We start from the raw sequence: 144,179 nt of genomic DNA, 5'->3' as shown, positions 1-144,179 counted from the left end.
CCGCCCTCCGACGTTTACTCACCTGCTTCCGGGTCACCAGTAGCTCATACTAGTGATTCCACATCAGGTGTTCATAACACGGGCTCCCGCTTCCTGCATTAACTCCAGCTCTCCTGTACTGCCTTAACTCTGGCTCCCGTGTTTTGCCTTAACTGTGGCTCCCGCGTCCTGAACTTACTTCAGCTCACGCCTTCCCATCCCTGAAGGCTCGTGCTCCGAGTTGCAGCATTGCAACACGGCAGTCCAAGTACACAGGCTCGCTGCTCTTTGCCACATGAAACCCATAAGGAACCAAAGAAGACAAAACATGTCGGTACAGGTGGAAGAGCACTTAGTGCTCTAGACGATGCATACATCTTCCGCCCTCCGACATTCACTCACCTGCATCGGGTCATTAGTAACTCACGCTAGTGATTCTGCATCGGGGGTTCACAAAGCGGGCTCCCGCACCCTGCATTAACTTCAGCTCCCACGTCCTGCACTAACACCAGCTCACGCATCCTGTACTTACTTCGGATCCTGCCTTCAAGTCACTGAAGCCTCTTGCTCCTGGTTGCAGCGCTGCAACACGGCGTTCCAAAAACACGGGCTTGCAACTCTTCGCCACCTGAAACCAATTAGGAACCAAACGGGGGACATTTATTACAAGAATCTATGATCTTGTGATAACTATAGTTATTTTATTGAGTAATGAAGCGGAAAATACTTATCTGACTGGCTAGTTCCCAAAGTCTTGGAGATTTCTTTTTGCTTATGCCTGTGATATAAGAAACACAGTAAAGAATTAGTAGGTTCCTGAAGTCAAGGAACTTCCATGTCCCTTTAGCCCCACACCTTTTTGTGCCTTCCACTGAGTATATTATTTCTTTTGCTGGTTAATTTTCCTTTTGGATAATGGGGATTTTTTCTGATACATCATATTCAAACAACAGAAGTTAGTGATTGTTACATTTTCCTATTATATGTCTGTGCACTGTATTCATTCATGTCACCTGATTGATTTCTTTTGATTGTTTAAGTAACTCTTTGATCTACATCATTCAACCTTTTCATATAAAGTGGAAGAGGGGAATGTTACAGGTGATTTTACTTATTTACATACATAGAATGATCTCAAGTGCATTAACCCTGTGGTACACTGGCTCCTTTACTAAACTGCTACACATATCTCTTTCTCTTGTTATAGACACACAATAGGAAGTCTCTGAAGTTTACCTCTCCTCCTGATGCTCACTTTGGACAGGAAATTCTCTTCCTTTGTCTTCTCCTTTTCCCCATTACACCTCTCTTGCTTTGATGCTGTTGGGCATTGACGTGGGTAAGGGAAGTTGGGACCTAGCATCACTACTTGCATCTCGCTCCTGCGAAAAATACCAGACGAGGTTGACACAACGAATCAGTTGTTTGCTCACCATGCCACCTCAGTTTAGGATAAATTCTATGTTCTTCTAAATACCGAATGGGTGCAAGGGCCACCAGGGAATCAAGAGCTATGTAAGGGTGTAACAATCTCTAAGACATCAGACGAAAACATCAAAAACATGAGGTAAGCACTTGAGAGGTAGCAGGTAGAAGAGGATTGCAGACGGTACAATGTGCATGGTTCAGGGTAAAAAACCTTATCTCCAAGGGAGGTCTTGAGGCTTAGAGCTTTTGCTTGAAATAGCCATTAATTGGTTTCAAAACACATTCGATTAAAAGAGATTGACTGTACTCTGAACGGATTCACAAGATGTCGCTGGGAAAAGAAATTAGGTGGGAACAAAACAACTCTCCTTAACTTTCCTAACATAGAATCTGTGAAACAATTGAAGCTGGAAATGTAATTGATTATCAACTGTATCCAAGCTGTATCTGCACATTTGGCACCAGCTCTGTCTGACTTACATGTATATGTGTAATATATATACATAATGAAAAGGTACACATAGTACACTTTTATGATGTGTATAAACTTCATGGTTAGTTCAGGAATGTCAACTTTGAGTATTCTTAAGATTGATATCAAGCAAACTTCATGTCCTGATGAGTGGTTTGATTCCTAGTGTAGTCTGGTGGAGCTCGAGGGAATCCAGGGAATATATGCCTAGGCCTGGGTGGAGTTTATGGACATCTGGTATGCAGAACTCTGAGAGGTGCTGAAAAAACTGCGCCGAACTCCACTGAGTTCTGCAAGCAGCATAGTGAGGTAAGTCACGCTGATCACGCTGATTTTTAGTGCTGGGAGTTTGTCTCATGCTGTAAAATCAGCACAAATGACACCACATACAGTGCAAGTGTTTGCAGCTTCTTTCTTTCACTCGAGGAGATGTTCTATTTGAGCGGCAGCTTTCTCAACTCGAGCTGCAGGTTTCTCAAAGAGAGCAGCACTGGAGGTGGTCTATCGTACAATTTTCCTCACTCACACTCGCCAACTTAATGTTGGTGAGATGTGTGAGAGAGGAAAAACTCCACTACACTGCGCTGAGTTTTTAGGGACTCTGCGCACCATGAGTAGTGAGGAGTGGGAAAAACTCTGAAAACTCCGCGAGCAGAAGTTTATGCCCAGGCCTACATATGACAAATCTGAAGGTAGCATGGTTGGAAAGTTCAAACCAGACAATAAAGTCACAGGGTTTTTCTTTTTTACAGATGGCAGTTTCTCTACTTAACAACTATAACTGAAATCAATTTAGAGAAAAGTGATACATTAGTAAGAAGAATTGTTATTAATGAGACAATATTATCAATAAGACTACCTCTAATAGGGGCGTGGCCAAAATTGTGACCTCAGCGGATGATTGTTAAGCGAGCTCCGTGCCAGCCCGATCACTATCCTGCTTCATCGCAGACATTAGCCAACATATGCACTTTCCTGCTCCCACATTGTGACATGCAAGTGTCACTTGTTGCAGACGCCTACTGTCTCTGATTTGGAACCCTTCAGGAAGTGCTTGGGGATGGCGCCACACGTCTGGAATGCCCTGGTACATCTTATCACCGTTTGGATACTCGGAGGGGCATGGGCCCCCTCATAGCAGCAAAAGACAGTCAATAATTTGTGGCTTTTTGGAGATTGAGCCATGGTACTGCGTCGCTCCCCAAATTGAGCGGTGTGTCTGCCCGCACGCTTCGGTGGAGCTGCCAGTGGTGTGGCCTGTCTGCCGACTCGACCCCTCTTTTAGACCACCATTTGGCATGGATGGAGGAGGCAACACCAGCAGCTGCTGCGTATCTATTGGGCAGCCGCACAGCCTGAAATCTGCCATGCTCTTGCTTGGACTACAGAAATTGAGACTCTGGCACTAGACAACATGGGCAGGGGTGATTTGGAGCACAATATTGTGGTTTCCCTTTCTTGCTGCAAGGCTGATGGGACCTCCGTGGAAACCCTCGGACCCAATGCTTGTTGACCCTCTTGAGACTCAGCCCTCTGTCAAACAGTTACATATATTCACCAGAGGCTTTGCAGCACATACCAGACTTACTATCCTAGGGTGCAGTTTTTGCTTCTGTGTACTTGTAAAGCCTTGTCCGGGCTGGACTTGAATAAATACACTTAAGTGCTTATATGCAGCATACAGCCATCACCTAGATGAGGAAGCTGAGGGCTAAGTTGGAGGGCACCACCTGAGGTGGAGGAGCATTCCCTATTCGTGGAAACTTCGGAGCCAACCCCCCCAATGGACCCCACCCTTCTGTAACTGAAAAAAATAATTACTGCTACAGAGGACACCAAGGCCAACTTTCAACAAGACATTGGCACAATTTCAGTGGGCCAGGAACTGCTGCAAGTTGAATATCACAAATTGGCCGATAGAGTTAAAGAGTTGGAGACCCTGGTGGGGGAGCTACGACCTGAGAACTTGATACTTACTCGCCAGATAGTGGAGTTGATGGACAGAGTACGGACACTTGAACATTGAGACGAAGATGCAAAGGGGCATAATCGATGTAACAAAATCTAGGTGGTGTGCCTCCCTGAGGGTTTTGGAGCGTTATGACATAGTGTCCTATTTGGAGAACTGGCTACAGGCAGATGTGGCCCTGAACCTCCTTCTTCTCACTGGAACATTCACATAGGTTCTTGGCACAACCGCCGGCTGTCGGTCCCCCTCCCCACCCTGTTGTGGCTTGACTGCTCAACTACAGGGATAGAGACATCATCCTTCAGAGGGCACACATGGGGGACCCCTTTACGGTGGATAACAGCAAAGTGCTGATGTTCCATACTTCACTGGAGCATTGCAGGCCAGATGGGCCTCCTTCCTGGAGGTTGAGAAGACCCTTTGCAACAAGAGATTACAACAAGGGTATACAATTGAGTCCTCCATAGCAGATGGTGCTGGGTTTCCTATTGTGACTCCACAATCAGTGGAGGAATTGATTTAATATATTTTGTCAATTATATTATGGGTGTTGGTGTTCATGCTAAATGTGTTAATAGCTGTGGAGTTGGCAGGGACTACCACCTTAGATTTAATATGACTGTGTGACTTGTCTGCTCCTCTTTTAGGGTCTCAGATTAGAAGTGCACAGCTGTCTGACTGTGAATTGGCCTGGGCTTCTAAATTGTCTGTGTAAGGAGGGTCGGCACAGCACAGGCCTTGTATACTCAAATTTGCCCTGCCCTCACAGTTAGGCCCCAGCCAGGTGACTGGAGGAGATGTTCCAGAGACCTTGTTTACAAGTTTTCAGTTTGGGTGGCCAGTCGATGTTGAACTTGCCTTGAGTTGGAGAGTTTATGGTTACAGGTTATTGTTTTATTTGTTATTAACCTCCCAGTGGGCATGTCGGTCTCTTGGTTCAAGCAACAAGACATCTTGCTGTGTGATGGAGGGTGCCACAGGTTGTCCTTCAAGGTACTCTGGTGGACTCCTGACAAAGGGTGCCTAGGTGCCCCTGATTTAAAATGGTACTTTTTGGCCTTGCAGCTCCAGAAAATCATGCAGTGGCCTGATTGAGCCCACCAAGAGGAACTGGGGTTGGTGGGGTACATTTACAAAACTGCTGGCAATACTGCTCTGCCCAACAGGGGTGATTCTCCATCTAGGAATGTTGTTGACAGTGATACTAAAATGCTATTACTGCTGGAACGCACCTGTACACATTGGCATTGCCACTAGTAGGTCTCACACATGGAGACCCCCTCTCTTTTTACAGCCGGTCAGCTGTCAGCCTTGACATTTGCAGGCTGGTGACAGTGGGAGATTGTTTACAACAGGGTGCATTACTACTGCTAGAGAATCTAATGGCCCAATATGACCTGATCCCAGGACAATTCCTTATTTACGAGGCACTGGCAAGGACCTGTGGGCCAGAGGACGGGATGAGCCCACAACCCATACAGTGTTGCAATTATTGGTTTCCCTGGGTACTGCCTGACATTTGGTGATATGGATTTATCGCTCTCTGTCCGAGATGGTCAAAAATAGCTGGTCTGTGCTATGAGGGCGATTGGAGGGGGGATTCTGGAATGATACATTACAGATTGGGAGTGGTGCACGATATTGACATATCCAAAAAAGGTCTGTGGAAAAGTTGAAATATACCCAATTTAATTATGTCCACATGACATTTATGACCCTACACAGACTCCAGGTGGTTTATGGGTGGGAGTTGCATCCTTGCCTGAGGTGCAGACACTTGGATGCTGATTTATTTCCTTATGGTCTGGTATTGCCCTTGATTATACACATTTTGGGATGCCATGGTTAACACCCTGAATGCCACCCTTGGACTCTCCCTTCCTTGCTCCTTGGAGGCCTCTAAATTAAGGCTGTTCTTGAGACCACACACACAAAAGTGGGCACTAGATTTGTAGACGTAGCTCTAGTGTTGGCCAAAAGACGAATAGCGATGGCAATCAGCCACCGAATTGGGGGTGGAAACCTGGAGAGTGAATATGACCAAATGGGCAAGAGCAGAGGAGAGGAGAGGACCCTGTTCCGGAAAGATGCTAGAGGGGTATGTAGACACCAAAAAGTGAGTCTGTGGATGGAGATTTCAGAGGTCTGGAAGTACCCAGAGTGAGAGTTGGGGAAGGATTCAGAGGATTGACCAGGATTGACTGAGGGAGGTGGGGTGGGCCTCTGATGGATCCACCTGGAGAAGAGGGTACACATTGATCTGGAGGACACTGATCATCGTTGTCACAGCTCTCTAGCATTATCGTTTTGTTAAGGCTGAACCCTTCAAGCCTTGTGTTGTTGTAGGAATTTGGTCCCCATTGAAGAGGTCCCTCACAGATGGCCCCGTAATGTCTATCTGGTTGCTACCCCCCTCACCATTCATACTTGTGAATAGGCCTTCACTGCAGTTACAAATGGAGACAATCATTTACCTGAGTTTATAAACCTGTGCTTTTTATTTTGTTTTCTTTCTTTCCCTCTTTTTCTTCCTGTTATAATATTGGACATTTATCAGACATCACAGTTCTCCTTTCTTTCTCTTATTGATTCACCCATCACCCAGATGGAGAGATCAGTCCTGACAGCAAAAGTGTTGTAGGTTATATGTGAATTGTAAATGGAGCTTTATATAGCTGACCATCGTTTCGATTTATACTGATCATTCTGAACCGGTAATTACTTGATTGGTGTTGTTATTGTATGTGTCCGTCTACACACTCGCCTGTTTATTATAAATGCCAATAAACCAGCTGCGGCCCGTGGAGGGAGTTCCGTGGGGCGGAAAGGCGGTGCGGGGGTCGGGCAGCGTGGGGGGTACTAAAAACCGGAATATGGACAATTGGAGGTAAGTAAACAATTAAATAAATAAAACTAATTTCGTAGCGCGCCCTGCATTGCAATTTGCGATGCAGGGCGCGCTACAAAATTTGTTTTATTTATTTAATTGTTTACTTACCTCCAATTAACCATATTCCTGGTTTTAGTACCCCCCACCCTGTCCCTCCCCCGCCTTTCCGCCCCACGGAACACCCTCCACGGGCCGCGGCTGCAATAAACAGATGTTTTTAAAAATGTAACTACTTCTACTACTACTAATCACAATGATGATGATCATGGTGATAATTATATCAACATAAGAGTCCAGTAAACAAAAAACTATTTTCTACCATCGGTTTGCCCCTCTCTAATTACCGCAAAGAACAGCAGGTGTTACAATTTCTCAATTTAATTACAATAAGTTTTCAAATCTGGGAAGGATGGAGATTTGGTCTTGCTGGATCATTGTGATATGCACATCATAGAAGGTGTTAGCAGCAGGGATTTAAATCACTAAGAGCACCTTGCCGAAAATATATTCCATTTAGTTAGCGGGACTCACATTTACAAAAGAGGCAATTCTTGAGAAAGACCTTTTTCTTGAGGAAATGGCATCATGAGTGAATGCAACCAGGTTTGCTTCAAACCACAATTGTTTTTCAAATTTATGTTTGCTTTTCAATTTTTTAGATTGAAGCTTGAAAACAACCCCTTTGGTCAGGGCTCATAATGTAAACTGTCCAGATTTATAAGATTAAGTAAGTAAATCAGCTATTCTAAATCTTATTTTAGATTTTATGCAACTCTTTATACTTCCTTTCCCCACATTTTGGGGTACCACAGGATGTGGGATTTCTCAGAGGTACAATTACTTCACTATTCTAAGTTTTATGCCTTAAATGGGGTACAACCAACAGCTGCCATCGTTTGAGAAATGCCAGTGATGCTCAATAAGAGAGAACATTTTGATGAGAAGGCAACTCAATGTGTACTAATGATAACATCTGTAACATGTTCATATCTGGGATAACCAACCGTCAGTAATTTTCACGGACTGTCTGTAAATTAGCGATAACGTCTGTTGTCCATTATGAATGTCTTAACAGATGGCATTTGTCAGTAATGTTAGCCTCTCAGCTAAAGAACAAAAGTTCATTTCCACAATTTAGAATCCCCAGCAAAAGAATCTCCTGTGCTTTATTCCGGAGGGAGGTGCAGGCGGCTAAAATGAAATAAGCCTTCTTGTCAGGGTCTGCTTCCCCAAAGAAATGCAAATGTGTGCAATTGGTTACTTGGCAGGTATGTAAAGACTGCTTTGGAGACGTTAATTGGTTGAATCACTTGAAACTGCCTGATGACGAGATATTTTGTTTTTTGTGAGGTACTTTAAGGGTGTTCCAAGCTCAGCTATGGAGTACATGCTTTAAAGAACTGTTGTAAAAAATGTTTACACTAGGTATAGTCTGCATATTAATGAAATATATACTTTAGAAGCACTCTTTATCTTTAACCTAACTTTATTATTAGACTGTGTAAAATGCACGTTTAAAATATTGACTTAAACATTTACAGTGCTTTCAGGGACCACCTAGCACTAAAAATACACAAGTTGTAGTTACTTGCTGCATCAAACAGGATTACATTATGTGGGCCTCTGATCACACACATATATAAACTGTAGTGATCACATTGACCAATACTAGTTTCAAAACATAAAATAGCGCATTTCCCACTGATTGGTTTAACTTTTATTTATTTTTCAGTGCATTATTTTATTTGTAGTCACCTGTCGGTGAGATATAAACAAATCAGTTGCAGAATATTTTGCTCTTTTTAGCCACGACTTTGATTATGCATCTGCGCTTCCCTCCCCCATTCCTAAGGCAGAACTCATACATTTTTAATGAACTTCAACAAAATGAATAGCTCCGAGGAAGGCAAGCTAACAAATTAACAGGGCGAGCTAGCCAGGGATCTGGCTTAGATCTTAGAGCCCATGCACGAGCCAAGCCCCGATATGTTCGCTGTGTAAATCATATTACAAACATTAGCAAAAATATGATATCATTTAAGAGAAGCATTGATGTTAATAAGTCACATTAAAGTCAATTAATTCAAATGCAAAAGGTTTTGGTACAACTAGTATTCGGAAATCACATTTTTTGTTTGATATGTTTAATATATTAGCAGTAAGACATAAAAAACAACAACATCCACGTGCATAGCACAAATGTTCATGTCACCATTACCCAGGGGTGACAAAGGGTCCCATTATAGCAGATATTCTTATACGTTCATCTTGCACTTATCTGTGTACATATGAATTCCATGTAACATCCCGACTGGTAACATATACATTGCCGACATCTTGTAAAATTTAGTAGATCAATGAATTTACAAAACTAAAAACGAATTCACTTCAGGCATTACAGTACTCGAGAGAATCCCGAGACGAGTGTTACATGGATCTGCATTATTACATGACCAGCATTTCCCAGTTATAACATTCTTCTGTTTATGTGGTATTACATGGACCATATCATCCCTCCCAACTCAGGGCGGTACACACCTGACCACACCAGTCAGCTGATTGTCAGTGCCACCTGCTGTGAAATATTTGATTCCGGATCAGGGTATACATTTTCTTGATGCGCTAAGAGGAACGAGTTCCAACTACCTGAGATAGGTATTTTGCGTTGCCCAAAGGTGTCTTCCCTGTGAAGGGACACCTCCTCAGCCTTCGCCCAGTTGAGGATAGAGTGGGACCAGGCCAGTAATGGCAGTGAATCATGAGATTTCCTGCATTTTGTTATGAGCCTTTTGGCCACTACAAGACCTTGATCTAAAATCGACCTGGGGCTCTGCATTTTTTATCTCTCAGGAATAATCCCAATACACATATTTCCTAGGTGTTTGAGCGTTGTCTACTGTACAGTCACATAGGTGTAAAATTATCCCTTCCCAGTATTGTTGTAGATTAGGACATGACCATAGCATGTGTGTGATATCGGCATTAAGAAGAGAACGTCTTGGACATTGTGTATTGTTTCTCTTAAAGTAGCGATTGATTTTCTCCGAGGTGAGGTATGCTATGTAAAACTGTATTAATTTGAACCTAGCATTCCAAGGAACATATGTAGGGCTCTCTAGTACTGTGTTCCATTCTGTGTCTGTGCATGAACGGCCTAAATTGGATTCCCATTTTGTGCGCAATAGGGCAAATCTTTTGCTGTGTGTTGGCGGAGCACATCTGCAAACCAGGAAGTGAGTTGTCCACGTTTACCATAAAATGGATATACTGAAGTACCAGATTTAGCTGTAATTCTTGCATTATATCCCCATCTACTTTGCAGCAGACTAATCCATGAGGCATGCATGAGGAAATGTCCTGGAGGCATTCCTTCCTCTTGCACAAGATCACTGAATGGCTTAAGCGCTCCGTCTAAATAAAGGTCTCCCAATGTATGCATACCCGCATTATGCCAATCCACCAAATCAGACGGTGCAGTGATTCTGTTTCCTCTGGGTGTTCCAAGCAATGGAATCGCTGGAGTGTATGGTCTTATGTGTTTGGTTTGGAACAGAGCTCTGTGAAAACAGTAGTGAGCTACCTGAAACAGGAAGGGGTATGAGTCATCCTTCCTGCTGCATGGTGGAACATAGCGAGGATGGTGGGCACTGCATGTGGAGTATCGTTTCCTGCTTTATCTGATATGTATCAGCCTTCCACCCAGTGAACCACCCATTGTAGCTTAGATGATAGATAAAAATCTGGGTGCTGCCAGTCCCCTTGACCCGTCAGTAAGTTTAACTATCCAAGTGCTACTCTGCAGTGCGAGGTGTTCCATATTAGGTTACGGATCATGCGCTCGATGGGTCAGAAAAAGGATGGTGGCAGGTATAGCTGCAAATTTGTAAAATATTAAAGGAGACGAGAAGGCAACACCATCTTGATAAGTGAAACTTTTTCTGCCGCTAAAAGAGCAAGCTTTTTCCAGAAGGTCATTTGCGATGACAGAGAGGTGAGTGCCCTAGTAAGGTTGCCATCCAGGAGATTCTGGTCACTATGGTATACCCTGATACCCAGGTAGCGAAACACGGATGGTTGACAAGTAACCAGAGTTCCATTAATAGTGAGCATTGGGTCAGGAGCGTTAGGATCATATGGAAACAAACATGATTATCCCAATTGACCCGCTGTCCAGAGAGGCGAGCAAAGCTACTGAGCGTATTTATTATAACATCTTGGAACCCCCAACATCTCTCATATATAAGTGAAGGTCATCCGCGGCCTGGGAGCTCGCGTGCAGGTCTCTTCCCAAAGGGATGCCCCATTGGATTGCAGACGCTCACATTACTTGGGCCAGTGGCTTGATAGCCAGTGAAAAAGGAGGGGGTAAAATGGGCAACCTTGCCTAATACCTCTGCACACAGGTATGAGCTGTGACATCACATGACCAGTCCTGACCCTTACCACTGGATTGTTATATAGTAGTTTTATCAGAGTAGTGAAATATGGTCAAAGACCATATCGAGGTAGCACATTGATGGCCACTCCATGGTGTTGAAGGCCTTCTCCAAATCCAGCACCATACATCCAGATCTGGGCCAAGCCTAAGGTGCATACCGCATGACTCTGAACAGACGGCGCAAGTTGAGAGATGTGGACCAGTCCGGGGCGAACACGTTCTAGTCCTCGTGTATTAAATAAGGTACTAATGGTTCCAGCTGCCCCACAAGGATGCTGGCCAATACCTTATAATCCACATTCAGCAGTGCCAATGGACAATAGGAGCCAAGCTGTGTGGGATCTCTATCTGGCTTCAAGAGGGTGACCAGAGTTTCTTTGCACATAGAGCTCGGTAATTGGGACAGATGTATTGCCTCTTTCTCGACCTTCTGGAAAGTAGGAGCCAAAAGGTCTGTGTATGCTTTGAAGAACTCTGAGGGAAGACCATACGGTCCTGGCACCTTCCCCGAGAATAGGGATTGAATTGCTTTCTGAATTTCTGCTATTGTTATGGGTACATTGAGCTCTGTGCATTGATCAGGAGTGATCTGAGGGAAGGAGAGATCGTCCAGAAAACTATTTAGTTCCGAATCAGAGGCTTTCATAGTAGACTGGTATAGCAAGGTGAAATGGACAACTAGCTCTTTGTGTATTTTGTGTTGAGTATATTTTATCAGCCAGTCTGGAGAGTGAAGTGCCTTAGTGGGGCCGCATGGTTGCTCTTGCCTGATTAGCCATGCAAGTAGGGACCCTGATCTATCCACTAGGGCGTGTGGTTTTGCAGAGTGTGCCACATATTTGAGGCACCTCAGCCTTTCTATTAATGTAGTGTGTTTAGCCCTTGCTTTCCACAGCTCCGTGGAGCTGGAGGTGTCCAAGAACAGACACGTTTCCAGTGACAATAATACGCGCTCCAATTCTTGGAGCTCCTGTTCCACTTGTCTCCTCATACCGCAGACCAGTCCCATGCAGTTGCCTCTCAGCATCGCCTTAAATGCATCCCATTCCAACAGGGCCGATGTCGCCATGCCTGTGTTGTGTATAAAATAATCTTTAGCTGCGGTGTGAAGGGATTCACAAAAGGGCAGAGCTTCCAGCATGGTAGGTTGCAAGTGCCAAGTAGGGGTCAAGGTGTGCTGTGTGTCCCATGCTAATGTTATGTAATGAGGGTTATAGTCCGAGTGTGTAGGTCCCAAGTATTCCGCCTGTGACACATGTGATAGCAAATTTGTTGTACATAGGATCCTATCGATTCGGACATGTAGAGTATGTAGAGTGGAATAGAAGGAGTAGACTTGTGCCGTAGGATTGCGGTGTCTCCAAGGGTCCACCTGCATCCAACTGTCTGCCCAGGTCTTTAGCATTGCGCCCCCATTAGTCGCCGGTGTGCCTCCCAACGGTGGGAATGACCAGTTGAGGGTCGTATTTAGTACGTTGAAATCCCCTCCTATCACCCAGGGCATATGACACCATCTGGAGAGCACTGTTGACAACATGTTCCAAAAGGCTCCCTGTTCATTGTGTTTAGTGCATATAAGTTTTCTACTTGGAGACATCGACCATCCAGTCTGCCTTTACAGAACATATATCTCCCCTCCTCATCCATCTCCTCCTCCTCTTTTAGGAGGGGAGTGCCCGGTTGAACCCATATCAGTAACCCTCAGGCAAACACTGAGTGATTAGTGGCAATGAAGTGTGTTGAATTGGAATCCTGTGTAAGGGCCATCTGAAAGTTATGCCTCTTAAGATATGCGTAAACCGCATATCTACGGGAAGGAGTGCGCATGCCTCTTACATTCCATGTTATGTTGTGCTGTGATGCCTTGATTTAAGTATTTCATGTACATGAGTCAGGAGGGATAAAGTATATGCATATGGCCATATTTGAGGGGTTAGCCATATTCAAGCACAGCTGCGCCTGATCAAACCTTTCACAGAACATAACATCAATCTTGTGAACAAAGGATACAAAAAGAGCGTATCCTGCAACCATGTAGAACTGCTCAAACCTATAGCTATATAGGGCGTGTGGGTGCGAGTCTCCAAGGAGCCTACCAATGCAATATATCCACCCTATAGCAAGTAAATAAAGTTCCTTTTAAAATCTCCTAGTCTTCGTACTGATGCACCTACTGCCCAGACCATTCCCTATATGGGGAAGCCAGTGCCCCCACCACAGCCAGTGATATCATCCCACATAGCATCAACATGAGAGCTCTCAATGGTTCACACATAGGCACTTCGGACCCCCAACGTCAATATAAGTAAAGGATATGTAGTAAGTTCAGATGAGTCCTTCCAATGTCTGCGTGGTGACATTTGGCAAAGTCAGACAGTCAATGTCGGAGGGACAAATTACCAATGAGCCCCCATCCTCAGATGTCTGAGCCGATAGCAATTCTTTTTCCTAGTCTTCGGCCAAGTACGAGATCCTTTCCGCTTCTTGGCCTGCCTGTCACCGTTCTTCGATTATTTGTTCCAAGTTTGGAGCCACTGTCAGTTGAGGCGCCTGGTTTCTCCTCAGGCATCCGGGTCTCCTAACAGATTACGCAGTGGCTCCTTGTGTACCACCCCCACCATTTGGTTTGAGGCCTGAGAATTTCCCGGAAGATTCGAGACAGTCCTAAGCATCTTGTGGCTCATCAAAAAATCTGTTTTTCCATCTGCTACTACACGCAGTCTTGCAGGGAAGTACAAAGAGTATTGGATGTCGACCTGCAGAAGTTGCTGCTTTACTGCTAAAAAGGAGCCACGCTGATGCTGAACCCCACAGTGTAGTCAGAGTAAAAGAAGACCTTGGCATTTTCCACTTGTGTCTCTTGCATCTTCCGAGTTTCCCTTAGAATTGAGTCCTTATCCTGGTAGTGTAGCACTTTGAAGAGAAATGGACGGGGGTTTGAGCCTGATGCAGGGCTCTGAAAGGGTACGCAGTGCACTCTTTCAACTGAGAATCCCTCAGCCACTTTTCAGTAACTTCCACTGCTTCTTGGCCCTCTACCCCCTCTGGCAGGCCTATCAATCGAACATTGTTTTGTCCAGATGGCGGAGTCTCATTTCAAATGCCCCCATTCTTTTCTCTATAAGGTCCGTAGCTGACTGCACCTCAGCTAGAGCATGTTCCTCATTGGTGAAGCAGTCACAGAGTTTCCTATGGTCTGCATGTAGGAGTGTGAGTTCTGCTGCCACACTATCTATTTTGGATTCCAGGGATAGTCTGTGCCGCTGTATATCTTGAAGAATTGCATCTGACCTGTCTTCTGGTACCAAGTTTTGTGAAGTCTGGGAGCCCTGCTGGTCCATCTCCACTACAGAGGAGGCTCATGACGAGGTCCTGGAGTCGATTCCTATGGAGCGCCCTCTCACTGCGTGTTGTGTGGTGATACAGCTGCTCCCAACTTTGATGAGATATTTGTCTGGTCACTCTTATGTTGTAGGCCAGTTAAGCAAGTATCTTGAATTTCGAAGTGATTTCAGAGCTGCCCCTGCATCTGTGCCCAGGTGTGTCGTAGAATGGCCCTCGTATGATATGGGGAAGACAGCATGTCTCATAAGATGTGATTGGATCCTGTGTGGAAACAGAGCGCTTTCCTGCTATCTTGCTCACTTCAGAAAGTCCATGCTTCCTATATCCCGCATGTCAATGAGGGCCGGACATGCTAGTGACCACTAGGTGCACAACAGTATGTTTTACAAGTCTTCTCACCTTCCTAGGTATGGGTCCCAAAGACATCACTCGGCCGCCAAGTGTAAAGAGGGCGGGTCCACCCCATAGTCTCCTCCACTGGAACCCAGAGGCCCGCTTCCATGAATTTCAGCTGGGCGCAGCCGCCCAGCCACCTCATCACTGAGAAGACAGCCTCCCGCCCACAACCATAAGCACCCACACCTGGCAGGGCACATATTAGCGCAGACCAGTGGGCCTACAGGAGACCACGGGGCAGTACCGGTTGTTGTTTCTGACCGCTGCATGGGCCGCAGTCAGCAACTGCACATAGTCATTTGACTAGCTATTTCACTCCGTAGCCCCCCTTTCCAGTGCACTCACAGCTCCACTGCCTTGGAGATGGAACCACAGCAGGCTCAAGAGTTTGGCCATTCCACAGGCCCAGTATGCACGCGGGCCGGATGGCCCGTCATGTCACTCGGCAGCTCCCTCCAGTCATCCGCTACTTCCTCCATACAGCCTAGCTCCCTCCCGCACTCAGGTGCGGCGAGCACAGAGCCAAGCTCTGCAGAAGCTTTCCTCACCACCAGCTTTGGAGTTGGGAAGAAACCTCCTGCCGTGGACACCGATAGCATCAGATAGGCTCTCCCTGCTAACTCACAGCGGCCATTGCCCTCCGCAGCCTGGCCTCCGCCGTCGGAATGCGCCGGCCCTCCAGACAAAGCCATCAGCTCCGCTCGAGGCACCAGCATGTAGCAATTTATCCCTGTTTTCTAATATAACTTTGAACAAATCAACCAGGAAATGGGTATTTGTCTATTCTTATGTAAAGTGCTTTGTTTTGACTTCTTTTTGCATTTTTCGACTGTTGTTATATAGCGTGAACTCGATCCAAGGTATTAGAGCAGTTTACATGAGCACCACTTACATTAACATTGTGCACATTCTTTGTTTATAGGCATGGGGAAATTAAGTGGTTTGCCTATAATCACAGGATGTTGAGCAATTAGTGAGACCTGAACCTGGATTCTCTCAGTTCCAAAGTCAGCAGTTCTGTCCCTAACGCCACATCCTGGGTAGAGGAAAGGAGAAAGGCAGAAGCCACATGAACGCTTGACTTGTTATGGGATCAAGGTTCCAACAGGACCTCGAGCTGGGCCAAAAAACGGCTTCATGCTCAAGCTGAGATCAAGCTTTTAGCAGCTCGCTCACCTCTAAAATATCTATATAATATCTAGAAAGTCATTGATAGCAGCGCATGGTGTCCTGCCTTCCCTTACCTTCATTATGAACCCTTTTCTTTAGATATTGTGTCAGATTAACGTGTGATCTGTATTTAATTAACACAGTTTACTATTCATCTCACAGGGATGTACAAAAACTTTGTCTTCTGGTTTGTAAAGGGTTTTGGGAAAAATAAATTAATCTAGTCAGTGGTTTACGTGCACTATGTGTGACTGTGAAGCCTGGTTCAAATCCTGTATTTCCTGTATGGCTAAATTGTTTGATCTTAGTCAATCCAAACTACTTCATATGTCTAATTTACTCGATAGTGACAGCTGAGAACACTTTCAAGTGATTTAGTTTAAGATGGACTGTGCACAGAAAACTGACTTGTATGTATTACCCTGGAATGTTCCACCATTCATAACAATAAAAATTGGCCATGATGTAGGGACACCAGATAATATATGGGTAAATGCATGGGAACTGCCATGCACTGCCCATGTAACGCCTACCTGACACAAGGTAATGCCAGGCTGTGCTATGCACTGAAAAGTGTTACTTTTTTCATTTTATTTACAAAGTCTAGCCAATCAGGATTGGTGTCAGTGTGTGCTAGACAAGCTTCTTTAAGCTAGCAAGGCCAGGCTTATCTGTCTCATTCTTGAGATGGCTCATCTTGATAACTGAAAACAATCTTATCATAAAGCACTGCCAAGAAACACTGATTGGTGAGGATGGTGGAGTTATAGCAAGAGGGATGACAACAGGGCACACAGGGTTTCATTTTCTTTCATAGCTGCTAGGTGTCTCCATGCAATACTATTCACATTCTGTCAATCTTTTTTAAACTAACAGAGCATTGCAATGGTGCTTAGGGGTAAAGAGAGCAACTTTAGGCTTCCCACCCGTGGGCCACTTTAGGTCATGCAGAAGCTCTCCCTGAAATCAACTTCTTAAAGGGTACGTTGAAAAAAAGTGCTTTTCTCTCATTTTCATTGCTTTCTCTTGCTCTTCCACAGTTTTTTGTGTGCCTCCTGTTTGCTTTTCTCTCAATTTTATTGCTTTCTCCTTGCTCTTTCCCATGTTTTTAGTGTGCTTCCTCCTCACTTTTCCCAACGTTTTATGTGCAGTTTCCTCGTGCAACTCCGGACCATCACCTCTCTCTTTCTCTCCTGGTTCCCACTCCCTGGGCCCTCCTCCCCTTCAGATTCTGCCTCAATCTCATAAGTCTGTTAAATTTTTACATCTGCTGCAATAGTATGTTAATGTCCCCTGAGCAAACAAGCAGCTGAGAATATTAAACTGAAGGCCAGTGATTTGGTCGAGTTAAGTTAGCCCTGTCAGCCGTTAAAGGGGTGTGACTTGATCTTTATTTTGCTGTTCCAGTCTATTTTTTGAGGCTGCCTAAAACTGCAAACCATTTACTCTTAGAAATGCCCAACCACTGCCTCAACAGTTTATGTAGAGTAGAGTTTAGGCGATGTTGGTGTATTCTGCAATGAATGCAAGAGTACGTTTTTATTACAAGTTTAAACATGAAGCAGGCTATGAATCTGCCTCTACTGAACTGCACAATAATGAACTTCCCCTCATTATGTCCACTGTGTGTTCATATTGCTTTTTCATGGTTCCCCATGCCACCAGCCTTATTTTGCCTGGTTATTCCTGATGATCATTTGGTCCATAGGGTTGCCAGTCTACTCCCATGTGGTTGGTGGAGTGACCAAGGTGATGTCCAGAGGTCTAATGTGTCTAGCATGCTGTCTCATAGTGCACTATATGTTGAGGCTGCTATGAAATGGTACACTGCGTGTTCAAGCTGCCGAATGATGATTCATGATTTAATAAGGCTTGTATATGATGATTTTCTGTCGGTCCAGGCTACTTTATGATTTTTCCTGTTGTGACTTGGTTTCTGTCCAAATGCTTACTTAGTCTCATTGAGCTGTCTGAATGTTAAATGTGACCAGGCTACGGAAAGATGGTTGATAGAGTGATGTGGCTGCAATTGCATGCCAATGCTGCTGTCACTCTGATGACTTTCATGGGTAGGCTGTTGCATGATGTTCCATATGTGCCAAGTCTTAGTCGAGTTATTACAAATTCAGTTTTGACCTATCACAGCACATAGCATCTTTTAAACTGTACTTTAGTATAGCTTTGAGAGTGTTTAGGGTCTGTTTAGGAGGCTGTTTGGTGCATATGTACACTAACAGGGAGTGCACATGCAAAATCATTATTTAAATTGGCCTAGATTGGCTTCGAGATGGGCAGTTGAGCTTAAAATTGATTATATTAGGACATCCTCTGGGTAGCTTGGAGTAAAATATTAGGGTTAATACAAAAATTAGATACTGAAGGATTAATATTTAAGCACACCAGTGTTTGGGAGAGTCTCATGAAGAAGCATATGAAAATAACTGTTCATAGGATATGTAGAATCTGTCTGGTGTGAAAAGAATAAGATTCAATCTGGGTACTGCAATATTTAGTGGATTGCTTGAGGTAGGACATAATGGAATGGTTTAATACTCATGGATGTGTCATTTCTTTTGAAATAGTTACTGTTGTGTAAAGAGTTAACTGACTCCTCCATATGAGTTTGTCCAACCAATGGTGTATGAGTATGCATCAAGTGTCACTGGTGAACGCCCTTTTATACTCATTGTGATCTGAAGACATAGCCTAGTATACAAATGTCTTAACCATCTTTCATATCAACGTAACTTGCAATGTCTGTGCTACTCTTCCCAGGTGTAAACCATTCTCCTATTCAAGAATGATTGTATAGTAGAAGGAACTTTACACAATTTGGAAATGAGTTGTCTGAATTTTTAAATTGGACATATAAGGCACATCAGAAATTCACCCCTCACTTCCTAGCCAATCGTGGGTAATGCCCTTAATGCAGGATACCAAAGTTCTGATTTACCTGTAGGCCCACTCCAAACAAGCCAAGATAATTTAAGAACATATAAGCTTGGTCAGATGCTTTCCTCCATTAAGTCCCCTTCTACCTCTGCCACCTTGAACTTACTTTACTGAGTCGCAATGTAGGACATGTTTATCAATCCTGGTAGTGCCACCTTTAGCCTTCTCCCTTTCTACGTCAAAAATTGGGTACTGATACTGGCAACATGTTTCTCTTTAACAGAATTAATAAGATGATGTGCAATAGAACACCATGTATCTCCTTTACAGCACCAACAACAAGAACACCCTAAATATACCAACTTCACACCCATGCACAACCATCCTAGAACCAAGTGCACAAAGTCTAGCACTCTACCACACATACATCCCAGCCTTATCATGAGTTTCGGTTGAGAAGGTGAATGGGCAATAAAGATGCCTTTTATGCCTTTAAATTTTCTTTTCAGTTTGTCATAAGTGCTATGTGTTCAAGAATAGAGGACAAATGTTAGGCTGTGTTGTCTGACTAATTTCTGCTTATTCCTTTAACATGTGGAATTGTGTATAAAAACTTCCCACACTTTGCAGTCAAAGACAGAATAGTAAAGTGGACTAATTTACAATTGTGTAGCGGTGGTAAAGGGCATGTGAAAACAAATGCTGTGGGCTGTCAGTTTTTTTGTAACACACAACAACTTTTAAATACCTGTAAATGAACAGTGCAAATGTTTCAAAGTATATCAGCAGTTAGGAAACCACAAATGGACCATTTGTTTGTAATTCAAAAGTGTGCTGGAAACAGAGTTTTAATGAGTTCAAAACACTTTACTTGGTTATATTCAAATGATACATTATTTGCTGAAAACTAAATTTCCACACATTATTCTTTGTGCACTATATAGTTTTATCAGTAAAACTGCATGTTGCCATTTTGCTACCGTTTCAATGGAAAATGTTTTGTCTCAACAAGGTATGCAGTTTCTAGTCTGTAGCACACTTCTTTGCATCAATGAGAATCTGAAGTTTACAGCTCACAGAAATTAAATGGCCCAATCAGTACACTATTTCCCATATGCAGATAAAATAAGGAGGGGTGATATATGGCTAGCCAGGGCATTATATATCATTGTCAACACTTATCTTATTGTTCTTACCCTCAATAATACCATAACACTTAGCAGTCTGCAGCCAATTATAGCTATTCAGGCTGGTCAATAACTCCCTTTTCCTGCTTAATGCTCCTATCTTCACACAAGACCTGTCTGCCATGGGTCTTATCCATCACTCAGTACGGTACCAGCCCCAAAAACAGTCATCACTAGCTGAACAGACATGGAATACCTGGAGAGGCCTGACACATAAGACTGCCCACTCGGAGGACTGCAATCTATTCCAGCACTGCAATTCCCAATTAGCTGCATTCTATGCTGCTGCTTTATAACTCACAATGGCACACAGATATGAGATTTCAGTAACAAAGTCTATCTGAGCAGATCTTCTTGCCCACTTCTCTAATCAAGCATGGCTGCTCAGGACCATGAACTGTAAACAAAATGTCAGACTGGACAACCTAATGCAGTAAATATATGAATAGATTATGATCATCTGAAATACCTGCACAGTTGCTCAAATCTAAGCACATACTGAAAAGCCATGGAGTGCAGGATTGCCACAAATTAATATAAACTTATTTTAACTTGTACTTATGTTAGTTGACTGTTTACTTACCTTTATACTATTGTACAACCTACTCTGATGTGTCTGTAAAACGTACCTTTTGTCCTGAATTTGTGTCCTGAATTTACGTCCGGGAAGCAGTCCAATCAAATAGGTTTCGGAATGCTTGCTGAACGACTCGGGTTCGGGGAGTTCAACCGATCGATTACAATGCTTCCCAATGTCTTTTGGTCCGATTACCATTGACTTCAATGGTAGCCTGTGTTTCAAACAAGAGCACAGGCTCCCATTGACAAAAGGGGTGGTTGGGGTAAACCTTTCACCCCATGGTGCCTGCCACACTGTGCATGCATGGGAAGGGGGGACCCATGGGTACCTCCACAGGCCCAATTGGGAGGGCTCTAGGTGAAGGGGGGCCTGCAATGGGCCCCCAAAGTAAGATTCTGAAATCTGATCCGAGTCAGCACAACCAAATCAGAAAGGCTGTCTGAATCTGAAATCCTAATCGCTCGGCTGGAAACGCGGTCAGTAGACCACTACGATGCGGTTCTGAATGACTCGGTTACTCCCAATGCCGGAATCGGACAGTTTGAATATTTTCCAGCCATCATACTGGCTCATTGGGAAACGTGTCAGTGTCGGTCAGAAAGGTGGGTTCTGAAACGGATTTGGACAAATTGATTGTCCAGATGACATCATAATCGACCCCCATGTGTGTGATTCTTGTGGAACACTATCAAGAGATCAACACGTTGTTATTATTCTTTTAAAAATGTGTCCAGGTTTGCTAAGATTTCACTCAATGCAGCTTAGCAAGGGAAGATGCTGTGCTGTGTTCCATGGAAGAGAGAGAGCAGAACTGTGGCATATTTGCAAACATGTGATGCAGTTCAACTTGTGTCTTGCACTGACGCACTTTGGGCTGTCTAGCACCAACCAAGGCACACTTGCGCCATGGCAAGGGAGTCTTCATTATGGACAGGACAGTTAAGGGCAGGATATTTTTTTGTGCAGGAAGGTGTAGTACTTTTATCATGTAATATAATAACTAATAATTTGCAGTGACATTATACTTAGTGTCATTTTAGCGCATGTTATATTAACAATGCCATGGTTCAATCCGCAGTGCCATGAAATATTATGACTAATGATGCAATTCCTTTTTCAACTGCTTCAACTACATTTATAATCATATAAATTGCATCTTGGTGTTCATTGAAACTATAGCTCTCAAGTTAAAATTACGATCGTTCAATAGAATTACAAGGTTGGCTCTTCTCCTGTTGGCCTGACACCGCTATGTTGAAAAGACGACACCAAGCCCGTTGAGCGTCCGCCCACCGGATTACAACTGTAATCCATGGTGGGCAGGCAGTGCTGTTGCGGTCTCACAGCGACAGCTGTGTAAGGCTTATAGCTAAGCCTTAAATGCAGATGCTTCAGTGACAGCACCAGCAGCATGTTCCTGCATGGTTTCAGAGAATGAGGTGCAATTCCAGGGAGGTACACAACGTGTGCCTCCTCAAATGCACTCCCATGCCCTGGAGTGGCAGAAGTTTCCTCTCCATCCCCCTTTTCATGGCAGGCTCACAACCATCAAAGAAACCATGAGCAGGCAACTCAAAATATTGCTGCCTCTTCACCTGCATGACCGCCACAGCATCCTGGATTTCCAGCAGACTTGGCAGCCCTGTGGTACTTAGACTGACACACTCTCAATACTGCAGGCAGATCTGCAGTGTTGGAGTTGGTCGTACCGCCACAAAAGAGTCCGGCAGTCCTGTGGACTACTGTACTCGTAATAAGGCCCTAAGTGTGATATACAAGTGAATAACATGCAGGGACAAAACCAAAACCAAAATGTCTGATTTGCATTTTATGTTATAAAGCAGACCTACTGGCTTTAATGTGCTTATACATAATGAAGCAGGAGAAGTGTAATGAGGGTGATTTACATCCGTGCTGTGTCTCATCTTTGACTCCAAGCACACATGGCAGCAGTGGAAGGAAGGAGGTGAGCTGTCAGAAGACAGCAAAGAGGAATGGAGAAGGACCGTGGGAGAAGGATGTGAGAGAGAAGATGAGCAAAGTCAGCTGGAAAGCAGTTAGTGATAGAAGAAGCTAAGGGTTGCAGTAAAAAAAAGGTGCATGGATAATATATCAGAAAGTAATGGATGTAATGATGCATGGATGAATGTTTGAATAAGGCAGTGGGGTGTGCTACTTATGAGGGAAGATAGCCGGGGCTAAGAGGGGTGAGCTGCCTTTGAGTGAAATGAGGGATAGGCTGAGTGGAGAGTTCTGGTCAGATGTCTAAGTACAAGGAAAGCATAGGGTCAGTTGGTCATCACTGACAGAGAATGAGAATAACATGAGGGTGTGCCCAGTAAGCTGCCCATGAGTGAGAAATGGGTGGGGATAAAGATGCATGTTAGTGAAGATAACATTGGATGCTTGAACTGCCTGTGAGTAAGGAAGGTAGTGGAGTATTGTCTATGAGTAAGGGTAGTCTGAGGATGAGTGGAGTGAGTACCTGTGCTCCAGAATATTATGATTGGGAAAGGTAGTCTGGTTGTGAGCGAGTGAGAGAGCTAGTGTGACTGACGGAGTGTAAGGGAGAATCTATGTGTGTATGTATGCATATGGCATTTCTATGGTGCAAACCTACCCAAAAAGGAACGGAGCACTGTACATGATCAAAGACAAGCATGAAGTCAACAAGTGATAGGGGTAGTAGCTGAATTGCAGACAGTTAAAGTATTGCAATGTTGTGTTTTTCAAAGAAGTGAGTCTTCAACTCATTTCTAAATTGGAGCAGTGTTTCGGTGGTCCTGATTGATACGGGGATGTTGTTCCATATCCTTAGTGAATGCATGGAGTAGAATGGCACACATATTGAATATAAGATATTGTTTTGTCTTAAAATTGTGTCATAGATATTATGAGTACAAAAACAGGACTAAGGGGCTGATTCACAGAACTAACTTAAGACAAAATCCGAAACTTACTACTTTTGGTATTCACAGAAGGCATTTAGTAGAAGTAAAGTTAGGATTGTGTCTTATGTTTGACTTTAGACATTAGATGTATCAAACGGTTTTACCCATTCTGTGTCTTTGGGAAAATGTGTTGGTACATATGGCCCTTTGATTCTAAACTGAGTGTTGGTTGCAATTTTAGAAATTGCCCTTATCGTGGGGACGTGAAGGACTGGTGAGAGAGAAACATAGTTTAAAAATGGAGCTTCAGACAATTATGATGTGATAACAAAATAGTGTGGAGGAATGATGTGACTGAGGTATGAGAGAAGGAATCAATGAGATCTGAAGATGCATATGGTGTGGTAGTTAGACAGTATGTTTGGGTTGAATATTTAATGAATACGAGGCAAAAGTGGAGCAATGTGAGAGGACGGCAGATGTCAGACAGTGAAACCTAGAGTGGTGAAGCATTTCCTTTTTGATCGATACACATATATATACAGTGACATGTTGGTCCATGAATTAAATTGGGGTGATGATGATAAAGTGAAGAGAGGGGCCATGAGTGGTAGTCTAATTGTGGGGCTGCACTTTTATAGAGATGATAAAGTCCTGAGAGGCAAAGGAGAATAGGAGGAGGAGGCAGTTAAAAGGTATGTGACATGTATAGAAACTTGGAGAGCGGAATGGTCAAGGTTTACCAGGTATGAACAGGTGCAAATCCAATGAATTGGGTGTTTGTGAGGTTGTAGAGAGGTGTGAATAGGTGTGTGGGTGGTTCTGTGGAAGATGTCATCAGTGATGTAATTTGAGATGTCATGAGTGATGACACTGACCATGTAATGAATGATGTAATATGTGAGGTCATAAGCAGTGCCTTATTGGGGCATATTTGTAGTTAGCCAATATAACTGTAACTGCCGATTTTCACTGATATTGTACGATGGAAATGTGAGCCTAAATATGACACCCCGGTAACATTTGGTTTTAGCAGTACGTTTTAAAGGCTTTTTAAATTTAATTTCCTAACTATAACGTCTATATAGCCTTTGCTTTTTCAGTGCATTTCTAAGGTGTTTAAATTCTATTTCCTACCTGTAACCCTTGAAAATGAGTGTGTAAGTGCAAATATGCCTGAGTGTGTTTGTGACTGAGTGCATGAGCGTCCCAATGGGTGTGTGACTGAGCGTGTTGGTGGGGGAATGTCTGAGTGGATCTGGGACTACCTGCATAAGTGTGTCACTGAGTATGTGCATACCTACAGCATATCTTAGAAGAGTGTTATGTGCACTAAAACATAGATTTAACATTTCAGAAAGAACTATATAATCCCAGCTGAAGCTTGCAGTGGGAGTGCGCAGACAGGGCCTGAACTTATAGCCATTACCCATGTTTGAATTACTATTTCTGTACATGGTTGAAAAGGTTGTGTGCTTGCCTGCATATCTAAGAGAATGTAGGAGTACACCTCTATCAGTGCCATGAGACGTTTAAGTAAATGTGCTAATACGTAAATGCCTGCTGTAATACCTCTGTGGCTGTCTGTCTAAATGTGTATGTAAGAGGCTGCATAAGTACTTCAGTGCCTGTGTTAGGCAATGTAGAGCAATGTAGTTGTGACTACAACTACCTTTGAGTCTTCTGCATGCATTAATAGGTTCTGGTGAGTGACTGAATCTATATGTGCTTTTGCAGCTGATTTAATAGATGATGCTGAGGCTTTATGTTTTTCGGAACATGTATGTCAGTTACTTTAAGGATGGCATACTCTATGTAGTGCTTGGCATAGGGACATGCAAGTGCACAAGTAACTTAGTGAACTCAAAAGAACATCTCTCATCTTTTAAGCACAAGCCAGCATGCTTTATAGCACAGCTACATCATCTCTGACATGTGACATGTGACATGCTCATACTGAAACTTGGATTTAAGACTTGACAAACCGCTTGTATGTGGTAAACCAAGCTATAAGGAAACGTGCACAAACAGGACCTCCACTACCAAGCATAATCCATGTTTGAAAGAGTATGTATCTACAGGAAAGAGAAAGCTGTGCCAGTACCTGCCAACATATCTGAGAAATTGTAGGAGTACACCTGTGGCAGTACCATGAGAAATGTAAGTAAATGTGCCTGTATGTGACTGTCTATTTCAAGATCTCTGTGACTCTCTAAATATCTATATCAGTGGCTATAAACAAACACCTCGGAGTCTGTGGTACTAGAGAGAGCAATATAGATGTGACTAGAATTAATTTTGAATTTACTGCATGCACAAGTAGTTTTTGGGTAAGTGACTGAATGTATATGTTCTTTTGCAGGTGTCTGACAAAGCGGTGTAACATACATACAACACTCAGCATTCAAAGTGAAAAACTCTTCGAGAACAGCACATCATATTTACACATGTAAGTACTTCCACATCTTCTATTGCCTTGTCAACTAAAAGTTTAATCCAATCTAGAGTTATAGTACTACCAATTTAACCATGTAGTAAGCAGCAAATATGTAATGTACCAATTCAAACAACAAATTGTGAACCAAGCTCTCACACTCCTAGTCTGCAAATCGGACAAATGGTCCCATTCTCATACACTCATAAAGCATCTTACTCAACTGTTAATAAACATCCAAAGCCACTTATGAAACCACTCAAATACTTCTGTTTCCTGAAAAATATTTGATACTCTCTTATCTCACATACTCATGTACCTTTTAAATATTTTTTTCCTCCAAATTAAATGTAAATCACATACCTGAAAATTTAGTTTTTTGATCAAATATAATTTTCTGGTCTTATCAGATAGATACAATATTGTCAGGAAATGTAAAACTAAGCAAAAGAAAGGCACAGCACTCTCACATAAAGCAACCCTTAATGGCAGCATTTTAAAAGTTGAACCCTCTGATAGAGCAGAAGGCAGCAAATAAAACATTTCATTTGTTTTTTCATTTTGTCACTCCATTTCTGAATAGTTAGTATGTGTCAACCCTTTCATGCACCTTTATAAAGAAGACCAATAAGTGTGTGTGCTTTGCACACTTCTGACCATTTGGCTAGACGTGGGCTACATTTGGGTGATGTTTATGCTACACTTGGGCTCTTTTCTCTCTGGCGGCCATCTTGAGAGACATTTGTTATGAAGCTCCCTAATCTCCTCATTTACTGTAGTATCTTCAGAAGAAAATGCTTTCAGTTTTCCACTTCGATTCCATCAAGATGGCGGTCAGATGTACCACTCTTTTGCCATAAATTCAGAATGATAGCCCTCTAGTTGCTCATCAGAGCATTGTAGTAAACTGTTGATCACCAGGGAGTTAACTGGCAGTTTGCGGCTGAAAAGTCCATGTTTCAGTCTACATGTCAGAATGTTTTAATGAAAAAGAAGAACAAGATATTTGTGAACTCACTTAAAATGTGTCCTGATTTTTCTTTCTACAGCACTAAACATAATTTCAATGACAAAATGAAACCCCTCATTTTATTCCTTTCTAAATGAAATGACTTAGGTTTTACCCATTTGATTCAATCAAGATGGATTCAGGTGCGACATACTTTTGTGATAAGTAGCATTATTAGTGCTCTAGTTGTTCTTTAGAACACTCTGGGAGGCAGCAGTAAAACACATGGAAATCACCTGACAGGCTACTCCTGTTGGAAGTACATGTTTTACTGAGAAGGCTGGACTTCATTGTCATGTGGCTGAGAAACATAGTGTGAATTTACAGAAAACACACCCTCATGTTAGCTCTGGAGCACCATCTATAACCTTTATGGGAAATCATGAGAAAAATGTTTTTTCTCAAACATGTTTGAAGTACTCCCAGCTGATGGCTTTTTCACAGGGTAAAATCACCTTAGAACACACCACAATTCATACAATTAGTATGGTACCATCAACAAATGATTTCTCTATTTTGTAACCCTTAACACTTGCCATTCACTACAATGTGCTTCAGTGGGATGCTATTGCTGTATCGTTTGCTGGGTCAGAACATCAAGACAAAGATACAGTATGTGATGTGATGTCTAGTCATTTCCATTCTCTTGGTCCTCCGATGGACCTTGATGTGTGCCGAGATGTGTTGAATATAAAGGGATTTTACAGTCATCCAATGAGGACCAGGAATTTGACAACTGGACTACAAACTTGAAATCAAAGTCATGTAAATTACACTTAACGCAATGTTATAAAGATATAGGATTAATACTTCGGGTCCAAATCTCCTGAAGAAACAGAGGCAAGTTAAATCATACACACTAAGAGTTCACATAAAGCAATACAAAACAGCAGCATTAGTGTTCGGTGGCCTGAAATCTCTGTTATCCGATCACCTTTAGTCATTATTAAAAATTAGATTGAGAATACTCATTCACATTAAGTGGATAAATCATGATAAAGGAGACAATTTAAGATGATATATTTTAGTTTATCAAATCTTTAGAATATTAAGTGCATTATTAGAAAATAAGACATTTAGTAAAGAGATTAGTACCCAAAGCTCACAAGTTCAGGAAAGGAGATAAAAATGCCAATTCTAGCAGACCAGAAGGAAGGGACCATTAAGGGCATTTAGTTTTTGTTTTTTTAACAGAGTTTTATATAGCGCGAACTTGACCCGAAGGTATCAAAGCGCTTTACACAAGCACCAGTTGCGTTACATGAGGACACATTCATTTTTGTTAGGCAATGGGAGATAAGTGATTTGCCCAGAATCACAGGATGTTGCGCGTCCTTGCCGAGACTCAAACCTGGTTCCCCAGATTTGAGGTTGCCTGCCTTTTCCGGTAGGCCAACTCCTCTACCCAATCTTACAGAGGTACAGCCACAGGAGCAATTCGTCCCCACCGATGCCTACTTATTTATGGGCTGGTGGGAGCAATCAATAGAATACAACCAATAAATGGAACATGTAATAACGTATGTCAGATTTACAGATGACCCAGTTGGCCAACAGGTCATGGTTAAACATATAAACAAAACTACTGCCAAACTAGATTCAATAAAACCGCACCAGAGCTTTTTAATGAGCCACTCAATGCCTCCAATTGATCTGTGAACCAATGGAGTAGGAAATAAGCTTAGAATAAACCAAACTTTAAATATAATTTTTTGGTCTTATCAGATAGATACAATATTGTCAGGAAATGTAAAACTAAGCATAAGAAAGGCACACCACTCTCACATAATGGCAGCATTTTAAAAGTTGCACTCTCTGATAGAGCAGAAGGCAGCAAATAAAACATTTCTTTTGTTTTTTCATTTTGGCACTCCATTTCTGAATGGTTAGTATATGTCAACCCTTTCATGCCCCTTTATAAAGAAGCCCAATAAGTGTGTGTGCTTTGCACACTTCTGACCATTTGGCTAGACTTAGGCTACATTTGGGTGATGTTTATGCTACATTTGGGCTCTTTTCTCTCTGGCGGCCATCTTGAGAGACATTTGTTATGAAGCTCCCTAATCTCCTCATTTACTGTAGTATCTTCAGAAGAAAATGCTTTCAGTTTTCCACTTCGATTCCATCAAGATGGCGGTCAGATGTACCACTCTTTTGCCATAAATTCAGAATGATAGCACTCTGGCTGCTCATCAGAGCACTGTAGTAAACTGTTGATCAGCAGGGAGTTAACTGGCAGTTTGCGACTGAAAAGTGCATGTTTCAGTCTACATGTCAGAATGTTTTAATGAAATAGAAGAACAAGATATTTGTGAACTCACTTAAAATGTGTCCTGATTTTTCTTTCTACAGCACTAAACATAATTTCTATGACAAAATGAAACCCCTCACTTTGCAAGCATTAAACAGGCAGTATAAGTCCAAAATGTTAGAGCAGGCTTCTCTTTTAAGAAGGTTGGATTGCTGGGCAGTAAAGTAAAACAAAACTGGAAACATACATGTGATCACAAGTGTGGTTATTTTGGCTAGTCCTTAGGGAAACATTTCTGGAAGAGTGTTTTGGGAAATACGTTTTTTGCTCACTAATAACTGCCTTACTTTAATAAAAATGTTCTAAACTCTCCCAAAGCTGCCCTCAACATTAATGTGTTAGAACTATCTGCAGGTGGTCTGGGATAAAAGAGTTTAATTGTGTATTTTTAGGGTGGGGATGCGACAGGTGATGTGAGTGTTCCCAAAAGTTGCATTTCCCACTTAACATTACATATGAATTCTTGCTCCAACAGAGAGCAAAATACACTGAATAGATTCACAACAAACGTAACATCAAGAAAATTTGAACAACTTAGTTTTGTAAATTGGCATGTAGTCAATCCATCACTATTTCATAAAGTTTAAATAGTATAATATATACAGATTTCTGGTAAAATGATTTGACTTGAAGAATATTTTAATGAAAACAAATAAAGCACCTGATCGATTGGCGTTTTCCCATTTGGACAGTTCCAGGTTTACGAACCAGCTTTTAAGTAACTTAGCCATATTCATGTCCTTACACATGTCACAGGTTACATTGCAAATAAGATCACAATCATCTACCCCATCAATTTCTTGGCTACTTCAGATGTAATGGGATGGATGAATCACACCTGTCAGAAGCAGGATGTTACTGTAAAGAATATGCAGAGTGGAAGGTCTTGAATTAGGGCTCTTTGGAAACAACCTATACATTTGTTCAGTGGCTGTGACCATTGGTCATATAAAACAATCTTTGCCATGAAACAGTTGTGCAAAACTGCTACGATCTGCAGCATCACACAAATGAGACATATCAGTGGTGCTATGATATTTAATGCCATAAGTATGTATAATGTCTACGAATCTCCACCAATACACATCCTCTGACAATAAATTTAGCTGGAAGGTTGCGCAACCACAACATCTAGAGGTCCCTGCAATGGTTACTCAATTAAACAGCTACATTTCCATTGCCAGAAAACATGAAGAAAAGAGAAATCATTTATGATTTTAGTGAAATCATCAAATATGTGAATAGAGATTGAATATTCCCACTACGATCATCTGTGACCATGCGCGAGGCATTGAGCAGTACTCTGGTACTAGGATGTCACTAGAGCGGGCAAATATTTGCATGATTCAGATTTTGTGTAAAAACAATCGCATCCTTGCAACCAACATTTGTTTTATCACTCCAACACATACACAACTACTCCCCCATACAAAACATCTGGCAAAGGTTATGAACAAGCATTTTCGTCCTCTTATTAAGAATGTTACAGCAATGCTGCATAGCGAGCGGGTGCACCTAGACTATGCGCTAATTAGGAAGGAAGCCAGATGAGTCTTGTTAGACCTGACTTTTCTAGCAGGTTTATCCACAGAATTTAAGCTTTTTGGTCTCCTGTTTCGGACCCTGTTTTTGGTGGTTTAATGACTCTGGGTACTTTACCACTGCTGATCATTGCTAAAGTGCATATGGTTTCCCTGTAAATTGTATTTATGGATTGGTGATTCCATGATTGGCATTTTTGATTTACTGGTAAGTCCCTAGTACTGTGCACTGTGGGTGCCCAGGGCTTGTAAATCAAATGCTGCTAGTGGGCCTGTAGCACTGATTGTGCCATCCACATGAGCAGCCTGTAAATGTAATTCAGACCGGCCACTGCAGTTTGGTACTGCCATGTCAACCTGGCAAGTGCACCAACTTGGGAGGCCCTAACCTTCCCTTTTCGTACATGTTGGCAGCCGCCGTCCATGCAGGTTACAGCGGTGGGGCAGTGGGGCCGGCGTGGGGTGATTATGAGGGATCATGCCAAGGGAAAATAAAACAAAATAAGAATTTTCCCTCAGCATTGTCCCTCAAAAACACCCCACGTGGCGCACTACACCACCGCTGTTACCTCTATGGACCGCGGCTGAATGTAAGACACCCCTAAGATAGGCCAAAGGTAGCCCCATGGGCAGGGTACAGTGTATGTGAAAGGTAGGACATGTACTGAGGGGTGTGACATGTCCTGATAGTGAAATACAGTGGATTTCATTTTTCACTATTGGAAGGCTATCTGTCCCATAGGCTAATAACATCTTATAAATATAACTTCCCATTGGGACAAGGTAGAAAGATGGAGTTTAGTATGCCTTAACTCAGGACATAAAGACACATCTTTTAGTAAGGATGATTTTTATATTATGGGTTCGAAACTACCACTTTTAGAAAGTGGTTATTTTCTTGCTTAGCTATCGAGTGTGACTCTGCTAGGTTTGTGTATTGACTGGCTTTGGAGTGACAGGGGCTGGGGATGTGAATTCTCTCAAACAGCCATGGGGGGCTGATGTGTTTCCTGTCTTTCCTGAATGAGTCAGAGCTGGGCTGAATAGACCTGGGCTGCATTCAGAGTAGGGAGAGGAGATTTCCTTGCACCTGAATAGGCCTGGTCTGCCTTACACAATGCTGTCTCTACCTCCTGCCGGTTGAAGCTGTACTAGAGAGGATAGAAGTGGTTTTGGCTGGGCAAAGAGCGTCTCTGCCACTAGAGAACAAAGGAATTTGTGCTGTAAAAAGTGGGACCCCAGATTTTCAGAATTCTTCTGGAATTCAGGAGCAACCTTTGCCAAGGGGAAGAGCTGGAGAAACTGCCCCTCTGCTGGGGTTTGCCTGCAGTGGCTGATTCTGCCAAGGAAAGAAAAATAGCTTTGCTGTGTGCTGAGTCCCCTACTTGAGGAAGATCTATAAGGGCTTTTAGTAGAGCTTGCCTCCTGTTCGGAAGTCTCAGAAACACAGGCACTTCACCCCCAGCTCCCCTGAATTTCCTTGCTGGGAGTTGTGACCTGCCAAGAGATGCATGTTGCTCCTCTTGGCCTCTCGAGGTTATTCCTGCTCTTGGGAGCTGGAAAAGAGATGCAACTAAGACAAGTGCAACGCATTTGCACCGGTTTCTGGCGCAATGCTGCTGTGCAGGAAGAATTTCCACTCATCATCATCCTGCCACTGAAGAAACCGATGCATGGCCTGCCTGGGCTGTAGAAATCACCGCACGCCGCATCTAGTGCACTGATTCACGGAGTCTGAGATCACCACACTGATCCAGATGCAGGCCCTGTTGTGCAGCTGCAAGAACCAATGCTTTGCCGGACCGCAGCTGGAGAAACAAAACCAGTGCCATTGCCACCGCCGCATTGAGAACCGACACATCCCCATTGCCCATGCATCGCTCCGGAGTGCCATGTCTACAAAGACACCGGGGCCACAGTAAGAAACTGACGCATCACCTCCCCACGCAGTAAGAAGGGGAGAGGAGTTGGCCTAACGGCTAGGTCGGTCGACCTTGAATCAGGGCAAGCAGGTTTGAGTCTTGGCAATGACACTGAACATCCTGTGATTCTGGGCAAATCACTTAATCTCCCTGTGCCTACCAAAAATGAAAGTGTCCTCTAGTAATGTAACTGGTGCTATGAAAGGCGCTCTGATACAAAATACCGGGTCAAGTTCGCGCTATATAAAACTCAGTTAAAAAAAAGATCCATCACCTCCCTTTCAGTAAGGAACCAATGCATCACCTCCCCTGCCTGGAAGTTAGGAACCAACACATCACCACCCCTGGAGAAAGGAACCGATTCATCACCTTCCCTGTGTATAAGTAACTGACGCATCAATTTCCCTGCGCCTGCTTTTGGTTCATGATTTTGATGCATCCAAGGTACTTTGGGTTGAAAGTGTTGCATCTATAGTTTGGCATTGAAAAACTGTTTTTACCTTCGAAGAAGTTTATTTTGATAACCGTATTGTGGATATTTGTCATTTTAGTCTTGTTTGGTTTAGATAAAAGTGCCTCTGAGATAAGCATGTCTCCTCGTACCAAGCTACCAAGTGGGTGAGCAGGAGTTATTTTAGAAGTGTAGGCCCCTTACCCTGACTAGGAAGAAGGGTCCCTACTTGGACAAATGTACAAGCCCTTGCCAACTACAGATCTCCGTTTCTAACAAGTCTGCATCAAAAGGTCTTCAAATCTCTTCATTCACTTTGTAATTAGCCTGCATGCAGAACACCAGCCGTATTTCACCACGACCTGCAGCATAAGCTCTCTAGAGCGTCCAAGAGCAGCAATCTATCACTCTCTCCAAAAATAAATCCCCCAAATCTTTCTCATGAGGAAATATTAAATTCTTAGGATTTCCGGGGATGACACCTCCTGGTGTCACCTCATTCGATCAGACAGCTCAGTTCATTGGTCAGTTACATGAAACGTTAAACAATGTTCATTTGGTTGAAAGAAGCTATTTTGTGAGTGTGTCATATATATTACCTACTGTCGGTCGCCAGTAGGTAGTTATAGTTAGAACCTCGTTTCTATTTAAATAGCGTTTTTTCTTTTGCCAATCTCTTTGGCGCCGTCTGACAAATCTTCGTGAAATTTTCAAAACTAGTGGGGCGCTCTCGTCAGCTCCCGTCTTGAAAGTTTCAGGGTGATTCGTCAAAAGGGGCTGAGAAAAAAGGGGGGTCCTAAAACGTGTGTTCCCCATGTTAATTTCCATACAAAAAATTGGAACAGACTACAGCCCGAACTGCTGAACGGAATTACATCAAATTTGGCAAAAAGGTAGCCCTTGGTTCACAAAGAGACCTTTTTGTTAAATGGTGTAAATCCGTTCAGTAGTTGCTGAAAAATTAAAGAAAGAAAACATTTATATATCTAAGCATCGAGTAGGGTTCGCAAACCCTCCCGGGAACGTGTCCCCCTAGGCCTGCTCAGGGGGTCCCACAAAGAATATAAAAGCATTTTTGTTTTATAATTTTGGCAGAATTCGTGTTGGGGTCACGAATCCTGCTGAAAATGTTTCAAAAAATGAAGCGTGGGCTCCAGGGCTTCATTTTAATGAGGACCCGGTTGAGCCAGGTCCCGGGGGCATTGTCAAAAAATATTAGTGGGGCCTGGGAACCGCCACCTCCCGGGGGCTTTTTAAAAAAAATGCCTGGGGGGTCCCACCCCCCCATGCTGCCCCGGGGACCGCCACCTCCCTGGGGCTTTTTCAATTGTATGTGGGGGGCACATGCCCCCCGCAGCCCCAGGGACTGCCACCTCCCCGGGGCTGTGTTAATTTAATTTTTGAAAAAAAATGTGGCAAGAGCCCCCCACACGCCCTGGGGATCACCGCCTCCCCGGGGCAATATTTATTTAACTGTGGGGGTCTGTTACCGGGTGGTCCCTGGGGCTTTAAACGTTGGGAGGGGGCCCCTCTCCTGGAGCCCTTGATGTTCCTGGGGACCGCCACCCCCTAGGGCTGGCTCCTGCAGTGTCCCGGGGTGCCCATCCCCGGGACACTGTTGTTTGCTATGGCACAGCAGGAGCACGGCTCCCGCCCTGCCATAGCAAATGCTGCTTTGCTTCCTTGAAGTGAGAGCAGGGAAACCTGCTCTCGCTTCAAGCGGGGCTGAGAAAAAAGGGGGGTCCTAAAACGTGTGTTCCCCATGTTAATTTCCATACAAAAAATTGGAACAGACTACAGCCCCAACTGCTGACCGGAATTACATCAAATTTGGCAAAAAGGTAGCCCTTGGTTCACAAAGAGACCTTTTTGTTAAATGGTGTAAATCCGTTCAGTAGTTGCTGAAAAATTAAAGAAAGAAAACATTTATATATCTAAGCATCGAGTAGGGTTCGCAAACCCTCCCGGGCATGTGTCCCCCTAGGCCTGCTCAGGGGGTCCCACAAAGAATATAAAAGCATTTTTGTTTTATAATTTTGGCAGAATTCGTGTTGGGGTCACGAATCCTGCTGAAATTTTTTCAAAAAATGAAGCGTGGGCTCCGGGGGTTCATTTTAATGAGGACCCGGTTGAGCCAGGTCCCGGGGGTATTGTCAAAAAATATTAGTGGGGCCTGGGAACCGCCACCTCCCGGGGGCTTTTTAAAAAAAATGCCTGGGGGGTCCCACCCCCCCATGCTGCTCCGGGGACCGCCACCTCCCTGGGGCTTTTTCAATTGTATGTGGGGGGCACATGCCCCCCGCAGCCCCAGGGACTGCCACCTCCCCGGGGCTGTGTTAATTTAATTTTTGAAAAAAAATGTGGCAAGAGCCCCCCACACGCCCTGGGGATCACCGCCTCCCCGGGGCAATATTTATTTAACTGTGGGGGTCTGTTACGGGGTGGTCCCTGGGGCTTTAAACATTGGGAGGGGGCCCCTCTCCTGGAGCCCTTGATGTTCCTGGGGACCGCCACCCCCTAGGGCCGGCTCCTGCAGTGTCCCGGGGTGCCCATCCCCGGGACACTGTTGTTTGCTATGGCACAGCAGGAGCACGGCTCCCGCCCTGCCATAGCAAATGCTGCTTTGCTTCCTTGAAGCGAGAGCAGGGAAACCTGCTCTCGCTTCAACAAAGCAAAGCAGAATTGATTTTGAGCAATGGGAGCTGCATGTCAGCAGCTCTCCTTGCTCAAAAGCAATGCCGGCTCCTGCAGGAGGCGGGGAGCCAGCGGGACCATGGGGGCATTGGGGCTCCCCCCACGGTCCCCAACACAAAGGGCTAGCTGCAGGGGATGGGGTCCCCGGGGTCAGAAGTGGCCCAGGAGGGGGGCCACGCAGTCCCCTCCTTAAAAACTATTTAAGAAAAATAAAACAAATGTGGCCATGCCCCAGGGAATGGGGTCCCCGGGGCCGAAATTGGCCTCGGGAGTGGGGGGCGCACGGCCCCCTTATCATTTAAAAAAAAAAGAAATGTAAAAAAAAGGTTGGGCCCTGCGGGATGGGGTCCCAGGGGCCCCAAATAATGTACAAGAAGGGAGCCCCCCTTCTAAAAACAAAAACAAAAAAGCTGGCATCGCGCCGGAGGCCCTGCCCCCCTCCCTGCAGCACTCAGCAAATACACCCCCGGCGCATCGTAAGTTGGGGAATTCCCCTTGAATACTGAGCATCCCTGGGGGCTAACTAGCCCACCAAGTACCTCCAGTATGCGCCACAGAGCTGCGTTGCAGAGAGGTGTTCTGAGGCCACACCCCGTTTCACACCTCTCTGCAATCCAGCTCTGTGGCGCTTTCTGGAGGTACTTGGTGGGCTAGTTGGCCCCTAGGGACCCTCAGGACTTACCGGGAATTAATCCCCCAATTTACAATGGGCCAGGGGGCGTGTTGGCACAGTGGTGCAGGGAGGGGCCGTGGCCTAACAAAACAAGTGTGCAAATATGCTCCCTGGTGCGTTGTAAATTTGGGGATTACGTCGCCTTCAATCCTGAGGGTCCCTGAGGGCCAACTAGCCCACTTGGTGCCTCCAGTAAGTGTCACAGAGCTTCGTTGCAGAGAGGTGGTCCGAGGCTTTGCCCCTTTTTACACCACTCTGCAAACACGGCTTCTGGTGCACTGCTTGTGGGGCGATGAAGTCCTCTTGTGTCCTGAGGACCTCAGGACACAAGTGGACTTCATCCTCCAAGCAGCAGTGTGCCAGAAGCCGCATTTGCAGCGTGGAGTAAAAAGGGGCATGGCCTCGCAACACCTGCAGCTCTGTGGTGCTTACTGGAGGTTCCTGGTGGGCTAATTTCCCCCCAGGAACCCTTAGGATTCAAGGGGACTTAATTCCTTAATTTACAACACGCTAGGGGGTGCGTTTGCACAGTAGTGCAGGGAGGGGGTGGGGCCTTATGTTTCAAGTTAGCAATCTTGCTGTGTGGGACTTACTGGAGGTAATCAACGGGGTAGTTGGCCCTCAAGGTTGACGTTGGGGGCTAACTACCGCTCCTTTTACCTCCAGTAAATCCCACACAGTGGGATTGCTAAAAGGTGTTTGGAGGCCATGATCACCTTTCTCCACCACTCTGAAAATGAGACTGCTATGTTATAGTTAGAGATTATCATTTAAAAAACCTTTGAAATTCACTGAAAAAAAACATAGGTTTCAGGGACATTATAGTTAGTTGGACATTTCACTCATACAAAACCAGAAAAATTCTGCCGTTTTAGTTAGTTCAGCTAATTATAACTCCCGCCACCGCAATGCACTGCTGATGACTTCACATATTACATCATTCATGACATGGTCAGTGACATCACTGATGACATCACAAATGACATCACTGATGACATCACTGATAACATCATCCACGTGAAAATCTGATGCACCTCCTCACACCCTAATATAACCTTCGATACACCCACTGTAAAATACAGACTACCATTTTCGAAACCATCGACACACCAATACCAGTTACTACACACGCACTCACTAATTCGTAGGTCTACACACACATCCACTCATTCACCCATACAAACACTTATACATGCAGTCACTCATCAATACAACACTATCATATGCACTCATACAGCTATATAGACACTCACACACCACCACTCATCCAGAGTTACTCACACACCTAATTAGTCATGCACAGAATCAATCACACTTCCATTTACTCACCTATACAGTTATACACACACCACATCACTTATTCAAACCGAAACAAATGCATACTTACTCTCTTATACAATCACTGATACAAGTACACACTCATCCATACAGCCACTCTAAAATATCACTGACTCTCACATATAGTCATTTATATACTCTAACTCTCACATACACTGCCTTTTACATATGTAGTTACTTGGACATGTACCACTGAGACATCTATTCACTCACCAACACACCCATACACACTTTCACCCACCCATTCAGCTGTTTCTACATGCAATCTTGAACCCATACACCCAGTGAATCAACTACTCAAACATCTATGCACAGAGTCACACACCTCCCACCCACCCACACACATGCACTCAGGCACCCATACAAATACTCAGGCACCCAATCAATAACCCATATAGACACTCATGTAGCTACTGACCACCCATGCAGCAGCTTATACAACAGACAAACTGATACAGACATTCACCAAGCTTAGTCACTAACCCATGCATTCAGTAAGACATATGTAATCACTCACTTAAACAGTCAGTCATGCACCTACTAAATCCTCCATCCGGATAATTATACACCCACTCATTCTTCAATACACCGTGACATATATATAATTCATATTTAAACTTTAAAGAAACACACAGTCACGGATGATGTCATCAGAGATGGCATCAGTGATGTCATTTGAGATGTCATCAGTGATGTCATCAGTGATGTCACTGACCATGTCATGAATGATGTAATATGTGACATCATCAGCAGTGCATTGCGGTGGCGCGAGTTATAGTTAGCTGAACTAATATATCCCAAAAACTTCAACATCTCTTCTGAGTTGAAAGGAAAGCACACAGGTCTCCGGTTTCAAAGTGGTTTTTATTACAGACCCCCTACCCCACTAACAAACGCGTTTCACCTCACGGCTTCATTAGTGTCAGTTGTTGTGCATACAGTTCGACCATTTTATTCCGTGAAGCCTCACGGGGTCCTGGTAAACAGTAAAAATGGACTCGATTACTCATTGCCACAGTGGCGGCCATCTTAAAACATGTTTCCCTTAGGAGATAGTTCATTAAAACGATCGAATAGTGATAAAGTGCGAGTGCAATCAGAGTAAGTAAAAACAAATTTGTAAGGGTAAAGAAGATATACATAATAAATCATTCATATATGACATCACTTTTAGCTATTCTCTGCAGTATCCATAACTATCCTATGGATATTTTTATTTACATCCAATACTGCATTCATAGCTACTTCCAATCGTAGTATCAAGATCTCATGCCTGATAATCGATTCCAATTTCTACATCCTATGTGCGTCACATGCATTGTCGACTATACCCTTGTTATATATCCCGCCCTGTATGGGCTTTCTAATGTGTTGATAAAATGAGAAATGAAAATGTCATTTCTTTAATATCTGTGAATCAGATGACGCACTCATTTGGACAAACAGGGAGGAAAATAAACATTTGGTGTTACCACTTATGCTACTCTTTTCATATGTCCCTATCCCCCATCTTTTTTCTTAGATGCTATCCCACTATAAGTGAACCCATAGCTCTTCATCATTATTTAACCCTATAGGGGCCTTAGTTTGGAGGTCGATGATGTATTTGGATTCCAACATCCTCAGAGTTTTTACTCGATCTCCTCCTCTCTCTTTTCTGTCCACTTGATCCAGACAGAAGAAAGTTAAAAGGTCCCTATCACTTTTATGATGTATTTCAAAGTGGCGCGCCACGGGATATGTTTTGCCCCGATTCGTTATCGCGCGCATGTGCTCTAGGACACGTTTTTTTGTTGGATGGATTGTACTTCCGATGTATCGCTTGGAGCATGGACACTCCTAACAATACACCGTGAAGTCAGAGTTACAGTTAAGAAATGTTGTTATTTCTCTTGTGGGGCGTGGGTCATCAGGTCTCCCTCTGTAGTTGAGTCTCTTTTTACTGTATTTGCAGGCCTTACAGCGGAGGCAAGGCTAAAAACCCTTTACATTTTTCATAACTGGGGTTTACAAAAAAAAAAAATATATATATATATATATATATATATATAGATATATATATATATATATATATATATATTCATGCATACATGTATATCAACATCAGAGTCAATTTACTGCTTGGCATGGATAGGATTTTGCTAATCCTATGTTTAAATACCTCGGTGTAGAAATCGCAAAACATTTCAATCCCCATCCAAGAGCGCACCTGGGAGTGCATTTGCAGAGTATGTCAGAATAGAATTTGTTAATGCTTTCGTATTTTAGGCTGTTCTAAACTGATCTAGATTAATTCCGAGAAGTGCTCTCCTGTCAGTTTCATTTCTTCAGTAATAAGCACACTATTCATGTTAGCACACAGCTTTCCCACTAGATAGAGGCCCTCTCCCTCTTGTCTGACGCTGGGCTCCATATGGAATGACCTTGGACTATGTTACTTTGTGTAAGATATGAGCGCTAAAACCACTTTTTTATGTGTTTCACCTCCTAACTGCACCTGCTTGGAAAATTCAACTGTTGGCGTGTTTTCACCCGGTTGCGAAATGTACATAATGTATCTTTATGCTTGTCGATTTCAGTTTCCTCTACAGCACTCCTTGCGACTGGGCAGATGGGGCTCCGCTCTGAATGTATATGAATAAACAGTTATTGGTTTGTATTCTCTACTGTCTGACCGACTCTTCATTTAGTATGGAAGGCTGAGAGGTGGTCATTAGTGACCCGGCTGGCCCTAAACGGGTTACTTCCTTCAGTGGGGATTGATCCATCCCCTTTCTTCAGATGGGGGGAGGCTGAGGACATTGTCGGGTCGGACTGACGGCTCATGGATCCCTACACGAAGAGTGTCTATTACTTGCAGATGCTCATTCTGTCCCGCCGGACTGTGCCTCGCCCAGTGGTCAGCCTGTCCTCAATTGCGAAATCATTGGATCTGACTGTTTGGTTTGAAGAGTCAGCAGTGGAGAACTGGTTCATTGTACCAGTGATATCAGGTGAGTTTGTTTTGGTTCTTTGCGGATATGGTACTGTTTGGGTTTGGTACGTTCTAAGGACTGTCTAGATATAAAGTATTTGCAAATACTTTGCCAGCTAAAAAATATCGATTTGTTTCTCTTTCGAAATGCCTGGCCTAAGCAAACTTTGAAATGTGTGTTGTCGTTGTTGTTCTGCAGATGCTCGATTGGTAGAGGCCCAGCCTGAGCCTCCTGAAGGCAGCCCTCATTTTGATATGTATCTGAAGCATGGTCTTGGCCCTATTATGTTTAGTACATTATGGCACAAATATACAAGGGAGAATGCTGAGTTGCAGTGGCTTTTGACAGGCACTTTTGATGAACAAAAGATTTGTTTTTTACAGGAACAGTTATTTGAGAGACAAAGAAGACAGTCGATGTTTGACTCCCTTCGGACTTGGCAGAAGGGGGCCAGACAGAGGTGGTTAAAGATGAAGAGGGACGCACTGAAAGGGAAAATGTAAACATTGACACAGAAAGCTGTTGCATATGACAGAGAGTCAGGAATTGAATGTGAGGATAGCAGATTTCATTTGCATGTTGGCAAGTCTTATCTGGCCAAAGAGGAAAATTATACTTTTGTAGAGGAGCTGTTGGATACTCAACCCCTGGCTCCTTATGCTCTGCAGAAGATATATCCCACTGTTCCTTTACAGTTACAGCAGCCTGTTTCATCTGCTTCGGTTGTTCCCGTATCCACTGCTGTTACTTCGACAGCTTTGGCTATGACGCCCCCACTCTTTCTTTGTCCTCGCCCTCTTTGATGACTGTGACCTCTAGTACATCTACTGTTCCAACGCCTGTGTCCTCCGTTCTTTCTCCTCCGGTGCAAATGTTAACTATGATTGTACCTGCTACCTCTGTCACTTCTCCTCCTATGGTTATTCGTCCTCCGATACTTTTAAATGCTGAGACGCCAGTACGAGGGTTTGAGGACAGATACTGGGTGAAATTCAGGGAACGAGTGGGTCCATTGGTGCGCTCTGGAGTAGGAGAGGGTGAGAAGGATGTGCTAGCAAGACAGGCTATGAAGTGGGCTAATAATCCAGCATGCTGTGCGTGGGTTTGAGCCTTTTCTACAGCAACACGTTCTTTAGCATATGTCTGCTATGCTGATCAACCTTTGCCACACACACTTTAAAATTGAGGCTCCAAAAGTGATATTTAATATTAAGGACCATATTTATGTAGCTGATTTAGCCCCAGTACAGGTGCTTGCAAATATTGTCACTATAGTTTCTTACAGAGTTCGGTTGTGTGAAAAGAGTCCCACTAAAATCCTCACTTTCCTATGCATGAGGTTCATCCAATATATCATCCAGAAACACCTTAGTTAACAGAGCAGCTCAGTAACATCACTAGACCAGCTGTGGCTGCCCGTATGAGGTGTGGGTGCATATCACTACCAGCAGTGGACAGAGATATGAGGGGTGGGTGCAGAGGTCTCCCAGCAGTGCCCAGACATATGAGGGGTGGGTACAGAGGACTCCCAGCAGTGGACAGAGATATGAGGGGCGGGTGCATATCACTACCAGCAGTGTCCAGACATATGAGGGGTGGGTGCAGAGGACTCCCAGCAGTGGACAGACATATGAGGGGTGGGAGCAGAGGACTCCCAGCAGTGGACAGACATATGAGGGGTGGGTGCAGAGGACTCCCAGCAGTGCCCAGACATATGAGGGGTGGGTGCATATCACTACCAGCAGTGGACATAGATATGGGGGTGGGTGCAGAGGACTCCCAGCAGTGCCCAGACATATGAGGGGTGGGTGCAGAGGACTACCAGCAGTGGACAGACATATGAGGGGTGGGTGTAGAGGACTTCCAGCAGTGCCCAACATATGAGGGGTGGGTGCAGAGGACTCCCAGCAGCGGACAGACATATGAGGGGTGGGTGCATATCACTACCAGCATTGGACAGACATATGAGGGGTGGGTGCATATCACTACCAGCAGTGTCCAGACATATGAGGGGTGGGTGCATATCACTACCAGCAGTGGACAGTGATATGGGGGTGGGCGCAGAGGACTCCCAGCAGTGCCCAGACATATGAGGGGTGGGTGCATATCACTACCAGCAGTGTCCAGACATATGAGGGGTGGGTGCATATCACTACCAGCAGTGGACAAACATATGAGGGGTGGGTGCAGAGGACTCCCAGCAGTGTCCAGACATATGAGGGGTGGGTGCAGACGACTCCCAGCAGTGCCCAGACATATGAGGTGTGGGTGCATATCACTACCAGCAGTGTCCAGACATATGAGGGGAGTGTGCATATCACTACCAGCAGTGGACAGAGATATGGGGGTGGGTGCAGAGGACTCCCCGCAGTGCCCAGACATATGAGGGGTGGGTACATATCACTAACAGCAGTGTCCAGACATATGAGGGGTCAGTGCATATCACTACCAGCAGTGGACAGACATATGAGGGGTGGGTGCAGAGGACTCCCAGCAGTGTCCAGACATATGAGGGGTGGGTGCAGAGGACTCCCAGCAGTGCCCAGACATATTAGGTGTGGGTGCATATCACTACCAGCAGTGGACAGACATATGAGGGTTGGGTGCATATCACCACCAGCAGTGTCCAGACATATGAGGGGTGGGTGCATATCACTACCAGCAGTGGACATAGATATGGGGGTGGGTGCAGAGGACTCCCAGCAGTGTCCAGACATATGAGGGGTGGGTGCAGACGACTCCCAGCAGTGCCCAGACATATGAGGTGTGGGTGCATATCACTACCAGCAGTGTCCAGACATATGAGGGGAGTGTGCATATCACTACCAGCAGTGGACAGAGATATGGGGGTGGGTGCAGAGGACTCCCCGCAGTGCCCAGACATATGAGGGGTCAGTGCATATCACTACCAGCAGTGGACAGACATATGAGGGGTGGGTGCAGAGGACTCCCAGCAGTGTCCAGACATATGAGGGGTGGGTGCAGAGGACTCCCAGCAGTGCCCAGACATATTAGGTGTGGGTGCATATCACTACCAGCAGTGGACAGACATATGAGGGTTGGGTGCATATCACCACCAGCAGTGTCCATACATATGAGGGGTGGGTGCATATCACTACCAGCAGTGGACAGCGATGTGGGGGTGGGTGCAGAGGACTCCCAGCAGTGCCCAGATATATGAGGGGTGGGTGCAGAGGACTCCAAGCAGTGGACAGACATATGAGGGGTGGGTGCAGAGGACTCCCAGCAGTGCCTAGACATATGAGGTGTGGGTGCATATCACTACCAGCAGTGGACAGACATATGAGGGATGGGTGCAGAGGACTCCCAGCATTGCCCAGACATATGAGGGGTGGGTGCAGAGGACTCCCAGAAGTGTCCAGACATATGAATGGTGGGTGCAGAGGACTCCCAGCAGTGCCCAGACATATGAGGGGTGGGTGCAGAGGACTCCCAGCAGTGCCCAGACATATGAAGGGTGGGTGCAGAACTCCCAGCAGTGGACAGACATATGAGGGGTGGGTGCAGAGGACTCCCAGCAGTGCCCAGACATATGAGGGGTGGGTGCAGAGGACGGCCAGCAGTAGACAAAGATATGAGGTGTGGGTGCATATCACTACCAGCAGTGGACAGAGATATGAGGGGTGGGTGCAGAGTGCTACCAGCAGTGGACAGACATATGAGGGGTAGGTGTAGAGGACTCCCAGCAGTGCCCAGACATATGAGGGATGGGTGCAGAGGACTCCCAGCAGTGGACAGACATATGAGGGGTGGGTGCATATCACTACCAGCAGTGTCCAGACATATGAGGGGTGGGTGCATATCACTACCAGCAGTCGACAGAGATATGGGGGTGGGTGCAGAGGACTCCCAGCAGTGCCCAGACATATGAGGTGTGGGTGCATATCACTACCAGCAGTGTCCAGACATATGAGGGGAGTGTGCATATCACTACCAGCAGTGGACAGAGATATGGGGGTGGGTGCAGAGGACTCCCCGCAGTGCCCAGACATATGAGGGGTGGGTACATATCACTAACAGCAGTGTCCAGACATATGAGGGGTCAGTGCATATCACTACCAGCAGTGGACAGACATATGAGGGGTGGGTGCAGAGGACTCCCAGCAGTGTCCAGACATATGAGGGGTGGGTGCAGAGGACTCCCAGCAGTGCCCAGACATATTAGGTGTGGGTGCATATCACTACCAGCAGTGGACAGACATATGAGGGTTGGGTGCATATCACCACCAGCAGTGTCCAGACATATGAGGGGTGGGTGCATATCACTACCAGCAGTGGACATAGATATGGGGGTGGGTGCAGAGGACTCCCAGCAGTGTCCAGACATATGAGGGGTGGGTGCAGACGACTCCCAGCAGTGCCCAGACATATGAGGTGTGGGTGCATATCACTACCAGCAGTGTCCAGACATATGAGGGGAGTGTGCATATCACTACCAGCAGTGGACAGAGATATGGGGGTGGGTGCAGAGGACTCCCCGCAGTGCCCAGACATATGAGGGGTCAGTGCATATCACTACCAGCAGTGGACAGACATATGAGGGGTGGGTGCAGAGGACTCCCAGCAGTGTCCAGACATATGAGGGGTGGGTGCAGAGGACTCCCAGCAGTGCCCAGACATATTAGGTGTGGGTGCATATCACTACCAGCAGTGGACAGACATATGAGGGTTGGGTGCATATCACCACCAGCAGTGTCCATACATATGAGGGGTGGGTGCATATCACTACCAGCAGTGGACAGCGATGTGGGGGTGGGTGCAGAGGACTCCCAGCAGTGCCCAGATATATGAGGGGTGGGTGCAGAGGACTCCAAGCAGTGGACAGACATATGAGGGGTGGGTGCAGAGGACTCCCAGCAGTGCCTAGACATATGAGGTGTGGGTGCATATCACTACCAGCAGTGGACAGACATATGAGGGATGGGTGCAGAGGACTCCCAGCATTGCCCAGACATATGAGGGGTGGGTGCAGAGGACTCCCAGAAGTGTCCAGACATATGAATGGTGGGTGCAGAGGACTCCCAGCAGTGCCCAGACATATGAGGGGTGGGTGCAGAGGACTCCCAGCAGTGCCCAGACATATGAAGGGTGGGTGCAGAACTCCCAGCAGTGGACAGACATATGAGGGGTGGGTGCAGAGGACTCCCAGCAGTGCCCAGACATATGAGGGGTGGGTGCAGAGGACGGCCAGCAGTAGACAAAGATATGAGGTGTGGGTGCATATCACTACCAGCAGTGGACAGAGATATGAGGGGTGGGTGCAGAGTGCTACCAGCAGTGGACAGACATATGAGGGGTAGGTGTAGAGGACTCCCAGCAGTGCCCAGACATATGAGGGATGGGTGCAGAGGACTCCCAGCAGTGGACAGACATATGAGGGGTGGGTGCATATCACTACCAGCAGTGTCCAGACATATGAGGGGTGGGTGCATATCACTACCAGCAGTCGACAGAGATATGGGGGTGGGTGCAGAGGACTCCCCGCAGTGCCCAGACATATGAGGAGTGGGTGCATATCACTACCAGCAGTGTCCAGATATATGAGGGGTGGGTGAATATCACTACCAGCAGTGGACAGACATATGAGGGGTGGGTGCAGAGGACTCGCAGCAGTGTCCACACATATGAGGGGTGGGTGCAGAGGACTCCCAGCAGTGCCCAGACATATTAGGTGTGGGTGCATATCACTACCAGCAGTGGGCAGACATATGAGGGTTGGGTGCATATCACTACCAGCAGTGTCCAGACATATGAGGGGTGGGTGCATATCACTACCAGCAGTGGACATAGATATGGGGGTGGGTGCAGAGGACTCCCAGCAGTGCCCAGACATATGAGGGGTGGGTGCAGAGGACTCACTGCAGTGCCCAGACATATGAGGTGTGGGTGCATATCACTACCAGCAGTGGACAGACATATGAGGGGTGGGTGCAGAGGACTCCCAGCAGTGTCCAGACATATGGGGGGTGGGTGCAGAGGACTCCCAACTCCCAGCAGTGCCCAGACATATGAGGGGTGGGTGCAGAGGAGTCCCAGCAGTGCCCAGACATATTAGGTGTGGGTGCATATCACTACCAGCAGTGGACAGACATATGAGGGTCGGGTGCATATCACTACCAGCAGTGTCCAGACATATGAGGGGTGGGTGCATATCACTACCAGCAGTGGACATAGATATGGGGGTGAGTGCAGAAGACTCCCAGCAGTGCCCAGACATATGAGGGGTGGGTGCAGAGGACTCACTGCAGTGCCCAGACATATGAGGTGTGGGTGCATATCACTACCAGCAGTGGACAGACATATGAGGGGTGGGTGCAGATGACTCCCAGCAGTGGACAGACATATGAGGGGTGGGTGCAGAGGACTCCCAGCAGTGCCCAGACATATGAGGGGTGGGTGCAGAGGACTCCCAGCAGTGCCCAGACATATGAGGGGTGGGTGCAGAGGACTCCCAGCAGTGCCCAGACATATGAGGGGTGGGTGCAGAGGACTCCCAGCAGTGGACAAACATATGAGGGGTGGGTGCAGAGGACTCCCAGCAGCACCCAGACATATGAGGGGTGGGTGCAGAGGACTCCCTGCAGTGGACAGACATATGAGGTGTGGGTGCATATCACTACCAGCAGTGGACAGAGGTATGAGGGGTGGGTGCAGAGGACTACCAGCAGTGGACAGACATATGAGGGGTGGATGCAGAGGACTCCCAGCAGTGCCCAGACATATGAGGGGTGGGTGCAGAGGACTCCCAGCAGTGGACAGACATATGAGGGGTGGGTGCATATCACTACCAGCAGTGGACAGACATATGAGGGGTGGGTGCAGAGGACTCCCAGCAGTGCCCCACTCCCAGGAGGATGGATGTCATTCACACACTGCATGACACACCACAGGTGGGTGTGAGAACATACAACACATGCATACCCACCCATGACGGATGCCCCACAATACACACCCTGATTTCATGCCAACAGACTCTATAGTCATGAAATGCATACTAAAATAAGTTAGCCAAGGGGAACACACACTGTCACGCACATCACAGGAGTGATAGGAATGTCCAGGTGCTGGTCCAACCACCCAGATGTTGTCTCTCATGTAAGGAATAGGGTTCACTGCAACTAGATACAATGCCCACAATTGTGAGTCAGGTGCCCAAATACCCTGCATTACACGTGCCATTTGTGTGTTAGGCCGTGATTACACACATGTATAGTGCTGAAAAGGGGTAATTGGTCCCTGATGCCATTCCTACATACACAAAACACAAGTACAGTGACTGGCAAGGATGGCACAGACGATTCAGCAGGAGACATCGGTGAGCATGCATGGCCATTGTTGAACGGATCCGTCATCAACAAAGGATATGTTGACACAGGTCAGCACAACAATTGTGCAACTGTTTGCAGGGAACATGCCAGGTGCCATAGAGGAAGGCACACTCCTTGGGACAATGTCTCACAATCCAAACGAACCCACACTACCAATTAATATTTTCAGAGACATTGTGATGGCACACAGATACCATGGTCCACCTCATGATCATCATACTAAAACATTTCTCAGAACCCTAACACATTACCAGAACACCAACTTCATGGGCCTCATCACTAACATCAAGTACCTGAAATGCAATAGTGTGGAAACTAAATGAAAAGGCTTTATTCAGCACACCAAAAAAAAGTTGTAAGAAGACACTATTTACAAAGGCCAATGGCCAGTCCATAGTTCCAGTCCAAGGGTGGACGTATGCGGCTGTGTCCACCCCTCCCTTGCCTGCACAAAGTCACCTCAAGGTTTGTCGACCGGGGGGGAGGGGTGCATCATCAGTGGGAGTACCAGGCACCGCAGGGACAGGAGTGGGTTGGGTAGGTGTGGTGGGTGCAGGGCTGGACGTATCCACCACAGGGGGTGGGGCAGCGCCAAAGGTGGTGGTGAGCAGCTCGCTGCACACTGCTGCCAGGGCGTCCAGAGGAACCCCTGCACCGGAAAAAACACCAGGGCCAATGGAGGATGGGGTGTCTGAGGGATGCTGTGAAGCGCTCTCGAGGGAGGTGGTGGACATGGGGGGGACTAAACTCCCCTGGCCGGAGACTTCCTCAACCACTTGCGGGGTGGTGTCACGGTGGGGCTGAGGGACAGACTAGCCATGTAGGTCTCTTTGGGTGACATTTTGGGAGGGGAGCTAAGGGGAGTGGATTTGGAGGAAGTGGGTCATGAGGACTGCAGACTCTGACTGTGGCTGCGTGTCTGCTGTTTGCCCCCAGACCCTGTGGGTGTGACTACATCCCCCTGAGTGTGCGTGCCAGGAGGTGTGCGCTGTGCCTTCGTTGGGGGTGTGCTGGATGTGTCTGTTGTGGTGTGTACCTGTGACTGTCTGTGTGTGCTTTGGACAGGCATGGGAGAGGGCAGTGTGGATGGGTCCAGGGTAGGGGGGGACGGAGCGCCACAGGAGAGACACTGCTTCCGTCAGTGAAGAGTCCATGGACCGCAGAAACCTGCGTTGCTCAGTCATCGTTGATGACATGCCATCCACGAACGACACCAACTGTGTGAGCAGTCTAGTGTGTTCATGGAGGACATGCAGCATCGATGCCTGACCGACCTGCAACTGGTGCAGTGTGTCCACAGACTCTTCACTGAGGGCAGCAGGGGTGACAAGGGCAAGGGCTGCGGTGCCTGGTCCGAAGGAGACACGGTGGGACCCTGCACAGACAGAAGGGACAGGAGCAACTGGGAGGGCGGAGATGGCAATGGAGGAGGCGGGTACAGATGGTGGGTTGCTGCCAGATGTTGTTGCATCCTCCGCCTCCTCAAGGATGTCAGCCTGGGACCCGTCGGTGTCATACACTCTCTTCTCCGGACAGGTCCTACGACTGACTCCCCTCGCCCTCCGTGCCACTGTCTCCTGCTGACTCCACAGCACTGGTGGCACTGTCGCTGGGTCCCTCCTCAAGGTCCATGCAGGTGTCTCCCTCGCTTGTGGATGATGATGCTGTGGGCAAGGAGAAGAAACCAGAAAGCATCAGTCACCTGTATACATCTGACACATGAGCACATGAACAATTGGTCACAGTGCATATCAGGCAATGCATCATGAGTAACAGCTGGATTACTCCGCACATATGTAAGCCCTGTACTGCCCAGTTGGTAGACCCACCATGCCACTTTGACACCAGGAAACTCAATACACAAAAGGCCACAACTTGAATGAGCAATACACTGAGAAGCTAGTGTCTGTGAGCCGGTGAGCACAGCAATACAACAAAGTCATGGCACCTCTTGTTTACCCTGAAAGAAACAGGAGTGGTGCACTCAAGGTAAACTAACACACCTCAATACTCAAGGTGTCACCACACTCAGAGACCTCTAAGTCCCTTGGAACACAAAACGAACAAATGTTGGTACCTTGGGACTCACAATACTTTAACCAATCTACATGTTTGGGATGTGCCAATTGGCCATTTAGTGAAAAGAACACTGATGTGCCTGCATGCAAGATGTTGCACAAGGCAGTGCACACAAAAGTACATTGACACTGTCATTGAAGAAGCTGGCACCTTTTCGGAGGAGACACTGTTAGAAATAGATAGTGTTGCAGAAAGTACATATACATGGGCCCACGGAGGTCTTGACGTCTTGACACTCGTTAGTTTGTATCGCTGACAACTAATGAGTCTCACAAAACCAAGACCACCGTGGGAACATGCATATGGAGAATCTGCAACACCATTTATTTATAACAGTGGCTTCTTTGAAAAGGTGCCATCTTATTCCATGGCAGTGTCAATGTACTTTTGTGTGCACTACCTTGTGCGACATACTGCATGCAGGCACATTAGTGTTCTTAACACAAATCATCAAATTTCCACATATGAAACATGAACAACTGTTGACAAGTGCTGTGAGTGTCAAGGTACAATTCAGTAACAACTTGAATCATGTCAGTTGTCACCAGGCCATCCGTCACCTGATTACACAGTTGGCTACGCATATGACCTACTGCCTGTCATCTGGAGTGGCACACATGTCCACACCCAGGACAATGCATAAGCTAATGGGCCTGCAATTGGGTGGTAAAAAAGACCAGCTGTACTGTGGGGACACCCTCATGGCAAGCCAGAATGTACACATAGATGTCAGCACACAAAGTCCAAACTGCCTTGAATCTGAACCACACACGTGCCAAAAATGTATGATCAGGATTCTTGTTGGTAAAAAAATGACACAGGCTGCAAAGCATGTACATTAAGCACTGGCCAGCATCACAGGGGCACTGCCCAGTGTATTTTAGTCCAGGCATTTCTCACACACAAGTCCGACCTGGCAATGAAAAATCAGAGTTCCACATGTATGCCTCTCCAGCACCCCCCCCCCAATACCTGAGTCAATGTGATTTATACAGATCAAGAAGTGACACCTCTTATTCAGGGTTACAACAACTGTGCTTGAAAAATTGCTTCATTGACACCACATCACCTCATGGGGCTAACAACACATATTTGTGACAAACAACCTTCAACAGAGTGTTGTGAATAGCCACACAGGCACTGCCCAGTGTGAGTCTGTACAAGCAAAATGGTGTATCCTTGTCCAGTAGATCTATCTAATAATACTCCCTCTTGATCTAAACAACAGATTTTTATATATACACTAGCACACAAAGCACAAAAGTGTATTCTTAATATTTTTTTTATTTTTCGTATTTTTATATTTTCATTTTTTCTGTATAAAAATATAATCAATTTTGAACAGATAAATCAATTTTTCATAAATGAACGTTTTCACTTATACTTTACACATTGTTCATCGCAATTTGATAAGACAAAGATATTCTTTTGATTCATGACAAAAAAAGGAAAACAAAACCCAGGGAGAAAGAACACTGCACATAAAACTCTTCATTCATACAGACACATATCAGACATTCCGTACACATATATCTCAGTAGCTTTACCACTTAACACATAATGAGTGGTAAGGTAGTCCTAATAGCCCCCAAAAAGAGAGCTGCTACAAGAATATTTTGTAGGATCTACAAGAAGATTTGGTCAACGCGTTTCGGTGGTATAAGCAAACATGGAAACCACCTTCTTCAGGACCAGCTACTTCTCTTAGCGCAAGTTCTCAAAACCTGGGGTATCTAAGGAAAAGAGAATTTTTACATACAAAAGATAAATTAGTCACTAGTCTCTAAACATTATTATTATCAATACTGTGTGCTATAATAAAAGACACCGGTTGGGCCAATCTATACAACTAAGCATTCAAGTAAAAAATGAGAAGAAAAAAGAATAATAAAGATAGTCTGAGAAAATCAACACACAAATTAGTACGATATGAAGTACAAATTCTAATGAGAGAGAGTTACCTTTGACAGAAATTAAAAAGAGAAGGTGTGTGAGTGGAAATAATCCCTATAATACTCTACTCTACTCTGATCAGAAAGGTATGGATCTATGTTAGGAAATCCTGTTTTTTTGGTAATAGTCCTATAAATACAGTAAAGAAGGATACTTACTATTTAGGGGGACAATATCACCCTACAAAGCCTGCTGTTTGTACTGTAAGACGTAATCACAGTGGAAATTCTTCCTCTTATTTGTCTGTTTATCTGTAGATGTCCTAGTGAAATTTAAGGCAGAAAAAACCTAAATCAAGATTATAGCATATTTTAATTATCACTCCAAGTTCTCTATTTAGGTACTGCTAGTTCTTTTTATATTGGCCGAGGGCAACGATATCCACATAGAGTTTACATACCGATAGTGGTTAGACTCTAAATCCCACTAAATGTAGTATGCGGCTAGGAGACATCCAACAATGATACCGTAGTACTCCAAGTATCTGTGTGGGAAAGTTAAAAATATACTGCATCATAGTCTGTCTCCTATTTATCAATTGTTACTCACTATCACCAGATTTAAATGATTGTAAATACCTTTAAGAGAAAGTTTGTTTAAAGATCACCAAAGTATATTATTTCCATCCAAAGCCAGATATAGCCAGAGTCTCAACCGTACAAATACACGCTGTTGCAATTCGTTACAGTGTCCCTAAAAGAGATACAGAGAGACAGCAAAAACGATAACGGTCAATTAATATTAATGACCCATATATAAAGTCTGGGTCCTTGTCCAGTAGACACATGTAGCACACATTAACAAAATCCAAACTAGGCCAGGGAACAATGCCACAGAGGCAGACCTATGCAGCACACACAGAGAATGTGCACAGTGTTGGATGACACACATGATTAGGAGGCCAGGGTGTCTCAGGAGACTGTAGTGGGCACTCTGCTCCATGGTCCTGGAATGAGCTGACTCTACCATGTACAACCGTCATGGCACTATGCATATCTCACACTCATGCACATCATGTCTGAGGCCACAACATTGCTCATGCATGCTGCAAGGGTGTCCAGTTGAAAGCTCACACTCCTATGTTGAGAATCAGCATCAGTGACAACAACTATGGACCCCCTACATAGTGAACAGGTCATGGCACAGGCAAGGTTCCAACACAAGTCACAGACCACCCTCCCACAAGATGCAGAAAGCAATGTGCACTTAGATGTACTGGCACCCTAGATGACCATGTGCAAATGTGATTACACACACACCAGGGGACACATGTCAAGGAGAGGAAGGGATGAAAAAGATCCCCAGGTGACATTTGGGAACAGAAAATGAACTGCACATATGAACTCTGGGAGTGTATTCATGCAAAATAGCACTTCCTAAAGCTGGCGACACATAACACAACAAAAAGCCATGTACCTAACCCCTCCTTGCTGCAGTCTCGCCTCTAACTGCCTATCGAGGTCAGGGAAGACCACCGCCAGGACGCGTCTCATGTGGTGGGCCAGGTGTCGATGGCTGCCGTGGGGGCGAGGTGGAGAGAACTTGAGCTGGACCCGGGCGATCTGCCGGGTCCAGCACTGGATGTCCTGCCACCTCTTGCAGACCTGGGCCAGCTGCCGATCACGCCCCCGCAGTCCTCATGGCCCTGACAACGTTGGTCTAGATGACCCCCTACTCGTAGGCAGTTACCTGTCAGGATGACAAAGTGATACAACATCAATACACCTGCTCCATGTCCCAGAGACACACATTAGAACATTTTTGAAATGTTGAACAGGGTATAGGATGTAGTACTACCAGTGCGTACATGTACGTGTACAACTAATGCGTACATGTACTTGTACACGTACGTGTAGGCACTGGTAGTACATGTACGTGTACTACCAGTGCCTACATGTACGTGTACAACTAGTGCGTACACATACTTGTACACGTACGTGTATGCACTAGTTGTACACATACGTGTACTATCAGTGCGTACACATACATGTACAAGTACGTGTATGCACTGGTAGCACACGTACGTGTACTACCAGTGCCTACACGTACGTGTACGCACTACTTGTACACGTACGTGTAGGCACTGGTAGTACACGTACATGTACTACCAGTGCGTACACGTACTTGCACACGAATGTGTATGCACTGGTAGTACACGTATGTGTACTACCAGTGGGTACACTTACGTGTACAACTAGTGCGTACACGTACTTGTACACATATGTGTAGGCACTGGTAGTACACGTACGTGTACTACCAGTGCGTACACGCATGTGTACAAGTACGTGTACGCACTGGTAGTACATGTACGTGTACTACCAGTGCCTACACGTACGTGTATGTTAGACCTGGCACCTTGGCGTGAGTCTCCCTTCCTCTTTTTGTCGCTGTGCCTCATGTGTTTTTATGGTGTTGGCCGCTCAGCGCGCTGTGCCACTGCCAACCAGTGTCACGGTGCGAGTGCTCCCTATGTAAATTGTATATGTTGGTTGGATTCCATGATTGGATTGTTTGATTTACTGTCAGACCCCAGTAAAGTGCGCCGGGGGCGCCAGGGCATGTAAATGCGAACCCCGCTGGTGGGCTTGCAGCACTGGTTGTGCCACCCACAGAAGCGGCCGGTAAAATATATCTAAGGTCTGCCATCGCAGAACCTGCGTGCAGTCTGGTACTGACACGCCGACCGACAAGTGCCCACACTTGCCGGTCCCTGAAACCTTCCCTTAGCTGCATGTTAGTCACCCCTCTGGTAGGCCCACGGGCAGGGTGCATTGTACGCCTAAGGTAGGACACGCCTGGATGCGTGGCATGTCCTAGTAGTGAATTACCGCCATCTTGTTGTTCACTACTGCAAGGCTACCCTGTTCTCATAGGCCAGTATGGGCGGCCTGGATTATTACACCTTATGATCCTAACCGACCCAGGGAACATGGTAGGAGATCGAGTTTAGTATGCCTGAACTCGGAATAATAAGGTACATCTTTTCGCAAGGTTTATTTTAATATTCCGGGTTTGCAAATGCCGCTTTTAGAAAGTTGGCCTTTCCTTGCCTAAACCTTTCAGCCGCCTCTGCGTGTTGTGTATCTGATGTCTGGCTGGTGTGAGTGACAGGGCTGGGGGAACCCAGATGGGCAGGGCTAGGCAGCCTGGTATGAATAGGACGATCGACAGGTAGATGGGTGGGAGGAGTGCTCCTAGGTTCTGAATAGGACAGTGCTCCGCTACCTCGATGCCGGCTCCACCCCCTGTGGAGCGTCTGATGACTCTGCCCTGCACTCTGAAAGGAGAAGCCTGCATCACGTCAACAAAGTGCTCAGAAACCGGACTGAACTAGGCAAGGGCCCCCCTGGCCTGGGAGAACAAAAGATTTGTGGTATAAATGGAGGAGCCCTGCTCCTAAGAAACTAGATCCGCTTTTGACCAAGAAGAATCTCTGCCTGAGGAGGAGGCACCGGGAAAGCTGTAGGAGGAAGACTGTCCCTATCCTGGGGGATTGGCCTGCAGTGGTGACCTTGCTGCCAAAGGAGAGAAGAGAAGCTGTTGCTGAAGACTTTTACTTTACTTTTACTTTCAAGACTTGTGCTTTTCCAAAAACGATCTCCAAGGGCTTGGAACTGAGCTTGCCCCCTGAACTGAGCCCCAGGACCATTGGGCTCTACCTGATCTTCACTCGCCTGCTGCTGGACTGTGGTGTCCTTTCCCTCGCCGGAGCTGTGACCCTCGTGCCCAGTCCCTCCCTGAGCCGTGACCAGGACTGCTTAGCCGCCCCCGCCTTGGGAAGAGCCTCGCTCGATCGGAGCCGCTCCCCCTACGCTGTGCTGGGCTGCCCCGTCACCTCGCTCGTGGAGGCTCGCTGTGCACCTTCACCCTCCCGCCGGAATCGGCGTTTGTGAGCATCTCCAAGCCTCGGACGGCCCGGACGCATCGGCGTGCCCGGCTGCCCCGCTTTGTTCACCCGCCACCTGCAACACCCCGCTCCTGTCGTGAGCCTGAAGATCAGACCCCCCCATCGTGAAGTGTGGGAGCCCCGGACGCCGCCTCGCTCTTCTGTCGAAGAGCCGCTGAAATCCCGCACCCGCCTTTGCGTCAAGAAACAAGGTACTGTACTTACGAACTCGACCGCAAGCTCGCATCGGATCCAGGGTCCGCAACGTTCTTATTTCCCTGTCATCTGCTGTGTGCTCCCCGGGCGCTGCCTCAGCACGAAGTGCGCTGAGGCCTACAGTTACCTTGTGCCCGCCTAAAGAACTTTCCGTAAGACCAAGAGAACTTGACCGTATTTCCAAGAATTGTGGCCCCCTCAGTTCAACGTTACTGGGCCTTGTATTTGAATCTGCTGAAACTACATAAAAGCTTATTTTTATATACCTCCTGATTGGTGTCCGTTTGTGGTGCATGCAAGGGGTTTACTGTATGTATTATTGCACTTGCTTAACCGTGTACGCCTGAGACTTAGCCTAGACTGCTCGCGCCACGCACCTAGAGGGTGAGCAGGGGTTATTCTGGGGAGTCATCCTTCGCCCTGACAAGAAGTAAAGGGTCCCTGCTTGTTGTGGGTTCACACCTGCGTCAACCAGAGCCCCCTCATTTCTAACATTGGTGGCAGCGGTGGGATTTACGGATTTGCATTTGTGGTTTGCGTATAGTGAATCACTGATCACCACGTAGTGAGAGCAGACCAGTAACACAGCCACAAGGCTAGCATTTGTTTTTGTTTTGCCAAGAGTCTCCGTTGCTAGAGCCATGCCTGGTTCACTGTCAGCCGGAAGGGCGGCTTCCATAATCTCTGGATTTGAAGACGTAGATTGGGAGGAAGACGCACTTCAGAATCGTACCAATGAAGACTTGAAAGGTCTTTGCTCCAAGTTCAGGATTGCCCAAACTGGATTGAAAAACAAGACCCAATTTGTGAAGGCGCTGAGGGCCTGGTATGAGTCAAAGGCACCAGAGAATCAGGTGGAAGTGGTTCCACCAGAAAGTGTCCATGAGTTTGGCAGGTGCCTGTCGCCAGAAGAGTTGGCAGACAGGGCCGCAACCCGGGCACACGAGGTGGAAATGGCAAAACTTCATGGGCAGATGGATATGGAAAAACAAAGATTAGCCATGGAAGAAAAGAAACTACAATTAGAGCATGACATGAAGCTGAGGGAGCTGGAGCTGAAAGCAAAAAGTTTGGAGCTTAATCCCTCTGGTGGCAGCACACCGCCAGTACCGGCGGAACCAAGAGTTTATATTCCCAAGGATGTAGTGAAGGAGTTCTTCAGGAATGACGACATCGGGCAGTGGTTCAGAGCCTACGAGGTAGCCATGTCTTCCCACCAGGTCCCTGAGAAAGATTGGGGAGCGGGGTTGTGGGGAAGGTTCCTGAGTGAAGGGCGGGACACACTGTTAGATTTACCTGTTGATGTTCGTAATTCTTATGCCCATATGAAGGAAGCATTGATGGCTAGGTATGGGTTGACCCCTGAGTTATACAGACAGAGGTTCAGGGGTTGCACTAAGATTCCCAATAGTACGTATGTGGAGTATGTGACTTTCTTTTGCAGAGCGCTGGATGGTTGGGTAAAGGGTAGTAAGGTGAATGATTATCAAGGGCTTCTTGATTTAATGGCATGGGAGCACTTGTCCAGTAATTGTTTTCCTGAGCTACGCCAGCACCTGATCGATAGTAAGCTGACTAACCCGAGGAAGCTTGCTGAGGAGGCGGACCGCTGGGTCAGTACCAGGGTCCACAAGGGTACCGTGGGAGATTCCGCCAAAGGTGGGCAGGGTCCCCAGCAGAAGAGTGGGGGGGACAGGGGTAAACAGAAGCAGTTCCAAAAAGGGCCCCAAAATAGTCCCCAAGGGAACCAAGGGAAGGGTTCTCAGCCTCCCCCACCCCAGAAACCGACCGGGGCCCCGACAGGTCCTCCTGTTCCAAAGGGGCCCGTAAGATGTTACAGGTGTAACAATTTGGGGCATTTTGCCTCTGATGTAAAGTGTCCATTGTTTGGTAAACCAGCACCCACTGGTGCTCCACCCCGGCAGGTGACTAGTGTAGCCTTGGGGGAGGAAAGGGATGTCCAAGGTGGGTGGGGTCCCGCAGAGATGTCCCTGGTCTCGCTAGGAGACCGTGAAGTGGTCCCTCCAACCCAGCTGCCTGAGAACACTAAGAAGTACAGGCAGTGGGTGACCATAAATGGCCATAGGGTGGAAGCTCTTAGAGATACAGGAGCCAGTGTGACGGCTGTCCGGTGTCACCTGGTGTCTCAGGAGCAGGTGGTCCCCAATGCATTCTATCCCGTTGTTGCCGCTGACAACACAGAGAGACACTGCAAGGTGGCTCAGGTTCCCTTTGAGTGGGGGGGGGTCTCTGGTACTCTTCAGGTAGCTGTGAGGCCCGCCATGCCTGTAGACTGTTTGTTAGGGAACGATTTGGAGAGCTCACCCTGGGCTAAGGTGGAGCGGAGTGCTCACCTGGAGATGTTGGGTATGCCGGATTGGGCGTGTGTCACCACACGGTCCATGGCAGCCAGTAGAGGTACTCAAGAGGTCCTGGAGCCTGAGAGGGAGGCCTAGGAACCGGCCTCAGAGAGAAGGAGCAAGGGGCGCGGGAAGCCGGCCCCTGAAGTTCCCACGGTCCAGGAGGAAGCAGACCTTGAGGGGGATGCCCTGGAGCCTACAGGGGAGCAGATAGCTGAACTGGGAGACCTGCCGGAGCTGACCCATTGGCAGCAGGAAGGGGGTCCCACCAGGGAGGACTTTTGCAAGGCACAGAAGGAGTGCCCTTCTCTCGTGGGTATGCGGCAGCAGGCTGCAGACCAGGCCGCAGGTGATCAGTCAGGATCGCATTTCGTTTACTGGGAGAACGACCTCCTATATACAGAGCCTAAGGTTGCTGAGCCTGGGTCAGCCCGTGCGCTGGTGGTACCCCAGGACTTCAGAGCCTTCCTACTGGGGCTGGCTCACGATGTGCCATTGGCAGGGAATTTGGGGCAGGACAAGACCTTTGAAAGGCTTGTCACCCACTTTTATTGGCCTCAAATGCGCAGGAGTTCCGATACTCACTGCAGGACATGCCAGACTTGCCAGGCAAGTGGAAAGAGTGGAAGGAAGCAGAAGGCTCCACTCCAGCCATTCCCTGTGGTCGGTACCCCATTCCAGCGAGTGGGGATTGACATTGTAGGGCCACTGGACCCCAAGACAGCGATGGGCAATAGGTTCATCCTGGTCCTGGTGGACCATGCCACCCGGTACCCGGAAGCCATTCCTCTGAGGACAGTGACGGCCCCCGTGGTGGGACGTGCACTGATGGGAATTTTCTCCCGAGTGGGATTCCCTCTAGAGGTGGTGTCTGACCGAGGTACCAATTTCATGTCCAAGTACATGAAATCTCTTTGGCAAGAGTGTGGTGTAACCTACAAGTTCACCACCCCTTACCACCCCCAAGGAAACGGGTTGGTTGAGAGATTCAACCGAACCCTCAAAGGCATGATAATGGGCCTAGAAGGAGCCATGAGGCGTAAGTGGGACGTCCTCTTACCATGCCTTCTCTTCGCTTACCGTGAGGTGCCACAGAAATCTCTGGGGTTCAGTCCCTTTGAGCTTCTGTATGGTCACCCAGTCAGAGGACCTCTAAGTCTGGTCAAAGAAGGCTGGGAGCAATCTCCCAGGAAACCTCCCCAGAATGTATATAGTTACATGCTGGCCTTCAGGAATCAGACTAGGCGATTCAGGCAACTTGCTGAGGCAAATCTGGAAGCCAGCCAGGAGGAGATGAAGCGGTGGTACGACCAGAATGCCACTCTGGTAGAGCTTCAGCCTGGACAGAAAGTATGGGTCTTGGCCCCCGTGGAGCCGTGTGCGCTCCAGGATAAGTGGACCGGTCCCTTTGAGGTGGTGGAGCGCAAGAGTCCTGTTACCTACGTGGTGGACCTGAAGTCTCCTAGGAACCCCTTAAGGGTCCTACATGTCAACCGCCTCAAGCCCCACTTGGAGAGGTCCCAAGTGGGCATGCTCTTGGCAACAGATGCTGGAATGGAAGAGGAGACAGAACCTCTTCCTGACCTCCTGTCCGCCAAGGAGCAAGATGGGTCAGTGGATGGTGTCATCCTCTCTTCCACCCTGACCCCTGAGCAACAGAATGATTGTCGCCAGTTGCTGGGACAGTTTTCTGACCTGTTTTCCCTGGTTCCTGGTGTCACTGATTGGTGCGTCCATGATGTGGACACTGGGGATAGTCCACCTGTGCGGCACAAGGCCTACAGGGTGACTGACAGGGTGAGGACCTGCATCAAGGAGGAGGTCTCCAAGATGTTTGCCCTCGGGGTAATTGAGTCTTCTAGCAGTCCTTGGGCCAGCCCTGTGGTCTTGGTCCCAAAGGCTGCAGCGCCAGGAGCCACACCCGAACTCCGGTTCTGTGTGGACTACAGAGGACTCAATTCGGTCACTAGGACCGACGCACACCCCATCCCCCGAGCTGATGAGCTCATCGATCGGCTAGGGGCTGCCAACTACCTCAGCACGTTTGATTTAACGTCTGGGTATTGGCAGATCGCCTTGACCGAGGGGGCCAAAGAGAGGTCAGCATTTTCCACCCCAGATGGGCACTACCAGTTCCGGGTCATGCCATTTGGGATGAAGAATGCCCCTGCCACCTTCCAGAGATTGGTCAACCAGGTGTTGGCTGGGCTGGATTCGTTCAGTGCAGCCTACCTGGATGACATCGCCGTGTTCAGCTCCACTTGGGAGGAACACTTGCGTCACCTCTGGGAAGTGTTGATGGCGCTGCGCAAGGCAGGCCTCACGATCAAGGCGAGTAAGTGCCAGATCGGGCAGGGTTCCGTGGTGTACTTGGGACACCAAGTTGGGAGTGGCCAGGTGGCACCCCTTCAGCCCAAGATAGAAACCATCCTGAATTGGGAGGCGCCCAAAACCCAGACGGAGGTGAGAGCCTTCCTAGGTCTCACCGGGTACTACAGGAGGTTTGTCAAGGGGTATGGCAACATGGTTGCCCCCTTGACCGCGCTGACTTCGAAGAAGCAGCCCAGGAAAGTGATCTGGACTGACACCTGTCAGAAAGCTTTTGAGGCCTTGAAAACTGCTATGTGCACGGCGCCCGTGCTCTTGGCTCCCAACTTCTCCAAAGAGTTTATCGTTCAGACAGACGCTTCAGAGCATGGTGTGGGGGCTGTTCTTTCACAGATTAATGAAGAGGGCCTAGATCAACCCGTAGCCTTTCTTAGCAGGAGGTTACTTCCACGGGAACAAAGGTGGAGTGCTATTGAGCGTGAGGCATTTGCTGTGGTCTGGGCGCTGAAGAAGCTAAGACCCTACTTGTTTGGGTCTCACTTCCGGGTTCAGACGGACCACAGGCCCCTCAGATGGTTGATGCATATGAGGGGTGAGAATCCAAAGCTGTTGAGGTGGTCCATTTCCCTACAGGGTATGGATTTCACGGTGGAACATCGCCCTGGTACAGATCACGCCAATGCTGACGGTCTGTCCAGATTTTTCCGCCTTAGTGATGAGGAACTCCCTGGGGTAGGGTAGTTCTCCCCACTTTTCAGCTGGAGGGGACACGTGTTAGACCTGGCACCTTGGCGTGAGTCTCCCTTCCTCTTTTTGTCGCTGTGCCTCATGTGTTTTTATGGTGTTGGCCGCTCAGCGCGCTGTGCCACTGCCAACCAGTGTCACGGTGCGAGTGCTCCCTATGTAAATTGTATATGTTGGTTGGATTCCATGATTGGATTGTTTGATTTACTGTCAGACCCCAGTAAAGTGCGCCGGGGGCGCCAGGGCATGTAAATGCGAACCCCGCTGGTGGGCTTGCAGCACTGGTTGTGCCACCCACAGAAGCGGCCGGTAAAATATATCTAAGGTCTGCCATCGCAGAACCTGCGTGCAGTCTGGTACTGACATGCCGACCGACAAGTGCCCACACTTGCCGGTCCCTGAAACCTTCCCTTAGCTGCATGTTAGTCACCCCTCTGGTAGGCCCACGGGCAGGGTGCATTGTACGCCTAAGGTAGGACACGCCTGGATGCGTGGCATGTCCTAGTAGTGAATTACCGCCATCTTGTTGTTCACTACTGCAAGGCTACCCTGTTCTCATAGGCCAGTATGGGCGGCCTGGATTATTACACCTTATGATCCTAACCGACCCAGGGAACATGGTAGGAGATCGAGTTTAGTATGCCTGAACTCGGAATAATAAGGTACATCTTTTCGCAAGGTTTATTTTAATATTCCGGGTTTGCAAATGCCGCTTTTAGAAAGTTGGCCTTTCCTTGCCTAAACCTTTCAGCCGCCTCTGCGTGTTGTGTATCTGATGTCTGGCTGGTGTGAGTGACAGGGCTGGGGGAACCCAGATGGGCAGGGCTAGGCAGCCTGGTATGAATAGGACGATCGACAGGTAGATGGGTGGGAGGAGTGCTCCTAGGTTCTGAATAGGACAGTGCTCCGCTACCTCGATGCCGGCTCCACCCCCTGTGGAGCGTCTGATGACTCTGCCCTGCACTCTGAAAGGAGAAGCCTGCATCACGTCAACAAAGTGCTCAGAAACCGGACTGAACTAGGCAAGGGCCCCCCTGGCCTGGGAGAACAAAAGATTTGTGGTATAAATGGAGGAGCCCTGCTCCTAAGAAACTAGATCCGCTTTTGACCAAGAAGAATCTCTGCCTGAGGAGGAGGCACCGGGAAAGCTGTAGGAGGAAGACTGTCCCTATCCTGGGGGATTGGCCTGCAGTGGTGACCTTGCTGCCAAAGGAGAGAAGAGAAGCTGTTGCTGAAGACTTTTACTTTACTTTTACTTTCAAGACTTGTGCTTTTCCAAAAACGATCTCCAAGGGCTTGGAACTGAGCTTGCCCCCTGAACTGAGCCCCAGGACCATTGGGCTCTACCTGATCTTCACTCGCCTGCTGCTGGACTGTGGTGTCCTTTCCCTCGCCGGAGCTGTGACCCTCGTGCCCAGTCCCTCCCTGAGCCGTGACCAGGACTGCTTAGCCGCCCCCGCCTTGGGAAGAGCCTCGCTCGATCGGAGCCGCTCCCCCTACGCTGTGCTGGGCTGCCCCTTCACCTCGCTCGTGGAGGCTCGCTGTGCACCTTCACCCTCCCGCCGGAATCGGCGTTTGTGAGCATCTCCAAGCCTCGGACGGCCCGGACGCATCGGCGTGCCCGGCTGCCCCGCTTTGTTCACCCGCCACCTGCAACACCCCGCTCCTGTCGTGAGCCTGAAGATCAGACCCCCCCATCGTGAAGTGTGGGAGCCCCGGACGCCGCCTCGCTCTTCTGTCGAAGAGCCGCTGAAATCCCGCACCCGCCTTTGCGTCAAGAAACAAGGTACTGTACTTACGAACTCGACCGCGAGCTCGCATCGGATCCAGGGTCCGCAACGTTCTTATTTCCCTGTCATCTGCTGTGTGCTCCCCGGGCGCTGCCTCAGCACGAAGTGCGCTGAGGCCTACAGTTACCTTGTGCCCGCCTAAAGAACTTTCCGTAAGACCAAGAGAACTTGACCGTATTTCCAAGAATTGTGGCCCCCTCAGTTCAACGTTACTGGGCCTTGTATTTGAATCTGCTGAAACTACATAAAAGCTTATTTTTATATACCTCCTGATTGGTGTCCGTTTGTGGTGCATGCAAGGGGTTTACTGTATGTATTATTGCACTTGCTTAACCGTGTACGCCTGAGACTTAGCCTAGACTGCTCGCGCCACGCACCTAGAGGGTGAGCAGGGGTTATTCTGGGGAGTCATCCTTCGCCCTGACAAGAAGTAAAGGGTCCCTGCTTGTTGTGGGTTCACACCTGCGTCAACCAGAGCCCCCTCATTTCTAACAGTGTACAAGTAGTATGTACACGTACGTGTACGCACTTGTAGTACACGACACTGGTAGTACACGTACATGTACTACCAGTGCCTACAGTTACGTGTACAAGTACGTGTACGCACTGGTAGTACACGTACATGTACTACCAGTGCCTACACGTACGGGTACGCATTTCACACGCTTACAATGGTAATACAGCCGTACACATGCCAGGAATGGAGGGCTACGAGTCGCACATGGATGTCCATCAAGTACTTGTCATTGCATACTTTCATGTGCAGGCCCTAGGTGTGTTAGCCAGTGATATTGCACAGGTCCTCTCATCTAGTTGCACAATTGATGTGTTCTGACCTGTGGACACATGTCATGTGTGATGGGGCACGATGTGGCACACATCACCTTGACACTTGCCACATGTGTGTCTGTAGTCCAACTGTGTCATGCATAGCAGCAGTGGGTGGCACAGTCATCAACACCCACACCTGTCTCCTGATGCCAGGGACAGGGACACTTTATCAACTGACCTGTCACGATCAGCGTGCCCTTTTGGGACTATGTCGGGTGTGTGTCATGTGTTCCCATGAGCTTCATGTCAGTGTCCCGTCAATGGCATCTGCTGTTGGTGCATCCAACAGGGGTCAGTGTGGAGATGGGCATGTAACACATCTACGTACACCATGCCACATGTGCATTCCCAAGGCTGTTGGGTCTGTGTGCATGGGACATCATATATTTTCAGTCATACATGTGTTTGTTGTCTCAATGGCTGTGTCTTTGTGTTGTCACGTGTACCCCTTCATCGCACTGTGTTTGACACTGTGTACATTTGACATTCCATGTGACCTGTGCGTGTGTCTTGCAGTCAGCTGTCTGGATGAGATGACATCCTTCAAATGCAGCTATGTGATTGTGTGTCAATCCGGTGATATCTGTGGCTCTTCACTCAGACTGGCCCCCAAATCATTTCAGGGCATGTCATGTTGACTTGACAATCAACAGGTGTATCAGGCTTTTTGTAGGAGTGCCAGCACGCTGCCATTTGTGTCCTGGATGTATTGCACACACCCGACTCCATAGTTACCTGATGTGTATTAGCAGTGTAGCATGTGCTATGTTCATTGACACCGATGTTTGCCGACTCTCAATCTTCATTCTTCAAAACTATGTTTTGCAGGGCACCACCTGTCCCAAGACTAATGCCAGACTTGGGTGCCATGAGGGAACGTGCCTGCATCTGCCGTTACAGATTCACTCAACAGTTGATTGAGGACCTGACAAACAAGCTGGCACCACACCTCCAACCGCAACACAGGTATCCTACTGCGCTGACCCCCAAGATGAAGGTGATGGCAGCCTTACATTTTTTTGCCACAGGCACGTTTCAATTGACCATAGCTGATGTGGGTGGGATGTCCCAGACTATGTTCAGCCGTGTCCTGCGTGATGTTTTAGCAGCCATGTTGGAGCACCTTGATGAATTCATCAAATTTCTGACTCCAGAGGGGTTGAGGGATGTCAAGGGGGATTTCTATGCCCTGGGTGGGATGCCCCGTGTAATTGGGTCCATTGATGGTATACATGTGCTTTTGTACCACCACAGGCACAGGAACAAGCCTATCGCAACCGCAAACATTACCACTCGATAAATGCCCTTGTGGTGTGTCTTGCTAACATGCTGATTTCACATGTCTGTGCACGTTTTCCAGGATCAGCACACAATGCCTATATCATGAGGCGTAGCAGGGTGCCACAAATGATGCTGCGGCTGCACAACGAATGAGCATGTCTTGTTGGTGGGTATAGTCTTTTTGTCCTATGTGTTGCGGTATCTTTGTATCTTGCGGCATCTCGTGACCCACTTATTTACGTGATGTTTCCATGTAGGGGACTCTGGCTATCCCAACATGCCATGGCTGCTGACACCTCTCCGCAAACCAAGAACAGTTGCAGATCACCGGTACAATGATGCACACGGCCAGACCAGGCGAGTGATTGAGAGGACGTTTGGACTCCTGAAGAGCCGATTCCGGTGGGTCCCTCCTTTATGCCCGGAGAAGGTCTACAAAATCTTCATTGTGTGCTGCATGCTGCACAACATGGCAGTTGAGAAGGCAGTGCCACTCATCCTGGATCCAGATGAGCAGGAGCATCCACCCATGGAGGATCAAGGGCTTGGTCACAAGGCTAGTGATGATGAGGAGGAGGGGGATGATATCCGCAGTCAGCTCATACGCAACTTCTTCTCATAATGGTGAGTCACTGGCTATGAGTGTGCAAGCTTGTTGCATTGATTGTCATGTGTTGCAATGTGTGTTTACAGCTGACTGAATGCAAAGTGACTTGGATGTGTGTTCTGATGTGTCACTCGAGTGATGATGTCATGTAACACAGTTTTGCAGAGAGACTTGATTGGCAATTTACATGTGTCCAACATTTTTCATGTTTTGTACACTTTCATGTGTGCGTTGAGAATTTTTTAAGGTGACTTCTCGTGTGTCTGTCATTCCCAGGTATTTTGCACCTGTTGTCTGGTCGTGTCATCGTTGTCCTCCTGCTATTCCTTGTGTGGAATGCAACATGTGCTGAATCAGAGTTCCATGCACGGACATGTGGAAATGTATGTTTGGTTAAGTATTGCAGCAAGGCTTTTTGGTGGTGGTACAGGTTGGGAATGTGTGGTGACTGCTTCTGTGCATGTTGTGGTACCATGCATACATGTCTTCTCACCATGGAGCATATGACATGTAGCATCACTCCCATGGCATGATAGTCAGCCTTCTTGACAGTCATCTGTAGTGGAATATGGCGTCTGATGAAGGCATCAATGTGTGTGTACCTTGGCTCTGAAACATTGCAGATGCTACAGGTGGACATAGAGGGGGACATCACAACAACATGCTCTATGGGGAATTGCAGCCTCTCCGTGTGCAGCAGGATGTCTTTTGCTCATCCCCTTACCTTGTGTGCCAGTTCATTGGGATTGACATCATCCGTGTTGTGAAGGGGGGTCCAGCGTATGTCCCACATGTTCTGTCAACTGACCTGTGAGTCTGTTAATATGGAGGCATATCCCTTTATGTGTGTATGTGGAATAAAGGTGTTCAGCACAATCCAAAGTGCCTCATCTCGGTCACTGCAGATCTCTTACCAGTTTGCATGCATCATCTATGGCAGAATTGACAAAGATTGAGCATATGAGTGTATGTGTACTTTGGCAACATGCATGCAGTGCCTCATGGCTAATGATCTCTATTGTGCATGAAGTACCTGGTTGTGTATGTATTTGTGCAGGTTGCTGCCCACAACGGGACGTGAATGCCTGCTGATGGTGTGTCTCCTTTGCGCATCTCCGCATTTTGTTGCCTGACACAGTGGCTGTAATTTATGGTGATTGATCATACACTTTCTGGGAGTGACCCATGAGGGAGCTGACACTCCTTCCTTGACATACACCTGTTGCACTGTGCCTTGCAGACTTCCTTGTCTTTGTGTGTTGATTTTGCATGATTTCTAACCCCTTCCGCCTGCTGCTGCCTCACCTGTGGCCCCGCCACTCCGAGTGCCCTGATTCTGCAAACCCCACGCCTCATAAATGCTCAGCCCTTCCCCCTCCACCCATTTGAAATGCAGCCAGCAGATTTTCTGTGCCATTGTAGCCCCAGCGCCGTGCCAAAGGCCGGACCGTCTGCGCCTGCAACATGCACAGTGCACGACCCTCTAGTCTTTGCATGACCCACGTCACACACCAGGCTCATGCTGCAGCCACTCTCCAAGCAATGTCCTCGTGACAATCATCCTCCTGCCATCAGGCAACCCCTAAGCACACACACGACACCTTAGCATGCTGAGTGTGCTACTCCAACTGCCTACACAGCGCTGCCCAGCCTACCAGACCCTGTCAGTACAACCAGGTTATGTGCCTCCTACTCCACATCCGCTCCATCCACCAGCACGCCATTGGACTCTGTTACCTCCTCAACACTACAGCCCCACACATCACCTTCATGACAGTAACCTGGACAAAAGCATCCTCAGCACATGACGTCTTCATTGCCATCTCAGACGGATCCAAGATCACCCGCAGGGATGCCAACACCAATCCCGGGGGCTGAATTGCTAATTATTCACAAGTACACCCTCAGAGTCACAAGTCTGGGTTTGCAGCAACTCCCTAGCAACCCTCGGAGTAACACTCATCTACAGATCTGCAGGCCTACATCCACAATTCCGCTAAGCCATCAACACGTACATCTGCACGCAGGCCCTCATCTCCACAGGCTACATGTGGCTGGGGTCCAGTAACTTCTTGCTGGAGGGGACACACACCAACATCCATCATTGGTCCATCAACATTTGAATCCACGTCTCCAACAAGCAACACAGTGCCACACACCCCGCTACTGATCCCTCTAAGATGCTTGATGTAAGTCGCCACAGACAAGCTGTGTGGGACACTCAAAACAACAAGAAGTTGAGATATCACGCACACCAGTTTTTTCCAAATGTAGATAAATCTTAACAGGTAGTGGCGTGCAGCAAGAGGAGCGACCCCTGAACCAAGGTCGGTTAATAACGATAGTTGCACTGTCCCATCCTGGGTAGTGTCCCTCTGTGCGCACAGCGCTAAAGGGTAACGAAGTTACCAAATTCTGATACAAATAAGAGTTGACTCAAAGTTCATTTGTTCACGATAGAGTGCTCTTTATGCTGTATTGCAAATTTCACATGTTATATCAACAACGGTACCAACGGATAGGGACAGTGCAACTATCACACTCAAAATAACACCACTGCCACATCCTGCAAACTCACACACTGGATCAGCAACTGATCCAACAATCTTGCCACATTGACTGACTTTCCTGTGAAGCACAACAACAGTTAAGGCACCTGGGACAAGGCAGACCTACTGGACTCCTACAGACCTAGCCGGACTCTTGTGCAAACCTTGCAACACAAAGAAACATCATTTTCCTTACAGCCCTGGAAAACACCACACACAGCCATCACCATATCATCAGCAATGACAAGTGGAGATCCTTCAGATAGTGCCGAGACACCCAAACACACGACAACAAGGAGCTCATCAGCATTGTGAGTGAACTGACAGCAGATCTCCATCCAAGACACCCCACCCTTGCAAGGCAGATCCCATCCCTTGCAACTTTGTACCACTGCAAGCTCATGGCCCTACACAACAGCCTTGGCACGTAGAGGCAGACAGCACTATTATCCGCTGGACAAACCCCCCTCAGGTCATGGACTCCAGTCAGCAGCAAGTACACAACCGGGATCATGTGCACCATCCACTCTGGCTCTCCATCAGGCCCCTTCCCACACAACATCTCAACCACATCATTGGCCATCCTTGAAGCCCACGTCCTGCGCATCATTAATGTCTCCTTTGAGTTAGCCACATTCCATGGTTGCAGGAGGCATGCAGAGCCCCAGGCCCTTCTTAAAGAATGGACGGCAGTACCGCAGGATCTCCTGGTACATCACCCTACTTCCCTACCCAGCAAATGTCACCAGGAAGACACTCAACAAGCAAATGACCAATTTCCTACATGCAATCAGCTCCAGCCAACCGGCAACAGACCGTTTTACACAGTAATCACACCACTGCAACGTCATCATTGCCACCACCAACGACTACTTTGCCCTGCTCAACAATGGTGAGGCCACCACCCTTGACCTCTCAACAGCATTCTACACCATGTGCTACCACACTGTCAGCTCACACATCTCCAACACTGGTATCCAGAGGAGGGCCCAGGATTCAATCAGGAAGTAGCTCACCAGCAAGGCCCAGGGAGTCTGCCTCCACCCTGCAACATGTAGTACACTGGGGTCATCTGGCCCATGCCACAGGGCTCTTCTCTCAGCATGACGATCTTCAATGTCACCACGACCCCCCTCTCCACCATCACATGCACACACAACCTCATCATCATCTGATATGCCATTGACACCCAGCTGCTCCTCAAACTCACCAAAGAGCCAGCCATTGCCAGATCCAAACTTCAAAAAGACATGAGATCCGTTGATGAATGGCTGAACATCAGCCATCTGAGGCAGGACTTGGACAGGACAGAGGTCATCATCTGAGGATTGTCTCCTTACAGCTGGGTCAACTCCTTGCATCCCACTGGTCTGTGCACCGCACCAGCACCCAGTGGCCACGCAGGAAAGCTGGTGTTCATCATGGACCCATCGCTCACAATTAACATGCAACTCACCAACATCTGTACCTCATGCTGCAACACCCTCCACATGCTGCTGATGACCCCCAGATAGATCCACTCCAAGGCAAGACAGACTGTCCCCCTGGTCCAGGACACCAGCTGGCTCAAATACAGCACCGGCCTCTACAGAGGACAACAGCAAACATGCAGGAGAACTCATCCAGGGTGCATCCGCACACCTCATCTGCAACATCCCCCACCCCAGCCACATCACCGTCCACCTGAGAGAGGTACAATGGCTCACTGTGTGCTGCAGGATCACCTTTAGACTCCTCAACCACACTCAGGAGGCAGTCCACAACCCCAGACCCAAACTGACCTTGGACGTGTGTCATCCAACACCCCGTTGGCCCTACTCCATGCAGCCCACCTTGCCCTGGCCACCATTCATCACATCCACATAACATCTGCATGCAGGAGATAGCTCTCCCACCTCGCAAAACAGACCTGGTACTACCTCCCCGAGCACATCAACATGACCCATGACCTCTACACCTTCATGTAACTTCCAAATTGGTCTGTCAGAGCAATATAGCAAGCCGCCCCTCAGCAGCTTGAGGCCATCACGGGTGAGTGTTGGGCTCCATGTCTGTATTTTGTGATACATTGTGAGCCATGTGTGTCCTCGACCGGACTCAGATCCAAGTGTATGGATGGCTGGAGTTAGTTCCACACTCAGGCATACTTTGACATATCCCCACACGTATGTTGTGGACTTATGCTAAATGACTGCAACATGAAATTTCAATTATCAATTTTTTTATTTCGAGCTCTGGGGCGTGATTTGTGCACAGAAAATGGGGAAATGCAGGGACCATAGAATCCATTTGGAATAGGAGGTCATAAGTGGGTTATGTACCGAGCATAGATTCAGAAGGAGACCTTCCCATGTACCCGATTTGGCTGCATATTTTCCCTGTGGGTCCATTTAGGTCTTGTGTGGGGTGATGGGGACATTGATTTTTAGCAGAATTCCCACCCCTCATAGACAGTTGTCAAACCTGCATGTGCGGTCATTTTGTATCCACATCTGGACATAGATTTGCAGGAGTTACCCGAGTTGTGCGTCTCTTGCAGCAAAACAATCTCAGGATTCAGCCGTTTGAGGAATTGCATTATTATTCCAAGCTTTAGCCTGTACACCAGTCTGTTCACATTCCAGGACAGGACCTTCAGACAGGTATGAGGGCTATATGTAATGGTGGCTCTCTGCACGCTGGACTCTGTAGTGTGCCCCATGTGATGGACCTAGGGTTCTGTGTGGTGCAGCTGCGAATGGAGTTCTCACTGCCAAGTAATATTAACATGAACTTCTTACCCCAATGAGTGCCCCTCTCCCTGCCATTCTGCTATTGAGCTCAGAACTACCCACCATCCCCCAACTTACAGAGTGCCTGTCGCCCCTACAAACCATGTTAGCAAACCTTCTTGTAGTTCTTTTCCCCCATTCAGGGCATGCTGTTTTGCATTACTTTGTTGGTCAATGAACTCCTCCCCCCTCTGATATTATAGTTCATTTCACAGTGTCAGTTTTAAAGGGGGGGATCAAATATCATTGGCTGCTAGGTTCTGTCCAACATGCTTCTTTTGTTTGCCAATGGTCTCCCCTCTGGATAATGCAGGTCAGCCTCTCTCGGTTTTACTATCGATGTCCCCCTTGGCCATGGGGGTTGTCATACTGTCTGAAGCTGGGGGTGGGGTGCCAGTCGTCCAACCACCCCTAAGCCTCTTCAGAGGAGTCGAAGTGTCATGTTTTGCCCTCTGTGATTAGGGATAGATGAAGGAGAAAAAGTATCATATACTTTAGGTCTGGTTGTTGCTGTGTGGTGTGGGGTATGGCATAGCAATCTCTATGGTTGAAGATTCTGGCTAGTATAGTTGGAGGTTGTGCCCCTGGGTTGGGGGCTGTCTTAAGCACCCTTTGGTTTTGCTTCACAGAGAAGAAATTTGAGAGAACCATGGGCAGGTGGATGTTAGTGATGAGTTTTCCCACAACGAGGGCCATGCTTGGTCCCTCAGCATGCTTAGGCATCCCCACCAGGTAGTGATTGTTGCGCCTAGACCTACCCTCCATGTCCTCCAATCTTGCTTGCATCAAGGTGTTGCCGTTTTGCAGGTGGTCTACTTGCTTTCTCAGAGTGGTGGTAGTGTTCAAGACCTGTGTCACTTTTTTTGAGGCTACTCAAATGGTAACATTGATAGATACATCAATGCTTTGATTAAATATACAAAAAAACTGTTTAAAACCGGAAGAGTGTTTTAAATATTACATTTCATTTTCAGCTTACGATTTAGATTATAAATATTTACTCATATTCATATCTTATATTATTCATGTGGGCCAAATAATATCTTCTCTTAATTACATGTATGATAAAGATAAAAATGGTATAACGGATCACTTCATTCTCTAAAAAACATAAAAATTTAAAAGCATCCTGATAAAACATAAATCTCTCAGATAAAAATAGGGGATGCAAAAGGATTTTCCTACTGTCTCTGTGCAGACCACAAGACAGCATAAGATGAATAGTTGATAGGATGACTGTCCAATAGGGGTGGGCGGAATTTGCAAAATTAACTTTCGCAAATTATCGCGAAAATCTTTAAAATTATCGCAAACAAGCGGAAATATCGCGAAGATGCGGAAGTTTTTTTCCGGCATGTTCGCGAGATTTTCTGCATGGTTGCAGGTCGCCAACTTACCCATGTGGTTGCTTGCGGGCGCGGCCATCTTGTTTTGAGTTTTCTCGCGGTGCATGATCGCGAGAAGAAAGACGTGATCGCGCGACGCATGACGTCACTGCGGGCGCGAACTGTCGCGAGACAGCGCAAATGGCTAAAAACAATACAACATCTCATGGAGAACGCGACCGGATCAAGAAAACTTGTCGGCGAACGCAGGGATTCAGGTAAGGCGATCGCGCGCGCGCGAGAATGTATTATTTTATAGCGCGAGCACGAAACAAATTATCGCCAAGCTGCGGAAACCGGAATTTTTGACATTTTCGCGCTCTCCGCAGAACGCGAAAATGTCAAATTATCGCAATTTCCGCGAACGGAACGAAATTTTCGCCCAGGCCTACTGTCCAATCACAGGGGCATTTAGGTAAATATTTTGACCAAGCATCCCCCTTTGGGAATGCTACAAGATGATGGAGAATGCCCAAACGTAATCTTTCAGAATAAAATCTTTGTTGGGGGTTCATGAGCTTTATCAAGTATCGCTGCAATTTCTGAGTAACCGGCCCTTACATATATCTGGCCACAGTATGCTTTTGGGATTCTCTGAGTCTCTATCTGACATTCTATTATTGAGAAACATATATTTCATTTCATATTTATTGTATTGTAAAATGTAGGCAGGATTAGTTACAGATGCTTCTATCAATCAATCAAGCAATCAATCAGTCAGGGTTTGTGAAGCTCACTGCTCACCCGTTAGGGTCTCAAGGCGCTGGGAGGTGTATGCAGATCCGTTGGGGTCATTCAAAGAGCCAGGTCTTGAGCTCTTTCCTGAATTGGTGCAGTGTCGGGCTTTAACGTAGGTGAAGGGGGAGATCGTTCCCGGTAGGAGAATGACCACCCACCCACTCTGTTCCTGTAGAAGCGTGGGATGGAGGCTAGGGCGAGGTCAGTTGAGCGGAGGTTTCTCTTGGGGGTATGGAAGGCGAAGCTCTTTTAATAGGCCATCCATATTTGTTAACCATGGAATTGTATTGTAATGTTCAAGTGCCAGGCAATCATGTATACCATCCCAAGCAAATTTAGCCCCAGACTTGTTCCAGATATTGTGTCAACATTTAAACATGTTCAAGCAGATGGCATATTAAATATAGGGCATGTCTGGGTAACAAAAGATGCTATGGAGCGGGGTACAGTTGGGAGCATACACACAAAATTATTTGCCTTACTTTTTTAAATTCCTGTCTTGGTTTTGCCTCACACTGCAGCTCCATAGATAGCAGAGGAAACACATTTACTGAATCAGTTTCCTTTATGGTTTATTACCAATCTCGCTGGAAAATCTGAACAGGACCTCAATTGATCTGGCAGTTTTTAGCTTTGCAGTACTTAGGTGAGGGCCCCTTGTACCCAGGTTAGAAAAAAGCACTCGCACAAAGGAGTCAAATTTGTGCTCTGACATACCCTTTATGCTTTTGATGGCGGCCATGATCACTTTGAGGGTCAGCTCAGGTTCCACATCGGTCAGGCTCGGCAGTGTGTCTGGGGGCAGATGATACTCTCACACTTAGGGGCCTATTAGGATGGCGGGTGGACTTTCGTCCGCCCGCTAACCTAGTGGTACTGGGACCAGCTGCCATTGGTGCGGTGGTCCCGCACTGGCAATTGGCATCCTCTATTCCCAGCATTGTGGCAGGCGGTGCTCACAGCACCGCCCGCCACAATGCTGGGAATGCACATTGTGCATTGGCATGCACAAGGTGACAGGCACTGCACGGTGCCTGCCACTTTGTCCGTGCCAATGCAGGAGGGGTACCCCCCATGGGCCCCTCCACCCCCCAACATCCTGGGGGCCCGCAACGGGCCCCCTTTTGTGAAATCCACATGCCTTTCGCCACCACGGAAAGGCATTTCCCCGCATGCATTGTAATATGGATGGCGGTGTCTAACAGACACCGCCACCATATTCAGACCTTTTCTGCCCGGTCACATGTGTGACCGGCGGAAAACTGGCGGAAAACCGGCGGAAAACCGGCGGAAGGTCTTTCTGTCCACCGGGGTCCCCCCCGCCATACTAATATGGCAGGGGGAAATGGCATGCGGGCGGAGGAGAATGTCGGGCAGATCGCCACCGCCATGCGGGCTGTGGCGATCCGCCCGACATTCTACTAGACCCCTTAGTGTCAGTGGGGACTGCATATTTGTCCATCTTGTTGCGCTGTATCCATTCACTCACTATGGTGAACTGGTGCCTTGAGGAAATGTCCATCTCTTTGTGAGCCCCCCTGGTGGAATGAGTGCTAGATCGTCACTGATCGCTTCCTGCCAGGAGAAGGGGAGGAATGAATAAAAAGGCTCTGACTGCTTCCTAATCCTGTGGCCTTTTGGTGTGTCTGTCTCCGCCACCCTACTGATCGAAATGTTATTCAGATTAGTTGACTGCCAGAGGGGTACCACTCCCCCACATGAGGTACATTTACCCTGCCCCAGTGTTGGTCTATGGAACCTAGTTAAAGCCTGTCTGGGATGACAGCATGCCCAAGATGTCCTCTGTGTGGTCTGCATGTTCATTGACAATATTCTGTGGTGTTGGATGTCTCATGGGTCTCACTCAGCCCCAAGGGGCCCCATTATGAGGCCCACCATCTTTCCACTTGCAAGGAGAAGGGAGCTCCCAGCACTTCCTCAGGAACTGATTACCATCCCTGTGCGCCCTTTCCCTTCTCCTTTGTCACCTCACAATGGGGACCTCAGGGACCCCTTCCCGATCCAGACAAGCGAGGATTTCCCCCAAGGCCGTCCAGGTCTCAGGGCCCCATGAGATCTCTGGGCCACAACGCTCTGCTGGGCCTGCTAAGCACTGAATAAGCTGTCCTTATGGAGGCCCACTGAACCCCACAATAGTTCCCGTCTGGGCCTCCCCCTCTACGGTGCCTCCATGCGCAGGCCCATGTCCCTCAAGGAAATTTCTGTACCATGATTGCTATGCCCCTTCTCACCTCACCTCAGCCTGGGGCCCACCAAAGGGTGCCTCTGATGCTCTCAGTCCTTTGGGCGGAAACAGGGGAAAATGTAGAACCAGCCACCCTGATTTCATAGCTCCTCGAATGCCCACCTGCAGGCCAGATCTGCGGCGCCCACGGATGATGGGGTAGGCAAGCGTTGAATACTCTGTCCTCTCGGCACAGGACAATGTGGTTCAAGGGCCCTGTGTCCCACCATATGCCGCCTCAGATGCTTTCCCTTAGTGGGGCATAGAGGGGGTAGCAAGACCATACGCCATGATTTCACAGCTCCCCGCACCTGCTATCCCGCAAGTCAGGTCCATGGTGGCTGTGTCTGCCCCCTACAGCCACCGGTCCCATAGGACTCACAGGGATCTTCCGGCTGGACCTCCAGCTGCCAAGGAGGCCATGCACTATGTTCTTGTGTCCTCAGGGCCCAGGTCACAACCCAGTCATTGTACCCCCAGTCTATCAGACCTGCGTGGTGATGTGGCACGTGGATGCCGAAGCGCAAATTGTTGGGGACGCGGTGCTCCCTGGCTATGCACTCCAGGGTGGCATCCCCAGACAACCTGTCTCACTAGACCCCCGGATGGTCAAATCCTTTTCTCTAACTCAGCCTAAGCTTTTATAACTGCACAATAAACATCATGTGTTAATTTACTTAATCAATGTCTAGATAATATCATTATTCAGTAGTTTAACTCCAGACATTCTCTACACCATCCAGCATATTCTCCAATCAGACATCTGCAATCTTTGCTTACATTTCTGATGACTCTTCTTCGTATTTCTGATTTAGCGTATGTCTGCATCTCATCCTACCACTGTGAATTGTTCTGAAGCCGTTGGGCTTCTGGCAGTTTGGAAATACTCTCAAAATTTTGCAATTATTAAATTAACATGATAAAGGAAACATAGTGATTGTTTTGTTTGATGTTAGTTTGTACAAATAGTACAATACACAAGCCTTTTAATATTGAAATAATTTAACAGACACAGCTGTATAAATTTCACATTTGTTGCCATAATGTGCTTTGCAGTTATTGAATTTATGCTAGTTGTATCATAATCATTTTGGCAAAGGATTTCATTCAATTTCTGAGACAATATTCGGATAACTCTCCCTATTTCAACAGCTTCATATAGTTCCATTTCACATTGAAAGCTATTTTGCTTTTCCACTGTTAGGAGTCACCTTGGTTACTTCATTACCTGCTATGAATTCTTTCAGATAGCAAGGATCTTGCATCTCACTGGGCCAAAGGATGAGGGATGTCTTTTTTGTCCATCTCATGGAATTTAACCTCAGTGGAGGATACCTCCATGTCTTGATACACCTCAGAGCAGACCTCCTTCTCCCTAACTTGCAGCTTCTTTCTGGTGCATTGCCTCCATTTTTTATCAAACTCATGAGGCTCCTGCAAAATGTGTTGTCACTGCCTTTTTCAATACTGATCATGAACTATATTCCAAACTTCATACCTCCTCTATAAAGGTTTCAAAGACCAGCACTATTGGCCTTATTAATATAGTGGTCGAACCACCACTGACAGGCCGTCGGCACCAGTCCGACTGACATCCTGCATAGTGGTCCAACCGCCACCTCATGATGAGGTAGGTCAAGGAGCCCATTGGGCCATCGGTTGGATCGTATTCCCTACAATATGGGCGGTGCCTGCACAGGCACCATCTTAGGGATTACGAGGTTCCTTTCTGACAGCCTTTCCATGATGGTCTGACCGCCATGGGGAAGCTGTTCGAAAGGGACTTTGGAAGCCCCTAGCAGGACTCCATAACCCATCGGCAGCCGCTATGAAGCCCGTGGAAACATGTGGTGCCTCCCCAAACATCCACTATACCCTGTGCATCAGGCACCCCATGACGCTTGTCCAACCACCATCGTAATCGGGCCTTAAGTTATTTGCACTAATCTTGTTCAATCCTAATAGCTGTTACTCTAGAGGTACCATCTGATTTTTGAGGCTTGAAAGAGAGAGGTATGGTTGATATCATTTTAGTGTATTACCCATTTGCTCTTTTGAAAGTTACAACTAGGTGCTCTTTTTTAATTGAGACTTATGTCCCTCTTCGGCTCTGCAGTGGCTCTCTTTTCTTTTGTTCTTTCAGTCTTTAGTACTGCTTGATGTTTATAGAATTATCTTGAGGCCCACAGCATTCTTTCACAAAATCCAAAATATTAATATTCTGATTTGTCCACACAAAACTATGCATTATGTTTTGCATGGGAAGCAAGTATATTTGTTTCCCATCCTAGTCCCTTAGTTCTGCTAGTTTAGATGACATACATCGATTCATTAATTACTAAACAGCCCCAAGGACACTGCTCAATATTTGCAGTTTATAGATGCATATGATTATATTCAAATGTATTTGGCATCACTTTTTTAACAATAATAAATGTCACGTGCTGAACAACAAACACAGGCCTATGAGAACCAAACATTTGTTATTTTTATGCCTGGGTACAACAAAGCAGCGGAACGTACAAAAAACGAGACATGTTGAACATGCTCTTTGCTTTTATGAATCTTTTTCCTTCTGTAAGTATAAGGAGTCTAAGTCTCTGTAATTCCTAGACGAAAGCCATCTCCCCTTTTTACTGTGCTGTTTATCCTTAAGATTTTCAGTGAAAAAACTATGGCTGGAAAGTTCAGGGTATAAAACGCTTTCGAGAAGTAAATATAAAATGTACATATTGAAACAAATAGAATTTGAAATAAAAGCAAGAAGGATTGTACCATGTGAGTACATACAAAGGTGGATGGCAGTAATTATTAAAATTTGAGGGTGATATTACCTTACTTATTTTGTAAGACTATGACTTGATTAGAGTTGTTTTAATTTGGCACTCTATGGAGCTATGGGCTGAAGACAAAAAAGTATAAAGATAAGACTGAGAAAAATTAGCTGTTGGATCTGGACCTTTTTGCATTGTCTCCATCAGATTTTTGACTTCTACTGCTGAACCCGTTTTTGTTGGCATTAGGACTCTGTGCCCTTTTTCCCCTACTCCCCAGTGGTAAAGTGCGTGTGCTCTCACCCTAAAGTATGGTACAATTTGGTTACACCTAATTGACATATTTAATTTAAAATGTCCTAACAAAGTGGTATTTCATATACCCACAACCTGTGAATTAGATGCTACAAGTGTGCCTGAAGTACTCATAGTGCCACCCACTGAAGTAGCTCCTTAAAACATATCCCATATCTTTCCCTGCATCTTGAATGCAGTTTTAAACTGCCAATCTCAATTGGCAAATTAACTACCTTTCCAATCCCTAAACTCTCCTTTTATTACATATGACACCCTAAGGTAGGCCCTTGGTAGCCCATAGAGCAGTGTGCTGTGTAGTTGAAGGGTTGGACATGTACTTTTAAGTTTTACATGACCTAGTAGTGAACATCTCCTAAATTCATTTTTCCCTACTGTGAGACCTACCTCTCTTATAGGATAGCTTTGTGTTGCCTTATTGCAATTAATAGGTGCTAACTTCTGGGGGGGGGCAGAGCTGGCTATAGTCTCATTTGCAACTAAATATGCTGTGCCCTGCCTTCACACAAAGGACTTGTCACCACTGCATGGTTCATACAGCCAACTTGGAGCCAGAGTAATGGAGGCAGGAAACTTCAAGCACTTCAAAGGGGATCCTCCAACTTCTAAGAAGGCACCAGTTATAAAAATAGGACCCTTATTCCCAAATTCTGGCCCTGTGGAAGGGCTTTTTGAGGACTACTTGGTGCCTGCTGTGTACTTCAGAGGGCTGCTTTGCTGAAACTGGAAGGACTCCTCTGCTGCCTGAAGCCTGTCTTTAACCTGCAGTGGCCTTTTCTGCTGTTTGAGCCCTGTTCTACTGCTAAACACATGACTACCATTGCTTGGCCCCTGCTGGTGTTGCAAAATGTAGCCAGAATACCAACATCCAAATCCTGGAACATACAACATTTTTAGCTAAAAAATGCTTTGAGAATGGAGAGATGACCGGATCCAATCTGCTTGTCTATCCAGCCAAGGTGCATCACCCTTCAACCTGACTTTGCAGCAGCTCCCACTATATGCTTCTCAGCAGCAGTAAGTCCTGGTCAGTGGTTCTTTGTCAAAGGGATATAAGGCCTCATGAAACTCTCACTGACTACAGACTCCACCCTCATCCCGCTAGAGATTTTCAACTTACCCCCCAAAAATATAAGGTCATAACATAGAAATCTTCACTGGGGCTTCATCCATCTGCCCCCGGATGACAACGCTTTCTCCTTGGACACAACCTGTATTCTTGTCCCCGGGAACGTTTCCTTTATCTTTGTCAAAACCTCTTTTAAGTCTGAATTTAAGCACTCATCAGGCCCAATCTACTTTTTGTATCCAACTCACGCTCCATCACACACAAAGGAACTTGAGACTAGCCTTTTGTCACCCCAGACTTTTTGAAGCCTTGACATTGGAAGGGAAAAAATGTCCAGGATTATTTGTGGGCAGAGTATAGGGAATCCCCCTACTTCAAAGGCTGGCACCAGGTGCATATATTGAACATAAACACTCTTCAGAACACTTGGGACCTATTGACACTACAGAAAAAGGACTGCGTTATTCACCAGGGGACTGCCCTGCTACCTGAACACTGACTTGTTCCATAGAGGACTGCTCTGCTGCTTGAGGCCTGCCTTGTCCCCCAAAAAGTGTTTTCCTGCTTGATGCCTGCCCTGATTTCTAAGAAGGAACCCAGTGACCCAAGGTTTAGTTGGCTGGCCTGCTGTTCAGAGCAACAGGGACACAGCAAGCTCCAGAGGCCTCCCATCAGCTGCCCAGCTGACCTGCTGCACTGGACCTACCTGAGCCCTGCTGGCCTCTGCTAAAGTAAGCCTCTGACCCACAAAATGTGTCTCCCCAGGACCTAAATGCTTGATGGGCATCAGTGTACTCCTTTGTAAACAAAAGTGAAAACATGAAGGTTTGGGCTCCTTGAAACTGCAAATGGGCCTGTTTGTGGTGAGACTTTGCCAAACGCGACAGCCACAAACGTCAAACTCCTGTGAACACGACTATTTGCATTGCGTTGACCGGTAATGTGAGATCTGCACTTCTGCTATGGCAATGACAGCCTGTGGCTACCGGCACTTTGAAACTCCAACAACGACCATTCACAATGCAAAACCAGATCTTCGCACCACAGCAACTATCGTCTGCAATACCAGGCCTGCTGTTAATGCCAGTGACAATCATCTTCTGTGCTCTCCCAGCTCCTCACATCCTCCTCCACTGAAAATGGAACTCAAATTGCAATTCCCTAACTGCATTCGTAATTTAGGTAATCGCAAATAATTGTGATTACCCATATTGCGAACTCAAAAATGTTGATACATTGCAAAACGCATCTTTGCATTTGCAAACGGCCTGATTCTGCGAATCGGCCCGTTTGCGAACGCAAAAAGCGTTAATACATCTGGCGGATGTACGATGTTACAACGCGAGTTTTTACAACGCGTAATGTTACATCGCGGTCATTACAACGACTGCGATGTTACCACGCCATGCCTTTACAACGCAAGTCTTTACATCGACTTGCACTAGATGGCGTGCTAACATTAGAAAAGCATAATTTACTATTCCAACTCCAGTCCACTTAACAGTAGGGAAGGTGTTGGGATAGTAAACTACACTATTTGTAATGTTAGCACGCAATCTAGCGCAAGTCGATGTAAAGACTTGCGTTGTAATGGCATGGCGTGGTAACATAGCAGTCATTGTAACGATTGCGATGTAACTGCATCGCGGTGTACTAACCGTGATGTTAAGGATGTTCCCCGCATCTGGCCCATTGTAATCAATAAAGCTCTCACTGCAGAGAAATTAGTACTGATTCATAGAATGCAAGTATAATCAGAGAATTTGTCAAAGAAGGCAATAATTTGAAATCATGCATTTCCTTCAATCAGATCTCCTTGCTTAATATGAATTTAATATGAATATGAATTTTAATATGAATATTCCAAAGATTATTGCAGCACACAAGGAATGTGATTGTAACCTCAGCTGCCTCAGAATAACAAGGGTTTGAAAAGGCCACCAATACTTCTCAGCAAGTACATACAGTGGCTAATTTAGAGTTGAAAACATGCAGGATATAAAACTCAAAGATATGGCTGCCAAGGCCACTAGTTTACAAGCACACTGATGTCAGTGGCATGCTAAGTACAGCGAACTGGAAATTCACCACTTTTTTGCAGATTTCTCAGTCTATTAAGCTTTAAATTTTCCAGACGTGAATAAATAAATACATACATCCATATATATTGATCTTACACAAAGCCCAAAATCGCACGAAGCACTGGTAGCTGATAATGGCAGAAAGTAGTTCAACGCATATTTTAGAACTCCCAAAGGGCCAAATTCAAATACTTTGCATTTACACGTAAAATAGTTAAAATAATCCAGACATTATATAGCAAAAAGGCTTGCATCTGTTTGTGTTTCTGTACGTATAGCCAACTGAAGAAAAAATATAATTAAAATGTGCATAGATGAAACAAGTTAATCATAATTCTTTTCACATAGCACATTCCTTTGTTCACCCAGAATGCACACGCAGAGGCACTAAACATATTCTTGGATTCTGAGACAATATCCAGTTATTATGTAATACATAACAAAACTATTATGCAATACATAACAAAAAATAAATGAAACAAGTTGATCATAATTCTTTTCACCTAAGACATTCCTCTGTGCGCCCAAAATGCACACGCAGAGCCACTAAACATATTTTTGTATCCAGACACAATATCCAGTTATGATGTAATACATACCAAAACTATAGTGGAACTGTTTCACAGAAAGATGAAACAAAAATGATATCTGGCAGTTCATATCGCTTGGCATTATGATTATGATAAGAAAGTGAATTATTATTTTCGGTGGATGGAAACATACCACAAACAATAAAGTCAGCAATCTGTTAGGTCCAGTCAAAGGTTCCAGTAATTTAAATCTTGATTTAACCCCTGGTAGGTATGGCACTTAGCAGGAAGACATAACTGAAAGAAAATGTGTAAACTATTTGAAGTACCAATGCAGTCAAAGGGCCTGATTTTGATTTCGGCGGACGGGTTGCTCCATCACAACGGTGACAGATATCTCGACCGCCGAAATTTAAATCCCATAAAATCCTATGGGATTTATATTTTGGCGGATGGGATACCCATCACCGTTGTAATGGAGTAAATCATCCACCGAAATCTAAATCACGACCTAAGTGACAACCAAATACAAACCCTGCTCCAATTTAGGAAACAAATCCAATTAGGGGAACTGCAGATATAAATGTTTATAGAATTAGTTAATATGTAATAGGAAAAATGAAAGCATCCAACGTGAGTTAATGGTCACATTAGACAGGGACAATTTCAGGCTGAACTCAAGGCAGCCTGAATCAGATACACTAAGTGGATTTATCTTGGTGAAGGTCTAGAGCAAAAAAAGTTCAGCTAAATTTGTCAGTCTCACTTCAGAGATTGACTTTGAAAAGAAAAATCCTTTCTGTTCAGGAAACAACTGAAACCACAACCACCACAGCTGAAACCAAAGGCTTGATACCTGAGCAGGTTAGCCCCACTGACGCTTTAAAGTTTTAAGATTTCTCGCTGAAAATTTTCAAAGCTCCAACTCAGTAAGGTGCTTTGTCAGGTCCAGGGGTCTCTGTGTGAGACAAAGCTGAAATTCTATTCAGCTCTGTAAAATTGCTGGTCGGAAACATTTTCCAGCAAAGCTCGCGGAAGCTTTGAAGCGCCGGTGGAAAACTTTAAAAGTTTCCAAACTTTCTTCTAGTGCCCAAACAACCATAAGAGCACAATTCCAAAGACCCCATAACTTCAGGTGAAGGCACTTGAGATTCTCAGGGCGTGAAATGGATGCCAATAGAATGGTCCAGAGCATGTCCAGTTGCTACTGGGCTCTTCAGAGAAAAGGAGTTTTGGAGCTTGGTATATCCCTATAGCCACACAAGAGGTCAGCCAACTGACCTCTAGCATCCACTTCTTTGTCCTGGGTAAAAGTTGGATAAGGTCAAGCACTTCTGGTCTCTTCTCAGGTGTAAAACAGCAGGTGCAGTGATTCTTCTTTTCTTTTACAGGTCCAAAGAGTGCTCTGAAGATGGTGCCTTGGAATGCCACATTTATGCCTGACACCAGCTAGTGGGCAGGGTGACTCCTGGCTCCTCCCTGACCCATGGAGTAAAGTTCCGAGGGGCAATCTTACCTACGTTTGTTGCGGTTTCTGATTTCCCTACTGCAAACAATCCCAGAATGCACCTTATACCTAAATACTAACATGGGGAAACCCCTCCCCCTTTGTGCAGAGCTTATTTGTCCACCCAGAGTTGTGGCTAGGGTAATGGACAGTCCTCTCCTCTTTGGTTGTTCTCCTTTCACTGGGTTTGGTGCCAGCCTCACTAAGGGCTCAAAGCCTGGGGCTTTCCAGGTCTCACCTAATATTTACTGGTGACAGGGTAGGTCCCTTTGAAGGTAATTGAGTTCATTTGCCCATACAAACTACCTTCTAGGGGAAGACAAACACCTCCCCACACCCAAGACATGTCCCTTAAACAGGGAGCAACTTATGTACCCCATAAGTCTAAAAAAAAATTGCTTGACAACTGCTGGAGAGCTAATGTAAATTACCCTCCTTGAGTTTAGGCAGGGAGAAGATAACTCTCTAAAAATTACATTTTCTGAATGCGTATTCAAAATCCAATTCCACCATTCGATTGGTCTCTTAGAAATAGAATTGTATTTTATTGGGATTTAGAAAAGACAGCATAGATACACAAAGAGATAATGTGGTACCCCGCTACTGCAGATACAGGTATGCACCTCTAACAATGATCGACTGGTAGTCGTGCGTACATGGTGTGAGAGTATAGGTATATAGCCATATACCCAAAATGAAAAAGGCAGGATGAACAACTTTAACTGGTCAACAATCAAGGTTTCAACCCATCGCATCCCCAACAAATAGACGCATTGGCGGACCTCTACTCTTTTTTAGAGTAAAGAAAAGACGGAGAGTGTAAAGAGAAAAAGGCTATGCATCTTTGGGTCAGTGACTCCCTTCCACCAGAGAGGCAGGCACCAATAGTCCTGCAAATGCAAAAGTGTGAAATACTTAACTTTCTTAGCTAATGAAACTGGAGATATTATCCGTCTAGGGTGCCTGCAATCATACTTTGGGTTAATCGTCTGCTGGAGAGGCTTCAATTCAATCTCAGTGTGGGTCTGGACAAGGAGCTAACAAGGTGAGAGTTAACATCAGACTCTGCCTTGGCATACTTATCCCTTCTCCACAACTTCAAGTCTGGGACCATTGGAGCTCTACAACACAAAGCGATTAAACCCTTGGCTTTCCTTATAGAAAAGCCAAAGCATCTAACAGTGAAGTGACAATATGAGTGTCTCATTCTGCCTCTGACGTATTCCTCAAACTACACTCTACTGACAAGGTCAAAAAAGGCCAAAATCGTTCTGGGATTGTTTGTGTTTCCTTCTGGAAGGGACCTTGTCAGGCCCTTTAGGATGGATTGTTTCCCTCATAAGCAGGATCACTGCTCATTTCCAAAACTTGACCTTTACGCACCTGAATCTGCGTAAAGTTTTCTCCATAGTGGATGCCGTCTTACTTTCTCCTCAAAGTTTTCAACATACCCCAGTTGGTTGCTTCCAACAGACAAAGTTTATTCCTTGTTTGTTCACGTCCTTGCAGCCAGGCATGCCGTTCCATCTGCGTCAACCCTGTCGGAATCACCGGCGCTGAGGGACTGCACTGTCAGCAGCGGGGTGCCTTCTCCTCCAGAGCCGGCCGCTATAAATCAAAACAAAAGGTGCTCCCCAATGAAGGCACCACACACGGCATGCTTTTTTTCCCCTCCTTCATTGCAGGACAACAGAGCATTCAGCATTGCTAGTTCCAGCTTTGCAATGCGCCAATATTGTCATACGCGTTTCGGGCATTCTTTAGCCCTTGATCACTGGCTTGGGAACAGGAGAACAGGCAGTAGTAAGTAACATCACACTTGTAAGGAATATATAGTTCCCGCCCCAGTGAGTGTACGCACAGGTGCATTCTGGTCTTGTGGGTTTTTAAGCAGTTTTCTCCATAGTGGATGCCGTCTTACTTTCTCCTCAAAGTTTTCTACATACCCCAGTTGGTTGCTTCCAACATACAAAGTGTATTCCTTGTTTGTTCACGTCCTTGCAGCCAGGCATGCCGTTCCATCCGCGTCAACCCTGTCGGAATCACTGGCACTGAGGGACTGCACTGTCAGAAGCGGGGTGCCTTCTCCTCCGGAGCCGGCAGCTATAAATCAAAACAAAAGGTACTCCCCAATGAAGGCGCCACACACGGCATGCTTTTCTTCCACTCCTTTATTGCAGGACAATAGAGCATTCAGCATTGCTAGTTCCAGCTTTACAATGTGCTTATATTGCCATTCGCGTTTCGGGTATTCCTTAGCCCTTGATCACCGGTTCGGCAACAGGAGAACAGGCAGCAGTGAGCAACATCACTCTTGTAATGAATTTATAGTTCCCGTGGCATATCGTTTTTAGACAAATACATTGGAGAAATCACTTTCTTACCTAATGTAAGTTGTACTCCTGAGGGAGAACAATGTAGTGTTGCATGCAATCTTTTTAGCAAATCTAATCCTAGCAGATTTTCACCACAACCTGTTGTTAGAATGAGGGGTGCTTTTAGCTCACAAGGTCCAACAGAAAGTGACATAGGACTATAAATCGGGTTCCTAACTGGGGCGCCAGAAAAACCTACTGAAACATTCATTTCGCCAGACAAAGGCGCGCCAGGGAGTTTTGAATGCATGATTGAACTCTTTGCAGCACCAGTATCCAGCAGAAAGGGCTCCGTTACATTTGCTGTAGTTACTTTAACATAAGGTCCACTCTGATCCACTGGCACTGAAACAACTCCCTCTCTCTGTCTACGGCGGTCCTAGTAATCACCATCTTCTACATTGTCGTCTTCCGTATAATAATCATTATTGTAGTACTGAGCTGTATTGCCAGTCGCATTGGCTTGCTGATCAAAGCTATTTATGGTATTTTGAGGCGGAAGAGGACGCGCGTTCTGGGGAAGATTTCCACGCCCTCTGCCTCTAGGAGCTTGCTGACCACCTCTACCTCTTGCGCCATACGCATTACTGTTACGCTGCATCAATTTAGGGCAACTATATTTAAAATGACCTTCCTCTTTGCAATATGAACATTGGTTGGGACCTACAGGGATTCGTGGTTGATAATACCCATTCATTTGCTGACTATTCTGAAACTGTTGGGGCTGCTGATAGTTACCTTGTGTTTGCCGATAGTTACTCTGTCCTCCACGTGGTGGATACGCCTGTTGCAAGAGGACCTTTGTCTTTAGTTCTTTCGTTTTCTTATCTGTTCTATCCTTCTCATCTTTGTCTCTATTCTCATAATACTGTGCAGTAGCCAGTATTTGCGCTGAAGAGGAAACAGCCCAGGAACTTTCTGAATCTTTTAATTTCTTACACAACTCGGGAAGTAGATTCTGCACAAATTTATCAACAAATAACCGTTGGCCACCTTCAGTGCTCATGTCTTGACCACTGTGGTCGATAAACGTTTCTTCAAACCTGGTGAAAAAATCAGACACTGTCTCATCTTTCTTCTGCTTACATGCGGATAGTTTATCCCAATTTACGCGCATCGCAGGCATTATAGTTTTCATGTAGGTAATAATTCTACCAGGGATCGCTGCTATGAGGGGCTCAGGTTTTGCACCACCAACTTGTCTAGCGTCTGCAGCAACGATATTAGCCCATGTATCACCCAGTTCTGCAGTGTGATCTACATTACGAATGGATCCCCATAAAGGCTGTGGAACCACATTCCCAAACAGCATATCTATGTCAGCCAAATTCATTACACATGATTCTGCAGTTTGTGACAACTCCTTATAATATCCTGCAGGGTTTTTACGGGGATCAGGTAATGTCTGTTTAAGTGCTAACACCTCAGATCGCTTCCATGGCACATGTACCCAAACACGTTGAAAATGTGCTGGAGCAGCAACAATACCTCGAGCGGCATCAGCCGCAACAGCTTCCTTCCATACCGGAGGGACTTCTCTCATGGGGTATTGTCGCGCTTTTCCCTTTCTCCCCACAGGGAAATCTGGTTCAAACAACGACTGTTGACAATCATCATTCCTCAAGGCTAATAAGATCGCAACTGCTCTATTGACCTCAGGCCCACAATCATACCTTTTTCAAAATCAAATCTCACTCGGCACAATTCCTGTGGGTTTGGGTTTGCACCATTATCCTCCAATTCCTCACAGAGGAATTCACTCATTTTATCAAAGACATACCTCTGTTTTGGGGCATCCCATTGGTGAAAAACGTTAACAACTGATTCCACATCATAGAGTGAAGGGAAACCACTCCACCTACGCGCCAGATGATCTAACACCTCTTTCTCATCGGGACCAGGCAGCTGACTGCGCAATTGCTTACGCTGTAAGCCAGGAGTCGCACTAGATGACCCAAAGAAAGGCGACATTAGACTAGTAACTACATTAGCTAGTCGTTGTCGTGCTGAAAGAGAAGTTGAGGCGAAAACAGGGGGATAAACAGAGGGAAGAAAAACAGGTTCAGATACAGGTACCGGGGTAGTGCAAGAAGGAGCACCAGAGGAAACCGCTGGTGTGCTAGGCAAAGTCGCAGGAAGCGCGGGGGTAACAGGTAGCAAAACCGGCGGCCCTTGAGAGGGCTGCGCTGCAGGGATAGGAGCCAGCTGAGGAGGAGCTGGCGGCTGCGGGAAGACTTGCGGCATATTTACTGGAGGTTGCGCATTTACAAGCTGTGGTGGTGTGGTGGCATTTTGCGCATACGGGGGTGGCGAACTTAGCAAATGGGACATTAGGGAATCTTTCTCTTTCTCTTTTGTCTCATCTTGCACAAGGGGTGGCAAAACAGGGTAACATTTATCAATCCCTAGTTTGCGCTGTCTGTGCAATTGCTCATTCCTTTGCTCTTCCTCATTATCTTTAAATTGCACAGCTGCTTGCATCACTGACATACCTCTCTCTCTCTTATCTCTTTTCGCTAGTTTAATTTCCTTCTGTTTGGCTTCCTTTCGCCATAGGCGGAAAGAATCAAACATCGCCGGCCGGGCTTTCTTTTTAAACAATTTTACTTCCAAATTATCTAAGATATCTGTATCAAAACTTCCATTCTGGGGCCATTTTAAAACACCGTCCTTTCTGGTGTATCGGATCCATACTTCATTATATGCAATGGGGCCCACGCCATGTTTTACGTAAAGCTCATAAGTTGGAGTTCCAATTGGAGGAACCGAACATGAATCCTCTAACTGGAAATCCCTTCTACAACTCAAACAAAACCAATTACCAAATATACTAGCACCAGGCATCTTCGCTCACTAGTCTAGTTTCAAACGTCAAAGGATTATCGAATACGATAGCCTCGTGAATACACGAGTCCTCTGGCTTTGGGACTTGCAAGCACCAAATCAAAATGATCCCGAAGGATACCAAATTCAAACTGGGAGACGCTCCACTTATACTTAACTGAATATTGATGATCGATGGCGTCACCAGAAGACTCTCTCGATTGTTTCGCTCTACGAAAATCGTCAAGGTTCCAAAACAGGGCCATTAATAAGGGCAGCAGTCCTTCGTAGAAAAGACCTTCGGACCATGTCGACATGCAGGGGTCGATGAAGTGGCGGCCTTCCTCCAGAATTTCCACCCGAAGCTCCTCACGAACCTCTGGCTTGGATCGGTACCGCTGAAATCGCACCGAGTTGGGCGCCAACTGAAGTACTGGGTATTTTAAGCCCAGCGGTGCAGGGGAACACACCCTATGACTTCGGGGTTCTTCCTGTTTCAGACCTACAGAAACACAGAGTCTTCTGAGTGAAGTCAAAGATCAGTTTATTGGCTGCAGACCAATTACAGGCGTCCTAGAAGTACAACAGCGTGTATGTTCTCAGGAGACTGCTGAAAATCACAGCAACGGGCTTCTCCTTAAATACAGAATTTCCTGCCTCAGGCATACATTCCTTAGTTTTATGGCATGGTCATATAACGTATACATTACAAACGAAAAAGCAGAGTCATGATGACCATCCCACATTCCAGTTAAGCCAGCCCGCAATTATTTACACAGCAAGGTTCAGATCCCACATCAGATATCGATAGGCCCCAATAAACATGAGCATCTCCTGTTTTGGGAAACAAGCCATAAAGCAGGAACAGTCAGGTGTGAAAGAGATTAGCTGGAGGCTCGTGTAGGATGAAAGGACTTTATGGTGTGTCAAACCCTGATGCTAATCACAGGTGGCCAGGGAACGGGGAACTCGTGAGACCAGTTTGACCCGGGGCAGCGGAGCCAAGCTGCCCAGGTCACAGAAAAGTCAAGGAAAGGCACATGTGCTCAAAAAGACCAGTTTTCGCTTCATACTATATAGCCTATGTGAGGGCAACCATAAGATGGCCACCGATACGAAATGGAACCCACGTAGTGATGTATAATAGCGTATACACAGTGCATTCATAGCTAAAACGTTACACAAAGCACTTGTACATACCGCATTAACCATTCGCGGTTCACTATTACCGGGATTGACAGGGGTAGGGCCTTGCCTCCTACGCGGTCCCAAATTCTAAAGTACGACAGAAGACAAGCGAACAGAAAACATACCAAAAACAAGGAAACAAAGAGGGGGACGGTGCTAGAACATATAACCAATACCAACATGGAAGAAAATGACAAAACCATAATGAACTTGGCTAATGTAACACTCAGCGATGAAGAAAAACGTATCTTAGGTCTAGGATTATCATTCTATGCCAGAATAAATTTTAACTACGGAAAGACGAGGATGGATATCTATAAAACGGTGAGGAAACTCAAGTTACAAACATTCCATAAACTTGCCAGGAAAAGCAAGGAATCACTAGAGACCATGATCAAAGGAGACGAAATCGGGAATCTTATACAAACTGATGCACCACTCATGGAGACTTTACAAGAACTTTGGCTGCAACCACAGAATATATCCGAAGTGGCAGACACTGTTGGAAATTGGGGCTATCAATATAATCCCATCTCAGGGAAGTGTAGATAAACATAGGACCAATTTCAAACCGAAGTCTACTTTTAACCCGATAACCCTAAGGGACTCTATTGATGTGTTCCACGAATTAGTAACAGAACAAATCAAAAAATTGAACTGTAAGATTCAAGGACAGAGTAACAAATACCGGTGGCAAGATCGTAAATACAATGAGCTCATTGTCAAACTGAAATAAAACAAAGCCATAGTTATACGGAATTCCGACAAGGGAGGTAATATTGTGATTTGGAGCCAAGTTGAATACAACAAGGAGGCATATGCACAACTGAATGAAAGGGACTGTTATGTAAGAATGAGCAGCATACATTTAAAAACTATCTATGCACAGTACCAACATATGATACATGCATGGCAGAAAAAGGACCTTATAACCACACAGGAATATACATTTTAAAATAATGAATATCCAGTCATTCCAACTATTTACTTTATTCCTAAGACTCATAAGGATCCACTTAAATCCCCAGGACGACCAATCATATCGGCCCAAAACAGCCTCCTTGAACATACCTCACAGTATGTGGATCATTTCCTCCAGCCTCATGCAAAATCATTGCCTTCCTACGTGCGTGATACTAGTGACTTCCTTAACAATCTACGACGAATAAATAAAACATACATTATGATGGCTTTGGATGTATCATCACTATACACTAATATTAGACACGAATATGGTATTGTAGCGATTGAACATTATCTAAACAAATAACATGATCACTGTGAAGAACATAAGAGAATGCTCCTAGACATGATTTTGCTTTGCCTTGCTAACAATGTGTTTATGTTCAACAATATTCTATACCAGCAAACCAGAGGAGTAGCAATGGGGGCCAGCTTCTCTCCTAGTTATGCCTGCCTGCACATGGGGAGGTGGGAGGAGCTGGTCCTCAAAGCGCTACCGCAGAATGAAAACAGGGTGATATCGTGGCTACGATATATAGACAACCTGTTTGTCATATTGGATGGTACAAAAGACTCGGCCCTCCAATTTGTAACAGACATTAACATCAACGAGATTAATTTACACTTCACTGCTACTATAAGTGATAAGTCTGTTACATTCCTTGACACTCAGGTGTATATGGTTGATGACCCAATTGAAACTAAACTTTTTAGGAAACCGACATCAGGCAATTCAACTCTGCATGCGGGCAGTGCACATCCACAACATCTGGTCAATAGTATTCCCTATAGCGAGATGCTGCGGATGAAACAACTTCACAGTAATGAAAATCTTAAACTTGCCCAACAGGAATGCAAACTAAGATTTTTGGATAGAGGCTACTCAGCAAAGACTATTGAACCAGCCATTAGCAAGTCTATGGTTAAAACTAGAGCTGAGTTACTACAGGACAAGAAGGGAGACATGATAGCAAGTAACATTGTACAAGGTGCCAAAAATGAGGTAACTAAACAAAATATTTTGAGGCCTATTTTGCAGTATATCAATCAACATAACTAAATCTAATCAATTTTACACATAAATTGGCCATTGGTTTTGAGTTCTCCCATTATTGGGCCTGATTTACCAACCAGGGTGTCTGTGACATACAGTCGCGGTCCATCTAGACGAGACCAATTAGTAGTAAACAATCCAGAAACAATTGACTCGACTAACTGGCTCTCAAAACGCAAAGGTTTTTTCCGTTGCAAAACATGCAAGGCATGTCAACACAGAATAAATATGATGGAATACAAAACCCCATTTAGTGACAGAAAGCATGTTATTAACAAGCTACTTACATGCAAAACTTATCATGTAATATATGTACTCACGTGTCCCTGTAACTTGTCATATGTGGGCAGCACAAAACTTGCAGCGCACAAACGTATACTGCAACATCTCAGGGCAATTAACAACCAAGATAATACATATCCAGTGGCTCGCCACTTTAAAGACAGTCATCTCTCCAACAACAAAGAACTTAAATACTTTGTCATTGACACTGTTCCACCGAGTAGACGAGGTGGCAATAGAGAGAGTGCCCTGAGATGTTTGGAAACACGATATATTATCGAAATTGACACTAAACAGCCGAATGGCTTGAATATAACGGAAGATCTACATACTTGCCTATAAACATCTTTTCAAACATGATAACTCACATTTCGGCTAAATTATAACTGATTTATAACTAAAATATCATGTAGTAAAGTGATCTAAATACAGCACTATGTCAGCAAGAAAGCTCAATTATAGTTAGCCCACAAAGGAAAAATAGAACGCGCTTTGTAATACTTTTCTCTAATTCCAAAAATAAAATCTGGAAATTTTACCAATTGATTAGAACAACATATATTTTTGGGAAAACATCATTTTTTATTGTTTTACACTGTTCCCAGTTGGACAAACCGATGGTTATAATAAGACATATCAGTACAGTACGTCTTTATTAATATACTATTACATAACCATTGGCTTATACAATTAAGTCCCTGTTAGATACGAATCTGATATCATTTTATATGATCATAATTTTAGATATTTAATGGATTAATTTATTGAATTTAATTCAATATTTATTTAATATTTGTCCAAAGTGAAAGAATGTAAAAACGATTTACATCATAATATAAATCATGCCTGAGATTTTTGCACATTATGCATCAAGAATCTGAAACATGGGGACACATAGTAACAACAATATCCACACTATTAAGGAATAATGGCATTTAAAGAACAAGATTTCAATAGATGCCTATTGGATAGGGATAAATTATTACTATATGAGTTGTCTCTAAGACGGTTATTTTACCATGATTACGGAATGTCAATATAATTAGACAGTAATGACACAAATGATATTATCAAAGATTTAGATACATTATATTTGGCACATAATCGCTTGGACATATGCTAATATATATGGCATCAATGGTATTATAACAGCATTGCCCTGGGAACATCTAGATTGATATTTAAGGGACTTTGTCAAGTTAGTCTGACCTAGCACGAATAGCACTTGCACTTTTATGTATGGACACTACACAAATGTTTATATTTATATAATTGTATGTGCAAATGGACATCAAGCATTGACAAATATACATAATGTTGTCATCAATAATGACATAGGCTTTTTTGTTGAAATCGTGGAATTTACATGCTGCTATCAAAGTACCTGTTATCAAGAAACACGTTTCCGTGTAATAGATAAGTTCCAATATTCTACCATGGATATGTTTATCACAAAGCAGTACTGTTTTTAGATAGCAAAATAATTTTATAAATTCAATATTTTAATTTTATGTTATAAACATGTCTATTTATATGCATATTTATATCTATTAATATGTCTTTGTCGATTTCAAAAGTCAGTATACATTCAAAGTCTATCTCCTATGTCTAGTTTGTTTGAAGTCACATGAGCGCATTCAATTTCTGCACTGTCACTTAAAAAATGGAAAGAAGCTTCGTACCTGTGTCATGTGATCAAGGTTCTCAAAACCGAGCAGGCAATAAATGTCACTTTTTTGGCACTATCTTGTGGTCCGTTTCCGTCCATGCTGCAAGCTGAAGAGTGACGGAGTGCTGAAATTTATATATATAAATATATATATATATATGTATATATATATATATATTCCAAATGAAGAGCATCCATGATTGGACCCACACACATTGTGGCAGAAGCTGAATGAACTGTGCCCACGAGTTTGTCTGCGGCGCTGCCTGACAAAATAAAGTATTGAAGACACGATGTGTGTGGGTCTCCAATCATGGATGCTCTTCATTTGGAATATTAGCGGCCCATCCAGGTCGCGGAGAACCCCCCCCGCTGACGTGCGGGTCCGGCGATGTTACTACAAACACCGCGGATGGAACAACGTGTGCGTTTTCGTCAGTGAAAAGACAGTGTGGTGGCAAGTCTTGTGTCACACAGCAACCCAATGTGGATTTTAAAACCTTAGGAGAAATTGGCAGCGGCACTGGTGTATGAATATTTATATTCCGAAACTACCAGTACCACAAAGCAAAGCACTGACACGCCCGGGAGGCGGGGCTTGTGAGCAATCAAAAGTCACCGGTGTGCTGCCTTTCCCAATTCGCCATCCCTGTGAACAAGGGCCGAAGATAGCTAGAAACATGTAGGGGAATCGATGGCAGAAGCTGAATGAACTGTGCCCACGAGTTTGTCTGCTGCGCTGCCTGACGAAATAAAGTATTGAAGACACGATGTTTGTGGGTCTCCAATCATGGATGCTCTTCATTTGGAATATATATATATATATATATACTTTTAAAACTAAATAACTTGTGCTGAAATCGGGCACCTGACGAGAACCCAGACATACATACGTAAGGTTATGTGGAACAGTTGCGGCTTCCGTAACTTTGTTTTAAGAAGTTCAATCGTCCTATAATTTATGTTTGAATCAGTCTTATAACTCTTTCAATAAAGTATATACAATACATTTGATAAATAATTAGTATATATCAAGTATTTAAATTTCGTAAATATGAAAAATTAGAACAGTGCATCCATTGCGCACCATATGCGCAACGTGCACGACTTAACAAATATGGTGGCAGGCTGCTTGCATTCGCACACCCACCATGACTGGTAGGCAAATCTCAATTTTTTATGAAAAATAAATAAATATGTAAATGCATATTTTAAAAAGGATTAAAAAAATACATTACCTTTATAAAAGCTTAACAATTGAGAACAATACATTTTAATCTGTAATGTAAATTGTACACACTGCAATTTTACAGAAATTGTTGAACATATACTGCCATTGATGTTCCGCTCTAAAAAATTTCAGAACAAGTTATACAACCTTAGAAATTCACTTAAAAACCATAGGTTTCAGGGACGTTATAGTTATAAATTAGCATTTAAAAAACCCTAGAAATTCACATAAAAACCCACAAGTTTCAGGGACGTTATAGTTAGGTTGATATTTCACTCGTACAAAACCAGAGAAATTCGGCTGTTATTGCTAGCTGAGCTAACTTAAACTCATGCCCCTGCAATGCAGTGCTGATGATGTCACATATTACATCACTCATGACATGGTCGGTGACATCACTGATGACATCACTGATTTAAGATGATTTGTGATGTCATAAGTGTTGTTGTAAATGCTATCATTTTAGATGGTATAAATGATATCATATGAAGGGGTATAAGCAGTGCATGGAGAAGGCATGTGTTATAGCTATGTATTAGGGTGACCAAGTTGAATACACTGTGTATTAAAATTGATGTTTAATATTGCAATTGCATTTATGTATCGCTTACTACCCCAGGCGAGACATCAAAGCTCTTCTTGGCAAGTAGCATGCTACTTCAGAACCCAAATATGATCATTGTTATTCAAATTCTAAATTAAAGTTGTAAGTATAACTTTAGAATTTCTAGATTTTGTATAGTTTAAGTTTGGGTTGTATAGAACAAATAAATAAAGTTATAGTAATTTAAAGGTGGTGCAAACATTATAAATTTAATGTATATCTATAGCTTTAGAATTTCTAATATAGTTTAATTTAAATTTGGTTATATAGAAAGAATAAATGTTTCCTCACTATAACAAAATGTAAACCTTTGTTTTTTTTCTGAGAAAATAAATACGATTTTCTTCCAACTTCTTCTGAGAGCGCGCTTTACTGGTTTATATTGTGTAAAACTATTGCCGGTCTCAGCTCTACAGGCACAGCACACCACCAAACCATGGGCGGATTCCTGGTAGGAGCTTCTAGTATTGGGGGATATATATGTATATGTATATATATATATATATATTACCTACTGGCAATCGCCAGTAGGTAGTTATAGTTAGGACCTATTATCCATAGGATATTCGTAACATTCTTTTCCCAATAACTTTGGTGCCGGATGACGAATCTTCGTGAAATTTTGAAAACTGGTGGGGCTCTGCAGTCAGCTCCTATCCTGAAAGTGTGGGATTGATTCATCAAGCGGGGCCAAGAAAAAAGGGGGGTCCCTAAACGTGTTTTCTCCATGTTATTTCCCATAGGAAATTTTGGAACAGGCTACAGCCTGAACTGCTGAACTGAATTACACCAAATTTTGCCAAAAGGTACTGCTTGGCTCAGAAAGCAACCTGTTTAAAAATGGTGTAAATCTGTTCAGTAGTTTGTGAAAAATTAAGAAATAAAGTTAGTGATATCTATGGCCGCGGTGGATCCGCGCACCCTCCCGATCACGAGCTTCATGAACCGAGGCACAAGAAAACAGAAAAACAAATGTGCACAACAGGAAAAGGGGGCAGGGTAGAAACACCCTTACCCCCTAGGCCTGCTCAGGGGGTCCCACAAGGACCCACAGGGCCCCCCAAAAAAAAAATCTTTTTTAAAAATCGCGGGATGCGTAGAGGATCGGTGGATCCGGACGAAATGTTTTAAAAAATGAAGCACGGCTCCCGCGCTTTGTTATTAATTAGCCCCTGGGTGGGCCAAGTCCCAGGGGTACCACCACTCCCTGGGGCTTTGTATAATTATTTGCAGGGATGGTACACTGCCCCCCGCAGCCCCAGGGACAGCCACCCCCGGGGCTTCTTTAAAAACAAATACCTGTGTGGGGGGGCTTGAGCCCCCCCACACGCCCCAGGGACCGCCACCTCCCCGGGACACTAATATGTAAATTAGGGGTTCCATTAAGGACCCTCGAGCCCCGGGGACCACCCCTCCTGGAGCCTGTGATGGCCCTGGGGACCACCACCCCCCAGGACCGGCTCAGGCAGTGTCCTGGGGTGTCCACCCCTGGGACACTGCTGTTTGCTATGACAGGGCAGGAGCCTCGTGGCTCCCGCCCTGTCATAGCAAACACTGGTTTGGATTTTGGAAGAGAGAGCAGGGAACCTGCTCTCTCTTCCAAAACCCAAACCAGATTGCTTTTCCACACGGGGAGCTGCATGTTAGCAGCTCCCCATGTGGAAAAGCAATGCCGGCTTCCACAGGACGCGGGGAGCAGGCAGGGACCGTGGGGGCATTGGGGCCCCCTGGTCCCCAACGAGTGGCCAGGCCTCAGGGGATGGGGTCCCCAGGGCCAGAAGTAGCCAGGGAGGGGGACCATGCGGTCCCCCTCCACATAAAAAAATAAACAAAATGTGGCTATGCCCCGGGGGATGGGGTCCCCGGGGCCAGAATTGGCCATGGGAGGGGGTCCACGCGGCCCCCTTCCCATTCATTTAATTTTTATTTTTTAAAAAGGGGTCAGGCCCTGGGGGATGGGGTCCCCAGGGCCCACAAAAAGGGAAAATAAGGGGGCCACACAGCCCCCCTTCTAAAAAAAGAAAAGGACCGCGATTGTGCAAGAAGCCCTGCCACCTCCGAGCAACACTCTGCAAACGTGACCTTCTCAGTAAGACCCTAGTACATAATAGGGCAGGGGGATTCAAACTACCTCTTAAAACGCGCCACGAGGAGCATTTGCACACTGGTGAAGGGAGGGGGGGCCTGAGGTGATGTTGCGGGTCGCAAACTTACCCATGTGGTTGCTTGCGGGCGCGGCCATCTTGTTTTGAGTTGTCTCGCGGTGCATGATCGCGAGAAGAAAGACGTGATCGCGCGACGCATGACGTCACTGCGGGCGCGAACTGTCGCGAGATAGCGCAAATGGCTAAAAACAATACAACATCTCATGGAGAACGCGACCGGATCAAGAAAACTTGTCGGCGAACGCAGGGATTCAGGTAAGGCGATCGCGCGCGCGCGAGAATGTATTATTTTACAGCGCGAGCAAGCAACAAATTATCGCCAAGCTGCGGAAACCGGAATTTTTTACTTTTTCGCGCTCTCCGCGGAACGCGAAAATGTCAAATTATCGCAATTTCCGCGAACAGAACAAAATTTTCGCCCAGGCCTAGTAATGCCCCTGATCTGTCCCTCCTGCCCTTTATGGTCTGTTATGCTGCAGCTTTCTCTCCTGTCTGTCCAGTATGGTCAGCTAGCTACCATTGCCTCTTTCTCCTCTGTTCTCTGGTGTCCATGTGCATGGTCCTGTCCCCTCCCTATTGCTTTCTATGGATTGTTGTGCTGCACTCCCGTCTTGCATGCCCTGTGTGGTGTATTGTGCTGCTGCAAACCCTGATGCCTGCCCTGTAGGGTCAGTTTGGTGCACCTCTCCATGTCCCTCCTGTCCTCTGTTATCCGAGTCCATGTCCCTACCCCAATTCCTCCTTCCTACCATGATCCAATGTACCATACTTGTGAACATTTTGAACTTGGTAAGAGGGAGATTTTGAAAATAAACGGGGGTATTGATTTTCCCCTTTGAGTTACATTGAAAAAGAGGAGATTGTAGACAGGAGACAGATCAAATAAAGCCCATTTGAGCTTAAAAACATTGTACGTGTCCTGGCTGAAACGGGTCTGTTGGCATGTATGGTTGTACTACCACTGTCTCTTCCTTCTGCCCACAATGGTCTATTATATTGCCACAGCCTCTCTTGCCAGTCCTGTATTGTTGGTTTGTTGCCCCTGACCTCCATTCCACTGCCCTCCATAGTCTGTTGTGCTGCCACTGCCCTTCCTGCCTTCCCAGTGTGGTCAAATTGTTGACTCTGCACTCTCCTACCTGCCTTCAATTTTCAGAGTCCATGCCCCTGGCCGCTGCCTCTCAACAGTATCCCAATAAACAATTAGATTGCTAACATTCTATATTTATTACAAAAGTGTGGAACGCCTGACATCATCTTGATGTAATCAAAACTGTAATACCTAGAGCATTTCTTTTAGAAATTACATATATGAGAGGGTCTTATTTGCATCAAAATTATGGTTAGTGCTCTAAAAAACTAAAATGAGGACATATTTTCTGAGTTTTCAAATAGCGACACAGAACTTTTAAATTATTTGTAATCTTTAAGTTTTTTTAAACCAGTTGACCACTTGATTAAATGTTTCACCTAGGGGAGAGGATGTGGTGTTACTTCCAGAGCTGCAGACTTTGCAACTGGGGAACCAGGTTGGAGTTTCTGCTTCAGCTTAACATTCTGTGATTCTGGTCAAATCACTTAATCTTCCCATGTCTACAACCAAAATGAATTTGATCTTGTGTGATGTAACCAATGCTCATGTAAAGCACTCCAATACCTGACAAATCTGCACTATATAAAACTGCAAATACACAAAAAATAAGTGTTTTGCACACTTCTGTCATTGGGCTACATGTGGGCTACATCTGGGTGATATTTGTGCTGCATTTGGGCTTTTTTGTCTCTGGAGGCCATCTTGGGAGATTTATTTGTTATGAAGTTTCCTAATTTCCTCATTTACTGCAGTCTCCTCAGTAGGAAATGCTTTCAGTTTTTTACTTTGATTCCATCAAGAAGGTATTCAGATATGTCACACATTTAACATCAATTCTGAATGTTATCACTTTAGTTGCTCATTAGATCACTGTAGTAAAGCTACTGCTCACCAGGGAAGTCTGCTGCTGGTATTCAAAGTGCATGTTTCAGTCTACATGTCAGAATTGTTTTATAAAATAGAAGAGGATTTGAGAAGTCAAAATGTGCCCTAATTTTTTTTTCTACAGCACTAATCCTAATTTCTATGGCAAAATGAACCCCCTCATTGTGTTCCTTTGTAAATTAAATGTTTTAAGTGTTACCACTTTATTCCAATCAAGATGGCTTCAGGTGTGCCATACTTTTGTTAAAAGTAAGACTGTTAGCGCTCTAGTTGTTCGTTAGAACACTCTGGGACATTCTGTCCTTGGGCAATACTTGGGCTACATCTGGGTGATATTTGGGCTACATTTGGGCTCTTTTGTCTCTTCTGGCCATCTTGGGAGATTTATTTGTTATGAAGTTTCCTAATTTCCTCATTTTTTGCAGTCTCCTCAGTAGGAAATACTTTCAGTTTTTTACTTTGGTTCCATCAAGAAGGCACTCAGATGTGTCACACATTTGCCATAAATTCTGAATGTTAGCACTCCAGTTGCTCATTAGATCACTGTTGTAAAGCTACTGCTCACTAGGGAAGTCTGCTGCTTGTATTCAAAGTGCATGTTTCAGTCTGCATGTCAGAATTTGGTTCATGAAATAGAAGAGGATTTGAGAAGTAAAAATGTGCCCTAATTTTTCTTTCTACAGCATACTAATTATACTTTCTATGGCAAAATGAACCCCCTCATTTTGTTCCTTTTTAAATTAAATGTTTTAGGAGTTACCACTTTATTCCAATCAAGATGGCTTCAGGTGTGCAATACGTTTGTCATAAGTAGGACTGTTAGCGCTCTAGTTGTTCTTTAGAACACTCTGGGAAGCTGCAGTAGAACACAAAGGAATCAACTGAAAGTCTCTGCCCTTGTTGGATGTACATGTTTTACTGAGAATGACAGACTTCATTCTCACATGACTGAGAAAGATAATGTGAATTTACAGAAAATATGCTCTCAGTTTAGCTTATAGATCACCTTCCAAACCTCTGTGGGAAAAGCATGAGAAAATAGTTTTCTCTTAAACATAATTCATGATATCACAGCAGAAGGCTTTTTCACATGGTAAAATCACCTTAGAACACAACACAATTCCTTAAATGAGTATGGTACCATCAACAAATGATTTATAATGTAACTAAAGTCTTAAAACCTTCTATTAACTACGATGCTTTTTAATGTGGTGCTATCATGTATATTGGTCCCAAGATGGCTGCCAACACTCCTTGAATGAAGTACTGACAGCCAATCAGATCTCACCATGGGATGTGTGGCTAGGCTCTGCCCAGATATATCTATCTTTTAAACTCTAATTTTCTCAGGAACTACTGAACGGATTTACACCATTTAAGGAAACAGCATGAGTCTGAACTGAGGACTACCTCTTTGCCAAATTTGGTGTAATTCCGTTCAGCTGTTCGGGATGTAGCTGCGTCAACAGGTCCTATGGGAAAATGCATGGGGAAAACGCGTTTTGGGACCCCCCTTTTTTCTCGGCCCCTATTTGACAAATCACTGTGATATTCACACAGTTTAGTCACTATCCAATATATTTATTGAGACACTATAAATTAGTCAAGTAAACAGTCAATCACTCTGCTACTAAATCCTCCATCCAGATATTTATATTTATATATCCACTCATTCTTCAATGCAATTTGCTATATATATATAGTACATATTTAAATAACGAACCAAACCACATTCACTGGATGTTGCCATCAGTGATGTCATCAGTGATGTCATTTGTGATGTCATCAGTGATGTCACTGACCATGTCATGAATGATGAAATATGTGACATCATCAGCAGTGCGTTGCGGGCGCGCGAGATGTAGTTAGTACAACTAACTATACCGGAGGAATTTCAATGGGTTTTTTCGAGTGAAATGTCCAGCTAACTATAACACCCCTAAATCCTATTGTTTTTTCAGTGAATTTCTAAGGTTTTTTAAATGCTAATTCCTAACTATATCAGGCCTGAAACCTATGGTTTTTTCAGTGAATTTCAAAGGTTTTTTAAATGCTAATTCCTAACTATATCAGGCCTGAAACCTATTGTTTTATCAGTGAATTTCAAAGGTTTTGTAAATGACAATGTTTAATGTATTAATTGTTATACTGATTTTTTTTATACTGATTCACTACATTTTTTAAACTATTTATTTTTAGATATATTTTTTTAATTACATTATAATTACATTATACATTACAATACAAAATATACTTTCTCAGAATGAATTACTTTAGTTTAAATACTTGGCAAATAGGCAACAGACTTTTAAGTACAGTAGCTACAGTTGTTGCAATGGGCAACACAATTTCAAACGCAAAGTAACATTGAGCTCAATGTGAATTTTCTAGTTAAATGCAATCAGTTACTTTATGGATTACTTTTCTAACCACAGGACTGGATCCTAGATTCAGTCCTTGGACATCTCCTGTAAACAGTTGAGTAAAAGCGTTTTGGTTACAGTAGTCATTTTTAAGGAATATTATTGTATTTTAAAAGTTGACACTTAGAAAAATGTTCACATAGAATCACCAATGTTATCCTACGGCAGAAAATTCACTTAGCAGGTAAGTAGTGTTATCGTTACTTTTTCTTACTCGGTGGTGGATCCTGGATCCAGCACTGGCCAACCTCCTGTAAACAGTTGAAAGAATGTGTTTAAGTCATACAGACGATTTTTTAGGAATATTTTTAGTTTGTGAAAATAGATACTTAGAACTTTTCTTCTGAAAACCACACAATGGATTCCTATGGAAGGAAATACAAGTTACTGGTAAGTACGCTTAGAATTACTTTTCAGAGTCAGTAGCGGGCTAAAAGATGCAGCCCTGGGTTCTCTCCTGATAACAGGTGAGTAAATCGGAATTGGTAGTTCGGCTGATTTTAGAGTTATATTTGTACGTTTCAAAAATAGACACTTAGAAAATTTTCTGCTGAAAACCACACTATGGATTCCTATGGAAGGAAATAGAAGTTACTGGTAAGTACGCTTATAATTACTTTTCAGGGTCAGTGCTGGGATAAAAGATGCAGCACTGGGTTCTCTCCTGATTACAGGTGAGTAAATCGGAATTTGTAGTTCGGCTGATTTTAGAGGAATATTTGTCCAATGGTGAAGGAAAGGGGCGGGGCCTGAGGTGACGTGTGCAAACACGCCCTGTGGCGTGTTTTAAGTTGGGGAATTAATTAATCTTCAATCCTGAGGTTCCCTGGGGGCCAACTAGCCCACACGATACCTCCAGTATTCGCCAGGGAGCCCGCGCTTCGTTTTTTTTCCTCAATGGGATGCGCATACGGCGATTTAAAAAAAAAAAATGGGGGGGCCTTGGGGGTCCTTGTGGGACGCCCTGAGCAGGCCTAGGGGGTCAGGGTATTTCTACCCTGCCCCCTTGTCGTGTTTTGCGCCTTTTTTTTGGTTTTCTTGTGCCTCTACCGAGGCACAAGATGGCTGCCAACACTTCCTGATTCGGAGTGTTGGCAGCCAATTAGCATTCAGCTCGTGCACGGCAGGGTGCGTGCTGAGTGCGGGGAGGGTGCGCGAATCCTCCGAGGCCATTGAAATCACTAACTTTTTTACTCTAATTTTCTCAGGAACTACTGAACGGATTTACACCTTTAAGCTAAAGGCATGAGTCTGAACTGAGGACTACCTCTTTGCCAAATTTGGTGTAATTCCGTTCAGCAGTTCGGGCTGTAGCTGCGTCAACAGGTCCTATGGAAAAATGCATGGGGAAAACGTGTTTAGGGCCCCCCCTTTTTTCTCGGCCCCCGCTTGACGAATCACCGTGAAATTTTCAGGATAGGAGCGGACCGGAGCTGGCAAAAAGTTTGGAAAACTTCGCGAAGGTTCGTCAATCGGCGCTAACGTTATTCCACATAGAATGTTGCGGATTTCCTATGGAAAATAGGTCCTAACTATATCTATATATATATATATTATTTACTGGCGGTCGCCAGTAGATAGTTATAGTTAGGACCGTGTTTCCATAGGAAATCCGCAACATTCTATTTGGAATAACTTTGGTGCCGGTTGACGAATCCTCGCGAAATTTTCAAAATAGGTGGGGTGCTCCGCTCCGCTCCTACTCTGAAAGTCTCGGGGGGATTCGTCAAATGGGGGCTGAGAAAAAAGGGGGGTCCCAAAATGCGTTTTTCCCATGCAATTTTCCATAGGGACCTTTAGTCCAAGGTACAGCCCGACGGCTGAACAGAATTACTTGAAATTTGGCAGAGAGGTAGTCCTCAGCTCAGGGATGTGCCTTTTGCATATATGGTGTCAATCTGTTCAGTAGTTCCTGAGAAAATCAAAAGTAAAATCACATACGTATCTGGGCAGAGCCTAACGACACATCTCATCGTGAGATCTGATTGGCTGTCAGTACTTCATCCAAGAAGTGTTGGCAGCCATCTTGGGACCAATATACATGATAGCACCTCATTAAAAAGCATTGCAGTTAATAGAAGGTTTTAAGACTTTAGTTGCATTATAAATCATTTGTTGATGGCACCATACTCATTTTAGGAATGGTGGTGTGTTCTAAGGGGATTTTACCATGTGAAAAAGCCTTCTGCTGTGATATCATGAACCATGTTTGAGAGAAAACTATTTTCTCATGCTTTTCCCACATAGGTTTGGAAGGTGATCTATAAGCTAAACTGAGAGCATATTTTCTGTAAATTCACATTATCTTTCTCAGTCATGTAAGAATGAAGTCTGACATTCTCAGTAAAACATGTACATCCAACAAGGGCAGAGACTGTCAGTTGATTCCTTTGTGTTCTACTGCAGCTTCCCAGAGTGCTCTAAAGAACAACTAGAGCGCTAACAGTCTTACTTATGACAAAAGTATGGCACACCTGAAGCCATCTTGATTGGAATAAAGTGGTAACACTTAAAACATTTAATTTACAAAGGAACAAAATGAGGGGGTTCATTTTGCCATATAAATTATGATTAGTGCTGCAGAAAGAAAAACTAGGGTACATTTTGACTTCTGAAATCCTCTTTTATTTCATAAAAAAATTCTGACATGCAGACTGAAACATGCACTTTGAATACCAGCAGCAGACTTGCCTGGTGAGCAGTAGCTTTACTACAATGATCTAGGGCCTCATGTAGGAAGCCAAATACCGGTCGGTAACAGCCGATTTTCGGTAATTATACCGTTACCGACCGGTATTTTGGCTTTTGGTATGTAGGGGGACAATTTCTGTATTCGGAATTTACCGAATCGGTAAAATTACCGATTCGGTAATTTTACCGATTCGGTAAATTCCGAATACAGAAATGAGATGTAGGGGGAGTGTGTGGGTGATGTTTGGAGTCGGTATTTACCACCAACTAATAGTTGGTGGTAAATAAAGTATGGATGGTGAAATGCATTTTATAGCGCCTACAAGTGTGCAATGTGGCAGACAAACATGCCTTTCGGGCATGTATGTGTGCCACATGTGCACACATGGCCGTTTCAGGGGTGCAACAGGGTGTCAAAGTGACACCCTGCCACCCTTGCATGTGTTCCCCCCATTACCGAATCGGTATTTACCGATTCGGTAATGAGGCAAACCTTCCCATCAATGGGAAGGTATGCCTCATTACCGAATCGGTAAATACCGATTCGGTAATTACCGAATTATTCCGAATCGGTAATATTTACCGACCAATTACCTACATATCATTTACCACTTCATAAATACCGAATCGGTAAAATTCGGTATTTATGAAGTGGTAAATGTGTCCCTACCTACATATGGCCCCTAATGAGCAACTAGAGTGCTAACATTCAGAATTTCATGGAAAATGTGTGACACATCTGAATGTCTTCTTGATGGAATCAAAGTAAAAAACTGAAAGTATTTCCTACTGAGGAGACTGTAGTAAATGAGGAAATTAGGAAACTTCATAACAAATAAATTTCCCAAGATGGCCACCAGAGACAAAAGAGCCCAAATGTAGCCCAAATATCACCCAGATGTAGCCCAAGTATAGCCCAATGACAGAATGTCCCAGAGTGTTCTTAAGAACAACTAGAGCGCTTACTGTCTTACTTATGACAAAAGTATGGCACACCTGAAGCCATCTTGATTGGAATAAACTGGTAACACATAAAACATTTAATTTAAAAAGGAACACAATGAAGGGGTTCATTTTGCCATAGAAATTATGATTAGTGCTGAAGAACGAAAAATTAGGGCACATTTTGAGTGACTTCTCAAATCCTCTTCTATTTCATTAAAAATTTCTGATATGCAGACTGAAACATGCACTTCTAATACTAGCAGCAGACTTCCGTGGTGAGCAGTAGCTTTACTACAGTGATCTAATGAGCAACTAGAGTGCTAACATTCAGAATTTATGGCAAATGTGTGACATATCTGAATACCTTCTTGATGGAATAAAAGTAAAAAACTGAAAGTATTTCCTACTGAGGAGACTGCAGTAAATGAGGAAATTAGGAAACTTCATAACAAATAAATCTCCTAAAATGGCCACCAGAGACAAAAGAGCCCAAATGTAGCCCAAATGTAGCCCACATATCAACCAGATGTAGCCCAAATGTAGCCCAATGACAGAGGTGTGCAAAACACTTATTTTTTGTGTATTTGCAGTTTTATATAGTGCAGACTTGTCAGGTATTGGAGTGCTTTACATGAGCATCGGTTACATCACAAAAGATCAAATTCATTTTGGTTGTAGACATGGGGAGTATAAGTGATTTGACCAGAATCACAGAATGTTGAGCTGAAGCAGAAACTCCAACCTGGTTCCCCAGTTGCAATGTCTGCAGCTCTGGAAGTAACACCACACCCTCTACCCTTGGATGCAACATTTAATCAAGTAGTCAACTGGATAAAAAAACTAAGATTACAAATCATTTAAAAGTTCTTTGTCGCTATTTGAAAACTCAGAAAATATGTCCTCATTTTAGTTTTTTAGAGCACTAACCATAATTTTGATGCAAATAAGACCCTCTCATATGTGTAATTTCTAAAGGAAATGCTCTAGGCATTACAGTTTTCATTACATCAAGATGACGTCAGGCGTTCCACACTTTTGTAATAAATATAGAATGTTAGCAATCTAGTTGGTCATTGGGATACTGTTGAGAGGCAGAGGTCAGGGGCACAGACTCTGAAAATTGAAGGCAGGTAGGAGAGTGCAGAGGCAACAATTTGACCACACTAGGCAGGCAGGAAGGGCAGTGGCAGCACAACAGACTATGGAGGGCAGTATAAAGGGGGGCAGGGGCAACAAACCAACAATACAGGACTGGCAAGAGAGACTGTGGCAATATAATAGACCATTGTGGGCAGAAGGAAGAGGCAGCGGTCATACAACCATACATGCCAACAGACCTGTTTCAGCCAGGAAACGTCCAATGTTTTTAAGCTCAAATGGGCTTTACTTGATCTGTTTCCTGTCTACAATCTTCTCTTTTTCAATGTAACTCAAAGGGGAAAATCAATACCCCAGTTTTATTTCAAAATCTCCCTCTTACCAAGTTCTAAATGTTCGCAAGTATGGTACATTGGATCATGGTAGGTAGGAGGAATTGGGGTAGGGACATGGACTCGGATAACAGAGGACAGGAGGGACATTGAGAGGTGCACCAAACTGACCCTACAGGGCAGGCATTAGGGTTTGCAGCAGCACAATACACCACACAGGGCATGCGGGACGGGAGTGCAGCACAACAATCCATAGAAAGCAATAAGGAGGGGACAGGACCATGCACATGGACAACGGACAACAGAGGGGAAAGAGGCAATGGGAGCTAGCTGACCATAATGGACAGACAGGAGAGAAAGCTGCAGCATAACAGACCATAAAGGGCAGTTGGGACGGATCAGGGGAATTACAATGGAACCGACAAGCTAGGAGGGAGGGAATAGGGGTCTGCACATGGAAACAGAGGGCTGGGGGCAAGGGGGCAGGGCAGGAGCAGCAAGATGACCATGGAGGTCAGGCAGGATGGGCACTAGAAACAAGACACACCATGGAGAGCAACAGTGAGACTATGATGGCATACACACAGACCATGGAGGGAAGGTGGGAGGGGTCAGGAGCAGCTAGCTGACCACACAGGGAAGGTGGGAGGGGCCATGGCAGCACAGAAGACCATGCATGGCAAGCGGGAGGGTAAGTGGCAGCACAATGGCTATGATGGGCAAGAAGGAGGGTGCAGGGGCATGCACAAAGGACCATGGAGGATAGAAAGGAGGGTCAGGACCTGGGCACAGACAAGAGAGTTCAGGGGAAGGGGCCTCACAACAGACCGCGCGGGGCAGGCAGGAGGAGCAGTTGCAGCACAACAGACCAGGGAGGGCAGAAGGGTGTGGCAGTAAAATGGACAATGGAGGACAGGAGGAAGGGGATAGGGACATGGCATGCGGACAGGCAGGGTGGAGGTGGCAGGGACAGGTTACAGTCATCTGACAATGCTAGGCAGGTGGGAGGGGAGCTCAACAGAACACTCAGAGTAGATAGGAGTGGCAGGTCCACGGAACATGGTGGTCAAAAAGGATGGAGCAGGGGCATGCACAAAGACATCGGAGGGCAGGGGGAAGGAGAATAGTGGCAGCAAGCTAAGCACAGAGGCTAAGCAGGAGGTCAATGATGGGCCATAGAATTGGGCAATGGAGGGCAGGAGGAGTGGACTGGTACATCATGCTAAATGGAGGGCAGTGGCAGCACATCAGACCATGCATGGCAGGAGGGAGGAGGCTAGTCCATGGATTCAGACAACAGAGGATAGGGAGGAGGTGGATGGGGCAGCAAGCTAACTGTTCATAGAAGGTGGCTATTAGGAACTTTATTGTTTTTAAAATGTGTGTCTGTGCGAACTACTTAAAATATGAACAAGTATGCAGCATAATCTCACTTTTATTCAGGAAGAAGAGGACGTTTGAGACTGTGACTCCGGGCTCACTTGGCAGAAACATCCCCTGACCCTCCACCCCATCGCAAAATGTAATGCCCGTGAAAAGGGTAGGTGGACGCAGTGTTATATAGAACATAGTCCTGAGAGCACGATTGAGTATGAAAACTAGATATAGTATATGGTATAAATTATGCGCCAAAACGTGTGATATAAGATGACCCGGGGTGTGAAATATAATATGCAATACATTGTGCGCAATGACAGATTCATTGGAGAGCGCGAGATAGCACAGGCACTAGCACGTGCTATGCGATATGCAATATTGGAGTGTAATATGAACAGGGCAGTGTTGTGTAACCTAACTTGTCTCTAAAGTTGTAATATAAAATATGTGCAGGGGAGTGTAACGATGCATATGCACTGTGACAAAGATATGGATCCCCGATTGTAATATGTATGGCATAGCACTGTGCGTTAAACATAGGCATCAAGGAAGGCACGTTAGATGGGGCAATATAACCCGTGCGAAGGCAAGTGTGGCATGACATATTCACGGGGTGGTGTTACAGTGCACATGGGATAGAGAGTGTCATAGCATACGCACTAGCTGGTGGAATACAACACAGAGGTGTGTGGCACTCGGCGGGCACTGGTGGGTGTAACACAGCATTGGGCTCAGCCAGGAGCACGCTGTCACTCTCAAGTGAGGTTTGTCTCCTTTCCAGAGAGTAAAATAAAAAGTATTACACATCCGGCGGTGGATGTGTGTTTTATTAACCGTGAGGGGGGTTTCTTGCATAGTTTGGTCGAATTTTTGTTGAATCCCCTTTGAATGGCTTGGTGTGCATGTGTATTAAATGTGCCCGTCAATAGCTACCCATGTTTGTATAAATAAACGACAAGGGTGTCTACTTGGAGAGTACCCACCAGCGGGGGCGCCGGGATTAGGCACGGTAGGGTGTCAGACATGTCAGAGCTTCACTAGCGGTGTGAATACATTCTACGTGGATTCATTGTATGCATAGTCGCCTTTTAATGAATATCACGCAAATCGTCATGTGATAGGTACATACGGTTTGTCCAGCATGTCCTAGGGGTTTCTATAAATATATATTTTTTTTAAATAATAAAAATCAAAGGCCGGCCCCGGGGGATGGGGTCCCCGGGGCCATAAGTGGCCTGAGGAGGGGGGCAACACAGCCCCCCTCCTAAAGAATAAAAAAAAAAAATAGGCCATGACCCGGGGGTTGGGGTCCCCGGGGCCGATTAAGGCCTTGGGAGGGCCAAAATAATTTTTTTCAACAAAAAAAATTAGGGTGCAGGCCCTGGGGGATGGGTTCCCCAGGGCTAATAAATTAGAAAAAGAAAGGGGGCCACACAGCCCTCCTTTCTAAAAAAAAAAAAAAGAAAAGACCGGCATCGCGCCGGAGGCCACGCCCCCTCCTTGCAGCACTCTGCAAACGCGTCCCCTGGCCAGTTGTAAGTTGAGGAATTAATTCCCCTTCAATACTGAGGGTCCCTGAGGGCCAACTAGCCCAACAGGTATCTCCAGTATGCGCCAGGGAGCTGTGTTGCAGACAGGTGTTCTGAGGCCACGCCCCTTTTTACACCTCCATGCAACGCAGCTCTGTGGCGCTTACTGGAGGTACCTAGTGGTCTAGTTGGACCCTAGGGACCCTCAGGATTCAAGGGGACTTAATCTCCCAACTTAAAACGGCTACAGGGCGTATTTACACAGTGGGGAAGGGAGGGGACGGGGCATGAGGTTACGTGTTCAAACACGCCCTGTGGTGCATTTTAAGAGGTAGTTTTAATACCCTGCCCTATTATATACTAGGGGCTTACAGAGGAGGTCATGTTAATCACAGGGGGACCCCAACGCATAGTGTGCCCTAGTGTATGTAGGTGTTTTCACTGTATTCTGAGTGTCTTTTAACATAGCACTGGCTCTAGGACTGGTTAGTCAGACTCAGTTACCACCAGTATCCGTCTGAAAAAGTTGAGGGTACAGGATGATTTTGCAACAAGGCTTGTTTCTGCTCTTCTGTTTGTTCTTTCTGCATGTTATACTTCTTCCTGCATTTTTCTTCGTCTTTGAGGACTTCTGTTGCTTCTTTCTGCATTTCTTTTTTTTCTTTCTGTGCGTTTTTCCTTCTTTCTTCACATGTCCTATCTCTGTAGGCATAGCTAGAAATTAGTATTTAAAAAACCTTTGAAATTCACTGAAAAAACCATAGGTTTCAGGCACGTTATAGCTAGGAATTATTATTTAAAAAACCTTAGAAATTCACTGAAAAAAACATAGGTTTCAGGGGCGATATAGTTAGCTGGACTTTTCACTCGTACAAAACCATAGAAATTCCCCCGTTATAGTTAGTTCAGCTAACTATAACTCGCGCGCCCGCAATGCACTGCTGATGACGTCACATATTACATCACTCATGACATGGTCAGTGACATCACTCATGACATCACTGATGACATCATCCTTGTGATAGAGTGGCAGACCTCCTCTCCCCCTAATATAACCTTTGATACATACATTCAAAAATAGAAATTAAAATTTTCAAAACAATGGACATACCAATACCAGTTACAACAACCTACTCAGTAATTGTAAGATCTACATCCACATCCACTCATTCACCAACAGTCCTATACAGTCACTCATACATGTACTCACTCATCATATGTACTCATACACCTATACATCCTGTTACACAACGCCACTCATCCATAAAGTTACTCACACACATAGTCACTCATGCTAATAAAGAATCAAACATCCGTTTACCTGCATATACAGTTATACACACACCACCACACTTACTTCTACAGAAACGTACACATACTTAGGTGCCGATCACAATCCGGTAAAAACCGGGTACGAACCGTCGGACGGAGCATATTCTCCGTCCGACGCGTACCCGGTCGTCAAAATATACAAACATGGAATTACGATTCGCACGGGTACACCATTACCGTACGAATCGTAAAAAAGACCGACCGAACAAAAAACACCTACCAATGCGATCCGGGAAAGCGCCGACCTGACGTCGGGACGCACGCAGCCAGCCATTCACGACCCAGGAATCACGATTCGCACCGACGTCACCCCGCACGGTGAATATTTTGCGGCACCCAAAAACTGCCGGAAAATCAGGACGACGCGAACAAGGACCACCAGTACGCGACGGACAGACGGCGACGCGAACAAGGAGGACCAGTACGTGACGGACACACAGGACGACGCCACCAAGGAGGACCCGTACGCGACAGGACGACGCGATCAAGGAGGACCCGTACGCGACAGGACGACGCGAGCAAGGAGTACCAGTACGCGACGGACAGACATGGACCCGAACCTACGAGTCATCCCTGCCCTCATAGCAGTACACCTCCTCTACAGGTTACGACGCAGACGCCGCAGAAGGTCAGAATAACTAAGGGAGGGGGGAAAGTGGGGTGGGGTGGGGGTGGCACTACCAGGGCAGGCCACAAAACAACCACATGAGTGACACACTACACATGGCCTGGACATACCTGACTCCCATGCCCTGGTCACCACGAGGGGGTGGGGGCGTGTCCTGATAATCCAGCGACCGCCACAACGGAAGTCCGTCACCACGCGAACCGGCAACACAACCAGACAGGTACGTCCCGTACCCACGCCTGAAGAGCGTGGGTACGAGTCGGACCACGCCCACACACGTCACCCCAACAATGGCGGGACGGATCGCACCCACGTGGCAAAGGCCTGGGTACGGGCCGCACAAACATCACATAGCGTGGGGACGGATATGTACGGACCCTACCCCCACCCCGTATGCAAGGAGCGTACCCCCCAGCCCAACAGTGCAAGTACGACCCGTACCCCCACCCGCGGACGTACGGAGCGTACCCCCAGCCCAACAGTGTAAGTACGACCCGTACCCCCACCCGCGGACGTACGGAGCGTACCCCCAGCCCAACAGTGTAAGTACGACCCGTACCCCCACCCGCGAATGCAAGGAGCGTACCCCCCTGCCCAACAGTGTAAGTACGACCCGTACCCCCACCCGCGGACGTACGGAGCGTACCCCCAGCCCAACAGTGGAAGTACGACCCGTACCCCCACCCGCGGACGTACGGAGCGTACCCCCAGCCCAACAGTGTAAGTACGACCCGTACCCCCACCCGCGAATGCAAGGAGCGTACCCCCCTGCCCAACAGTGTAAGTACGACCCGTACCCCCACCCGCGGACGTACGGAGCGTACCCCCAGCCCAACAGTGTAAGTACGACCCGTACCCCCACCCGCGGACGTACGGAGCGTACCCCCAGCCCAACAGTGTAAGTACGACCCGTACCCCCACCCGCGGACGTACGGAGCGTACCCCCAGCCCAACAGTGTAAGTACGACCCGTACCCCCACCCGCGGACGCACGGAGCGTACCCCCAGCCCAACAGTGTAAGTACGACCCGTACCCCCACCCGCGGACGTACGGAGCGTACCCCCAGCCCAACAGTGTAAGTACGACCCGTACCCCCACCCGCGAATGCAAGGAGCGTACCCCCCTGCCCAACAGTGTAAGTACGACCCGTACCCCCACCCGCGTATGCATGGAGCGTACCCCCCATGCCAACAGTGTAAGTACGACTCGAACCCCCACCCACGAATGCAAGGAGCGTACCCCCCTGCCCAACAGTGTAAGTACGACCCGTACCCACACCCGCGGACGTACGGAGCGTACCCCCAGCCCAACAGTGTAAGTACGACCCGTACCCACACCCACGGACGCACGGAGCGTACCCCCAGCCCAACAGTGTAAGTACGACCCGTACCCCCACCCGCGGACGTACGGAGCGTACCCCCCATGCCAACAGTGTAAGTACGACTCGAACCCCCACCCACGAATGCAAGGAGCGTACCCCCCTGCCCAACAGTGTAAGTACGACCCGTACCCCCACCCGCGGACGCACGGAGCGTACCCCCAGCCCAACAGTGTAAGTACGACCCGTACCCCCACCCGCGGACGTACGGAGCGTACCCCCCATGCCAACAGTGTAAGTACGACTCGAACCCCCACCCACGAATGCAAGGAGCGTACCCCCCTGCCCAACAGTGTAAGTACGACCCGTACCCACACCCGCGGACGTACGGAGCGTACCCCCACCACACCAGTGTCAGTAGACACGTACCCTCACCTCTAATGCAGTGTGCGTAACCCCACCGTGTATGTGCCAAGCGCACATATCCAGAAATCGGAGGTGTGTGTGCAGAGTCCACCCAGCAGTGCCCTGAGACAGGAGGGGTGTGTGCAGAGTCCTCCCAGCAGTGTCCAGACCCAGGAGGGGTGGGTGGTGAGTCCTCCCAGCAGTGCCCAGAGACAGGAGGGGTGGGTGCAGAGTCCTCCCAGCAGTGTCCAGACCCAGGAGGGGTGGGTGCAGACACCTCCCAGCAGTGCCCAGAGACAGGAGGGGTGTGTGCAGAGTCCTCCCAGCAGTGTCCAGACCCAGGAGGGGTGGGTGGTGAGTCCACCCAGCAGTGCCCAGAGACTGGAGGGGTGGGTGCAGAGACCTCCCAGCAGTGTCCAGACCCAGGAGGGGTGGGTGGTGAGTCCTCCCAGCAGTGCCCAGAGACAGGAGGGGTGGGTGCAGAGTCCTCCCAGCAGTGTCCAGACCCAGGAGGGGTGGGTGCAGACACCTCCCAGCAGTGCCCAGAGACAGGAGGGGTGTGTGCAGAGTCCTCCCAGCAGTGTCCAGACCCAGGAGGGGTGGGTGGTGAGTCCTCCCAGCAGTGCCCAGAGACAGGAGGGGTGGGTGCAGAGTCCTCCCAGCAGTGTCCAGACCCAGGAGGGGTGGGTGCAGACACCTCCCAGCAGTGCCCAGAGACAGGAGGGGTGTGTGCAGAGTCCTCCCAGCAGTGTCCAGACCCAGGAGGGGTGGGTGGTGAGTCCACCCAGCAGTGCCCAGAGACAGGAGGGGTGGGTGCAGAGACCTCCCAGCAGTGTCCAGACCCAGGAGGGGTGGGTGGTGAGTCCTCCCAGCAGTGCCCAGAGACAGGAGGGGTGGGTGCAGAGTCCTCCCAGCAGTGTCCAGACCCAGGAGGGGTGGGTGCAGACACCTCCCAGCAGTGCCCAGAGACAGGAGGGGTGTGTGCAGAGTCCTCCCAGCAGTGTCCAGACCCAGGAGGGGTGGGTGGTGAGTCCTCCCAGCAGTGCCCAGAGACAGGAGGGGTGGGTGCAGAGTCCTCCCAGCAGTGTCCAGACCCAGGAGGGGTGGGTGCAGACACCTCCCAGCAGTGCCCAGAGACAGGAGGGGTGTGTGCAGAGTCCTCCCAGCAGTGTCCAGACCCAGGAGGGGTGGGTGCAGAGTCCTCCCAGCAGTGTCCACACCCAGGAGGGGTGTAACACATGTGTGTGATGCCACAATTACCCACATCCATACTGCCTACAAGGGAACATGTCCCCATGAACTCATGTCAACTGACTCCACACACAAGTACAGTGATCACCAAGGATGCCACGATTGTTGCAGGTGGAGACATGGCCATGCATGCATGGCCAAAGTAGAAGGGCTCCGTCACACACACAGCTCATGTACACACAGCTCTGCGCTAAACATTGGGAACACCCTGCAGGGAAGAAACTGGGTACACAGAGGAAGGAATACACCCTGGGACAATTGAACCATGCAGTAACTGCTGACATGACCTAAGGAAGTTAGCCAACACCTTGTGATGGCACACAGATCCTAGGGTGGCCCCAAAGAGCAGAACACTACTACAAATCCCACACACCCAAAGCCTTAAACACCACCCAAAACAATGTAGCAGCCCCACCAACACCAATACCACCATAGCAGGAGTGTGATAATGAAAAAAAAAATAAGCTTTAATCAGCATGAGCACAATGTCCGTGGATCAACGGCAGTTCAAAGTCAACAAAGGCCATAGGGCAGTCAATTATTCCCAGCTGCATGGGGGACACAGTGGGATGTGTGTCCCCTACCTTGCCTGCACAGTCAAATGCCATCGTCTTCCATACTGGTGAGGGCATCAGGGGGGGGGGAAGCAACAGGCACCGCAGGGACATCAGGGCAAAGGGGCGGCGTTGTGGGTGCAGGGATGGAGGACTCAACCACAGGGGGTGTGTCATGGCCAAAGGCGGAGGCCAGGATGGCACTACACACCTTAGCAAGGTCCTCCAGGGAGTCCCCTGCACCCGAAGTGACCTCAGGCCCCAAGGAGGGGGGGGGTTCAGAGGGATGGGTTGCAGCGCCACCGGGGGAGGGTGGAGACAGGGGGGAGACTCAACCACCCTGACCGAGGACTTCCTTGACCGCTTGCGTGGTGGCGTAACTGTGGGGCTCAGGGACAGAGCGGCCATGAAGGAGTCCTTGGGGGAGATGTGGCCAGGAGAGCTGAGGGGAGGGGATTTGGAGGGAGTGGATTGTGTGGAATGCGGACTCCCACTCTGGCTGCGTGTCACACGTTTGCCCCCCGACCCAGTGGGTGTGCCTATCTCACCCTGTGTGTGCATGTCAGGAGGAGTGCGGTGGACCTTTCCTGCTGGTGTGGTGCCTGTGTCTGTTGTGGTGGGTGCATGCCGACGTCTGGGTGTACGTGGGACAGGCATGGAAGTGGGAAGTGTGGATGGGGCAGGGGTAGGTGGGGGGAGGTCGCGCTGCAGGAGACCCACTGCTGCAGTCAGTGTGGAGTCTAGGGACCTCAGCAAGTTGCGTTGGTCAGCCTGCAAAGAATGAATGCCCTTCAAGAATGCCTCGATGTTGGTGAGGGTTTTCCCGTGGGAATGGAGGACATTCAGGATCGCAGCCTGACCAACCTGCATTTGCCGCTGGATGTCCATAGACTCAGCATTGGCGGCAGCAGTGGAGACAGGGGCAGGGGGTGCGGTGCCTGGCAGGAAGGAGACATGCGGTGACCGGGCACGCTGGGAAGGGAGACGAGCAAGTGGAAGGCGGTTGGTGGGAACTGAGGGGGCGGTGGCAGGTGTTATTCCACTGTCAGCTGCTGGTGCAGCCTCCGCCAACCCTGAGACATCCTCCTCGGACCTGTCAGCTTCGTAGTCTGATGTGCCAGTCGACAGGTCCTCGGCCACACTATCCTCCGCCTCTGTCCCACTCGATGTGCCAGCCCCAATGTCACGGCTGCCACTGGTGCTCGGTCCCTCCGCCTGGTCCGTGTCCATGTCTCCCTCTGTGTCCCCCGACGATGCTGTGGGCAGGGTGGAGAGACAGAAATTAATCAGACACCTGTACACATCTGTCACATGAGTCCAATCTACATAGTCAACATTGCATAGCCTGAAGAGGCAGATCCCTAACATCTGCAAAACAAGGTACCGATGTAGGGCATGAAACACAGTTGGTTGAGCCACCATGCCACTGAAATACCATGGAGAGCATGAGACAATAGCTGATGACAGGAAACGGAGTCTGACATAGCACCCAGGCCCTGGGGACAATCTTGCACTGCCTCTGCACCACACAGCGTTTGTGAAAATACCTATGACCAGGGACAATATCCATGAACTTGAGACACATGCTGCATAGGTAATGCTGCAAACATGCCCAACATAACTCGGTCACTGCACCTTGCGTGTGTGTCCAGTAACATCACACACTGTCCAGACCCAGCAATTAGGAATCAGGATTTGACACATAGGCATTGCCCGCCCCAAGCAACCCCCACACGATGCTAATTGCTGAGACACAGGTGGCACCAACATCTCATAGTCTGGGTGATAAACACAGTGGCAGGCAAAAGGCTAGATTGGACGCAAAACAGCAAAGGTGCGCCTGTACAAATAATGAGGTACCAGTGCCCATCCTCAGATGAGTATAACAAGACACACAGGCACTGGCAACTGTGAGTATGAAGAGGGACAATCAGGTCAGGCTGCACAGTGGACACCTGTACATAATAGCACGTCTATATACATGGTGACAGGGGACAATGGCACAGAGCACAACCTACGCTGTAGACAGTGAGAGTGTCCACGTTGATGATGACACAAACAACACTGAGGATAAGGTGCCTCAGGGGACAGTATTGGGCACGCAACTACATGCTACTGAATGGCTGAATGGGAATGACTGCTACACACGTCACCATCCCTGCACTATGCGTAGCGCACACTCATGCACATCATGTCACAGGCCACTACATAGGACATGCGCGCTGTAAGGCATGACACATGAGAGACCAACTCCCATGTCTGGAGCCAGCATCAGTGCCAACTGACATGGAACCCACATGCAGTGAACTTGACAGTTCACAGGCAAGGTCCCACAACCTGTTACCCACCACCACCACCCATGATGCTACAGTCATTGTTCTCGTGGACAAAGCGCCAGCCTACATTACCTTGTGAAGGAGTGACTACACACAGACCAGGGAACACATTGCAAGGAGGGGAAGGGTGGCAGGGGCGCAGCGCTACACTTGGGCAAACTGGATGGGCACAGCACCTTTAAACCCTGCCAGTGAATTAATGCCACTGTGCCCTTACAAATGCCGGTGACACACAACAAACGCACATGTACCTACCCCCTTCCGCCTGCTGCATCGCCTGTAAGCGCCTCTCCAGGTCTGGAAAGACCACCGGCAGCACACGCCTGTGGAGGTGGGTCAGACGGCGGCGGCCGCGGTTCTTGTGGCTCTCAGGTGAGTCCCCCAGCAGGAGCCGTGCAATCCTCCGCGTCCAGCACCGGATATCCTGCCAGCGTTTCCTCACCTGGGACAGGCTCCGCCTCCGACCATCCACACGCCTCACGGCACTGACGGCGGTCAGCCAGATCTGCTCCTTGGCAGAGGCGCCTACCTGTGAGGAAGTACAAGTGACACCACATCAATACACCAGCCACATGTCACAGAGAGACATATGTGAACATAATAGCTGGTTACTACATGGCATGTAATGCAGACAACGCATTGCACCTCTGTCATAGGGACATCATCCTCTGGTGAGGGAAAAGGCAGTACGTGCCATAGTGGGTACTCAGGTGGAATGATGGCAATGTCACAATCAATGATCAAGGCTCACACTGTGCATCACACCCACCCCTCCTGTCTCAGGGCACTGCTGTTAGTGATAGGTCCCCACCCCTCCTGTCTCAGGGCACTGCTGGGAGGACTCCACACCCACCCCTCCTGTCTCAGGGCACTGCTGGGAGGACTCCACACCCACCCCTCCTGTCTCAGGGCACTGCTGTTAGTGATAGGTCCCCACCCCTCCTGTCTCAGGGCACTGCTGGGAGGACTCTGCACACACCCCTCCTGTCTCAGGGCACTGCTGGGAGACATCAGGCACCCCCCCCTGGTACCCCCCGACAGTACATGGCATGTGTGTCACACCGGGTCACAATGCCTGAAGACACAGTCACAACATTGGGACAGTCTGTGGCAGTGGCCTATGCACTCACCTGATACCCTGGTCGCCCATACAGCATGGGGTACTGTGGGAGGATCACATCCAGCAGAGCCATGTTCTCCTCCAGGGTGAATGGCTGTGTCCTCTCCACAGCCCTTGACATGGTTCCAGGGAATCAGTAGCAGCAGCTTGGTCGACAAATGCAAAGATGTGCAGGCAAGTAATCCCTCATGGGACCTGGCTGCCTTTTATGTGGCCTTCTGCCCAGTCTCATGCACAGGAGTACAGAGTGATTGGTCACTCACATTTGCATCCTATGTTTCCACCAATCCCTTCAAACCTAGCAGTCTGTGGGTTCTCTATCGGTTTCATTCTCCTGCATGATGTCAGCCCCACAAACACATTGCAACAAAGTAGAAGAATTCCAACTGACTTCTGCTGTGCACCTTCCAGAACAAAATCGAAATTTGAACCTGGTCGCCATGACAACCAGCATGCATGTAGGCCTTAATACTTGTCCCCTATGTAATTAGGAGAATCACACACAGGTACGGTGCGTTTCCGGGCCCTAGGGCACCCCAAATGCATGGCAACGGCCCGTACATGCATGCCGACGTTCAAAATCACTATGGGTCTGCACGCGTATGCGTACACGTAGTGGTACGGACCGTACACACGCATGTACGCTCACTATCACTATGGGTCTGCACGCGTATGCGTACACGTAGTGGTACGGACCGTACAAATGCCTGTACGCTCACTATCACTATGGTTCTGCACGCGTACGCGTACACGTAGTGGTACGGACCGTACAAATGCCTGTACGCTCGCCATCACGATGGGTACACATACGGCAGCACTCCCACAGTGATTGGGGAACATACACAGGCCCTCTTAGCAGCAGTACGCCGGTTTGTACACATCACTGTGGTGATAGTCGACACACAGGTAGGAATAGGGCGGACATACTTGTCCATGGATGGACATACTTGTCCAGGAATGGACATCAAGGCATCGTCTGTGCATTACTACATGTGTGGGGCACAGGTGTGACAGGCTGTGATGTGGAACATGCCTCCTGAGTGGAGGAGGCACCAGATGTATGATGAGATGTGTACAGGTGTACTGTGTGAGGGTGCAATGTGTGCCAGGCATGCCCTTGACTCCTTTGACATGTGTGCATGTCGTACTGCGCACTTGGGGTGAGCGTCACTGGCATGGCACGGACACCAACACACGGAAGTGTCCCATGATGCCCGGTACAGGGGTCATGACACCTGACTTGTCACTACCCACAGTGCACAATGTGACTATGTCATTTATGTGTCCGGGATTTACATCAGGTTGATGTTGTAGCACCCTCAAAAGCTGCAGCCGTTGCAGCAACCAACATGTGTCTGTGTGTAGATTGTCATTGCACACTGTTCCGCACACCATGCCACATGTGGTATCTGATGTGAGGTGCACATGTATGCATGGGACACGGAGTAGCGTGACAAGGCCATGTCAGCATCCTCACAAGGAATGTGTGGTGAGTCATGACATGTGCACCTTCATGGCAAGGTGTGTGGGCAGGCCTAGTGTAATGTCATGTGACCTGTGGCTCCGGTGTTCCGCTACCAGTCTCTACAATCGGCATCCTACTTCTGCTGATGTGTGTGTGTATGTCACTTCTGTCTTGCGTCGGGCTGTTCACTTGCACTGGGACACAGCTATTCCCATGGCGTGGCATGGGGAGGTTCTCAATCACCGTGTGTAGCTGGGTCTTGGAAGGAGTGTCACCTTGCATCCATACGTGTCCTGGGCATGTAGCACATGCCTGACTCCCTATGTGGCATGTGTGTATTGGCAGATTTACATGTGCTCAGTAGACATGAGTTGTTCTCGTAGTGCACTCACTCTTCCTTGTCACTTCCAAATTACTGCAGAGCGCCTCCTGTTGCCCGAAGAATTCCAGACTTGGCCACCATGCAGGAGAATGACAGGATCCGGCTCTACCGCTTCACCCAACCGTTGATTCTGGAGCTGACGGCGAGACTGGCACCACACCTGCAACCGCAGCACAGGTATCCTACGGCACTGACACCCCAGCTGAAGGTAATGGCTGCCCTACATTTCCTTGCCACGGGTACCTTCCAATATACCATAGCCCATGTTGGTGGCATGTCCCAGAGCATGTTCAGCGGTGTGCTGCATGATTTCTTGGAGGCCATGTTGATTCACCTGGATGACTTCATCAAGTTCCCAACCCCTGAACAGATGACTGAGGTCAAACGTGGTTTCTATGCCCTGGGAGGGATGCCCCATGTCATTGGGTCCATAGATGGGACACATGTAGGTTTGGTACCACCACACGCACGGGAGGTGGCGTACCGCAATCGGAAGCACTACCACTCCATCAATGCCCTTGTGGTGTGTCTGTCCAACATGGTGATTTCACATGTCTGTGCTCGTTTTCCAGGATCAGCACACGATGCCTACATCATGAGGCGTAGCGGGATGCCTGATATGATGATGCAGCTGCGCAACGAACGTGCATGTGTTGTTGGTGGGTACAGTCTGTCTGTCCTGTATTCTGTTTGGCCGAGCAGCACTACCGCTTCGCCAGTTCTAACGATGTCCATGTGCTTTCCATTTAGGGGACGCAGGCTATCCCAACATGCCTTGGCTGCTGACACCTCTCCGCAACCCCATCACGCCGGCCCAGCTCCGCTACAACACCGCCCATGGCCGGACAAGGCGAGTGATAGAGAGGACGTTTGGCATGCTGAAGAGCCGATTCCGGTGCCTCCACAAGACCGGCGGCGCACTCCCATATGCCCCGGCGAAGGTCTGCAAGATCTTCATGGTCTGCTGCATGCTGCACAACATGGCAGTTGAAAAAGCTGTGCCCCTCATCCTGGATCAAGATGACGAGGACCATCCACCCGTGGAGGACGAAGGGCTTGGCAATGGGGCTAGTGATGTGGAGGATGTGGAGCCTCAAGAGGACATCCGGACTCGGCTCATACGCGACTTCTTTGCTTAGTGGTGAGTACCAGGGTCTGAGTGTGCACGCATTGGTCCACGTGTGGCATGCGTTGTGATGTGTGTCTCCACCTGCATGTATGGCACGTGGGTCAGAGGTGTGTGTGGGTGTGTCACTGGAGTGATGGTGGCAGTGATGGTAGTATTTCCCCAGACATAATTGTGACCTAGCATGTTGTCATACATACATGTGTCGAGTACATGCACATGCAAGTGGCTGTGCTTCTTGTGGCTGACTTCTTGTGTGTCTCTCTTCCCCAGGTACCTGCGCATGCCGTTTGCTGGTTGCATTGTTGTGGCACTGCTATTCCTCATGGACATGGCATCGTGGGCTGACTCAGCGTTACAGGCACGGACACGTTTGGAAGTCTCCATGGGGTAAGGGATGCATCTGGGGTGTATTGGGTGTGGCAGTTGTTCACGATGTGTGCACACTGCCCCGGTCGGGGTTTGGGTCCTCTGCAGACATGTGGCATCCCCATGGGACACGACATGCAGCTGGGTACACCTGAATAGATGGGCTGCCTGGTTGTCAGTCATCAGTGATGGGATGGTGGATTGTGATGAAGGCATCAATGTGTGTGACACTGCCCTCGGACACATACGGTTAACATTGTCTTGACATGGCGTGGGACTTCCACATCAGCGGATGTATGGTGTATGGCAGGCTCTCCGTGAGCAGCTGTGGGTATTTAGCTATTATCCGACACTTGTGTGCCAGTTCCATGGCTATCACGCATTTGTGCTGCAGAGTGGGGTGCCAGTGTTGGAGCCACATGTTACTCCACATGATGTGTTCATGTGTACTTCAAGTTGCCTCTGCAATCCCAAACACATGACTATTAAAGATGTCCCTATGCCTCCAAGGTGCCTCTTCTCAGTCAATGCTGGTGTGTTGGCACGGTGCATCCTGCATGTCTGGCATGGTATTCCCTGATTGTGGCTATGTGTCAATGTGTCGAGTGGCAAGATGCAAGCTGTGTGTGTGTGCTGAGACTGTGTAATGGGCATGATGTCCATGACTGTGTGGGTATTGTGACATGTGCCATCCCCATGCATCCAACGTTGTCCATGACCCCATTCTCTGCATCCACCGGACTCAAGCTTGCAGGACATGGTTCTGCCACCTGTCTACACGTACCTGGGTGCCCCCCAGGACACGGGCCAGGATCCCTGACCTCTGCGCATGACTGTTGCTGTACTCAATGTGTCTGTCAGCACGGTTGTTCGGCCACCCCCTCAGCTGGTTCTGACCATCACGGGTGTGTATGGTGCTCCATGTCTGTCTTGCCTAGTAAACTGTGACCCATGTGTCCTGTGCCAGACTCAGGCCCCAGGGTGTGGATGGTTGAAGTGAACAGATGACTCAGGCATGTTTAGACTGTACAAGACACATGTTAGGTAATAATGCTACCAGCAGGCATCAACTCATAATAGTGTGATTTATTATTGGGGGGGGGGGGGCAAGTGAGGGCCTTTCCGGGATTAGGGAATCCAAAGTTCAGTAGGGGAGTTGGTGTCCTTGCCATTGGAAATCCTCAGAGTCCATGCCACAGTCTTTGTCAACATTGGTCAGCCAGTGACCAGCAGGGCCATGTGGCAGAGAATGTCTCTTGATGCTGTGATGCTGTTGCTCCAGTGGGCCAGGTGCCAGGCCAGGTGTCCTGGGAGATGGTGATGTAGCAGCCACCCTCACGGTCCTTTCCGTGGACGACCCGGCTTCCTGCGGGGAACCTCAGCAGCAGGCCGTGACGACGTCTGGGATGCTCCGTCGGATGTTTCCTCCTCCTCCTCATGATCCCTCCCTGTGGGTGGTGATGTTCTCCGCCTTCTGGCACAGGGAGGGTCGGCCATGGTGTCGGCCATCCGACGGAGTTCAGCGTGAATCCCCTGGGACGCCGTCACTTGCTCAGCCTGTCTGTCCTCCATCCTCCGTTGGTGTAGCTGTAGACAGGCTATTAGCTCCGCATGTTGCTGGGCCTGCTGGACCTTGATCCCCTCGAGGACGGACACAACCTGGGCCATGCCCGTGGTGTCCTGCCGGTATGAGTCCAGGATGTTACGGACATGTGAAAATACCGGATCCCCAGCCAACTGGTCAGGCTCGCGCCTCCGCCGCTCTCCACTCCCACCACCCCTGCCCACTTGCGTCTGGCCTGCACTTGTGGGCACATGGGGTCTCCGGGACCCCTGAGGGGTGGCATTGGCGTTGTCGCCTGCCTCCTCCTGGGTGCCCGGGACACCGTGTCCCTCCTGGCGAGCCTGGCTGCATTGTGGTGTTGGGGCAGGGATCCTGGGTGTCTCCTGGGATGTGGCAGGAGTGGGGGTGGTGGTTGGCACGGTTGTACCTGACGCAGGTGCTGCAGGTGGTTGGACACCAGAGGGGCCAGGTCGGTCGGGGTCGTCCGCAGAGTGGTGAGAGTGGTCGCTGCCGGTGGGATCGGTCTCCTGCAGATCCGGGTCCTGTGAGTGTTCCCCCCCAGTGTTGGGGGGTGCAGCACGACGTTGACCTGTGTGTGAGAGAGACAATGTTACTTTGGATCCATGCAACATCCATGTTTCATCCGTTACAAAGTTGGCACATTTCCTCTTGGAATTAGGATCTGTCTTGCATTCCACTCACAGTGCACTTGTGCATGTGTGTGTCCCTTGGGCACCAATTTGGCCCCTTTAACTATGTGTGGCACAGTCTTACTTGCTGCGTCAAGTGTGACTGCAGTCAGCAGTGGAGTGTGCATGTGTGCCGAGCTATGCGTTTGCGCCTTCCTTGTAGCACTGTACATGTGCACATGGAGTGGATCCACACACTCATATGATGCAGGTGGCTGTCCTTGTGCTCGTGTACAGGTTGTGACATGGCCCTGCGTTTTGCCATGATGAAGAGGGGGGGTTCTGGCACTGGGCACCCTTGTCTACATGCACGCAGTCCACCTGCTGACGAGCAGACATTCCCACACACCAAAGGACTGATTTGCTCTCCCTGTGTCTCCCTCCTTCTCTGTCCCCCTCTCCCTCCCTCTCTGTCCCCCTCTCCCTCCCTCTGTGTCCCCCTCTCCCTCCCTCTGTGTCCCCCTCTCCCTCCCTCTGTGTGTCAGCCTCCTCCCTCTGTCCATCTTCCTGTGTCTCCCTCCCTCTCTGTCCCCCTCTCCCTCCCTCTCTGTCCCCCTCTCCCTCCCTCTCTGTCCCCCTCTCCCTCCCTCTGTGTCCCCCTCTCCCTCCCTCTGTGTGTCAGCCTCCTCCCTCTGTCCATCTTCCTGTGTCTCCCTCCCTCTCTGTCCCCCTCTCCCTCCCTCTCTGTCCCCCTCTCCCTCCCTCTCTGTCCCCCTCTCCCTCCCTCTCTGTCCCCCTCTCCCTCCCTCTCTGTCCCCCTCTCCCTCCCTCTCTGTCCCCCTCTCCCTCCCTCTGTGTGTCAGCCTCCTCCCTCTGTCCATCTCCCTGTGTCCCCCTCCCTCTCTGTCCCCCTCTCCCTCCCTCTGTGTCCCCCTCTCCCTCCCTCTGTGTGTCAGCCTCCTCCCTCTGTCCATCTTCCTGTGTCTCCCTCCCTCTCTGTCCCCCTCTCCCTCCCTCTGTGTCCCCCTCTCCCTCCCTCTGTGTGTCAGCCTCCTCCCTCTGTCCATCTTCCTGTGTCTCCCTCCCTCTGTGTCCCCCTCTCCCTCCCTCTGTGTGTCAGCCTCCTCCCTCTGTCCATCTTCCTGTGTCTCCCTCCCTCTCTGTCCCCCTCTCCCTCCCTCTCTGTCCCCCTCTCCCTCCCTCTGTGTGTCAGCCTCCTCCCTCTGTCCATCTTCCTGTGTCTCCCTCCCTCTCAGTCCCCCTCTCCCTCCCTCTGTGTCCCCCTCTCCCTCCCTCCGTGTGTCACCCTCTGTCACCTTGGCCCAGCTTCCTGGGCACACACTGTTAGCAGATCTTTGAGTGGCCCTTGGCCTGTTGATGTGAGTTTGTTTCTGATCTCCAGGCACCCATTTTGTCTGCTGTGTGTCTGTGCGCTGCTGCTGTGGTGGTGTGTGCTGCCACTCTTTCACACTGTTGGCTGTTCATTAGCTGCTGGCATGTGCAAAACAGTGCCTTCACCCCCATGTGTTGATGCAAGGCATCCGCCATTTGCTGGCAAGTCATTCCTGTGTTGGGACACAGTGTTTGTCTGGCTGTGACCTAGGCCATATGGGCAGAGGGCATTGTTGTCTGCTTTGGAGTCGCACTATGTGATTCTTGGTGCCCACACTCCCGCCATCCGGGTTACCGTGTCATGTGTTGTTGTCTTCTGTGGCCTGTGACTTGACATTGTCCAGCTGGGTGCATGGGGCATGGTGGCAGCAGTGGCATGTGCCTGCTCATGGAGTGTGGTTGAGTAATGCGATGGCTTGTGGTGTTTGCGTGCCTGTTATTAATTTTGGTTGTGGTTGCAGTTCCACCCATGTGAGGTGCGTTGTTTGTGTACTCACCCGGGTCTCGGAGTCCTTCTACTCCTTCAACTGCCTCCACCGGCAGTATGGCCATCACCCTCTCCTCCCAGGGATGGTACTGTACGGGTCTGCGGGAGGGCCCTCCTCCGGTGGCGTTGGCCTGGTCGTGTTCCTCCTGTCTCTTGGCTCTGACCCTCCTCCGCAGATCGTACCACCTGTTCTGGCAATCCTGCTTGGTCCTCCTGGTGTCCGCAACAGCATTCACAGCATCGACGATGGTCTGCCACATGGCTGTTTTGGCTGCCTGGCTGGTGCTTCTGACCAATGTTCCAAAGATCTGTGGCTCGACTCTGAGGATTTGATCAACAAGGACCTCCAACTCTCGGTGACTGAACTTTGGATTCTTGGTAGTGGGCATGGTGAGGGGTGTGGGTGGGGATGGTGTGGGTGTGGGGGGTGTGTGGATGTTGGGGGGGGGGTGTGGATGGTTGTGTGTGTGTGTGAATGTGATGAGAGGGTGTTTGTGAGGGTGGTCGTGTGAAGGTGTGCAAGTGTAAGATGTGGTGTCGCTTGTAGTCTGGTTCTGTGGTGTCTGGCAGCAGTGGGTCTGTTGCAAAGGCTCATGGTTTGTGTGTGTGGGCCCTTTTTATTGGTCCATGGGTGGGTGTGGCAGTGTTTGAATTTTGGGTGGGTGTGTTATAAGGAGTGGTGGTGTATTGGGCCTCTGTTTGTTTTTGACAGTTGCAGGTCAGTGATTGTGTTATTTTAGTGGTTGTTGGCCATGTTTAGTGGCTGTGTGCCTTGCGAATGGTGTATTGTTGAGTTGTTTTGTTTTGTCCTTGTTGTGTACGTGCGTTTTGAGCGTGTGTACGGTGTGTACATGGGCCATTTGGTTGTACGATTTGGTCCTTGTGTGTGGCTTTGTACGACTCGTACATGCGGTTGTGATGTTGGGGCATGGGGTGCGCTCCGTACTTAGAAGGTTGTGTTGGGGGTGCGCCAGGAACATACTGGGGTGGGGGTACGACTGGAACGTACTGGGGTGTACATGGGCGGTGGTACGACACGTACAGGGGTGGGGGGGTGTACATAGACGGTGGTACGACACGTACAGGGGTGGGGGGTGTACATTGACGGTGGTACGACACGTACTGGGGTGGGGGTACGACTGGAACGTACTGGGGTGTTCATAGACGGTGGTACGACACGTACAGGGGTGGGGGGGTGTACATAGACGGTGGTACGACACGTACAGGGGTGGGGGGGTGTACATAGACGGTGGTACGACACGTACTGGGGTGGGGGGTGTACATTGACGGTGGTACGACACGTACAGGGGTGGGGGGTGTACATTGACGGTGGTACGACACGTACTGGGGTGGGGGTACGACTGGAACGTACTGGGGTGTTCATAGACGGTGGTACGACACGTACAGGGGTGGGGGGGTGTACATAGACGGTGGTACGACACGTACAGGGGTGGGGGGTGTACATTGACGGTGGTACGACACGTACTGGGGTGGGGGTACGACTGGAACGTACTGGGGTGTTCATAGACGGTGGTACGACACGTACAGGGGTGGGGGGGTGTACATAGACGGTGGTACGACACGTACAGGGGTGGGGGGGTGTACATTGACGGTGGTACGACACGTACTGGGGTGGGGGTACGACTGGAACGTACTGGGGTGTTCATAGACGGTGGTACGACACGTACTGGGGTGGGGGTACGACTGGAACGTACTGGGGTGTTCATAGACGGTGGTACGACACGTACTGGGGTGGGGGTACGACTGGAACGTACTGGGGTGTTCATAGACGGTGGTACGACACGTACTGGGGTGGGGGTACGACTGGAACGTACTGGGGTGTACATGGGCGGTGGTACGACACGTACAGGGGTGGGGGGGTGTACATAGACGGTGGTACGACACGTACAGGGGTGGGGGGTGTACATTGACGGTGGTACGACACGTACTGGGGTGGGGGTACGACTGGAACGTACTGGGGTGTTCATAGACGGTGGTACGACACGTACTGGGGTGGGGGTACGACTGGAACGTACTGGGGTGTTCATAGACGGTGGTACGACACGTACTGGGGTGGGGGTACGACTGGAACGTACTGGGGTGTACATGGGCGGTGGTACGACACGTACAGGGGTGGGGGGGTGTACATAGACGGTGGTACAACACGTACAGGGGTGGGGGGTGTACATTGACGGTGGTACGACACGTACTGGGGTGGGGGTACGACTGGAACGTACTGGGGTGTTCATAGACGGTGGTACGACACGTACAGGGGTGGGGGGGTGTACATAGACGGTGGTACGACACGTACAGGGGTGGGGGGGTGTACATAGACGGTGGTACGACACGTACTGGGGTGGGGGTACGACTGGAACGTACTGGGGTGTACATAGACGGGTGGGGGTATACATATACGGGGGGTACGTGTCGGACGTACGGGGGCTGGGGGGAGTGTTGGGCGCGTATGCGGGCACATGTCTCCATGGTTGCTATTGGTGTTCGGTGCGGACGGTGTTTTTTCCATACGGTTGTAGGCTCGGACGCACGGGATGGATCGTGATTCCTCGGTCGGACTTGGATTTTTACGTTTGTAAGGTAAATCGTCCGAGGACGTGTCGGACACATTTTCCGACCCGAGGACGTGTGGGGAATGATTCCCGGTGCGGGTCGTATGGACTTTTTACCATGCGAATCGTGATTGCCAGTTCGTACGGCACTTGGACGATTCGTACGGTAAAAAGACCCGATACGAGTCGCACGGGGGAATTTTTTACCGGATCGTGATCGGCACCTTAGTCTTTTAAACAATCACTTATAGAAACACATACTTATTCATACAGGAACTCTTTCAATCTCTCACTCTCACATATTCTCACCTATATACACCAATAGTCACATATACTAGTTTAAAACATATGTAGTTACTCATAGAGACACTATTGAGACAGTCATTCACTCACTAACACACCCATGCACACACTCATCCACCCATACAGTCTTGCACACATGCTGTCTTCAACACATACAAACAGTGAGTCACTCATTCATGCACCTATGCACTACATAATACCCCCACCGAACCATACAGACATCAGACACTTATACTGATACTCAAACACCAACTAATAACCTATATAGACACTCATGTAGCTACTCACCAACCCATGCAGCCACTTATACACAAAGTGAGAGACTGATACAGATATTTACATATTTAAACATTACTCACTAAGCCATGTATTCACTAAGATACACTTAATCAGTCAGTTATACAATCAATTTTTCAAAAACAAATCATCCATTTAGACACTCATATACCCATTTATTCTTCCGTCAACCTTGAGATATGCATATATAAAACATATGTAATTTTCAGAAAAACACACATTCACTGGATGATGACATCAGTGATGTCATCAGTGATGTCATTTGAGATGTCATCAGTGATGTCATGAGTGATGTCACTGACCATGTCATGAGTGATGTAATATGTGACGTCATCAGCAGTGCATTGCGGGTGCGCGAGTTATAGTTAGCTGAACTAACTATAACGGGGGAATTTGTATGGTTTTGTACGAGTAAAAAGTCGAGCTAACTATAACGCCCCTGAAACCTATGGTTTTTTCAGTGAATTTCTAAGGTTTTTTAAATGCTAATTCCTAGCTATAACGTGCCTGAAACCTATGTTTTTTCAGTGAATATATATATATATATATATATATATATATATATATATATATATATATATATATATATATATATATATATATATATATATATATATATATATATATATATATTACCTACGGCAACATTCTATTTGGAATAACTTTGGCGCCGGTTGATGAAACTGGTGGGGTGCTCCGGTCCGCTCCTATCCTGAAAGTCCCGGGTGATTTGTCAAGGGGGGGCCGAGAAAAAAGGGGGTCCCAAAAGATGTTTTCCCCATGCAAATTTCCCTAGGAACCTTTATTTGCAGCTGCAGCCCAAACTGCTGAACGGAATTACACCAAATTTGGCAAAGAGGTAGCCCTTGGTTCACACTCGTGCCTTTTGGTTAAATGGTGTAAATCCGTTCAGTAGCTGCTGAGAAAATCAATAGTAAAATCATATATATATCTATGGCCTCGGAGGATCCGCGCACCCTATGCGCACCCAACGTGCACCCTGCGGATCATGAGCTGCATGCTAATTGGCTGTCAACTGGCAGTAAACACTCCAAACCAGGAAGTGTTGGCAGCCATTTTGTTCATCGGTAGAAGCGAGGCTCAAGAAATCAGTGGATCATGTGTGCAAAACGTATAAAGGGGGCAGGGTAGAAATACCCTGACCCTCTAGACCTGCTTAGGGGGTCCCACAAGGACCCCCAGGGCCCCCATTTTTTTTTAAACAGCAAAATGCACGCTTCTTTAATAATTAGCCCCCGGGGGGGCCAAATCCCAGGGGCAAAAATATTAAATTTGATGTGGGCCCTGAGGGGCCCCCTAGCCCCGGGGACCGCCACTCCACGGGCTACAAAATAAATGGGGGGGCTCAAAGACCCCCCAGCCCCGGGGACCACTACCCCTGGGGCTTTAAAAACAAATGGGTGAGGGGGCTCAAAGGCCCCTCAAGGCCCGGGGACCACCACCCCCCAGGGATTTTTATACTGTGGGGGGCCGTGTGGCCCCCCTCCTGGAGCAGACGATGGCCCTGGGGACCGCCACCCCCCAGGGCCGGCTCCTGCAGTGTCTCGGGTTGCCCACCCCTGGGACACTGCTGTTTGCTATGGCAGGGCGTGAGCCGAGGCTCCCGCCCTGTAATAGCAATCTTGGTTTTGATTTTGAAAGAGAGAGCAGGAAACCTGCTCTGTCTTTTAAAAGGCAAACCATATTGCTTTTCCACACGGGGAGCTGCATGTTAGTCACTCCCTGTGTTAATGCAATGCCGGCTCCCAAAGGACGTGGCGCTCAGCGCGGCCCCCTGGTGTGCACGCGTTGGGTGCATGACTCCTCTTGCATTGGGTGCGAGACTCCTCTCGCAGCCCCCTGGTGTGCAAGCGTTGGGTGCACGACTCCTCTCGTGTTGGGTGCGCAATTCCTAACACGTCGGGTGCGCGACTCCAAGCAAAAAAAAAAGTTATATTTTTTAGATATACATAGAGCTTATGTGTTGAGATCTGGAGTGGCTCTAAAAAGAGCCCTTGTGTTTATTGGGCGATTTTGGTACCTACAAGTAAGTACCTATAAAGAGTCTAAAGTTGTTGATGAAGACTCTGTTACCCTCATCTGTAAAATGTACACCATCTCTCCTATTGATGCTTTCCATACTAAAACGCAGATTGTTGTTGTAAATGGAACCCATCCTATAATCCCGGAGATACGCAGAAACAGCTTTATTGACATGTTTCCTAGCTTTCTCAATCTGTGGACAAAAATGATTGGACCAGTTCCATTTCTGTCTTTGGCATATGTTACAATAGACAAAGGCAGTTTGGGGGAAAAGTGACATCAATTCTCCAAAGGTGTCCTTCATAAGCATTTCCAGACCTATCCCAGTCAAAGTGCCTAGGTCATTGCCACCACAGTGCACAAATATGAGGTCAGGGTGTTGGAGATGCAAAAAGGATTTAACCAATGGCATCAATTGGTGCCACTTTAATCCTCTCTGACCAATCCATTTAATGTCTACATTTGGCAAAGCTAGGTCTGTGTCAATATCTCTGCTTTCAGCATACCGTTGGCTCCAGAAAATATAGCTGTGTCCCCCAATCCACACTCTAAGCATCTTGAAAGGAGGCCTGGATGCACTCAGAAGGTGTCTGTATGTGAAATGGCAGTTTGAAAAGTAAGATTTTTCTAAAATGGTGGATAAGATGCAGTTTTGAAAAAAGAAAATAAATGATTGGCTGTTTGAGAACATTCTAGACTGAAAAGTAGGGTGCATGTTTGTATTTGTTAAAAGCATGTTTCTTATTGGTTAACAAAAACTATTTGAAAGGAACATTACATAGGATAAGCTGATATTTTGAAAAGTTAAGCACACTTGCTGTTTGGAGTAGCAACATTGTGTGCTGAACTTGTGACCTGTGTGCTCAGTTGACTGGTCCATGAACTGTTACTGTGGTAACAGGCAGTAAGCAGGTTGGGGGTAGGGTTCAAACGTATGTCAATTGGAAAGGGTTGAAATGTGTAACCAATAGAAATGTGTGTTATCTTTTGAATAAATGTGGGAAGCAATGCGATTTGATATTTACATGTATATGTGTGCAGAATGAGAGGGAAAGTTTGCCATTTTTTGGTTTTGCTAAGAGCATTGCAGTACAGACATTCTGTATATGAAAATCTGGTGTGTGACTGACATACTTCTTAATCTACAAATCAATTTTGAAAGGTCAGCTATTAATTTGTGAGGGGTTGTATGTGGTGCCTTTGTTTTTAATAAGAAAAATGTGTTTCTCCTGCTAAAGTCCAGGGAGTAGTGTTGCTTGCCTAGAATCACATTGTGAGTCTGTCTGCATGTGGGCAACCATTGTGACAGAAGCATTTGGGTACTTCATGTCTTTGTATAGACATAACTGCTTAAAAACCTATCCTGTTCTCAAGTTTTGGTAGAATTAGAAGCCAGTCATTGCTTATGCATACACAAAATGAGTCAGGCTTTGAAACTAAAGTGCAGTACTGAAATATGTAGATTGTGTGCAGTCCCCTTACCCCTTCCAGAGTAGTGAATGTGTTTTGGTAAAGTCCAAAGGATAGTGCTGCTTGTCTAGAATCACACTGTGAGTCTGTGTGCATTTGGGCAACCATTGTGAGTGAAGCATTTGGTAACATCATGTATTTGCTGACAGATAACTGTTTTAAAACCTGTCATGTTGTCAAGTTTTAGTAGCATTAGAAGACAGTCATTGCTTATGCATTCACAAAATGAGTCAGGCTTTCACAATAGTGTGCAGTATTGAAATATGTAGAATGTGTGCAGTCACCTTACCCCTTCCAGACTAGTGAATGTGTCTTGGTAAAGTACAAGTGATAGTGTTGCTTGTCTAGAATCACACTGTGAGTCTGTGTGCATTTGGGAACCATTGTGAGAGAAGCATTTGGGTACTTCATGTCTTTGTATACACATAACTGCTTAAAAACCTTTCCTGTTCTTAAGTTTTGGTAGAATTAGAAGCCAGTCATTGCTTATGCATTTGGAAAATGAGTCAGGCTTTGACACTAAAGTGCAGTACTGAAATATGTAGAATGTGTACAGTTACCTTACCCCTTCCAGAGTAGTGAAAGTGTTTTGGTAAAGTTCAAGGGATAGTGTTGCTTGTCTAGAATCACACTGTGAGTCTGTGTGCATTTGGGCAACCACTGTGAGAGAAGCATTTTGTTACAATTTGTATTTGCTGACAGGTAACTGTTTTAAAACCTGTCATGTTGTCAGGTTTTAGTAGCATTAGAAGTCAGTCATTGCTTATGCATTTACAAAATGAGTCAGGCTTTGACACTAAAGTGCAGTACTGAAATATGTAGATTGTGTGCAGTCCCCTTACAACTTCCAGAGTAGTGAATGTGTTTTGGTAAAGTCCAAGGGATAGTGTGGCTTGTGTAGAATCACACTGTGAGTCTGTGTGCATTTGGGCAACCATTGTGAGAGAAGCATTTGGTAACATCATGTATTTGCTAACAGATAACTGTTTTAAAATCTGTCATGTTGTCAAGTTTTAGTAGCATTAGAAGCCAGTCATTGCTTATGCATTCACAAAATGAGTCAGGCTTTCACATTAGTGTGCAGTATTGAAATATGTGGAATGTGTGCAGTTACCTTACCCCTTCCAGACTAGTGAATGTGTTTTGGTAAAGTCCAAGGGATAGTGTTGCTTGTCTAAAATCACACTGTGAGTCTGTGTACATTTGGGCAACCATTGTGAGAGCAGCATTTGTGTACTTCATGTCTTTGCAGACATATAACTGCTTTAAAACCTGTCATGTTGTAAAGTTTTAGTAGCATTACAAGCCAGTCATTGGTTTTGCAATCGCAAAATTAGTCAGGCTTTCACAGTAGTGTGCAGTATTGAAATATGTAGAATGTGTGCAGTCACCTTACCCCTTCCAGACTAGTGAATGTGTCTTGGTAAAGTACAAGGGATAGTGTTGCTTGTCTAGAATCACACTGTGAGTCTGTCTGCATTTGGGCAAACATAGTGAGAGAAGAATTTGGATACTTCATGTCTTTGCATACACATAACTGCTTAAAAACATTCCTGTTCTCAAGTTTTAATACTATCAGAAGCCGGTCATTGCTTATGCATTCGTAGATTGAGTCAGGCATTCAAACTGGAGTGCAGTAGTGAAATATGTAGAATGTGTGCAGTCACCTTACCCCTTCTAGACTAGTGATTCTGTTTTGCTAAAGCCCAAGGAATACTGATATTTGTCTAGAATCACACTGTGAGTCTGTCTGCATTTGCGCAACCATTGTGAGAGAAGCATTTGGTAACTTCATGTTTTTGCTGACACATAACTGCTTAAAAAGCTATCCTGTTTTCAAGTTTTAGTAGTATTAGAAGCCGGTCATTGCTTATGCATTCGCAGAATAGGTCAGGCATTCACACTAGAGTGCAATAGTAAAATGCGTAGAATGCATGCAGTCACCTTACCCCTTCCAGTCTACTGAGTTTCTCCTGCTAAAGTCCGGGGAATAGTCTTGCTTGTCTAGAATCACACTGTGAGTCTGTGCGCACTTGTGCAACCATTGTGACAGAAGCATGTGGTTACCTAATGTCTTTGCTGACACATAACTGCTTAAAAACCTATCCTGTTGTCAACTTTCAGTAGTATTAGAACTAGGCCTGGGCTAAATTTCTGTTCCGCTCGCGGAAATTGCGATAATTTGACATTTTCCCGTTCCGCGGAGAGCGCGAAAATGTCAAAATTTCCGCATTCTGCAGCTTAGCGATAATTTGGTTCTTGCTCGCGCTGTAAAATAATACATTCTCGCGCGCGCGCGATCGCCTTACCTGAATCCCCGCGTTCGGCGACAAGTTTTCCAGATCCGGTCGTGCTCTCCACGAGATGTTGGATTGTTGGTAGCCATTTGCGCTGTCTCGCGACAGTTCGCACCCGCAGTAACGTCATGCGTCGCGCGATCACGTCTTTCTTCTCGCGATCATGCACCGCGAGAAGAGTCAAAACAAGATGGCCACGCCCGCAAGCAACCGCATGGGTAAGTTGGCGAGCCGCGATCACGCGGAAAATACCGCGAACGGGCAGGAAAAAAACTTCCGCATCTTCGCGATATTTCCGCGAGTTTGCGGAGATTTTAAACATTTTCGCGATAATTTGCGAAAGTCGCTTTCGCAAATTCCGCCCACCCCTAATTAGAACCCAGTCATTGCTTATGCATTCGCAAATGAGTTAGGCATTCACACTAGAGTGCAGTAGTGAAATGTGTAGAATGTATGCAGTTACCTTTTTCCTTCCTGACAAGTGAGTTTCTCCTGCTAAAGTCCAGGGAATAGTCTTGCTTGTCTAGAATCACACTGTGAGTCTCTGTGCACTTGTGCAAGAATTCTAATAGAGCCATGTGGTTACTTCATCTCTTTCCTGACACATAACTGCTTAAAAACCTACTCCCCTTGCACTCCTCTAGTGACCCATTCAGCACCATGTACTAATCCATTCACTGTGCCAAAACCCAACCACTTATAAATTCACCCAGGCACTCTCCTTGTAGTACTCTAATCATGCAGTCAGTACCCAAGAACTCATGCAGTGACCCAGGCCTTAACTCATGGACTGCTACAAACCCGTATCCACTATGCATACAGTCCTCTAACCACCTACACACTTGTCTTTCACACCTTCAATTCCCCAGTCAGTATCTGTACACTCCAGCTAACACCCTGTCACTCCCCTTGCACTCCTCTGCTGATCCATTCAACATGATGTACTAATCCATTTACTGCACCAAAACCCAACCACTTATAAATTCACCCAGGCACTCTCCTTGCAGTAATCTAATCATTCAGTCAGTACCCAAGTACTCATGCAGTGAGCCAGGCCTTAGCACATGGATTGCTTTAAACCCCTATCAACTATGCATTTAATCCTCTAACCACCTACCCACTTGTCTTTCACACCTTAATTTCCCCAGTCAGTATTCCTACACTTCCAGCAAACACACTGTCACTCCCCTTGCGCTCCTCTAGTGACCCATTCAGCACCATGTACTAATTCATTCACTGCGCCAAATCCCAAACACTTATAAATTCACCCAGGCACTCTCCTTGCAGTACTCTAATCATTCAGTCAGTACCCAAGTACTCATGCACTAAGCCAGGCCTTAGCACATGGACAGCTTCAAACGCCTATCCACTATGCATGCAGTCCTCTAACCATCTACACACTTGTCTTTCACACCTTTAATTCCCCAGTCAGTATCCATACACTTCCAGCAAACACCCTGCCACTCCCCTTGCACTCCTCTAAGGACCCATTCAGCACCATGTACTAATCCATTCACTGTGCCAAAACCCAACCACTTATAAACTCACCCAGGCACTCTCCTTGCAGTACTCTCATCATTCAGTCAGTACCCAAGTACTCATGCAGTGACCCAGGTCTTAAATCATGGACTGCTACAAACACCTATCCACTATGCATGCAGTCCTCTAACTACCTACACACTTGTCTTTCACACCTTCAAATACCCAGGTAGTACCCATACACTCCACCAATCGCCCTGTCACTCCCCAAGCACTTCTCCAATTAGCCATCCAGCACCATGTACTAATCCATTCAGTGCGTCAAAACTCAAACACTTATAAATTCACCCAGGCACTCTCCTTGCAGTACTCGAATCATTCAGTCAGTACCAAAGTACTCATGCAGTGAGCCAGGCCTAAGCACATGGACTGCTTCAAACGCTATCCACTATGCATGCAGTCCTCTAACCACCTACACACTTCTCTTTCACACCTTCAATTCCCCAATCAGTATCCATACACTTCCAGGAAATACCCTGTCACTCCTCTTGCACTCCTCTAGTGACCCATTCAGCACCATGTACTAATCCATTCACTGCGCCAAAACTGTGCCTGGGCGGTAAATTTCGTTCCGCTCGGGGAAATTGCGATATTTTGACATTTTCGCGTTCCGCGGAGAGCGCGAAAATGTTAAAACTTACGCAACCTGCAGCGAAACGGAAGTATTTTTCTTGTTAGCGCTTTAAAAATGCATTCTCGCGTGCGCGGTTGCGACTTACCGGGTCCCTGCTTTCGCCGACAGGTTTTCCTATCTGTTCGCGCGCGCCACAAGATGTTGGATTGTTGGTAGCCGGTCGCCCTATCCCACGAGAATTTGCGATCGCGAACACGTCATTGCGATCGCGAACAGGAAATAAGCATCGCGAGCAAGATGGCTGCGCCCATTAGCGACCGCATGGGCAAGTTGGAGATATATTTCCCCGCGAGCATGCAAAAACACATCGCGAACGGGCGGGAAAAGCAATCTCTGCATCTTCGCGAAAGTTTCGCATGCTCGCGGAGATTTTGCGCAATTTCATGATAATTTGCGAAAGTCAATTTCGCAAATTCCGCCCACCCTTAGCCAAAACCCAAACACTTATAAATTCACACAGGAACTCTCCTTGCAGTACTCTAATCATTCAGTCAGTACCCAAGTATCCATGCATTGAGCCAGGCCTTAGCACATGGACTGCTTCAAACGCCTATCCACTATGCATGCAGTCCTCTAACCAACTACACACTTGTCTTTCACACCTTCAATTCCCCAGTCAGTATCCATACACTTCCAGCAAACACCCTCCCCTTGCACTCCTCTAGTGACCCATTCAGCACCATCTACTAATCCATTCACTTCGCCAAAACCCAAACACTTATAAATTTACCCAGGCACTCTCCTTTCAGTACTCTAATCATTCAGTCAGTACCCAAGTACTGATGCAATGAGCCAGGCCTTAGCACATGGACTACTTCAAACCCATATAAACTATGCATGCAGTCCTCTCACCACCTACAAACTTGTCTTTCACTCCTTCACAGTACTCTAATTATTCAGTCACTACCCAAGTACTCTTGCAATGACCCAGGCCTTAGCATATATACTTTTACAAACCCCTGTCCACTACACATGCAGTCGTCTAGCCACCTACACACTTGTCTTTCACGCCTTCAATTACCCAGGTAGTACCCATACACTCCAGCAATCACACTGTCCTTCCCCAAGCACTTCTCCAATTAGCCATCCAGCACCATGTACTAATCCATTCAGTGCGTCAAAACCCAAACACTTAAAAATTCACCCAGGCACTCTCCTTGCAGTAATCTAATCATTCAGTCACTACCCAAGTACTCACACAATGACCCAGGCCTTAACACATGCACTGCTGCAAACCCCTGTCCACTACGCATACAGTCCTCTAACCACCTACACACTTGTCTTTCACATCTGTAATACCCTTGTCAGTATCCATACACTCCAGCAAACACCCTGTCACTCCCCTTGCACCCCTCTAGTGACCCATTCAGTACCATGTACTAATCCATTCACTGCACCCAAACTCAAACACTTATAAATTCACCCAGGCATTCTCCTTGCTGGACTGTAATCATTCAGTCAGTGTGTAAGTACTCATATAATGTCCCAGGGCTTAACACAAACACTGTTACAAACCTTTGTCCATTACACATGCAGACCTGTAATAAGGACACTTATTCGAATAAAATTCAACAACAATTATTGGATGACCAACATCATGTGGCTAAAAAGATAAATTCTTCCGATAAGACAACACAAGCATTCATTAAAAAACCTACAAAGCCTAGAAGCAGTGTGCAGAATGTGCAAACTACAGTGAACGGTTCGACCACAAAAAAGAGTATGAATAACAGGAAAGGAAAAAAAGAAAATTTAAATTCAAAAGATTCGATGTATGGTAAAGGAAGGCAAAATCAGTATAAAGAAATCCGTAATTTATTTTTTTATAATAGAGTGGTTTTTAACTTAACGTAAGATGTGGAAAACATATAGAAAAAGAGCACTATTTTATAAAAAGACGAAGCATATTGAATCCATTGTTCAAAAGGCTTTTGAACTAAAAAGGAAACTATTCATTTTAGTTTTAAACAGAATTCAATCAATGGATAAACCAATCCATTTAATGAAGGCCAAAAGTAAGAGGAAAAGAGTAATTAACAGAACTAATTTTTGTGATATTTTTTCAGGTGAATGGAAACACAGTTCTAGTTTAGATATTTTCAGACCAATTATTTATTGCATGCAGTTGATACCAGTGGTCGGGCTTATGAGGTTAGAAATGGTTGTCCAATTGAGAAAGAGAAGATGGTTCCCAGAACTGTAGAAGAAGTGTTAGCTGATGAAGTTCTAGGGAGACGTCCTAAGGCCCCAGTGTACACTTGGGATTGCAGTAGTATTTGTAGTGTACAACAAGAATCTATTGATATTTTATGCAATTTCTTACAAGAATATAGTAAAAAAAAGTGTTAAACAAAAGATAAAGTTGTTGCAAGGACTAGACCCTTGTAGAGTGGGAAATACTGGTTTGCAAGGTCATTCTCTGGCTTGTCTTTCTGAGAAAGTATGTCAAAGTGTTTTTCACCATTTCAGGATGTTAGCAGTACATCATTCTCAGATGCGAAAGTTAGTCAGAAGATGTATTATGCAAAAAGCCCAGCACTAATGTTAAATGAGTTGAACAGTGCTCTTTTGCGTGGATCAGTATCAGATGTGAAGAAAGTTTGTGATGAAATTGAGTTTTCTACTTTGGACCTGAACAAGAGAGTGCAGAAACGGACACATTAATAGAAGAAAACATTGAAGAGAATGTGAAACATAGTACTACAAAAAATGTTGAAGAACAAATTACAAAGTTTAAGGTGATTTCAGGTGAAAGGCCAAATTATTCTTTTATTTGTTGTCGGCGAACTCACTATAAAAATCAGACTAGGACTGTTGATCTATATTTAGAAAAGTGAAAGAGAAAATAATGATAAGTGGAAGGAATTTGCAACTTATTTGTTGGTAGATAATTGTTTTGATTTGGGATCTGATCAGCGTATTTGTAAATATTGTTATAATAAAATAGATGAGAATAAAAGGCCTGCTAGAGCAGTGCATAATAATCTAGAGTTGGTAACTATTCCTCCAGAACTGATAGATTTAAATACCTATGAGTCTATTCTCATTCAATGTGTGCACCCATTTCAGGCTATTGTTTGTATGGAGCCTAAAACAGGTAAATTGCCTCCTTCAGATTTACAGAGAGGATTAAAAGGAAGAGTTGTATATTTAACTCTAGATTTAAAGAAAAATATTGAAACTATTGGTGTAGAGAATGTAGAAAATTAACCACTGGTTATTCTAGTTAATGGCATTCCTACTAAGAGTAAGACAATCTGGCAAAAATTACTGGATGTTAGGAAAGTGCAGAAGACAACATTGTATCTGATTAAAAACAATGAGTACTATAAAAATGTGTATGTGGGAGAAGAAGAAATACTTTCAGCAGAAGATACAGAAACGTCAAGTGGACAAATTGAAAAAGTGGACATGTCCAGAAGTGAAGAAATCTATGAACATTACAGTGTACATCCTCTTCATTCCGAAAAAGTGATGGGGAATACTATTAAGTTATTCCAAATGAAAAAAGCAAAGGGAACTCTCATGAGTGTATGGGAAAAAAGCTTGGAAGCTCGTTGTTTTCTGCAGTTGTTCCCAACAGGAAAAGGTGGACGATATGATGAACGACCTGTGCAGATTCCTGCATCTGAATATCGCACAACAAGATTGTTTGCAGAAGATCCAAGATTTCGAAAATGTATCACATATACATTTCATCTTTTGTTTGAGAGTGACTTGTCTGGACTTTCATATGCAGTGAATCACATATTGAAAACAGGAGTACATCTTCAAAATGTTTCTGCAAATAAATGTATTGATAAAGTACATTAGAGAGATGATTATTTAGAATCTCAGCTGGTTAATCTGATGGCATGTCAGCATGGCACTAATGAGCATTGGTACCGTCGTAATGGAGAACTTAAATGGATGCTAGAGAACTTAGGAACTCCTACGTGGTTCCTTACCCTAAACTGTGCTGAATACGCTTGTGATGATTTACTTGAATTTCTTCAAAAGGCAAATTTGAATATAAAAAATATTGAATATAAGACACCTGGAGAATTGTGCTCTTTGGATCCTGTTAATGTATGTCGGTATTTCAATCATGGATTTGAAGCTATGATGTCTTTTATCTGCAATAAAAAGAATCCTCCTCTTGGAGAAGTTGTGGCTTTCTTTTGGAGAAAGGAGTATCAAGCTTGAGGTGCTCCTCACATACATATGCTCAAATGGATCAAGGATGCCCCCATACTGTTTTGTCTTTCATTGAAGAATATGCCACACATGCCATACCCAAAAGCAGAGAAGAAAACAACTTAAGACAACAAGTCTTACGATTCCAAAGCCATCAACGTGAAAAATACTGTAGATGAAAGTACAAGTTTAAGGAAAAGTTTTATACCAAATGTCGTTTTGGATTTCCACGTCCTGTAATATCAAAAGGAAGAGTAAACAGTTTTATGTCAGCAGTGAGACATACCATCACTAGAAAGTCTCCCACAAATTCCTACAATTAGAGAAGAGGTGAAGAATCAAAATACATAAATGATTACAATCCGGTTAGTCTCTCTATGTGGAATGCTAACATGGATATTCAGTACATAGCAGATAATTCCATTGCTGTTGCTCGACATATAACATCCTACATTACAAAATCAGAAAAGACGGAATTGAAAGAAATGTGGAAAGAGATTTCTCCCGAGAAGATTCTAAGTAAGAAATTATACAGTTTCAGTTTGAAGATGTTATCCCATCGAGAAATTGGAGCGTATGAATGCTCAGATCGATTATCATCTGAAAGTTTATACTCCAAATCTAGAAGAATCATTTGGGTGAGTCTAGGTCTTGCTGCACACAACATTGAGTACTTAAATCTGTACAAGAAATCGAATATTTAGCATTAAATGAACCAGAAAGTACAGATATTCTGAAAAACAAATATGTTGGACACATATTATCCAAATATAAGTCATCATCTTGAGAACATATGTCTCTATGAAGTGCTGCAAAACTACACTTTTAAACAGAATACTACAGAAAACATCAATGATGGAAAAAATGCAGTGATTGGTTCCGACGAATGTTTGGTGAAACAAAGGAAAGGAAATCTAATTAATCACAGGAAACTGAGTTGCAACACTCCTGATAAAAGGGAATTTTACTATTTAGCACTTTTGCAACTGTTCAAACTGTGGCGTTTAGAAGTGGAATTACTTGGAGATTTTCACAGCTATGAAGATTCCTTCAATGCTTGTAAAGATACCATAGAATGTACTATTTTTGCAAATTATGTGAAAATGTTGAATGATGAAATTGATCAAGAAGCTACAATTGCAGCTGAGATTGCTAGAGACAGTTCTCAAGTAAGTCAAAGCTCTGCTCCACTGAGTCAAGATCCACTAGGACAGCCAATTGTTAAAAATGAAGCAGCAATCGCCATGAATGCGGTGGGAACAGCAATGCATCAAGCTAAGAAGATATTTTGAACTTAGCCAACTTGGAAGAACAACTAAATGTTGAACAGAAAGAAATATATCAGCAAGTGAGACAACAGATTGACCATGGATTTCTTCATGAAAAGAAAGAATG

At 46.6% G+C, this 144,179-nt stretch overlaps 1 protein-coding gene and 1 long non-coding RNA gene across 2 annotated transcripts; both read right to left on the bottom strand.

Annotated features, from left to right (window-relative positions):
- Nucleotides 1-51,802: 51,802 nt before the first annotated feature.
- LOC146805765 (uncharacterized) lies at nucleotides 51,803-86,413 on the bottom strand. The gene is made up of 6 exons (XR_014967504.1): nucleotides 86,320-86,413; nucleotides 53,783-54,055; nucleotides 52,945-53,059; nucleotides 52,767-52,850; nucleotides 52,525-52,628; nucleotides 51,803-52,146 (listed from the first exon to the last, which is right to left on the bottom strand). It is a non-coding gene; the product is annotated as an uncharacterized LOC146805765 (long non-coding RNA).
- A 4,974-nt stretch (nucleotides 86,414-91,387) lies between these two features.
- LOC146805764 (uncharacterized) lies at nucleotides 91,388-119,594 on the bottom strand. The gene is made up of 3 exons (XM_085623820.1): nucleotides 119,180-119,594; nucleotides 116,832-117,844; nucleotides 91,388-91,486 (listed from the first exon to the last, which is right to left on the bottom strand). The coding sequence occupies exons 1-3, from the start codon at nucleotides 119,196-119,198 to the stop codon at nucleotides 91,388-91,390; spliced, it is 1,131 nt and encodes a 376-aa protein (XP_085479946.1). The 5' UTR covers nucleotides 119,199-119,594.
- Between the last annotated feature and the right edge of the window lie 24,585 nt (nucleotides 119,595-144,179).

This window comes from Triturus cristatus, chromosome 8 (genome assembly GCF_964204655.1).
Source record: "Triturus cristatus chromosome 8, aTriCri1.1, whole genome shotgun sequence".
Lineage (NCBI taxonomy): Eukaryota > Metazoa > Chordata > Amphibia > Caudata > Salamandridae > Triturus > Triturus cristatus.
Note: the sequence above shows the minus strand (reverse complement) of the source record. Positions and strands in the feature narration are given on the sequence as shown.

Coding starts and splice junctions, on each gene's coding strand:
- LOC146805764 (XM_085623820.1), bottom strand. Junction 91,487..116,831: donor GGGGCCTGAGGTCACTTCGG/GTGCAGGGGACT, acceptor GTTTTATTTCAG/TTTGACAATGAGCTCATTGT.